The sequence below is a fragment of the Salvelinus alpinus genome, chromosome 11 (genome assembly GCF_045679555.1).
Source record: "Salvelinus alpinus chromosome 11, SLU_Salpinus.1, whole genome shotgun sequence".
Classification (NCBI taxonomy): domain Eukaryota; kingdom Metazoa; phylum Chordata; class Actinopteri; order Salmoniformes; family Salmonidae; genus Salvelinus; species Salvelinus alpinus.
The window spans coordinates 63,927,721-64,071,899 of record NC_092096.1 but is presented as its reverse complement, the minus strand read 5'-3'; the positions used below and the strand labels follow the sequence as shown (position 1 = coordinate 64,071,899).

General features: G+C 44.9%; 6 protein-coding genes across 19 annotated transcripts; all 6 read right to left on the bottom strand.

The window, feature by feature from the left end:
• Positions 1–13,153: 13,153 nt before the first annotated feature.
• LOC139534658 (putative nuclease HARBI1) lies at positions 13,154–16,857 on the bottom strand. Of its 4 annotated transcripts, XM_071333975.1 has the most exons (9): positions 16,117–16,857; positions 15,853–16,029; positions 15,701–15,762; positions 15,532–15,618; positions 15,403–15,444; positions 14,393–15,334; positions 14,208–14,323; positions 14,000–14,111; positions 13,154–13,905 (listed from the first exon to the last, which is right to left on the bottom strand). In XM_071333975.1, the coding sequence occupies exons 6-9, from the start codon at positions 14,862–14,864 to the stop codon at positions 13,535–13,537; spliced, it is 1,071 nt and encodes a 356-aa protein (XP_071190076.1). In that variant the 5' UTR covers positions 14,865–15,334; positions 15,403–15,444; positions 15,532–15,618; positions 15,701–15,762; positions 15,853–16,029; positions 16,117–16,857; the 3' UTR covers positions 13,154–13,534. The 4 variants fall into 4 exon arrangements, with proteins under 4 accessions (XP_071190076.1, XP_071190075.1, XP_071190073.1 ...); XM_071333974.1 differs by having other exon boundaries at positions 14,393–15,444; XM_071333972.1 differs by having other exon boundaries at positions 15,403–15,762.
• A 9,241-nt stretch (positions 16,858–26,098) lies between these two features.
• LOC139534657 (C-C motif chemokine 3-like) lies at positions 26,099–27,460 on the bottom strand. The gene is made up of 3 exons (XM_071333970.1): positions 27,303–27,460; positions 26,426–26,537; positions 26,099–26,343 (listed from the first exon to the last, which is right to left on the bottom strand). The coding sequence occupies exons 1-3, from the start codon at positions 27,370–27,372 to the stop codon at positions 26,250–26,252; spliced, it is 276 nt and encodes a 91-aa protein (XP_071190071.1). The 5' UTR covers positions 27,373–27,460; the 3' UTR covers positions 26,099–26,249.
• A 1,577-nt stretch (positions 27,461–29,037) lies between these two features.
• On the bottom strand, positions 29,038–42,846 carry LOC139533363 (TBC1 domain family member 14-like). Its single transcript, XM_071331408.1, has 5 exons — positions 42,727–42,846; positions 39,645–39,773; positions 34,577–34,686; positions 33,606–33,864; positions 29,038–31,337 (listed from the first exon to the last, which is right to left on the bottom strand). Exons 1-5 carry the CDS (start codon positions 42,844–42,846, stop codon positions 31,281–31,283), a joined length of 675 nt encoding a protein of 224 aa, XP_071187509.1. The 3' UTR covers positions 29,038–31,280.
• Positions 42,847–47,193: 4,347 nt separating this feature from the next.
• Positions 47,194–50,150, bottom strand: LOC139534655 (C-C motif chemokine 3-like). The gene is made up of 3 exons (XM_071333969.1): positions 49,995–50,150; positions 48,943–49,054; positions 47,194–48,833 (listed from the first exon to the last, which is right to left on the bottom strand). The coding sequence occupies exons 1-3, from the start codon at positions 50,062–50,064 to the stop codon at positions 48,740–48,742; spliced, it is 276 nt and encodes a 91-aa protein (XP_071190070.1). The 5' UTR covers positions 50,065–50,150; the 3' UTR covers positions 47,194–48,739.
• A 343-nt stretch (positions 50,151–50,493) lies between these two features.
• LOC139534649 (TBC1 domain family member 14-like) lies at positions 50,494–115,668 on the bottom strand. Of its 10 annotated transcripts, XM_071333949.1 has the most exons (14): positions 115,615–115,668; positions 115,091–115,252; positions 109,466–110,189; positions 94,101–94,224; positions 79,992–80,119; positions 74,844–74,926; positions 74,003–74,227; positions 73,424–73,495; positions 73,114–73,208; positions 64,564–64,635; positions 58,410–58,538; positions 55,073–55,182; positions 54,111–54,369; positions 50,494–53,866 (listed from the first exon to the last, which is right to left on the bottom strand). In XM_071333949.1, exons 2-14 carry the CDS (start codon positions 115,137–115,139, stop codon positions 53,810–53,812), a joined length of 2,127 nt encoding a protein of 708 aa, XP_071190050.1. In that variant the 5' UTR covers positions 115,140–115,252; positions 115,615–115,668; the 3' UTR covers positions 50,494–53,809. The 10 variants fall into 10 exon arrangements, with proteins under 10 accessions (XP_071190050.1, XP_071190048.1, XP_071190052.1 ...); XM_071333947.1 differs by lacking the exon at positions 115,615–115,668 and having other exon boundaries at positions 115,091–115,582; XM_071333951.1 differs by lacking the exons at positions 115,091–115,252; positions 115,615–115,668 and adding an exon at positions 110,380–110,614.
• A 788-nt stretch (positions 115,669–116,456) lies between these two features.
• Positions 116,457–130,499, bottom strand: LOC139534648 (uncharacterized protein KIAA0232-like). Of its 2 annotated transcripts, none has more exons than XM_071333944.1 (8): positions 130,341–130,499; positions 126,406–126,976; positions 125,999–126,142; positions 124,029–124,098; positions 123,857–123,938; positions 120,324–123,678; positions 120,101–120,206; positions 116,457–119,377 (listed from the first exon to the last, which is right to left on the bottom strand). In XM_071333944.1, exons 2-8 carry the CDS (start codon positions 126,640–126,642, stop codon positions 119,361–119,363), a joined length of 4,011 nt encoding a protein of 1,336 aa, XP_071190045.1. In that variant the 5' UTR covers positions 126,643–126,976; positions 130,341–130,499; the 3' UTR covers positions 116,457–119,360. The 2 variants fall into 2 exon arrangements, with proteins under 2 accessions (XP_071190045.1, XP_071190047.1); XM_071333946.1 differs by lacking the exon at positions 130,341–130,499 and adding an exon at positions 129,172–129,936.
• Positions 130,500–144,179: the final 13,680 nt, after the last annotated feature.

Here is a 144,179-nt window from a genome sequence, read left to right as displayed (position 1 = left end):
GTCTGCTATTTTACCAATCGGTGACCTTTTTTTGCGAGGCACTTGAAAATTCTCCCTGGTCTTTGTGGTTGAATCTGTGTTTGAAATGAACTGCTCGATTGAGGGACCTTAGAGCTAATTGTATGTGTGGTGTACAGAGATGAGGTAGTCATTTAAAAATCATCTTAAACATTATTATTACACACAGAGTGAGTTCATGCAACTTATTATGTGACTTAAGCACATTTTTACTCCTGAATTTGTTTAGGCTTGACATTACAAAGGGGTTGGAAACTTATTGAATCAAGAGATTTCAGGTTTTCATTTTTAATAAATCTGTAAACATTTCTAAACACATAATTCCACTGACATTATGGGACATTGCGTGTAGGCCAGTGACACAAAATCTCAATTGAATCCATTTTAAATTCAGGTTGTAACCAAACAAAATGTGGAAAAAGTCAAGGCGTGTGAATATTTTAAGGCCCTGTACCTAGCTAGCTGGTTGACTGCCTTGGCTAGCCAAAAATATCTAGTTTTGAAAGTTGACCTTTGAGGCTTTAAAAGTGTTCTTACACTATAATTTTGAACAATCGAACCAGCTGTGAAACATCCATGGCAGACATTGTTGTCACCTTAGCTTGCTACATAACTTCTGAGTTATAGGAAGCACAAGCGCCACCTCCAATCAGCCTACACCAAAGACCCCTGCGCACACACCCGTCATTACTATGACAAATTGTGTAGCCATGTCAGCAAATGACTGCTGTCTGAAGACACACACACATCTGATTTGGTCACTTGTAACTTGCTGTTTGGACAGTCAGTATTCCTTAACTGATTTTAAAAACAAACTGATTTGAGCATTAAGGCCGGAAGTGTGAACAAGGCTTTAGTATTTCTCCAGAAGGTTTTCTCAAGGAGAAAGCCTCCACTTCTACGTCAAAGATAATTGTTTTGTATGGTGTTCATTCTATACAAGAGCAAGGAAATGTTGATTAGAAAGTCTCTACTTCAGCATCAATGTATAGCATGCGTACAACTCCATTCAGTGCATAGTAAGTCATGCCTAACTTGGCTCACTAGTACTATAAAGTATCACACATCTTCCTTTACCCAACAAAGGAAGATAACTCCTCCTCGACTCATAAACAGGAGAACTGGGGTTATACCCTATAACTGTGAAAACATTACACTGTTAACAAACACATATAACTGTGTTCTTATTCAAGTACCTTCAATAAGCATCAACATTAAAGTCAATAAGCAGACTACCCTCTTACAAATAAAAATATAAAAATATATACACTTTTAGATTAAACAACAGTCTCTGTGGTTGACTGTGCTGTTCTGCACAGGAAGTCAGCTACATGTAGTTCTTTGCCTTGGTTGTACTGCACATGGAGTTGGTATCTTTGTTGCCTTTAACAACATTCTCTGTAGTCGCTTGGGTGCTGTGAGTAGGGACTTCTTGAAGATCGTCTCAAGCAGTTTGTGGTCGCTGGGTATTGTGATGAACTCTGCCATGCAGATACTGGTCAAACTTGTCAGATGCAAAAACTATGGAGAGTCATTCTTTCTCAATCTGTGCATGTCTTTGTTCTGTCTGAGTCAATGTCCTGGAGGCAAATGCAACAGGTTGTCCTTTCTGTAGAAGGGCTGCACCCAAACCTGTCTCACTGGCATCACACCGCAGTGTGACTTCATTATTCAGGTCGTAGAAACTATTTGATAGTCTCAACTGTTGCGTCATGCTGTGGTAGCCATGTCAATTCAATGTTCTTGTCAGTCATTCTTCTCAGCGGCTCACGCACATCAGATAGGCGGGGAATGAATTTTGCAAGACAGTTCACAAACCCAAACAGCCGCTGTAGTGACTTGATGTCGGTAAGTGTACCCATGTTCTGAACGGCTGTTATTTTCTCTGGGTCAGGGCGAAGGCCCTCTGTGGTGAGAAGTTGACCCATGTATGTCACACTCGGTAGCTTTAACCAGAGTTTATTGTTGTTCAGCTTGACATCTCTTGCTCTCTGCAAGAGAGCTGTGAGGTATCTGTCATGATCTGCCATTGCCTCTTTGTGTGTGTCACCACATCCATAGGATAGAATGTCATCTGCGATCACGCTCACTCCTTTTAGTCCCTGTAGTGCTTTACACTGTCTGCGCTGGTATTCTACAGCCGCTATCTTGACTCCAAATGTCATTCTCAGCCATCTATACCTGCCTACAGGTGTCCAGAAAGTTGTTAGGTAGCTGCTCACTTCATCAAGTTTGACTTGCCAATATCCGTCTTTGGCATCGAGTACTGAGAATACCTTTGCGTTGCACATCTCTGGTAGAATCTCTTCTGTTGTGGGCATCTGGAAGTGCGATCTCAGTGCACTACTTTTAACCAGGGCTCTGGGCTCTGGCAAGACACTGCCCAGATTTGCCAATCTTGATCGCATAATGAGTAGTTGTTTGGGATGATTTTACAAGATGATTTGTAGATCGACGATTCTCTGTAGTCTCGCTCAGGCCGATTCTGTTGAACCCGCTGGAGGTCAATGGTCCCCGTGGTTCCAACATACTGGTCCTGCACTGCATACTGTCATCAGGCAGCCAATAACAGACATCATACTAGGAGACAAGTCCGCAAACAGCCAATCACAGAGAGCCGTCCCTCCCGACTTCCATCCTTCCGACAGAGGTCCCCACTCATCGCTGAAGGTGATGACATCGTACTGGATCACTGCTGTTGTTGCTGCTCCAGGGGTTCTTGTGTGGTCTCTATAAACCGTCTGGGTCTGCTGCAAGGCTGCATCTGCTACCGCTGGAACAGAGAGGGAGGGAGGGAGGGAGGGAGGGAGGGAGGGAGGGAGGGAGGGAGGGAGGGAGGGAGGGAGGGAGGGAGGAAGGGCAGGTAGTGTTAACCAACTGACAAGAGAACACCCCTTTCTCTAGGTTCTCTTTTGTTCCAGCCCATCCCCTCTAAAACTACTGATTCAAATTATCAACAAATCCTGGTGTTACATGATAACCTGCACCAGGGTTGGAAGGACTGCACAATGTGTTGTTACAGGGTTGGAAGGACTGCACGATGTGTTGTTACAGGGTTGGAAGGACCAGGTGTTGTTACAGGGTTGGAAGGACCAGGTGTTGTTACAGGGTTGGAAGGACTGCACCAGGTGTTGTTACAGGGTTGGAAGGACTGCACCAGGTGTTGTTACAGGGTTGGAAGGACTGCACCAGGTGTTGTTACAGGGTTGGAAGGACTGCACCAGGTGTTGTTACAGGGTTGGAAGGACTGCACCAGGTGTTGTTACAGGGTTGGAAGGACTGCACCAGGTGTTGTTACAGGGTTGGAAGGACTGCACCAGGTGTTGTTACAGGGTTGGAAGAACTGCACCAGGTGTTGTTACAGGGTTGGAAGAACTGCACCAGGTGTTGTTACAGGGTTGGAAGGACTGCACCAGGTGTTGTTACAGGGTTGGAAGGACTGCACCAGGTGTTGTTAGTGTTGGAAGGACTGCACCAGGTGTTGTTACAGGGTTGGAAGGACTGCACCAGGTGTTGTTACAGGGTTGGAAGGACTGCACCAGGTGTTGTTACAGGGTTGGAAGAACTGCACCAGGTGTTGTTACAGGGTTGGAAGAACTGCACCAGGTGTTGTTACAGGGTTGGAAGAACTGCACCAGGTGTTGTTACAGGGTTGGAAGGACTGCACCAGGTGTTGTTACAGTGTTGGAAGGACTGCACCAGGTGTTGTTACAGGGTTGGAAGGACTGCACCAGCTGTTGCTACAGGGTTGGAGGGACTGCACCAGGTGTCGTTACAGGGTTGGAAAGACTGCACCAGGTGTTGCTACAGGGTTGAATGGAAAACCTGCACAACTAGTAACTGGCAGGAGTGGAGAACCCTGGTCAAATGTATGAAGTAGAAAGTGTGTTAACATACCGCTGACAGCAGACTGTGTATGAAGCAGACAGTGTGTTAACATACCGCTGACAGCAGACTTTGTATGAAGCAGACAGTGTGTTAACATACCGCTGACAGCAGACTATATGAAGCAGACAGTGTGTTAACATACCGCTGACAGCAGACTATATGAAGCAGACAGTGTGTTAACATACCGCTGACAGCAGACTGTATGAAGCAGACAGTGTGTTAACATACCGCTGACAGCAGACTGTATGAAGCAGACAGTGTGTTAACATACCGCTGACAGCAGACTGTATGAAGCAGACAGTGTGTTAACATACCGCTGACAGCAGACTGTGTATGAAGCAGACAGTGTGTTAACATACCGCTGACAGCAGACTGTATGAAGCAGACAGTGTATTAACATACCGCTGACAGCAGACTGTATGAAGCAGACAGTGTGTTAACCTACCGCTGACAGCAGAGTGTTCAACAACCTCCAGGTCCTCAGGACTGACTATCTGTTGTTCTGAACTGACGGGAAGATACTGGATCTGGCCGTCATGACTCAGGGCAATCTGAAAAGAGACAATGTTTTAAATAGTTAACATTCTAACGTACTGCTTTCAAACAATAGAGTAAACAATGCAGATATAGCACCATTCCATTACATAATTATACTGAAATACAATGTTATTCTGTATTGAGTAATTTTGAGATTGAATGTTTTTGTGATGGTGTTTTTGGGGTCCTCTCTCTCTCACCTGTTGCTCCTGCAGGAAGGCCCCATCATGCTCCTATTGGATGATCTGTCCATCTGACATCTGTATGCGGTTCCCGTCTGCTAGCACCTGGGGTATGAAGTGTTGGACTCCATCCTGAGAGATGATATATTGGACCTGGGACGTTGAAGAAGGAGAATTAGACCTGGGACGGTGAAGAAGGAAAAATTACTGCTCGGCCTCCGACCGCAAGGCACTACAGAGGGTAGTGCGTACGGCCCAGTACATCACTGGGGCCAAGCTTCCTGCCATCCAGGACCTCTATACCAGGCGGTGTCAGAGGAAGGCCCTAAAAATCCAGCCACCCTCGTCATAGACTGTTCTCTCTGCTACTGCATGGCAAGCGGTACCGGAGAACCAAGTCTAGGTCCAAGAGGCTTCTAAACAGCTTCTACCCCCAAGCCATAAGACTCCTAAACATCTAATCAAATGGCTACCCAGACTTTTTGAATTGCCCCCCCCCCCCCCCTATTTTACACCGATGCTACTCTCTGTTGTTATCATCTATGCATAGTCACTTTAATAACTCTACCTACATGTACATATTACCTCAATTACCTCGACTAACCAGTGCCCCCGCACATTGACTCTGTACTGGTACTCCCCTGTATATAGTCTCTCTATTGTTATTTTACTCAAATCAAATCAAGTTTTATTTGCCACATACACATGGTTAGCAGATGTTAATGCGAGTGTAGCGAAATTCTTGAGCTTCTAGTTCCGACCATGCAGTAATATCTAACAAGTAATCTAACAATTTCACAACAACTACCTTATACACACAAGTGTAAAGGAATGATTAAGAATATGTACGTAAAAATATATGAATGAGTGATGGCCGAACGGCATAGGCAAGATGCAGTAGATGGTATAGAGTACTGTATATACATATGAGATGAGTAATGTAGGGTATGTACACATTATATAAAGTGGCATTGTTTAAAGTGGTTAGTGATACATTTATTACATCAATTTTTCCATTATTAAAGTGGCTAGAGTTGAGTCAGTATGTTGGCAGCAGCCACTCAATGTTAGTGATGGCAGTTTAACAGTCTGATGGCCTTGAGATAGAAGCTGTTTTTCAGTCTCTCGGCCCCCGCTTTGATGCACCTGTACTGACCTCGCCTTCTGCTCTTTATTAATTTATTACTTCTTACTTTTATTTATTTTTAAAATCTTTAAAAAAAAACTGCATTGTTGGTTAGAGGCTCGTAAGTAAGCATTTCACTGTAAGGTCTACACCTGGGAGGGTGAAGGAGGAGAATTAGCATAAGATCGTCACTGTCTGTCCAGTCTCTTTATATCATACTGTTAAGTAATCGTATCTAGGGGTCCAATCCGGCCCGCCAGGGGGTCCAATCCGGCCCGCCAGGTGGTCCAATCCGGCCCACGGTTGGTTTGAATAGAAAATGTAACCGATTTTCAGTGCGGCCACCTGAACCTCGTTAAAGACTGAATGCTCCACCCAGTTTGACACCCTGATCTACAGCGTACATCAGTCACCTGGTTGTCTCCTGTCATGTACTGTAACGTCTGTCCGTCCACTGTGGTGATTTGCTGGATGTACGTGGCCTCCTCTTGGTCTTCCAGGACTTGTTCCTGGGACACTATGATATGGTCCTTGAAGGGGTTTTAAACCAAGGCCTCATACCTTTTAAAGGGTTAATAAATGGTGTTATGATAAACTGTAATGTCTCCTCTTCTAGGATACCTCTGTGTGTGTATTAACACCTGTTTTGAGTGTTGTGCCCTTCAGACATTATCAGAAGGCGGAATCCGCCTACGTTTATGCTCCATCTGTCTGGGCCCCACCTGGCTATCTGAGGTTCTGAGAATACGATGGGTTTTCTGAGAACACAAGGCTGCAGCAAGCCTGATGAAAACAGCCACCTGTCAGAAAATGCTTATTATGTTATGACCCTATACTTGTGATGGAAGGTCAAGTTTCAGTCAAACTCACTTCTGAGCTTTTAATTGCTGACAGGATGGTTGCTGCTGTCAGGGGGAGGTTAGATTTATTCAAATGTTGTTGCCAGGGAAAGTTACGCAAGGAGAAATGGGAGGCTATATGAGTTACAGGAAGTCTTAGACATTTTGCAGAACCTGGGGAGAGCTATCATATACTGTACTCTGTAACCAACTTCTGCCTACAATTGCATTACTTAAGGAGAATGTTAATACTTAAACAAAGAATCTGTGTTTCCTTTCCATTACTAATGTATGTTTGATAATTATATAGACTTAATCATCTGATGAAGAAATTGACCAACATACTGACCCATGCCTTTTTCCCGGGACACTATGATGTGGTCCTGACCCAGGCCTTGTTCCCAGGACACTATGATGTGGTCCTGATCCAGGCCTTGTTCCCAGGACACTGTGATGTGGTCCTGATCCAGGCCTTGTTCCTAGGACACTATGATGTGGTCCTGACCCAAGGCATGTTGTAGCTGCTCTGGACTGATGGTCTGTCCTGCCTGAAGAGCTGCTGGAGACACACAGAAACAGAGACAGGTCACACAACGGGCTAATGGCTACCATACAGTAAAATGTATGTTAGCATTTCAAACCACCTTAGGGGGAGCTTGTGTAATGCCCTAGCTGGCTCAGTGTACAGTATATAAACCAGAATGGCAGATGGTATGGATGGAAATGGACGTATTCAACCAGCGAAATGATCTGTGGATGTGTGTGTGTGTCCGCTTGCTAGTGTGTAGGCTCTTGTATGGTTCCTTACACTGTAGCATGGCGAGAACCTCCTCATTACTGTTAACTATGATGTTCTGCTGGGAGCCTGCTCCAGAGCGGGTCTTCTTTGTCAGGGGGTCCTGGCTGTGGAGGCACTCCATATAGAACTTGAGGTGGCTGTTACGGTTAAACCTGATAGAATAACATGGATATTCACAATCAGCCACAGAGTCACCATTCTCTACCCTTCTGCTCCAAGTTGTTAAGGGCACAAGGCGAGACCCAAATGCAGACACAGGAGGCAGATGGTTGAGCTCTGATAGCTTGGGGACAGGTCGAGAGTTCATAAATCAGGTCAGAGTCGAAAACAGTACCAGGCGATAGGCAGGCTTGAGGTCAGGACAGGCAGCGGTTCAGTAAAAAGGTCAGAGTCCAAACAGTACCAGGGGATTGGAAGGCTTGAGGTCAGAACAGGCAGAGTGGTCAGGCAGGCGGATTCGGTGTCAGGACAGGCAAGGGTCAGAACCAGGAGGGCTAGGAAACAACAGAGACTGGGGAAAATAGGAGCTAGGAGAACCGCTGGTTGACTTGGCAAAACAAGACAAACTGGCACAGAGAGACAGAAACAAAGGGATAAATACAATACAACTAATGGGGAAAACAGGAGACACCTGGAGGTGGGTGGAGACAATCACAAAGACAGGTGAAACAGATCAGGGCGTGACAACCTGTTCACGTCCCTCATGAATTTAGATGGAAAGGACTGGTGTAAGAAAAATGGGGGAACATTTCTCTAGCCCAGTGGTTCCCAGGCCTTTTGGAACTGTGGCACACATTGATAAAATATTCTGCAGTACACCTAAAATGTCCCTATTAATGTATTTAGTGGTAATGACCACCATCTCATCTGAGCCATACTGCAAATCATACATTTTCTGTAAAACATTTTTTTAAATAGATTAATTAGGGTTTATTTGAACTATTGTCATAGTTCCTTACTCATGAAGATTAATTTGTGTGTACCCCTTTAAGAGCGTCCCGTGAATTCGCAATATAATAACTTAATATGGGTCTTTACTTTTTAACGATTTGGGCTTGAGAAGAGCGGTTTTCTGCTTCGTAAAAGTCCAGCCATGATGGATACAAAGCCATACGCCATGTCTTTCCATGGCAGAGGCTGTGGTAGAGCAAAGCCAAATCAGACTTTTCTGTGCTAATTGTTCTCACAGGCGTAGTAAAATGATACAGAGTGACTTTGCTTGTGATGCGCGCCCCTCAAATGATACACATGTAATAACAGCCTCACATGTGTGCCTGGCTATTAAGGAGGGATTTTCTTTCACTGGTACTCCCAAATAAAAAGTCCACCGTTTGTAAGTGAGTGTTCAGGTTAGGGAAGGTTTCAGGCCACACCTCATAGTTCCTCAAGGCACATACGTGTCATCACTGCTTTAGCCTATGTTTACACCAATCAATGCCTTTGTGTAGGGAGGACTTTGGGTAAAATAATTTACTTTGATAGATAATTGTGCCAGTGCACTGCGTCTATAATACTTAATAAAAACAAGTTTAGAGAAATCTGCAATCTGACTGGCTTGGGATCATACCGCTGACCACAGATCTGGCAGCTTCTCGTTGGTATGCGTCATCATGCGCCTCCTCAGGTCCTTCTTGTTCTTGGAGGCAAAGCTGCAGCTTTTTGTTCTTGTGAGGTCTCAGGAAAGCATGCATGGGACAACCATGTGATGAGACGCTTTGGAAGCAATTGTAGATCACTACTATTGTAGGTCACTACTATTGTAGGTCACTACTATTGTAGGTCACTACCTTCCGTGGCCTCCAACTGCTCTTAAACGCAAGTAAAACTAAATTCATGCTATTCAACCGAACGCTGCCCGCACCTGTGGACAAATACAAATACCTAGGTGTCTGGTTAGACTGTAAACTCTCCTTCCAGACTCACATTAAGCATCTCCTATCCAAAATTAAATCTAGAATCGGCTTCCTATATCGCAACAAAGCATTCTTCACTCATGCTGCCACACATACCCTCGTAAAACTGGCCATCCTACCGATCCTCGACTTCGGTGATGTCATCTATAAAATAGCCTCCAACACTCTACTCAACAAACTGGATGCAGTCTATCACAGTGCCATCCGTTTTGTCACCAAAGCCCCATACACTACCCACCATTGCGACCTGTACGCTTTCGTTGGTTGGCCCTCGCTTCATACTCGTCGCCAAACCCACTGGCTACAGGTTATCTACAAGTCTCCACGTGCTCCAGCAGGTATATCTCACTGGTCACCCCCAAAGCCAATTCCTCCTTTGGTCGTCTTTCCTTCCAGTTCTCTGCTGCCAATGACTGGAACGAACTGCAAAAAATCTCTGAAGCTGGAAACACTTATCTCCCTCACTAGCTTTAAGCACCAGCTGTCAGAGCAGCTCACAGATTACTGCACCTGTACATAGCCCATCTATAATTTAGGCCAAACAACTACCACTTCCCCTACTGTATTTATTTATTTATTTTGCTCCTTTGCACCCCATTATTTATATTTCCACTTTGCACATTCTTCCACTGCAAATCTACCATTCCAGTGTTTTACTTGCTATATTGTACTTACCTCGCCACCATGGCCTTTTTTTTGCCTTTACCTCCCTTATCTCACCTCATTTGCTCACATTTTATATAGACTTATTTTTATACTGTATTATTGACTGTATGTTTTGTTTATTCCATGTGTAACTCTGTGTTGTTGTTGTATGTGTCGAATTGCTATGCTTTATCTTGGCCAGGTCGCAGTTGCAAATGAGAACTTGTTCTCAACTAGCCTACCTGGTTAAATAAAGGTGAAATAAAAATAAAAAATACCTCGTGCCCCATCTCCTAGCCTCCCTCGTGCCCTCTCTGCTAGCCTCCCTCGTGCCCTCTCTGCTAGCCTCCCTCGTGCCCCCTCTGCTAGCCTCCCTCGTGCCCTCTCTGCTAGCCTACCTCGTGCCCTCTCTCCTAGCCTCCCTCGTGCCCCATCTCCTAGCCTCCCTCGTGCCCTCTCTCCTAGCCTCCCTCGTGCCCTCTCTGCTAGCCTCCCTCGTGCCCCATCTCCTAGCCTCCCTCGTGCCCTCTCTGCTAGCCTCCCTCGTGCCCCATCTCCTAGCCTACCTCGTGCCCTCTCTGCTAGCCTCGTTCTGAAATGCATTGGAGGAGAACGTTTCATCCCCTCAGACCTTCTCCTCAAGGAGGCAAGGAAAGAGGACAAGAGAAATCAAGAAAAAACCTTTTGAGATTCCCAATGTAATTCAAATGTCTCAGAGCTGATAAAAGATAGTCACCCCCCCATCTTGACAACTGGCCAGGAGGAGGCAGTGAAGTCACAGTCAGTACATTTAAAGGTGGAGGGGTCGATGTGGGCCCTCTTGTCGTTCTCCATGTCACTGCGGCCGTGAAATGACTCCATGCAGATACGACAGGAGAACCTCTAAGGGTTAAGGTGGTTCTGCCGTGGGGAACCCACTATGGAGGGAGAACCTGGGGCCTCACTGCTCAGCTGGAGAGAGAGCGAAAGAGAGAGAAAGCGAGAAAGAGATAGCGGGAGAGAGCGAGAAAGCAAGAGAGAGAGAGAGCGGGAGAGGGAGAGAGAGAGAGAGCCCGAGGATGAGATTTATCCGACAGCAAACTTTTGGGGTGGACTTGGTGCTGAACCTGGGTCCTCAGAGAGAGGGAGGATGAGACAGCTTTCTGCAGCTTAATACTGGGCAGACAGTACATGACTTCTAAAATCATAACAACTTGGGGCATGCTCACATTTCCTTACAATTCCTTGTAAAGTGAGTGGGTGCTATCTTTACACCATGACTCCCTAGTTTATCCTGCCCTGCGTTTCTCGGTTGTCGTAGTAAAAAAAAGGTCGACACGCAAACAGCGAGCTGCACAATATTATCATCAAAAACGAGACGGAGGCAGAGAATATGGACCAGCCAATGTTTGGGCAGACGTGGATAATATGGACTTTCTATTCTACAGAGTGAATTAGAGGTCATATAAAACATTTAAAAATGAAAAGGCAGCTGTGTTCTCTCCACAGCTACACCGATCTGTCTTCTGTCCCCTCGGTCCTCACGGTGCTTCATGTTGCTGTTGCTGTTGTTGCTTTGTTGCTGTTGTTGTTGCTGTTGCTGTTGTTGCTTTGTTGCTGTTGTTGTTGCTTTGTTGTTGTTGCTGTTATGGTGGTTGTTGCTTTGTTGCTGTTGTTGTTGCTGTTGCTGTTGTTGCTTTGTTGCTGTTGTTGTTGCTTTGTTGTTGTTGCTGTTATGGTGGTTGTTGTTGTTGTTGTTGCTTTGTTGCTGTTGCTGTTGTTGCTTTGTTGCTGTTGTTGTTGCTTTGTTGTTGTTGCTGTTATGGTGGTTGTTGTTGTTGTTGTTGCTTTGTTGCTGTTGCTGTTGTTGTTGCTTTGTTGTTGTTGTTGTTGTTGCTGTTGCTGTTGCTGTTGTTGTTGTTGCTGTTATGGTGGTTGTTGTTGTTGTTGTTGCTTTGTTGCTGTTGCTGTTGTTGTTGCTTTGTTGTTGCTGTTGCTGTTGCTGTTGCTGTTGCTGTTGCTGTTGTTGTTGCTTTGTTGCTGTTGCTGTTGCTGTTGTTGCTGTTGTTGTTGTTGCTGTTGTTGTTGTTGCTGTTGTTGTTGTTGCTGGTCCCATACCCTAACAGGTCTGGGACCAGGTTATACCTCTAATCAACCCTAACAGGTCTGGGACCAGGTTATACCTCTAATCAACCCTAACAGGTCTGGGACCAGGTTATGCCTCTAATCAACCCTAACAGGTCTGGGACCAGGTTATGCCTCTAATCAACCCTAACAGGTCTGGGACCAGGTTATGCCTCTAATCAACCCTAACAGGTATGGGACCAGGTTATACCTCTAATCAACCCTAACAGGTCTGGGACCAGGTTATGCCTCTAATCAACCCTAACAGGTCTGGGACCAGGTTATGCCTCTAATCAACCCTAACAGGTCTGGGACCAGGTTATGCCTCTAATCAACCATAACAGGTATGGGACCAGGGGCCTGTTGCACAAAACTAGGATAAGGGATTAAGCCAGGATATCTTGGTGATCCTGGCTCAATTGATCCGTAATCCGGTTGCACTAAAGATGGATAGGGGGCAGGAGGATATGTTATGGTATAAATTACCATGGAGATTTATTCTGTGGAGCTAGCCTGCTCCAGACCAGGCTAAATTCCAGGATCTATTTAATCTCATCCCTAATGTCAGTCAGCAGTCACCACAAATGGAAACCAATAGTTATTTCACTGCTCACTATACATTGTTATCACATATAACTAGACCCACTGTTATTATTTAAACGTTTGTGATCATTAATTTCAATGATTTTGGATAAAAAATGATTTTTAGATGATGTTGCTATCATTAGATAATTTACAGTTTCCCATAGACTATAAGGCTATATATAAAATGATAGAATATTAGGGCCACAGAGGGGAAAAAAACACAAGTCATAATATTGTAACCAGTTGTTTTAAAGGAGAACAGTTGTTAAAATGACAGATGTGGGGCATTTCGTGAAATTGTACTTCAGTATGGTTTCATAAACAAAGACATGCTGATGTGCCAGAATATTAAGTATCACATTGTCATAAGTATCAAAACTGTAAAAACAATATGTAGCTTTTCTGCAGAAAGAACCAGCCTCATAAATTTATGACTTTATCCTTTTTCTTCAGTGTGGCCCTAGTACTCTGTCATATAAACAAATACACATTCCATATGAATATAAAAACACAATGTGTAACATTATGTTCCTTTATTGAATAAGGACAAAACAAAGCAGGTAAACCATCAGCTCCTTTCGAAACTGAAGTCACAGTGACTCTACAAGATGGAAAGCACAGAATCCAAGCATATTATACAAAATGATACATACACATTCAAAGGTCTGTATATAACACACCCTGCATGTCTGCACACTAAAATAAATGCAGGACAAATCCATACACATCAACTGAACAGACAAATGAATGGATGCAGTAGCCTCCCTGCAGCCTTGTATTACACACAGTATACCGCACAAACATCATAAGAGGCCAAATTCGTCAAAAAACGAACCCAAAAAAACCCAAATTCCTCTGCCACCGCAGGACATATTTAACCAAAATTGAAAGCACACATACTAACTAAAATAATTCAACACATATTGGTCCCTCAGCAGCCGACCACTGTCGTCATCAGGGAAGATTGCCGGATTGTCCCAGTCCATGGCTGGTGGCACTCTGGGGGCCCTCTCCTTCCTCAGGCAGGCCACATTGTGGAGGACAGCACAAGCCACAGTAATATCACATGCCCTAACAGGGCTGACCCTTAATTTGTGAAGGCAGTGAAAGCGTGCCTTCAGGAGGCCAAAGGTCATTTCAACTCTGGCCTTGGTCCTGGCATGGGCATGGTTGTAGGCCTGCTGTGCTTCCTGGGGGTCTGTGAAAGGTGTCAGGAGAAAAGGCTGGCAGCCATACCCCCTGTCTCCCAGCAACACACCAGAGAATTCACCTGTCAACACAAAATCTCATCATTACTACCTCATAAACACAGTGATATTCTTGACACAGCCATGATGGTTATAAATAGGGGTTGTGTGGCTTACCTTGTGATAGGCACTGATAGATTTCAGAGGCCCGAAAGATTCTGGAGTCATGGACTGAGCCAGGCCATTTTGCCACAACATTGCTGATCACACAGTCAGCATTGCAGACCATCTGAAATCATAAGATGAGGAATATTACACCAATCAATGCACATCACTGGCAATGCAGAGTGTTCGTCAATGGACAATATCAAAAAGTTATGTTCACCTGAACATTAATGCTGTGAAAGGATTTCCTATTCACAAAATCGGCCTCATGGGCACCTGGGGGGGCTTTTATCCTTATGTGTGTGCAGTCCACTGCACCAATGACATTGGGGAAACCTGTCACACAAAGTAATGAGTATCCTACTATGTGTTAACAGTTGTCCTGTAATTTGTAGATCCTCTTACCTGCAATCCTATAGAACTCCTCTTTGATGTCACAGAGTCTTCTGTGGCCAGGGAAGGAGATGAAGACATCTGCTAATGCTTTGATAGCCAGACACACACTCCTTATTGTGCGGCAAATTGTGGCCTTGTTCAGCTGTTCTGCATCCCCCACTGAGTACAGGAAGGCTCCACTAGCAAAAAAGCGCAAGGCCACACAAACCATTTGCTCCACACTCAGTGCATGGCTCCGTGCAGTGCGGTGCTTAATCCTGGGACCCAGTAGTCTGCATAGATACCTGATGCCATCTGCAGAAAACCTGTATCTTTCATATAGATGGTCATCAGGGAAGGCCAGTGGGTCCAACCGGTCCCTGAAGACCCTTTCTCGCCTGAAGGCTCTCCTCAGCACAAGTGCTTCTTCATCCACCACATCTCGCACGAATGGGCATGCCATTGTCAGAGCAGAAAGGAACACACAATTTTGGGCCTTCATATAGGCTAGTGGCCACACCTGGTGCTGGGGGGGTGGGCAAAAGAGGGCGATGCCTTATAACGATGACTTGGTTGTACTGATTGCTGGGAAAATAAAAAAAACCTTAGAAAGATGCCACCGTCCTGTGTGCTCACAATAAGAGCTCATATGTCATGGCTCACTTGACTTTACGAGAATATACCTAATTTTTATTTTGAGCTGTGTCATCTTCTTGGAGCTGGGGGAGGAAAGAAAAATAATGATTAATACATTTGTGTTACAGTTAGCATACAGTGTACATTGAAGGCATATCTCACCTCCCTCTCAAGTTTTTTTATTTCAAGGTCCAGTTTCCTAATTGTCCTCTTTTTTATTTCGGACTCCAGTGCAAGATTTTCCATCTTTTTCTTCTTGTACTGAATGTCTATGTCTGCCAGTTCTATTTGGCGCCGGAGGTGGTTGCCATACAACTTTCTGATAGCTTGTGAGCTCTGTGAACACAATACAATTAGCGCAGCTGGAATTTGGCAGGATGTGGTGTCCTTTTATTAATACGCACTATGTTGCCAGGCTGGTTTTCCCACTGTATAGCATCTGGGTCCTGTAAAAGAAATTCGATTTTTTGATTTTGATGAGGACTCCTCACCATTGTAGAGTAAATAGTACTTTCACAGTCTTAACATGATACCTCATGCCTTCTGGAATCCAGAGAGATGGTCTCCTCCTCATCATCGTCTCCATCATGTGCTGTTGCTGCTGCACTGGGGCCTTCACCCTATCACATTTAATCGGATTCATATTGAAGCTAGTAGACAAGACATGCCAGGCCTACAGTATGCCTTTGATGGAGTACTCACTGGATCAGCATCGTCTGGTGCTTGTGCTGGTGGCTCTAACAGGAACACAGTGCTGCCAGACACTGCAAGGCAATAGGTAAACCAAAGTCAGACAGTCCAAATTGATTCAATATGAATGTGGTTGTATCCCATGTAGAGATGGAAGGACATACCTTGAATGAAGCGGGTGGCATCTTGGGAGGAACCTATGCTCGTCTCTTTCCCCCCAGGGATCCCCTCTAAGACGGGCCTGCCTTTATTTAGCTCCAAGGCCATGTCCTCTGCTGGGGTAAGGTCAGCCTTTGGTGACCCACCACCCGTGCCTTGTCTGTGGGTATTCTTTTTCACTGCTAAAACAGTACAGACAATGTGTGAGCAGGCACCTTCTGGGTACAATATATGCTTGTGCTTTGTTAAATATTAGTCAGGGACCATACCATTCTGCAGAATGTTCTTGTATTTGATTTTGACCTGCTGCCATGTCCGTTTTGGCCCGTTCATGTTTAATCTACACACACACACACACACACACACATTTAATGGAGTCACACTGCAAAAAATTACTTGGTATTTTTGTCTTGTTTTCAGTAAAAATATCAAAAAATGTATCATAGCTTTATACAGTGTGATGGAGTTACTTTACACAATTTCACTCATATCTGCAGTGCATTTCAATTAAAAATTTAACCGTTTCATAATTACAGTACAACTGCATTTTTGGAGATGTGAATTAAATATTTGAATTGTAATTGTGATGTTTCAGCGGAGCGGTGAGTGTGTAATTGTGCACTACTTACGCATTCAGGCGGTCTGCAATACTTTGCCACGCTTTTTCTCTTTGCTTTATCACTGTGGCGGTGTTGCCTTTCTTCTTAATTATATCTTTTAACTCCTTGTATGCCTCCATGAGGATTTGTGCTTCCGACGGGGAAAAGTACGCGGCACTAGTTGCCATGGTAAATCAGTTAATCTGTGATCTGTGGCGGGGTCTATTTGAGTGAGCCGTGAGCGCGCACCTATCCAGGATTGGTTTCACCTGGCTTAATGAATCCGTGTCTGCTCATCCTGGCTTGGTCTTTGTGCAACCAATTAAGCCTGGACGCACATGTTTTGGCTTCATTGAGCTCAGCTGAGTCATTTATCCCGGATGTCTTAATTCTACTTTTGTGCAACAGGCCCCAGGTTATACCTCTAATAAATCCTAACAGGTCTGGGACCAGGTTATGACTCTAATGAACCCTAACAGGTGTGGGACCAGGCTATCCAGACGAACGATATAGGCCCGGTGTGTCGTCATGTTGTTGTTTGAGTTCCTCTATCTAACTACATAAAGAGAGACACCACAACACTACATAAAGAGACACCACAACACTACATAAAGAGAGACACCACAACACTACATAAAGAGAGACACCACAACACTACATAAAGAGAGACACTACAACACTACATAAAGAGAGACACCACAACACTACATAAAGAGAGACCACAACACTACATAAAGAGAGACACCACAACACTACATAAAGAGAGACACCACAACACTACATAAAGAGAGACACCACAACACTACATAGAGAGAGACACCACAACACTACATAGAGAGAGACACCACAACACTACATAGAGAGAGACACCACAACACTACATAAAGAGAGACACCACAACACTACATAAAGAGACACCACAACACTACATAAAGAGAGACCACAACACTACATAAAGAGAGACCACAACACTACATAAAGAGAGACACCACAACACTACATAAAGAGAGACAACACAACACTACATAAAGAGAGACACCACAACACTACATAAAGAGAGACACTACAACACTACATAAAGACAGACACCACAACACTACATAAAGAGAGACACCACAACACTACATAAAGAGAGACACCACAACACTACATAAAGACAGACACCACAACACTACATAAAGAGAGACACTACAACACTACATAAAGAGAGACCACAACACTACATAAAGAGACACCACAACACTACATAAAGACAGACACCACAACACTACATAAAGAGAGACACTACAACACTACATAAAGAGAGACCACAACACTACATAAAGAGACACCACAACACTACATAAAGAGAGACACCACAACACTACATAAAGACAGACACCACAACACTACATAAAGAGAGACACCACAACACTACATAAAGAGAGACACCACAACACTACATAAAGAGAGACACCACAACACTACATAAAGAGAGACACCACAACACTACAGAAAGAGAGACACCACAACACTACATAAAGAGAGACACCACAACACTACATAAAGAGAGACACCACAACACTACATAAAGAGAGACACCACAACACTACATAAAGAGAGACCACAACACTACATAAAGAGAGACACCACAACACTACATAAAGAGAGACACCACAACACTACATAAAGAGAGACCACAACACTACATAAAGAGAGACACCACAACACTACATAAAGAGAGACACCACAACACTACATAAAGAGAGACACCACAACACTACATAAAGAGAGACCACAACACTACATAAAGAGAGACACCACAACACTACATAAAGAGAGACCACAACACTACATAAAGACAGACACCACAACACTACATAAAGAGAGACACCACAACACTACATAAAGAGAGACACCACAACACTACATAAAGAGAGACACCACAACATTACATAAAGAGAGACACCACAACACTACATAAAGACACCACAACACTACATAAAGAGAGACACCACAACACCACATAAAGAGAGACACCACAACACTACATAAAGACACCACAACACTACATAAAGAGAGACACCACAACACTACATAAAGAGAGACCACAACACTACATAAAGAGAGACACCACAACACTACATAAAGAGAGACACCACAACACTACATAAAGACAGACACCACAACACTACATAAAGAGAGACACCACAACACTACATAAAGAGAGACACCACAACACTACATAAAGAGAGACACCACAACACCACATAAAGAGAGACAACACTACATAAAGAGAGACACCACAACACTACATAAAGAGAGACACCACAACACTACATAAAGACAGACACCACAACACTACATAAAGAGAGACACCACAACACTACATAAAGACAGACACCACAACACTACATAAAGAGAGACACCACAACACTACATAAAGACAGACACCACAACACTACATAAAGAGAGACACCACAACACTACATAAAGAGAGACACCACAACACTACATAAAGACAGACACCACAACACTACATAAAGAGAGACACCACAACACCACATAAAGAGAGACACCACAACACTACTTAAAGAGAGACCACAACACTACATAAAGAGAGACACCACAACACTACATAAAGAGAGACACTACAACACTACATAAAGAGAGACACCACAACACTACATAAAGAGAGACACCACAACACTACATAAAGAGAGACCACAACACTACATAAAGAGAGACCACAACACTACATAAAGAGAGACCACAACACTACATAAAGAGAGACACCACAACACTACATAAAGAGAGACACCACAACACTACATAAAGAGAGACACTACAACACTACATAAAGAGAGACACCACAACACTACATAAAGAGAGACCACAACACTACATAAAGAGAGACCACAACACTACATAAAGAGAGACACTACAACACTACATAAAGAGAGACACCACAACACTACATAAAGAGAGACACCACAACACTACATAAAGAGAGACACCACAACACTACATAAAGAGAGACACTACAACACTACATAAAGAGACACCACAACACTACATAAAGAGACACCACAACACTACATAAAGAGAGACACCACAACACTACATAAAGAGAGACCACAACACTACATAAAGAGAGACACCACAACACTACATAAAGAGAGACACTACAACACTACATAAAGAGACACCACAACACTACATTGAGAGAGACACCACAACACTACATAAAGAGACACCACAACACTACATAAAGAGAGACCTAAGACAACATAGCATGATAGCAACACATGACAACATAGCATGGTAGCAACACAAGATGGTAGCAACACCACATGACAACACCATATGGTAGCAACACATCATGGTAGCAGCACAAAATGTTAGCAGCACAAAACATGGTACAAACATTATTCGGCACAGACAACAGCACAAAGACAAGAAGATCGAGACAACAATACGTCACGCAATGCAGCCACTCCTTAAATGGCCGAAACTTAAACTTCCTATAGGCTATTGACATAGTTGGTTATCTTTTATAAGGAATGATCTGGATAGAAAAAGCCTAACTCCGGTAACTATGGTAACTGAACATTTATAGAAAAAAGAGGAAAATACTGACTCAGATTTTGTTTTCCTGTGAAAGGAAGAAAAATAAGTTACGTGATCTAATGATTGACTTTATTCGTTTTTAGATCGAGTTGATCAATCTCAAATCTAAAAACCTAAAAAGCTCAATGTGCCATGTACTGTAGGTCTGCAGTGGTGGGAAAAGTACCCAGTTGTCATACCTGAGTAAAAGTAAAGATACCTTAATAGAAAATGACTCAAGTAAAAGTGAAAGTCACCCAGTAAAATATGACTAAAAGTTTTTAAATATACTTAAGTTTCAAAAGAAAATGGAATTGCTCAAATATACTTCAGTATCAAAAGTAAAAGTATAAATCATTTTCTTGTTTTTTTTAATTTACAGATTCCTAGTGGCACACTCCAAACCAAGGGACATAATTTACAAACAAAGGATGTGTGTTTAGTGAGTCCACCAGATCAGCGGCAGAAGGGATGACCAGGGATGTTCTCTGTTTAGTGAGTCCACCAGATCAGAGGCAGTAGGGATGACCAGGGATGTTCTCTGTTTAGTGAGTCCACCAGATCAGCGGCAGAAGGGATGACCAGGTATGTTCTCTGTTTAGTGAGTCCACCAGATCAGAGGCAGTAGGGATGACCAGGGACGTTCTCTGTTTAGTGAGTCCTCCAGATCAGAGGCAGTAGGGATGACCAGGGACGTTCTCTGTTTAGTGAGTCCACCAGATCAGAGGCAGTAGGGATGACCAGGTATGTTCTCTGTTTAGTGAGTCCACCAGATCAGAGGCAGTAGGGAAGACCAGGGATGTTCTCTGTTTAGTGAGTCCTCCAGATCAGAGGCAGTAGAGATGACCAGGGATATTCTCTTGATAAGTGCGTGACTGGACCATTTTCCTGTCCTGCTAAGCATTCAAAATGTAACAAGTACTTTTGGGTCACTGAAAATGTATGGAGTAAAAAGTAAATCATTTTCTTTAGGAATGTAGCGAAGTAAAAGTTGTCAAAAATATAAATAGTAAAGTAAAATACACATTCCCCGGAAAATGACTGTAGGTCTGGTACTGTGCTTTATATGGAGCTCACAGGGGAATGACTCACATGGTAGAAGGAGAGAACATACTGATCCTGCTTGTGGACTGCAGAGTATCGGTTCACATTCTCTGTTTGTATCTAAATACTTATCCTTGGTGTGTATTGCAAAGTGTCTGATGACATCCTGTTTGTGTGTACATACTTATCCTTGGTGTGTATTGCAAAGTGTCTGATGACATCCTGTTTGTGTGTACACACTTATCCTTGGTGTGTATTGCAAAGGGCCTGATGACATCCTGTTTGTGTGTCCATACTTATCCTTGGTGTGTATTGCAAAGTGTCTGATGACATCCTGTTTGTGTGTACACACTTATCCTTGGTGTGTATTGCAAAGTGTCTGATGACATCCTGTTTGTGTGTACATACTTATCCTTGGTGTGTATTGCAAAGGGCCTGATGACATCCTGTTTGTGTGTACACACTTTTCCTTGGTGTGTATTGCAAAGTGTCTGATGACATCCTGTTTGTGTGTCCATACTTATCCTTGGTGTGTATTGCAAAGGGCCTGATGACATCCTGTTTGTGTGTACACACTTATCCTTGGTGTGTATTGCAAAGGGCCTGATGACATCCTGTTTGTGTGTACATACTTATCCTTAGTGTGTATTGCAAAGGGCCTGATGACATCCTGTTTGTGTGTACACACTTATCCTTGGTGTGTATTGCAAAGTGTCTGATGACATCCTGTTTGTGTGTACATACTTATCCTTGGTGTGTATTGCAAAGGGCCTGATGACATCCTGTTTGTGTGTACACACTTATCCTTGGTGTGTATTGCAAAGGGCCTGATGACATCCTGTTTGTGTGTACATACTTATCCTTAGTGTGTATTGCAAAGGGCCTGATGACATCCTGTTTGTGTGTACACACTTATCCTTGGTGTGTATTGCAAAGTGTCTGATGACATCCTGTTTGTGTGTACATACTTATCCTTGGTGTGTATTGCAAAGGGCCTGATGACATCCTGTTTGTGTGTACACACTTATCCTTGGTGTGTATTGCAAAGTGTCTGATGACATCCTGTTTGTGTGTACATACTTATCCTTGGTGTGTATTACAAAGGGCCTGATGACATCCTGTTTGTGTGTACACACTTATCCTTGGTGTGTATTGCAAAGTGTCTGATGACATCCTGTTTGTGTGTACACACTTATCCTTGGTGTGTATTGCAAAGGGCCTGATGACATCCTGTTTGTGTGTACACACTTATCCTTGGTGTGTATTGCAAAGGGCCTGATGACATCCTGTTTGTGTGTACATACTTATCCTTAGTGTGTATTGCAAAGGGCCTGATGACATCCTGTTTGTGTGTACACACTTATCCTTGGTGTGTATTGCAAAGTGTCTGATGACATCCTGTTTGTGTGTACATACTTATCCTTGGTGTGTATTGCAAAGGGCCTGATGACATCCTGTTTGTGTGTACACACTTATCCTTGGTGTGTATTGCAAAGTGTCTGATGACATCCTGTTTGTGTGTACATACTTATCCTTGGTGTGTATTGCAAAGTGTCTGAATACATCCTGGTTGTGTGTACACACTTATCCTTGGTGTGTATTGCAAAGTGTCTGAATACATCCTGTTTGTGTGTACACACTTATCCTTGGTGTGTATTGCAAAGTGTCTGAATACATCCTGTTTGTGTGTACACACTTATCCTTGGTGTGTATTGCAAAGTGTCTGATGACATCCTGTTTGTGTGTACACACTTATCCTTGGTGTGTATTGCAAAGTGTCTGAATACATCCTGGTTGTGTGTACACACTTATCCTTGGTGTGTATTGCAAAGTGTCTGAATACATCCTGGTTGTGTGTACACACTTATCCTTGGTGTGTATTGCAAAGTGTCTGAATACATCCTGGTTGTGTGTACACACTTATCCTTGGTGTGTATTGCAAAGTGTCTGAATACATCCTGGTTGTGTGTACACACTTATCCTTGGTGTGTATTGCAAAGTGTCTGAATACATCCTGGTTGTGTGTACACACTTATCCTTGGTGTGTATTGCAATGTGTCTGATGACATCCTGGTTGTGTGTACACACTTATCCTTGGTGTGTATTGCAAAGTGTCTGAATACATCCTGGTTGTGTGTACACACTTATCCTTGGTGTGTATTGCAAAGTGTCTGAATACATCCTGGTTGTGTGTACACACTTATCCTTGGTGTGTATTGCAAAGTGTCTGAATACATCCTGGTTGTGTGTACATACTTATCCTTGGTGTGTATTGCAAAGTGTCTGATGACATCCTGTTTGTGTGTACATACTTATCCTTGGTGTGTATTGCAAAGTGTCTGATGACATCCTGTTTGTGTGTACATACTTATCCTTGGTGTGTATTACAAAGGGCCTGATGACATCCTGTTTGTGTGTACACACTTATCCTTGGTGTGTATTGCAAAGGGCCTGATGACATCCTGTTTGTGTGTACACACTTATCCTTGGTGTGTATTGCAAAGGGCCTGATGACATCCTGTTTGTGTGTCCATACTTATCCTTGGTGTGTATTGCAAAGTGTCTGATGACATCCTGTTTGTGTGTACACACTTATCCTTGGTGTGTATTGCAAAGGGCCTGATGACATCCTGTTTGTGTGTACATACTTATCCTTGGTGTGTATTGCAAAGTGTCTGATGACATCCTGTTTGTGTGTACATACTTATCCTTGGTGTGTATTGCAAAGGGCCTGATGACATCCTGTTTGTGTGTACATACTTATCCTTGGTGTGTATTGCAAAGGGCCTGATGACATCCTGTTTGTGTGTACACACTTATCCTTGGTGTGTATTGCAAAGTGTCTGATGACATCCTGTTTGTGTGTACATACTTATCCTTGGTGTGTATTGCAAAGTGTCTGAATACATCCTGGTTGTGTGTACACACTTATCCTTGGTGTGTATTGCAAAGTGTCTGAATACATCCTGGTTGTGTGTACACACTTATCCTTGGTGTGTATTGCAAAGTGTCTGAATACATCCTGGTTGTGTGTACACACTTATCCTTGGTGTGTATTGCAAAGGGCCTGATGACATCCTGTTTGTGTGTACATACTTATCCTTGGTGTGTATTGCAAAGTGTCTGATGACATCCTGTTTGTGTGTACACACTTATCCTTGGTGTGTATTGCAAAGGGCCTGATGACATCCTGTTTGTGTGTACACACTTATCCTTGGTGTGTATTGCAAAGTGTCTGAATACATCCTGGTTGTGTGTACACACTTATCCTTGGTGTGTATTGCAAAGTGTCTGAATACATCCTGGTTGTGTGTACACACTTATCCTTGGTGTGTATTGTAAAGGGCCTGATGACATCCTGTTTGTGTGTACACACTTATCCTTGGTGTGTATTGCAAAGTGTCTGATGACATCCTTCTTATACACACTGCTGTAGTCACACTCCTCACACTTAATGATCGAAGGTCCAGCTAAAAATCCTATTGTGGGTTTATTGTCTTTATATGTGTAGTATGACCTAACTAAACACGGCAGGATTTCATAGACACATCAGATGACATACTATGGTGGATATAAACAAGAAAAAGAGAACTAATATAACTGTGTCCGTCAAATTGAACATAGCAGACTGTATCAAAAACAAGCCTGTAAAAGTGGAATATTTTATTGTTCCAGACAAAAGACAGCCAGTACATGCAGTATTGTTCATACATGATAAATGTTTGTGAGAGAAGGAAATGACAGCTTCTAAAAAAGGGAAGTATAGATAAGAGATCAGGAAGGTGTCCGTGCTACAGCAAACACACAAAGGGAGAAGGGATGCTTGACAATGACGAAATTCCAACAAAAAGTCTTACCAAGAAAAACTTCCAAAAGGACTCATTTGAGGCAGAAAACATTTGGAGAACTCAACAAAAAAAGGCAGAGATTCATTTATTATTTGCTCACTTTAATCTGTTGTTCAGGATGAGTACAGGTGACTGACGTTTCGACGTCAAGCTGACGTCGTCCTCAGAGTGACCTGACCATTGCACTTAACTGCTATTTATAGCCTAGTCACCTACTGAGACACAATGTAAAAATTAAAATAACATGACTCAAGGTTTGGGGTTTTCTAATGTAGTTGCCTTGATTTTTGGGGTCTCAGTGACACCCTTTTCACAGACACTCAAATACCCCCAAGGTAGATCATTGATTGTTATATACCACCCTGCATACCACTGCTGGCTTGCTTCTGAAGCTAAGCAGGGTTGGTCCTGGTCAGTCCCTGGATGGGAGACCAGGTGCTGCTGGAAGTGGTGTTGGAGGGCCAGTAGGAGGCACTCTTTCCTCTGGTCTAAACAAAAGATCCCAATGCCCCAGGGCAGTGATTGGGGACACTGCCCTGTGTAGGGTGCCGTCTTTCGGATGGGACGTTAAACGGGTGTCCTGACTCTCTGAGGTCATTAAAGATCCCATGGCACTTATCGTAAGAGTAGGGGTGTTAACCCTGGTGTCCTGGCTAAATTCCCAATCTGGCCCTCAACCATCATGGTCACCTAATAATCCCCAGTTTACAATTGGCTCATTCATCCCCCTCCTCTCCCCTGTAACTATTCCCCAGGTCGTTGCTGCAAATGAGAATGTGTTCTCAGTCAACTTACCTGGTAAAATAACGGATAAATAAAAAATAAAATAAATATATGACCTATTGGTCAACAACAAGAAACCAGATTTTTATTCTTATTATTGAGTGCTACTATTTGCCATTTACCTTGATTTTGACCTTATTTTTACATTGATGTGTCTCAGTAGGCTATAAATAGGAGATACGTGAAATTGTCAGGTCACTCTGAGGAAAACGTCAGCTTGACATTGAAACGTCAGTCAACTGTACTCATCCAAATAAGAAATTCCTCTCTGCCTTTTTTGTGGAGTGCGCCAACTCCTTTCTGACTCAAATTAGTCCTTTTAGAAGATTCCCTTGGTAAACTGTTTTGTGGAGTGATAAAATGCATTTTATGTTCATAACATGATCATTACATCTGATACACGTGTTACACATATACTAAATTATCATGATTGCTAGCATATCAATTGACACTTTGTCACTACATGTAAAACTGATTAAAAGGAAGCAGGAGCAGGAATTGACATGTTTAGACTTCAGCCTTCTTCCTGGGAAGTGGTGACTAGAATTGACTCTCATCGATGTACTTCATGATCTTCTCAATCCAAGGGTCACCTGGATTGGCACAGAAGCGGTTGCTCCTTTTTGTGACCAAGCTGGAAGAGAGGAGACAATATCCGAGTGAACTTCCCTGTGTGTAGTGTGTGTGAGTGTATGTGTGCTTAATAATATACTTACATGACTCCCCTCTTAGGGCAGTCAGATCTGGTCATTTCATATTCCCTGATGAATTCTCTGGGGATTTTTCTTGTGTTAAACGTGAAACAGCATTCTTCAGGAACATTTGCATCTGTATAAAGAGACAAACTGTAATTGCTTCTATAACTTTTATGACATACTATAGACCACAGGAGGTTGGTGGCACATTAATTGGGGAGGACAGACTCGTGGTAATGCCTGGAGCGGAATCAGTGGAATGGTATCGAATACAGTATATCGAACACATGGTTTCCAGGTGTTTGATACCATTCCATTTTCTCCGTTCCAGTCTTTGTTATGAGCCGTCCTTCCCTCAGCAGCCTCCTGTGCTATAGACGGGTTAGCTGACAACGTCACGAAAACGATGCCCGCACTTCAGAGGGGCCAAAGGCTGTGTGTTAGGATTCTGGTGATCAGATGGCAACAATGACAAGAAGCTGCCATGTGGGGAATCGTAAGTGGCTCGTTTCAGCTACTTTTAGCTTGTTCTTGACTGATGTCACGTCTTTGCTAATTTGGCAAAAATCACCTAGCTAGCAAGCTGACCAATAAGTGTAACAATGTATTTTACAAATACAAGTGCAATTTTATTTCTAGGAACAGTTTTTTTCTTTTAGATCACAATGTATAAGATTGCATAAACAAGGGGGAACTGATCCTAGATCAGCACACTTAATAAGTACAGCCCCATATCTCTTCCATACATCCTTAACCCTAATTACTCATGTAAGTCACTCTGGATAATAGCGTCTGCCAAATGACTCAAACGTAAACGTAACACTTAATATTAAGACAATTTTCAGAAGAGAAGGATTGATAGTAGTTAAGAATCGATTCCAAAGCAGGGATAACTTACGGTTGGCCAATGCGGCGGACCACAGGGCTGCTCCCAGGACACACAGAAGAAGGATCAGAGCAGACCGCATGATTGGTTGATGATGAGCAGAGGATGACCAACAGTGTTAACACCTCAGCAACTGTAAAGGGTTCTAAACTCAGGACAGAGTGTTTTGTCCTTTATGATCTGAAGAGGGGAGGGAGGTGTGTGGTTTTGGTGGGGAGGAGGGGGGGAGGGGAGACTGTGTAGGTGACAAAAGTTTCCACATCATCTCAAAAGTAGAGAAGAAGAATAAAAAAAAACAGCAATAGCGGTGTGTTCACAGGAAATGCACGTGGGGTTAGCCCACCACAGAGGATGGCGTGCACAGGTCTTTGTAGCACGCTTTGCCTAAAAACTAAGTATCAGTGTGAAACAAAGTCTGACGTTATTGACCCCCTACTCCCTCTTCTTGGGCTATAAAGCAGTTTCCTGGAAATTATTTGTTCAGCAACTATGGAAAAACAATTGTGACGTTGACCAGATAGAGGCATTCACACTGTTCATTAAGTTGTATATGTACACATCTTTATTTAATAAAACAGTAGCTATACACTGAGTATACTAAACATTAAGAACACCTGCTCCTTCCACGAGACTGACCAGGTGAAAGCTATTATCCATTATTGATGTCACTTGTTAAATCCACTTCAATCAGTGTAGATGAAGGATTTTTAAGCCTTGAGACATGCATTGTGTATGTGTGCCATTCAGAGGGTGAATGGGCAAGACAAAATATTTAAGTGCCCTTGAAGGGGTCTGGTAGTAGGTGCCAGGAGCACCGGTTTGTGGCAAGAACTGCAACACTGCTGGGTTTATCACCCTCAACAGTTTCCCGTGTGTATCAAGAATGTTCCACCACCCAAAGGACATCCAGACAACTTGAAAAAAAACAGTGGGAAGCACTGTAGTCAATATGGGCCTGCATCACGCTTTCGACACCCCGACGAATTGAGGCTGTTCCGAGGTCAAAAGGGGTGCAATTCAATATTAGAAAGGTGCTCCTAATGTTTGGTATACTCCGTGTACACTTCAAGTGAGATCCATTTCCAGTTTTGACCCATGTGCCACTCCAGTTCTCTACAACCAAAAAGGGTTACTTGGAAATGTCACATATAGAGACAATCAAACTGACAATACGAAACAAAGCTTAAAGGAAAATCAGATAACGTGGAAAGATTACATATCATATGGCCTTCATTATTACATTTAATGGTGAGGTCTTTGATTTCTTGATTTAATGGATCTACAACAGGAGACCAATGACATACAGTAATTTATACTTCCCAGGGCGCACTTCTGTGATTAAGGGGTGAGTCTACTTCCTGTAGTTTTTACTGATTGATTATTGTGGCTGGGTCAGGCCAACTCGGACACACGTCTCAACCCTGTAACATTCACAGTCAATAACAGGGGATGTCTTTTTGTCCTTTAGAAATGTCACTTCAAATCACACACAACACATACACACACACACACACACACACACACACACACACACACACACACACACACACACACACACACACACACACACACACACACACACACACACACACACACACACACACACACACACACACACACACACAACACACAAGGGTCCTCAATCAGATGTGAGGGACACCAATATAGTAAGAGAACTTACTCAACAAGACAAAAAACCTAAAAACCGGTGTGAAACTGCAGATGGTGAGAAACAAAAGGAACATGATTGTGCAGAATGCTTTATTGCAGTACTGTGGTATTCACCACATAGGCAGAGCAGGGGGAAGGGGTGCATCTTGTTTTCATAACGTGATCAGAATGTCTACGTGCACAGGGGGGGTGAGGAGATGAAACGACAAGGGGTATTGTCTGACATCCTGTTGCTAAGGCTGGCTGAATACTTCACACTTCTCAGTATGCACTTCGATGTGTGCCAAACAGCCAAAGGGGTCACTAAATGCTTGGTGACTCTGGAGTATGGAGGGTTTAGTACGGTACCTACATTTGATACGAGCCTCACATTCAGAATCATCTACTGAGGAGTTCTCTTTTTGGCAGGTGATGGTGGCCGGCAGACATGAAAGAAGTAGTAGAAACTGTGAACTGAACACCAAACCAAAGCCTCTTTCTGAACGACACCCTCCCATTGATCTCACACATCTAAACCAAGGCTGGTGTGTTCAGAAACATGAAAACCCGAGCTAACATGACTCAGGTCCTTTATCTACATTAATAAAAGCTTTATGGGAAAAATAGAGTTTAACACCTCCGAGCTAAACTTTGCTCATCACCATGAAGTAAGACAGCTTCTGATTGGGTTATAGCACTTACTGAGTGACAGGGATACCAGCAATGCCTCATTATTGATAGAAGGGACAATAAAATCAACAATCTGTTTTCCTTTCTGGAGTCTCCTAAGCAGCTTCTCAATCAAACCGGAACATATGGTTTGGGGGGGGGGGGGGGGGGGGTGACTGAAGTGGATTATATCAAATGGGACGATACCAGTGAGGTTTGTTGTATTAGCCTAACTTTTTTTCTTCATTATAACATAACAACAATAAGAGAGATTGTCTCCATACTAAGAGATTACACTTAAATTAGAAACAAAGACAACAGAAATTCATTACCATGAAAAATGAAAAGTGCAGAAAAAAGGAAAAAGAGGCAGGTGATTTACTGTAGTATATTGATTCTCCTAATCTACCTTAGCTGTTCCACTTTAAACCACCTTAGGGGATGTATAAGACATTAAATATCACTTCATTCCTTTTTTCACACAGCTCATTTCCTCTTTGAAGAGGGTTAGTAAAACATGTGTTTAAAAAGTGAACATTTAACGGCACAACAATTACATCTGTTGTATTTCAGTTGAATCTTCATGAGAATACAAATTCATTGACTACGCCCTCCTTTCAGGTCAATGAACCATTCTCCCCAAATCAACAAATGCCCACGTGTTCTCCTTGGGACCCTTTCCTTCATTGAATGGTACAGAAACAAATAAACAAATGGAACCAACTAGGATTCGGCAAACAAATTAAAAACACATCGAAACCACATCAGTCCATACAAAACAAAAAAGGCTAATGATAAAAATCGCAGCTGACTTGCAGGAATGACCAATGACAACGGAGGCTTGGAGTAGAGGTAGAGAGAGAGGTAGAAAGAGAGAGAGAGGTAGAAAGAGAGAGAGAGGTAGAGGTAGAAAGAGAGAGAGGTAGAGAGAGAGGTAGAGGTAGAGAGAGAGGTAGAGGTAGAGAGAGAGGTAGAGGTAGAGAGAGAGGTAGAGGTAGAGGTAGAGAGAGAGGTAGAGGTAGAGGTAGAAGAGAGAGAGATAGAGGTAGAAGAGAGAGAGATAGAGGTAGAAGAGAGAGAGAGAGGTAGAAGAGAGAGAGAGAGGTAGAAAGAGAGAGAGAGGTAGAAAGAGAGTGAGAGGTAGAAGAGAGAGAGAGAGGTAGAAGAGAGAGAGAGAGAGGTAGAAGAGAGAGAGAGAGGTAGAAGAGAGAGAGAGAGGTAGAAGAGAGAGAGAGAGGTAGAAGAGAGAGAGAAAATAGTGGGAAAGTTATAGAGAAAAAGAGGAGTGAGAAGGAGAGGAGGTCCAGTTGGGTAACTAGTATCCCTGCTATAGACATGTGGCAGAATACAGTACATTCTAGCGCATCTTTCTGCCTGGTTTAATTCTGGGACAGGGGGCACAGAATGTATAATAAGGCCGTGTCACCCCTCACCCCAGTCTGTTCCAGACCTCCAGGGTCTCTGCTCCATGACTCACATCTAGGGGGACCACAGTGGCTGGTTGTCCCCAGCCCAGAGTGCTCTGAGCCTGGGGTAGCTCCGTCCCAGCGAGGGCAGCTCCCTCACACAGCCTGGCCTGGGCTAGGGTCCAGTGTTTCACGGGGTCAGGTAGAGTACTGGGTTAGAGAATGAGCTATTGTCTGTTGTTTTGCTCCTGGATGACCGTTGTACTCAGCGCTTTAGGACTGGACTGATCCACTCCTGCTCCTTCTGTAAGGCCTGAAGAACCTGAGGAGAAACAAGGGACCATGGTATGAAACACAGCATGATCATCATTGGAGTTATATACAGTGGGGCAAAAAAGTATTTAGTCAGCCACCAATTGTGCAAGTTCTCCCACTTAAAAAGATGAGAGAGGCCTGTAATTTTCGTCATAGGTACACTTCAACTATGACAGACAAAATGAGAAGAAAAAAAATCCAGAAAATCACATTGTAGGATTTTTTATGAATTTATTTGCAAATTATGGTGGAAAATAAGTATTTGGTTACCTACAAACAAGCAAGATTTCTGGCTTTCACAGACCTGTAACTTCTTCTTTATGAGGCTCCTCTGTCCTCCACTCGTTACCTGTATTAATGGCACCTGTTTGAACTTGTTATCAGTATAAAAGACACCTGTCCACAACCTCAAACAGTCACACTCCAAACTCCACTATGGCCAAGACCAAAGAGCTGTCAAAGGACACCAGAAACAAAATTGTAGACCTGCACCAGGCTGGGAAGACTGAATCTTCAATAGGTAAGCAGCTTGGTTTGAAGAAATCAACTGTGGGAGCAATTATTAGGAAATGGAAGACATACAAGACCACTGATAATCTCCCTCGATCTGGGGCTCCACGCAAGATCTCACCCCGTGGGGTCAAAATGATCACAAGAACGGTGAGCATAAATCCCAGAACCACACGGGGGGACCTAGTGAATGACCTGCAGAGAGCTGGGACCAAAGTAACAAAGCCTACCATCAGTAACACACTACGCAGCCAGGGACTCAAATCCTGCAGTGCCAGACGTGTCCCCCTGCTTAAGCCAGTACATGTCCAGGCCCGTCTGAAGTTTGCTAGAGAGCATTTGGATGATCCAGAAGATTGGGAGAATGTCATATGGTCAGATGAAACCAAAATATAACTTTTTGGTAAAAACTCAACTCGTCGTGTTTGGAGGACAAAGAATGCTGAGTTGCATCCAAAGAACACCATACCTACTGTGAAGCATGGGGGTGGAAACATCATGCTTTGGGGCTGTTTTTCTGCAAAGGGACCAGGACGACTGATCCGTGTAAAGGACAGAATGAATGGGGCCATGTATCGTGAGACTTTGAGTGAAAACCTCCTTCCATCAGCAAGGGCATTGAAGATGAAACGTGGCTGGGTCTTTCAGCATGACAATGATCCCAAACACACCGCCCGGGCAACGAAGGAGTGGCTTCGTAAGAAGCATTTCAAGGTCCTGGAGTGGCCTAGCCAGTCTCCAGATCTCAACCCCATAGAAAATCTTTGGAGGGAGTTGAAAGTCCGTGTTGCCCAGCAACAGCCCCAAAACATCACTGCTCTAGAGGAGATCTGCATGGAGGAATGGGCCAAAATACCAGCAACAGTGTGTGAAAACCTTGTGAAGACTTACAGAAAACGTTTGACCTCTGTCAAAAGGGTATACAGTAATCCCTCGTTTATCGCGGGGGTTACGTTCCGAAAATGACCCGCGATAAGTGAAATCCGCGAAATAGAAAACTTTTTTTTTTTTTACAATTAGCAACTATTACATGTATACAAATACAGTGACTCACGTGTAGGCCGTTTCGTCGACATTATGGGTTTAGGAGATGTTCGAAATTACAAGATAATTTGGCCAACTTAATGTAAATTTGCCAAGCTGTTTTATGTACGTACACATAACTGCACGAGACGACAAAATGATAGCACAATTCGTAGCATGTTTTGATACAAGAAGCGGGAGTGAGTTTTTAGCGAATCAGAATGCAGAGCACAATGCACCAAAAAAAAAAAAAAAATGCATTATGAAAATCCGCGAAATAGCGAATCCGCGATAAGTGAACCGCGAAGTGGCGAGGGATCACTGTATAACAAAGTATTGAGATAAACTTTTGTTATTGACCAAATACGTATTTTCCACCATAATTTGCAAATAAATTCATAAAAAAATCCTACAATGTGATTTTCAGGATTTTTTTTCTCATTTTGTCTGTCATAGTTGGAGTGTACCTATGATGAAAATTACAGGCCTCTCTCATCTTTTTAAGTGGGAGAACTTTCACAATTGGTGGCTGACTAAATACTTTTTTGCCCCACTGTAGTTATACTGTACACAAAAGACCAGGCCAAGATTCTAGTAGTTCCATCACTTGAGCCTTGTAACTTCAGGTGAAAAACCACGATGCCAACTCTGAGTCCCTCGAACTGAAGAAATGTATGTTTTCCAAAAGGTCATTTCAGTTGACTTCGGGGGGGGACCGGTTACATCCAGTCTGTCATCTCACCTGTGCCCATTTCCTGTTCTTGCTGGTCATGTGGACAGCGTGGATGTGCGAGAACAACTGATCGGGGGGGATGTGGTCGGGTAAGCGGGTGAGGAACTGGGCGTTGTGGATGAAGTCCATGCGGGTCAACACGTCCTCGTACAGGCGCAGGATTCCCAGGGCCACCCGGAACAGGAACTCATCTCCGTCACGACAGAACACATCCCACACCCGACACGCCAGGTCCAACGGCAGTGACTTACTGTACAGGGTGAAGATCCTACAGGGAATGAGCGAGAGAGGAGACACCAAAAAATATCTTCATTTGGATACAACTTTCCATACTGAAACATTGAGGTACAAAGGAGCCAAGTGTTTGAGAGATTACAGACGCCTGGTGTTATTTTCACACATTCATGGACGTGCGTAGTCAATGGAGACAAACACACCAAGCATACACAGATAAGCCCACAGTTATATGCAAAACACTTAACAATGAGCCTGGTCTGAGAAACAGACTAAGGACAAAGACATATGAACAGAAAATGTCTGTAAACCAGCACATTTCCAAAGTAACTGCAACCGTCTTCTCCTGGGAGACTTTAGTATGGGTCACTAGATTATGATATTTCTGATGTGCAGGGCTGCTATCTTGCCTTCCATCTCCCCTCATCTCTCCTTCAGTGTATAAATAACTGATGTGTGAAAACAGGGCGCCCTTCACTGCGCTGTGCTGAGAGTAGGGGGTCGATGTGACCGTCTATACAACCCACTTATACATCCTGTCTTCTCAGTAACACGGCAACAATCTAAAGAGCACAAATACAACAGGAAAAAAAAGCACCTACAACATGTCAATATTGTAATCATATCGTTATTCACGTTCGTAATTGGTACCAGATCTTTGATTTCATTCAGTCTATACCCATTAGTTAACTGAGAAAAACAATTGAGAGAGGGAGTGAAAGAGGGAGAAAGAGAGGGAGTCTCACCAGTCGATTAAATAAATATCGGGGGTCAAGTTATTTTCCTTGAAATGTGCAAACAGCTTAGGGAGGTTTTCATCAAAGAAAACTTCAAAAGCCGCAAAGTAGGTCAACATCTGAGGAGAGAAGAAACAACGGAGTCAGATATATAGACCACACTGCCCTGACACCACTATCAGTCAGATATATAGACCACACTGCCCTGACACCACTATCAGTCAGATATATAGACCACACTTCCCTGACACCACTATCAGTCAGATATATAGACCACACTGCCCTGACACCACTATCAGCCAGATATATAGACCACACTGCCCTGACACCACTATCAGTCAGATATATAGACCACACTGCCCTGACACCACTATCAGTCAGATATATAGACCACACTGCCCTGACACCACTATCAGTCAGATATATAGACCACACTGCCCTGACACCACTATCAGTCAGATATATAGACCACACTTCCCTGACACCACTATCAGTCAGATATATAGACCACACTGCCCTGACACCACTATCAGTCAGATATATAGACCACACTGTCCTGACACCACTATCAGTCAGATATATAGACCACACTTCCCTGACACCACTATCAGTCAGATATATAGACCACACTGTCCTGACACCACTATCAGTCAGATATATAGACCACACTTCCCTGACACCACTATCAGTCAGATATATAGACCACACTGCCCTGACACCACTATCAGTCAGATATATAGACCACACTGTCCTGACACCACTATCAGTCAGATATATAGACCACACTTCCCTGACACCACTATCAGTCAGATATATAGACCACACTGTCCTGACACCACTATCAGTCAGATATATAGACCACACTTCCCTGACACCACTATCAGTCAGATATATAGACCACACTGCCCTGACACCACTATCAGTCAGATATATAGACCACACTGTCCTGACACCACTATCAGTCAGATATATAGACCACACTTCCCTGACACCACTATCAGTCAGATATATAGACCACACTGTCCTGACACCACTATCAGTCAGATATATAGACCACACTTCCCTGACACCACTATCAGTCAGATATATAGACCACACTACCCTGACACCACTATCAGCCAGATATATAGACCACACTGCCCTGACACCACTATCAGTCAGATATATAGACCACACTTCCCTGACACCACTATCAGTCAGATATATAGACCACACTGTCCTGACACCACTATCAGTCAGATATATAGACCACACTTCCCTGACACCACTATCAGTCAGATATATAGACCACACTATCAGTCAGATATATAGACCACACTTCCCTGACACCACTATCAGTCAGATATATAGACCACACTTCCCTGACACCACTATCAGTCAGATATATAGACCACACTATCAGTCAGATATATAGACCACACTATCAGTCAGATATATAGACCACACTTCCCTGGCACCACTATCAGTCAGATATATAGACCACACTGCCCTGACACCACTATCAGTCAGATATATAGACCACACTTCCATGACACCACTATCAGTCAGATATATAGACCACACTATCAGTCAGATATATAGACCACACTGCCCTGACACCACTATCAGTCAGATATATAGACCACACTGCCCTGACACCACTATCAGCCAGATATATAGACCACACTGCCCTGACACCACTATCAGTCAGATATATAGACCACACCGCCCTGACACCACTATCAGTCAGATATATAGACCACACTATCAGTCAGATATATAGACCACACCTCCCTGACACCACTATCAGTCAGATATATAGACCACACTATCAGTCAGATATATAGACCACACTTCCCTGACACCACTATCAGTCAGATATATAGACCACACTGCCCTGACACCACTATCAGTCAGATATATAGACCACACTATCAGTTAGATATATAGACCACACTTCCATGACACCACTATCAGTCAGATATATAGACCACACTACCCTGACACCACTATCAGCCAGATATATAGACCACACTTCCCTGACACCACTATCAGTCAGATATATAGACCACACTGCCCTGATACCACTATCAGTCAGATATATAGACCACACTGCCCTGACACCACTATCAGTCAGATATATAGACCACACTATCAGTCAGATATATAGACCACACTGCCCTGACACCACTATCAGTCAGATATATAGACCACACTGCCCTGATACCACTATCAGTCAGATATATAGACCACACTGCCCTGACACCACTATCAGTCAGATATATAGACCACACTATCAGTCAGATATATAGACCACACTTCCCTGACACCACTATCAGTCAGATATATAGACCACACTTCCCTGACACCACTATCAGTCAGATATATAGACCACACTATCAGTCAGATATATAGACCACACTGCCCTGACACCACTATCAGTCAGATTTATAGACCACACTGCCCTGACACCACTATCAGTCAGATATATAGACCACACTTCCCTGACACCACTATCAGTCAGATATATAGACCACACTATCAGTCAGATATATAGACCACACTTCCCTGACACCACTATCAGTCAGATATATAGACCACACTTCCCTGACACCACTATCAGTCAGATATATAGACCACACTGCCCTGACACCACTATCAGTCAGATATATAGACCACACTGCCCTGACACCACTATCAGTCAGATATATAGACCACACTGCCCTGACACCACTATCAGTCAGATATATAGACCACACTTCCCTGACACCACTATCAGTCAGATATATAGACCACACTGCCCTGACACCACTATCAGTCAGATATATAGACCACACTGCCCTGACACCACTATCAGTCAGATATATAGACCACACTGCCCTGACACCACTATCAGTCAGATATATAGACCACACTATCAGTCAGATATATAGACCACACTGCCCTGACACCACTATCAGTCAGATATATAGACCACATCGCCCTGACACCACTATCAGTCAGATATATAGACCACACTGCCCTGACACCACTATCAGTCAGATATATAGACCACACTTCCCTGACACCACTATCAGTCAGATATATAGACCACACTGCCCTGACACCACTATCAGTCAGATATATAGACCACACTGCCCTGACACCACTATCAGTCAGATATATAGACCACACTGCCCTGACACCACTATCAGTCAGATATATAGACCACACTGCCCTGACACCACTATCAGTCAGATATATAGACCACACTTCCCTGACACCACTATCAGTCAGATATATAGACCACACTATCAGTCAGATATATAGACCATACCGCCCTGACACCACTATCAGTCAGATATATAGACCACACTGCCTTGACACCACTATCAGTCAGATATATAGACCACACTGCCCTGACACCACTATCAGTCAGATATATAGACCACACTGCCCTGACACCACTATCAGTCAGATATATAGACCACACCGCCCTGACACCACTATCAGTCAGATATATAGACCACACTATCAGTCAGATATATAGACCACACCTCCCTGACACCACTATCAGTCAGATATATAGACCACACTATCAGTCAGATATATAGACCACACTGCCCTGACACCACTATCAGTCAGATATATAGACCACACTATCAGTCAGATATATAGACCACACTGCCCTGACACCACTATCAGTCAGATATATAGACCACACTGCCCTGACACCACTATCAGTCAGATATATAGACCACACTTCCCTGACACCACTATCAGTCAGATATATAGACCACACTGCCCTGACACCACTATCAGTCAGATATATAGACCACACTATCAGTCAGATATATAGACCACACTGCCCTGACACCACTATCAGTCAGATATATAGACCACACTGCCCTGACACCACTATCAGTCAGATATATAGACCACACTGCCCTGACACCACTATCAGTCAGATATATAGACCACACTTCCCTGACACCACTATCAGTCAGATATATAGACCACACTGCCCTGACACCACTATCAGTCAGATATATAGACCACACTATCAGTCAGATATATAGACCACACTTCCCTGACACCACTATCAGTCAGATATATAGACCACACTCCCTGACACCACTATCAGTCAGATATATAGACCACACTGCCCTGACACCACTATCAGTCAGATATATAGACCACACTGCCCTGACACCACTATCAGTCAGATATATAGACCACACTTCCCTGACACCACTATCAGTCAGATATATAGACCACACTGCCCTGACACCACTATCAGTCAGATATATAGACCACACTATCAGTCAGATATATAGACCACACTTCCCTGACACCACTATCAGTCAGATATATAGACCACACTCCCTGACACCACTATCAGTCAGATATATAGACCACACTGCCCTGACACCACTATCAGTCAGATATATAGACCACACTGCCCTGACACCACTATCAGTCAGATATATAGACCACACTACCCTGACACCACTATCAGTCAGATATATAGACCACACTGCCCTGACACCACTATCAGTCAGATATATAGACCACACTATCAGTCAGATATATAGACCACACTGCCCTGACACCACTATCAGTCAGATATATAGACCACACTGCCCTGACACCACTATCAGTCAGATATATAGACCACACTTCCCTGACACCACTATCAGTCAGATATATAGACCACACTGCCCTGACACCACTATCAGTCAGATATATAGACCACACTACCCTGACACCACTATCAGTCAGATATATAGACCACACTGCCCTGACACCACTATCAGTCAGATATATAGACCACACTATCAGTCAGATATATAGACCACACTGCCCTGACACCACTATCAGTCAGATATATAGACCACACTGCCCTGACACCACTATGATACTATCAGCCAGATGTTGTAGCAACATAGTAACACATGTTTACAGTTGTGAACAGTGTTCTAAGTGCTATGAGTGCAGTGGTGTATTGTTCAAATCCCTGCTAACACGGTGTGCAAGCTTTTAATCCAACCCAGCACAAACACAAAAAAACTGTCTGTCTGTGTCTGTGCGTGTGTGTGTCTGTCTGCACTGTACTCACAAGGCTGTGGTCCACTCTGAAGAAGGCCATCTGACAGGGCTTGTTCAGGAGGTTGGCGAAAGCTATGAAGGCGTCTGCCGTGTCCAGGTTGAGGATCAGCACCGCCGCGATGAACGACATACCCTGAACCTGAACACACCGGGACTGATGTTACCTATGAAAGTAGTGATGTTACCTGCTACCCTAGCCGCGTTGACCCCTGCTACGCTACCCTAGCCACGTTGGCTCCTGCTACGGTACCCTAGCCACGTTGACCCCTGCTACGGTACCCTAGCCACGTTGACCCCTGCTACGGTACCCTAGACACGTTGACCCCTGCTACGGTACCCTAGCCACGTTGACCCCTGCTACGGTACCCTAGCCACGTTGACCCCTGCTACGGTACCCTAGCCACGTTGACTCCTGCTACGGTACCCTAGACACGTTGACCCCTGCTACGGTACCCTAGCCACGTTGACCCCTGCTACGGTACCCTAGCCACGTTGACCCCTGCTACGGTACCCTAGCCACGTTGACCCCTGCTACGGTACCCTAGCCACGTTGACCCCTGCTACGGTACCCTAGCCACGTTGACCCCTGCTACGGTACCCTAGACACGTTGACCCCTGCTACGGTACCCTAGCCACGTTGACCCCTGCTACGGTACCCTAGCCACGTTGACCCCTGCTACGGTACCCTAGCCACGTTGACCCCTGCTACGGTACCCTAGCCACGTTGACCCCTGCTACGGTACCCTAGACACGTTGACCCCTGCTACGCTACCCTAGCCACGTTGACCCCTGCTACGCTACCCTAGCCACGTTGACCCCTGCTACGGTACCCTAGCCACGTTGACCCCTGCTACGGTACCCTAGCCACGTTGACCCCTGCTACGGTACCCTAGACACGTTGACCCCTGCTACGGTACCCTAGCCACGTTGACTCCTGCTACGGTACCCTAGCCACGTTGACCCCTGCTACGGTACCCTAGCCACGTTGACCCCTGCTACGGTACCCTAGCCACGTTGACTCCTGCTACGGTACCCTAGCCACGTTGACTCCTGCTACGGTACCCTAGCCACGTTGACCCCTGCTACGGTACCCTAGCCGCGTTGACCCCTGCTACGGTACCCTAGCCACGTTGACTCCTGCTACGGTACCCTAGCCACGTTGACTCCTGCTATGGTACCCTAGCCGCGTTGACTCCTGCTACGGTACCCTAGCCACGTTGACCCCTGCTACGGTACCCTAGCCGCGTTGACCCCTGCTACGGTACCCAATACACGTTGACTCCTGCTACGGTACCCTAGCCACGTTGACTCCTGCTACGCTACCCTAGCCACGTTGACCTCTGCTACGGTACCCTAGCCGCGTTGACCCCTGCTACGGTACCCAATACACGTTGACCCCTGCTACGGTACCCTAGCCGCGTTGACCCCTGCTACGGTACCCAATACACGTTGACTCCTACGGTACCCTAGACACGTTGACTCCTACGGTACCCTAGACACGTTGACTCCTACGGTACCCTAGACACGTTGACTCCTGCTACAGTACCCTAGACATGTTGATCAACTGCATGTCAGTACTGTGAACACAGAGGGAGGAGAGTGAGGTTTATTATTAGTAGTGGGGTGGTGTTGGGGGCATTTACTGGTTATGGCTGGTGTTACCGGCTGATGTTACCGGCTGGTGCTACAAGGACTAGTACTAATGCGAAGGGGAAAAAACGTTTCTATAATAACACTTAAAGGTAGACTCCGCGAGATGATGTAGATGCAAAGTAAACAGCAGTATTGGGTCAATTTCCACAACTACTAAAGAGCTTTGAAGCACGAGGCTAAACTTCTCAGCTGTTTTGGTCGGGTAGCTACCACGTTGTAGCAGGGTGACGCACACCTGTGCACGTTAGAATACTCTGTGTGACTGTTAGAGAGCAAAGTCATGCATCGCGCTCATCCCAATATCTTTGGTACTTCCTGCCGAAACATCATTTCACAGAGTCTACTTTTAACTTAAATTCTCCATCTTTCAGGATATTCCTTGGAGACAGTCATATTGACATAAGGTTAGTCCAGGAAGTGGAGACATTTCTCTATAAAAACACGGTGAGCTGTTTCTCAGCATGGCTGTGGTGAGGTGGAGGTGTAAAAGCCACAGTGTATCTCCAGCAGAGCACACTGACACCACATACTGGAAACTCATTTCATCAGACATCAAAACCAGCCAAAGTGGATCTCAGTAATGGAGTAGTTCTACTGTGTTCAAGGTTCAGAGAGAATGAGGACTTATTGATGACGGATGGAATCAAAAGAGAAAACCGGTTACGTCAGTGCTGCATTGGAATACACAGATGTAAGCACGCAAACACCCACCTACAAACACACAAACACCCACACACACGCAAACACCCACAAACACACAAACACCCACACACACACTAACACCCACACACACACAAACACCCACACACGAAGCAAAAGTGCCAGGTGGGGTGGTCAAATGTATCAGAGGTATGAGTCATCCTGATGGAGTAATGGAGGCCTGCCACTCATCTCTCTCCCCCTCCCTGGTGGCCTGCCGCCCGTCTCTCCCTCCCCACGGAGGCCTGCCGCCCGTCTCTCCATGGAGGCCTGGTGCTCGCCTCTCCCCCACTACACATACTGGCTGTTTACATAGAGTAGTGTCCCAAATTGCATTCTATTCCCTAGATAGTGCACTACTTTGACCAGTAGCGATATGGCTCTAGTTGAAAGTAGTGCACTGTCTAGGGAATGGGGCAGCATTTGGAAATTACACGTAGGCTAACGTAGGACTCCGAGCCAGTCCGTTTATAGCCCAAGGTCCAATGTGTTTCTATCACCTTCCACCATAGGACACAGAGAGAAGCAATGGTTTCTGATAAAACGGTCATCATTTGGCCTTAAGGACCCTTGTGCTTCCAAAGAAAAGCACCAATATATATATCACTATTCAGGGCCATTACCACTGATACACACGAAGGCCGACGAGGAACTCATCAAGTGTGTGAGCTTATGAAATGAAGCCGGAACGTACGTGTCTGTGTGTGTGTGTGTGTGTGTGTGCTACTACTACTACTTACGTAGCCCACGTCTGGCCTATAGCAGGTGTACGCTCCTAGAATGCTGTGCAGCACGTCGTAGTACGGACCTCCCTGTCGAAACACAGGTGATATTTTAACTACACTACACTCAATTAGCATTTGGTAGCATTAACTTTAAATAGTTTAACTTGGGTCAAATGCTTCGGATAGCCTTCCACAAGCTTCCCACAGTAAGTTGGGTGAATTTTGGCCCATTCCTCCTGACAGAGCTGGTGTAAGGTTTGTAGGCCTCCTTGCTCGCACACGCTTTTTCAGTTCTGCCTACTAATTTTCTATAGGATTGAGGTCAGGGCTTTGTGATGGCCACTCCAAGACCCATTTGCGTCCAAGCTTTAACTTCCTGACTGATGTCTTGAGATGTTGCTTCAATATATCCACATAAATGTCCTCCCTCATGATGCCATCTATTTTGTGAAGTGCACCAGTCCCTACTGCAGCAAAGCACACCCACAACATGATGCTGCCACCCAGTGATTCACAGTTGGGATGGTGTTCTTCGGCTTGCAAGCCTCCCCCTTTTTCTTCCAAACATTACGTTGGTCATTATGGTCAAAGAGTTCTATTTTTGTTTCATCAGACCAGAGGACATTTCACCAAAAATTACGATCTTTGTCCCCATGTGCAGTTGCAAACCGTAGTCTGGCTTTTTTATGGCGGTTTTGGAGCAGTGGCTTCTTCCTTGCTGAGCGGCCTTTCAGGTTATGTTGATATAGGACTCGTTTTACTGTGGATATAGATACTTTTGTACCTGTTTCCTCCAGCATCTTCACAAGGTCCTTTGCTGTTGTTCTGAGATTGATTTGCACTTTTCTCACCAAAGTATGTTCATCTCTAGAAGACAGAACGTGTTTGTACAGATGGACATGGTACATTCAGACATTTGGAAATTGCTCCCAAGGATGAACCAGACTTGTGGAGGTCTACAATTTTTTTTCTGAGGTCTTGGCTGATGTATTTTGATTTTCCCATGATGTCACGCAAAGAGGCACTGAGTTTGAAGGTAGGCCTTGAAATACATCCACAGATGCCTTGTTCATCTTGCCCGGGCAGAGACTAAAATGTGAGCTTGTTTTTCCCAGTTATTTTTATTTTTTAATTTTGTTCACGCCTACATAAAATGATTATTATTCATTTTTTATTTTAAAGCATTGTAAACCTTTTATTTTTGGTCCAGTGTATGGTCGGTCTGTGGCCATGACTGTCTGTGAGTGGTTGCATTTCTCCACCCCTATCCCTTTAACCTTTGTAGCCTTCTGCCTGGCGTGTTTAACTTGTCTAAAGTATGGTATCTTTAAAGCAATTTTTTTTTTAAATGTATTATTTGTTGATTATTTGTCGTAAAGTTTTACGACTTTACAACCACGTCGTAAATTCCTTGCAGAGATGTTTGTCTCTCTGATCCCGCCATATGAGATAAGGTCACAGTAGAACAAAGGAACTCTCCCGCCAAATTCTACTACATCCCAGAATTTGAGAATTGAACAATATTCCTATTTTGGAGAATGTGTAAACGGTCGTGGAGATGCCAGCTACGACCCGGTCCGTTTTGTTTCATGTTTGTGACCTCATGAAAGACAATACAGCCACAGTCCCCTAACTCTGTTTATACAAGTTCCTCAGTTATGAGGTGTCGTGTCTTTACTGTCATTAAATTGAAGACTTATAGTTTTTATCAAAGATTCTCTGTAATTAGTTATTACGCAATCAACTAAATAACGTAACTAATTAACTAGGAATTTGGGGCACCAGGGAAAGTAGTCAGTTTACAAAGTTATAATTTCCCAATATAACCTTTCAGATATTTTCATATCTGATCAATAGTCTTCTGATTAATGATTTATTTATTTTACCTCACGTTAGTCTCATTCCAAACGTCGTAAATTGTTGGTTATCTGCACGAACCCAGTCTTCACTATGAGTCATCCATACATCAATTGTCTTAAATAATTTATTTACTACTAACTAAGTAATTCACAGAAATGCATAAACAAACAAAGAAACTTAAAATGGTTACATGAAATGATAGGAGAAATATGCCCTAGTGGGCTGATGGCGGCTTGTTAGACAAAGGGAAAATTGGGGGTCGACTAAGAAGTCACTACAGAGTTCATAATTATAACAATTGACACGCTAATCCTTTACACATGAACGCTCACTCATTCGGGAACAACTACAATCAATATATATATTTACGCTCAGTGTGTTGTCTTGATTGCTGGAGAAAAGTTTGTTTCTGTTGGAGAGTTTCGTCCGTCTTTCTGTCTTGGTTATTGTGGATAGTTCAGAGTGACATTCGTTATAGAATGGATGTTTCGGCGGTTGTCGTTCTTCGCGTTCAATGATACCGAATTCCTAGCTGCAGACTAGTAGTCAATATCAAAGACTTGTTCTTATTCGTCTAAGAGTTTAACCACGTGGTATGGTTAAAGATTCAGTAATGGTACACAACCTTCGTTCTCCTCCTAATGGAGAAAAACATGGTCTGGTGATAATTTCTCAAGTTGGGTTTTTATTAGGAATTGCAGAAAGGGCTGTCCCAGGATGTCTGACCCAACTGGGCTCAGGGGCGGGTCCTCGGATTTAGTTCAAATCAAAAGGGATTTGTATTTTTCTTCATTAAACAGTCCAAAATCATATTACACAATTATACAAACAGTATCATACTCACTCATTCATTTTATACAACAATTAGATGTAAACCTCATATCTGAGGTTATTATATAAACAGCGGTATAGTAATGTAGCCACACAGTCTCCCATGAGTTTCCCAAGTTGTGACAAACGGACCAGTTAATAGCTGGAATCTTCACCGATCTTTTATACTTTTTCCGGAACATGAAATCTGTTCGTACCTCAAGTTCTGTGAGGTGGAAGAAATCCCTTTGTCCTGAAAGTTTACCCTCTCTCTAATACTGTTTGGCCATGAGGAGATTCTCAGGAATTTACGACGTCTCTCTGTGACCACAGCATGGGTTGAAGGAGGAAAGGGGGAGGCAGGGAGTGGCAGGGAGAGGGGGATGGGGCTTGATGTACCCAAACAGGCAACGTCATGACAGAGGCTTGCATCTAATTATTGTATAAAATGAATCGGTAAAGATGAAATTATTTGTGTAATGATGTAATGTGATGTTAACCTTTAAAATTAGAGAATTGGCCTTCCATGTAAAGTTTAACTAAGTCAGTAGCCACGCCCAAGTGAATAGACATTGGTTGGAAATGATGAACCAACCCCTTTTCCACTCTTGAATAAAATCCTCCGTGATGAAAAGTAAACTCAGTTCCAAATAACGGGAGGACTTGTCCTCCATGTTGAAAGGGCTAATTTAAACTCCACAGGCCAGGAAACGAGAGCACTTGTCCACATGTGAAATGGTATGAAGAGACACGACACCTACTAAACCTAGATGGTAAACTTACTAAACATAGATGGTAAACTTACTCTGAGCTGCTGGAGGATGGAACAGTAGAATCACAAGGAGAACCCCGGTGACCACGACACAATCCATCATCCACAGTCTCTCTGACTACACAGTCTCTCTGACTACACAGTCTCTCTGACTACACAGTCTCTCTGACTACAGCTTTATGGATAACTGTTGCTTGTCTGGATCCTTATAGTGAGTGATCTTCTCCTGAGAGACAGATGGTAAATAGTTGTGTCTGAAGATGTGTGTGGTGTTTAATGGGCGGATCAGCTCATACAACCACTAAAGTGAAGTGAGTCAGAGGTCTGTAGTAGTGTTCATCTAAACCTGACACCCTCTAATGTTTCAATGATGATCCTACAACAGTGTGTCGTACTAAGTACGTGTAGGGCTATGTACAGTGAGTCAGTCAGCCAGCCAGTCAGAGCCTAGTGAAAGTCTACAGGCCTCTTGCAGTTGTCACATTTTTCTGCCTTAAAATAAAATCCATGTGACATTAGATTGTTTTCCTACAGATCTACACAACCTGCTCCAAATTTTCAAAGTGAAAGACAAAGTATCGAAAACTTTCTAAATTAATTTAAAAAAATGAAATTGTCTTTTTTGTGTATGTCAGTGTTTCCCAGCCTGCGGTGGTTTTACTTGGCCCCCCAAGCAATTTTGGGGGGCCTCAATACAATTTACAGAATAGATCAGGAAGACTTAGATGGTAAAGCTGTTGCAGGCTGAGGGCCACTGTAACCAGTAAATATAGCCTCATCTTTTAATCTCACTGATTGACATTTAAGCTAAAATTAAACAAATGATCGAAGGTCTATTTGAGTTCTTGAGAACACAAACCAGCTAATAAGCCTATTGTGGGTTTATTGTCTTTATATGTGTAGTATGACCTAACTAAACACGGCAGGATTTCATAGACACATCAGATGACATACTATGGTGGATATAAACAAGAAAAAGAGAACTAATATAACTGTGTCCGTCAAATTGAACATAGCAGACTGTATCAAAAACAAGCCTGTAAAAGTGGAATATTTTATTGTTCCAGACAAAAGACAGCCAGTACATGCAGTATTGTTCATACATGATAAATGTTTGTGAGAGAAGGAAATGACAGCTTCTAAAAAAGGGAAGTATAGATAAGAGATCAGGAAGGTGTCCGCACTACAGCAAACACACAAAGGGAGAAGGGATGCTTGACAATGACGAAATTCCAACAAAAAGTCTTACCAAGAAAAACTTCCAAAAGGACTCATTTGAGGCAGAAAACATTTGGAGAATGTCAGGACCCGGTGAGAGAAACAGTCACTAAAAGTCGGCAGAACCCAGAAGATGAGGCAGACTCAGCAGTACTAGAGATGGTGGTTTAATAAAAGGACAAGATCTTCAGGCAAAGAATATAAATCCACCACGTCCAAAAATAAAGCCAAGAGGCACAAAATGGATATCCTCCAAAATACAAAGAAACTCCACAAAGTGGTAAAAACAGCAGGGAAAAACAAACCTCAAAAGACTACTCAACCAGAGAACCTCTGGAAAATCCAATAAGAGAAATATATGTTCACAACAAGGCTGGGTCTGGGTGCTAACATACAAACACTGAGCAAAGAACTGAGGAACACACAGGGTTTAAATACTAACAAGGGAACGACACACAGGTGCAAACAATAATTAGAGCAAGGAAAAAACAAAAGGTACAAAAAAGGTGCAATGGGGACATCTAGTGACCAAAACCTGAACAGTCCTGGCCAAAACCTGACAGAGAACTCAACAAAAAAAGGCAGAGATTAATTTATTATTTGCTCACTTTAATCTGTTGTTCAGGATGAGTACAGGTGACTGACGTTTCGACGTCAAGTTGACGTCGTCCTCAGAGTGACCTGACCATTGCACTTAACTGCTATTTATAGCCTAGTCACCTACTGAGACACAATGTAAAAATTAAAATAACATGACTCAAGGTTTGGGTTTTTCTAATGTAGTTGCCTTGATTTTTGGGGTCTCAGTGACACCCTTTTCACAGACACTCAAATACCCCCAAGGTAGATCATTGATTGTTATATATGACCTATTGGTCAACAACAAGAAACCAGATTTGTATTCTTCTTCTTATTATTATTGAGTGCTACTATTTGCCATTTACCTTGATTTTGACCTTATTTTTACATTGATGTGTCTCAGTAGGCTATAAATAGGAGATACGTGAAATTGTCAGGTCACTCTGAGGAAAACGTCAGCTTGACATTGAAACGTCAGTCAACTGTACTCATCCAAATAAGAAATTCCTCTCTGCCTTTTTTGTGGAGTGCGCCAACTGCTTTCTGACTCAAATTAGTCCTTTTGGAAGTTTCCCTTGGTAAACTGTTTTGTGGAGTGATAAAATGCATTTCATGTTCATAACATGATCATTACATCTGATACACATATACTAAATTATCATGATTGCTAGCATATCAATTGACACTTTGTCACTACATGTAAAACAGTTATTTTACGCAGAGCTGAAAAGGAAGTAGGGGATGGAGTTGACATGTTTAGACTTCAGCCTTCTTCCTGGGAAGTGGTGACTAGAATTGACTCTCATCGATGGACTTCATGATCTTCTCAATCGAAGGTTCATCTGGATTGGCACAGAAGCGGAAGTTCTTTTTTGTGACCAAGCTGGAAGAGAGGAGACAATATCCGAGTAAACATCCCTGTGTGTAGTGCGTGCGTGTGTGTATGTGTATGTGGTGTGTGTATGCATTTGTGTGTTTGACACTATACGTACATGACTCCCTTCTTAGAGCAGTCAGATCTTGTCATTTCATAATCCCTGATAGATTTTCTGGGGATTTTTCTTGAGTAATACGTGAAACAGCATTCTTCAGGAACATTTCCATCTGCATAAAGAGACAAACTGTAATTGTTCTCATACTATAGACCACAGGAGGTTGGTGGCACCTTCATTGGGGAGGACGGACTCGTTGTAATGGCTGGACCGGAATCAGGGGAATGGTATCTAATACAGTACATCAAACACATGGTTTCCATGGTTTCCAGGTGTTTGATACCATTCCATCTGCTCCGTTCCAGTCTTTGTTATGAGCCGTCCTTCCCTCAGCAGCCTCCTGTGCTATAAACGGGTTAGCTGACAACGTCACGAAAACGATGCCCGCACTTCAGAGGGGCCAAAGGCTGTGTGTTAGGATTCTGGTGATCAGATGGCAACAATGACATGTGAGGATTAGTAAATGGCTTGTTTCAGTTAACCTTAATATATTGTTCTTGACTTATGTCACGTCTTTGCTAATATGGCAAAAATCGTCTAGCTAGCTAGCTGACCAAAAAGTGTAACTATGTATTTTTAAAATAAAGCGCAAATGTGTTTCTAATAAATATTGGAGACGAAATATGGTTTACATGTTGTCAACAACCTGAGCCAACCCCAGCTGTTTAAACCCATTGTTGTGCACATGTCGGTTCTGTTGCTAAACAACCAACCCGTCTAAAAGTCAGAACTTAAACATGGAATCTTTCATTTGAGTTCATAATGCAACAATTCAGAGTAGGAGTGCTGATCTAGGAGCAGTTTGGCCTTTTAGATCACTATGAATAAGATTGCATAAACAAGGGGGGAACTGATCCTAGATCAGCACTTAATAAGTACAGCCCCATATCTCTTCCATACATCCTTAACCCTAATTACTCATGTAAGTCACTCTGGATAAGAGCGTCTGCCAAATGACTCAAACGTAAACGTAACACTCAATATTAAGACAATTTTCTGAAGAGAAGGATTGATAGTAGTTAAGAATCGATTCCAAAGCAGGGATAACTTACTGTTGGCCAATGCGGCGGACCACAGGGATGCTCCCAGGACACACAGAAGAAGGATCAGAGCAGACCGCATGATTGGTTGATGATGAGCAGAGGATGACCAACAGTGTTAACACCTCAGCAACTGTAAAGGGTTCTAAACTCAGGACAGTGTTTTGTCCTTTATGATCTGAAGAGGGGAGGGAGGTGTGTGGTTTTGGTGGGGAGGAGGGGGGGGCAGACTGTGTAGGTGACAAAAGTTTCCACATCATCTCAAAAGTAGAGAAGAAGAATAAAAAAAAACAGCAATAGCAGTGTGTTCACAGGAAATGCACGTGGCGTGCACAGGTCTTTGTAGCACGCTTTGCCTAAAAACTAAGTATCAGTGTGAAACAAAGTCTGACGTTATTGACCCCCTACTCCCTCTTCTTGGGCTATAAAGCAGTTTCCTGGAAATTATTTGTTCAGCAACTATGGAAAAACAATTGTGACTTTGACCAGATAGACGCATTCACACTGTTCATTAAGTTGTATATGTACACATCTTTATTTAATAAAACAGTAGCTATACACTGAGTATACTAAACATTAAGAACACCTGCTCCTTCCATGAGACTGACCAGGTGAAAGCTATTATCCATTATTGATGTCACTTGTTAAATCCACTTCAATCAGTGTAGATGAAGGATTTTTAAGCCTTGAGACATGGATTGTGTATGTGTGCCATTCAGAGGGTGAATGGGCAAGACAACATATTGAAGTGCCCTTGAAGGGGTCTGGTAGTAGGTGCCAGGCGCACCGCTTTGTGGCAAGAACTGCAACGCTGCTGGGTTTATCACCCTCAACAGTTTCCCGTGTGTATCAAGAATGTTCCACCACCCAAAGGACATCCAGACAACTTGAAAAAAAACTGTGGGAAGCACTGTAGTCAATATGGGCCTGCATCACGCTTTCGACACCCCGACGAATTGAGGCTGTTCCGAGGTCAAAAGGGGTGCAATTCAATATTAGGAAGGTGCTCCTAATGTTTGGTATACTCAGTGTACACTTCAAGTGAGATCCATTTCCAGTTTTGACCCATGTGCCACTCCAGTTCTCTACAACCAAAAAGGGTTACTTGGAAATGTCACATATAGAGACAATCAAACTGACAATACGAAACAAAGCTTAAAGGAAAATACGATAACGTGGAAAGATTACATATCACATGGCCTTCATTATTACATTTAATGGTGAGGTCTTTGATTTCTTTATTTAATGGATCTACAACAGGAGACCAATGACATACAGTAATTTATACTTCCCAGGGCGCACTTCTGTGATTAAGGGGTGAGTCTACTTCCTGTAGTTCTTACTGATTGATTATTGTGGCTGGGTCAGGCCAACTCGGACACACGTCTCAACCCTATAACATTCACACAGTCAATAACAGGGGATGTCTTTTTGTCCTTTAGAAATGTCACTTCAAATCACACACAACACACACACACACACACACACAAGGGTCCTCAATCAGATGTGAGGGACACCAATATAGTAAGAGAACGTACTCAACAAGACAAAAAACCTAAAAACCGGTGTGAAACTGCAGATGGTGAGAAACAAAAGGAACATGATTGTGCAGAATGCTTTATTGCAGTACTGTGGTATTCACCACATAGGCAGAGCAGGGGGAAGGGGTGCATCTTGTTTTCATAACGTGATCAGAATGTCTACGTGCACAGGGGGGGTGAGGAGATGAAACGACAAGGGGTATTGTCTGACATCCTGTTGCTAAGGCTGGCTGAATACTTCACACTTCTCAGTATGCACTTCGATGTGTGCCAAACAGCCAAAGGGGTCACTAAATGCTTGGTGACTCTGGAGTATGGAGGGTTTAGTACGGTACCTACATTTGATACGAGCCTCACATTCAGAATCATCTACTGAGGAGTTCTCTTTTTGGCAGGTGATGGTGGCCGGCAGACATGAAAGAAGTAGTAGAAACTGTGAACTGAACACCAAACCAAAGCCTCTTTCTGAACGACACCCTCCCATTGATCTCACACATCTAAACCAAGGCTGGTGTGTTCAGAAACATGAAAACCCGAGCTAACATGACTCAGGTCCTTTATCTACATTAATAAAAGCTTTATGGGAAAAATAGAGTTTAACACCTCCGAGCTAAACTTTGCTCATCACCATGAAGTAAGACAGCTTCTGATTGGGTTATAGCACTTACTGAGTGACAGGGATACCAGCAATGCCTCATTATTGATAGAAGGGACAATAAAATCAACAATCTGTTTTCCTTTCTGGAGTCTCCTAAGCAGCTTCTCAATCAAACCGGAACATATGGTTTGGGGGGGGGGGGGGGGGGGGTGACTGAAGTGGATTATATCAAATGGGACGATACCAGTGAGGTTTGTTGTATTAGCCTAACTTTTTTTCTTCATTATAACATAACAACAATAAGAGAGATTGTCTCCATACTAAGAGATTACACTTAAATTAGAAACAAAGAGCACAGAAATTCATTACCATGAAAAATGAAAAGTGCAGAAAACAGGAAAAAGAGGCAGGTGATTTACTGTAGTATATTGATTCTCCTAATCTACCTTAGCTGTTCCACTTTAAACCACCTTAGGGGATGTATAAGACATTAAATATCACTTCATTCCTTTTTTCACGCAGCTCATTTCCTCTTTGAAGAGGGTTAGTAAAACATGTGTTTAAAAAGTGAACATTTAACGGCACAACAATTACATCTGTTGTATTTCAGTTGAATCTTCATGAGAATACAAATTCATTGACTACGCCCTCCTTTCAAGTCAATGAACCATTCTCCCCAAATCAACAAATGCCCACGTGTTCTCCTTGGGAGCCTTTCCTTCATTGAATGGTACAGAAACAAATACACAAATGGAACCAACTAGGATTCGGCAAACAAATTAAAAACACATCGAAACCACATCAGTCCAAACAAAACAAAAAAGGCTAGTGATAAAAATCGCAGCTGACTTGCAGGAATGACCAATGACAACGGAGGCTTGGAGTAGAGGTAGAGAGAGAGGTAGAAAGAGAGAGAGAGGTAGAAAGAGAGAGAGAGGTAGAAAGAGAGAGAGAGAGGTAGAGAGAGAGGTAGAGGTAGAGAGAGGTAGAGGTAGAGGTAGAGAGAGAGGTAGAGGTAGAGAGAGAGGTAGAGAGAGAGGTAGAGGTAGAGAGAGAGGTAGAGAGAGAGGTAGAGAGAGAGGTAGAGAGAGAGGTAGAGAGAGAGGTAGAGAGAGAGGTAGAGAGAGGGGTAGAGAGAGAGGTAGAGAGAGAGAGGTAGAGAGAGAGGTAGAGAGAGAGAGGTAGAGAGAGAGGTAGAGAGAGAGGTAGAGAGAGAGGTAGAGAGAGAGGTAGAGAGTGAGGTAGAAGAGAGAGGTAGAAGAGAGAGAAAATAGTGGGAAGGTTATAAAGAGAAAAAGAGGAGTGAGAAGGAGAGGAGGTCCAGTTGGGTAACTAGTATCCCTGCTATAGACATGTGGCAGAATACAGTACATTCGAGCACATCTTTCTGCCTGGTTTAATTCTGGGACAGGGGGCACATAATGTATAATAAGGCCGTGTCACCCCTCACCCCAGTCTGTTCCAGACCTCCAGGGTCTCTGCTCCATGACTCACATCTAGGGGGACCACAGTGGCTGGTTGTCCCCAGCCCAGAGTGCTCTGAGCCTGGGGTAGCTCCGTCCCAGCGAGGGCAGCTCCCTCACACAGCCTGGCCTGGGCTAGGGTCCAGTGTTTCACGGGGTCAGGTAGAGTACTGGGTTAGAGAATGAGCTATTGTCTGTTGTTTTGCTCCTGGATGACCGTTGTACTCAGCGCTTTAGGACTGGACTGATCCACTCCTGCTCCTTCTGTAAGGCCTGAAGAACCTGAGGAGAAACAAGGGACCATGGTATGAAACACAGCATGATCATCATTGGAGTTATATAGTTATACTGTACACAAAGGACCAGGCCAAGATTCTAGTAGTTCCATCACTTGAGCCTTGTAACTTCAGGTGAAAAACCACGATGCCAACTCTGAGTCCCTCGAACTGAAGAAATGTATGTTTTCCAAAAGGTCATTTCAGTTGACTTCGGGGGGGGACCGGTTACATCCAGTCTGTCATCTCACCTGTGCCCATTTCCTGTTCTTGCTGGTCATGTGGACAGCGTGGATGTGCGAGAACAACTGATCGGGGGGGATGTGGTCGGGTAAGCGGGTGAGGAACTGGGCGTTGTGGATGAAGTCCATGCGGGTCAACACGTCCTCGTACAGGCGCAGGATTCCCAGGGCCACCCGGAACAGGAACTCATCTCCGTCACGACAGAACACATCCCACACCCGACACGCCAGGTCCAACGGCAGTGACTTACTGTACAGGGTGAAGATCCTACAGGGAATGAGCGAGAGAGGAGACACAAAAAAATATCTTCATTTGGATACAACTTTCCATACTGAAACATTGAGGTACAAAGGAGCCAAGTGTTTGAGAGATTACAGACGCCTGGTGTTATTTTCACACATTCATGGACGTGCGTAGTCAATGGAGACAAACACACCAAGCATACACAGATAAGCCCACAGTTATATGCAAAACACTTAACAATGAGCCTGGTCTGAGAAACAGACTAAGGACAAAGACATATGAACAGAAAATGTCTGTAAATCAGCACATTTCCAAAGTAACTGCAACCGTCTTCTCCTGGGAGACTTTAGTATGGGTCACTAGATTATGATATTTCTGATGTGCAGGGCTGCTATCTTGACTTCCATCTCTCCCTCAGTGTATAAATAACTGATGTGTGAAAACAGGGCGCCCTTCACTGCGCTGTGGTGAAAGTAGGGGGTCGATGTGACCATCTATACAACCCACTTATACATCCTGTCTTCTCAGTAACACGGCAACAATCTAAAGAGCACAAATACAACAGGAAAAAAAAGCACCTACAACGTGTCAATATTGTAATCATATCGTTTTTCACGTTCGTAATTGGTACCAGATCTTTGATTTAAATTCAGTCTATACCCATTAGTTAACTGAGAAAAACAATTGAGAGAGGGAGTGAAAGAGGGAGAAAGAGAGGGAGTCTCACCAGTCGATTAAATAAATATCGGGGGTCAAGTTATTTTCCTTGAAATGTGCAAACAGCTTAGGTAGGTTTTCATCAAAGAACACTTCAAAAGCCGCAAAGTAGGTCAACATCTGAGGAGAGAAGAAACAACGGAGTCAGATACATAGACCACATCGCCCTGACACCACTATCAGTCAGATATATAGACCACACTGCCCTGACACCACTATCAGTCAGATATATAGACCACACCGCCCTGACACCACTATCAGTCAGATATATAGACCACACTACCCTGACACCACTATCAGTCAGATATATAGACCACACTACCCTGACACCACTATCAGTCAGATATATAGACCACACTTCCCTGACACCACTATCAGTCAGATATATAGACCACACTTCCCTGACACCACTATCAGTCAGATATATAGACCACACTTCCCTGACACCACTATCAGTCAGATATATAGACCACACTACCCTGACACCACTATCAGTCAGATATATAGACCACATCGCCCTGACACCACTATCAGTCAGATATATAGACCACACTGCCCTGACACCACTATCAGTCAGATATATAGACCACACCGCCCTGACACCACTATCAGTCAGATATATAGACCACACTGCCCTGACACCACTATCAGTCAGATATATAGACCACACTGCCCTGACACCACTATCAGTCAGATACAGTGGGGAGAACAAGTATTTGATACACTGACAATTTTGCAGGTTTTCCTACTTACAAAGCATGTAGAGGTCTGTAATTTTTATCATAGGTACACTTCAACTGTGAGAGAAGGAATCTAAAACAAAAATCCAGAAAATCGCATTGTATGATTTTTAAGTAATTAATTTGCATTTTATTGCATGACATAAGTATTTGATACATCAGAAAAGCAGAACTGAATATTTGGTACAGAAACCTTAGTTTGCAATTACAGAGATCATACGTTTCCTGTAGTTCTTGACCAGGTTTGCACACACTGCAGCAGGGATTTTGGCCCACTCCTCCATACAGACCTTCTCCAGATCCTTCAGGTTTCGGGGCTGTCGCTGGGCAATACGGACTTTCGGCTCCCTCCAAAGATTTTCTATTGGGTTCAGGTCTGGAGACTGGCTAGGCCACTCCAGGACCTTGAGATGCTTCTTACGGAGCCACTCCTTAGTTGCCCTGGCTGTGTGTTTCGGGTCGTTGTCATGCTGGAAGACCCAGCCACGACCCATCTTCAATGCTCTTACTGAGGGAAGGAGGTTGTTGGTCAAGATCTCGCGATACATGGCCCCATCCATCCTCCCCTCAATATGGTGCAGTCGTCCTGTCCCCTTTGCAGAAAAGCATCCCCAAAGAATGATGTTTCCACCTCCATGCTTCACGGTTGGGATGGTGTTCTTGGGGTTGTACTCATCCTTCTATTCCTCCAAACACGGCGAGTGGAGTTTAGAGCAAAAAGCTCTATTTTTGTCTCATCCGACCACATGACCTTCTCCCATTCCTCCTCTGGATCATCCAGATGGTCATTGGCAAACTTCAGACGGGCCTGGACATGCGCTGGCTTGAGCAGGGGGACCTTGCGTGCGCTGCAGGATTTTAATCCATGACGGCGTAGTGTGTTACTAATGGTTTTCTTTGAGACTGTGGTCCCAGCTCTCTTCAGGTCATTGACCAGGTCCTTCCGTGTAGTTCTGGGCTGATCCCTCACATTCCTCATGATCATTGATGCCCCACGAGATGATATCTTGCATGGAGCCCCAGACCGAGGGTGATTGACCGTCATCTTGAACTTCTTCCATTTTCTAATAATTGTGCCAACAGTTGTTGCCTTCTCACCAAGCTGCTTGGCTATTGTCCTGTAGCCCATCCCAGCCTTGTACAGGTCTACAATTTATCCCTGATGTCCTTACACAGCTCTCTGGTCTTGGCCATTGTGGAGAGGTTGGAGTCTGTTTGATTGAGTGTGTGGACAGGTGTCTTTTATACAGGTAACGAGTTCAAACAGGTGCAGTTAATACAGGTAATGAGTGGAGAACAGGAGGGCTTCTTAAAGAAAAACTAACAGGTCTGTGAGAGCCGGAATTCTTACTGGTTGGTAGGTGATCAAATACTTATGTCATGCAATAAAATGCAAATTAATTACTTAAAAATCATACAATGTGATTTTCTGGATTTTTGTTTTAAATTCCGTCTCTCACAGTTGAAGTGTACCTATGATAAAAATTACAGACCTCTACATGCTTTGTAAGTAGGAAAACCTGCAAAATCGGCAGTGTATCAAATACTTGTTCTCCCCACTGTATATAGACCACACTGCCCTGACACCACTATCAGTCAGATATATAGACCACACTGCCCTGACACCACTATCAGTCAGATATATAGACCACACTATCAGTTAGATATATAGACCACACTGCCCTGACACCACTATCAGCCAGATATATAGACCACACTGCCCTGACACCACTATCAGTCAGATATATAGACCACACTATCAGTTAGATATATAGACCACACTGCCCTGACACCACTATCAGTCAGATATATAGACCACACTGCCCTGACACCACTATCAGTCAGATATATAGACCACATTGCCCTGACACCACTATCAGTCAGATATATAGACCACACTGCCCTGACACCACTATCAGTCAGATATATAGACCACACTGCCCTGACACCACTATCAGTCAGATATATAGACCACACTATCAGTCAGATATATAGACCACACTATCAGTCAGATATATAGACCACACTGCCCTGACACCACTATCAGCCAGATATATAGACCACACTGCCCTGACACCACTATCAGTCAGATATATAGACCACACTTCCCTGACACCACTATCAGTCAGATATATAGACCACACTGCCCTGACACCACTATCAGTCAGATATATAGACCACACTACCCTGACACCACTATCAGTCAGATATATAGACCACACTGCCCTGACACCACTATCAGTCAGATATATAGACCACACTACCCTGACACCACTATCAGTCAGATATATAGACCACACTGCCCTGACACCACTATCAGTCAGATATATAGACCACACTTCCCTGACACCACTATCAGTCAGATATATAGACCACACCGCCCACATCTCCCTGACACCACTATGATACTATCAGCCAGATGTTGTAGCAACATAGTAACACATGGTTACAGTTGTGAACAGGGTTCTAAGTGCTATGAGTGCAGTGGTGTATTGTTCAAATCCCTGCTAACACGGTGTGCAGGCTTTTAATCCAACCCAGCACAAACACAAAACAAACTGTCTGTCTGTGTCTGTGCGTGTGTGTGTCTGTCTGCACTGTACTCACAAGGCTGTGGTCCACTCTGAAGAAGGCCATCTGACAGGGCTTGTTCAGGAGGTTGGCGAAAGCTATGAAGGCGTCTGCCGTGTCCAGGTTGAGGATCAGCACCGCCGCGATGAACGACATACCCTGAACCTGAACACACCGGGACTGATGTTACCTATGAAAGTAGTGATGTTACCTTCTACCCTACGGTACCCTAGCCACGTTGACCCCTGCTACGGTACCCTAGCCGCGTTGACCCCTGCTACGCTACCCTAGCCGCGTTGACCCCTGCTACGCTACCCTAGACACGTTGACCCCTGCTACGGTACCCTAGACACGTTGACCCCTGCTACGGTACCCTAGACGCGTTGACCCCTGCTACGGTACCCTAGCCGCGTTGACCCCTGCTACGCTACCCTAGCCGCGTTGACCCCTGCTACGGTACCCTAGCCACGTTGACGCCTGCTACGGTACCCTAGACACGTTGACCCCTGCTACGGTACCCTAGACACGTTGACCCCTGCTACGGTACCCTAGACACGTTGACCCCTGCTACGGTACCCTAGCCACGTTGACCCCTGCTACGCTACCCTAGCCACGTTGACCCCTGCTACGGTACCCTAGACGCGTTGACCCCTGCTACGCTACCCTAGCCGCGTTGACCCCTGCTACGCTACCCTAGCCGCGTTGACCCCTGCTACGGTACCCTAGCCGCGTTGACCCCTGCTACGGTACCCTAGCCGCGTTGACCCCTGCTACGGTACCCTAGCCGCGTTGACCCCTGCTACGGTACCCTAGACACGTTGACCCCTGCTACGGTACCCTAGCCACGTTGACCCCTGCTACGGTACCCTAGCCACGTTGACCCCTGCTACCGTACCCTAGCCGCGTTGACCCCTGCTACGGTACCCTAGCCGCGTTGACCCCTGCTACGGTACCCTAGCCGCGTTGACCCCTGCTACGGTACCCTAGCCGCGTTGACCCCTGCTACGGTACCCTAGCCGCGTTGACCCCTGTTACGGTACCCTAGCCGCGTTGACCCCTGCTACGGTACCCTAGCCGCGTTGACCCCTGCTACGGTACCCTAGCCGCGTTGACCCCTGCTACGGTACCCTAGCCGCGTTGACCCCTGCTACGGTACCCTAGCCACGTTGACCCCTGCTACGGTACCCTAGCCACGTTGACCCCTGCTACGGTACCCTAGCCACGTTGACCCCTGCTACGGTACCCTAGACGCGTTGACCCCTGCTACGGTACCCTAGCCGCGTTGACCCCTGCTACGGTACCCTAGACGCGTTGACCCCTGCTACGGTACCCTAGACGCGTTGACCCCTGCTACGGTACCCTAGCCGCGTTGACCCCTGCTACGCTACCCTAGCCGCGTTGACCCCTGCTACGGTACCCTAGCCACGTTGACGCCTGCTACGGTACCCTAGACACGTTGACCCCTGCTACGGTACCCTAGACACGTTGACCCCTGCTACGCTACCCTAGCCGCGTTGACCCCTGCTACGGTACCCTAGCCGCGTTGACCCCTGCTACGGTACCCTAGACACGTTGACCCCTGCTACGGTACCCTAGCCCCGTTGACCCCTGCTACGGTACCCTAGCCCCGTTGACTCCTGCTACGGTACCCTAGCCGCGTTGACTCCTGCTACGGTACCCTAGCCGCGTTGACCCCTGCTACGGTACCCTAGCCGCGTTGACCCCTGCTACGGTACCCTAGCCGCGTTGACCCCTGCTACGGTACCCTAGCCGCGTTGACCCCTGCTACGGTACCCTAGACACGTTGACCCCTGCTACGCTACCCTAGCCACGTTGACCCCTGCTACGGTACCCTAGCCACGTTGACCCCTGCTACGGTACCCTAGCCACGTTGACCCCTGCTACGGTACCCTAGACACGTTGACCCCTGCTACGGTACCCTAGACACGTTGACCCCTGCTACGGTACCCTAGACACGTTGACCCCTGCTACGGTACCCTAGACACGTTGACCCCTGCTACGGTACCCTAGACACGTTGACTCCTGCTACGGTACCCTAGCCACGTTGACTCCTGCTACGGTACCCTAGCCACGTTGACTCCTGCTACGGTACCCTAGCCACGTTGACTCCTGCTACGGTACCCTAGCCACGTTGACTCCTGCTACGGTACCCTAGCCACGTTGACCCCTGCTACGGTACCCTAGACACGTTGACCCCTGCTACGGTACCCTAGCCACGTTGACCCCTGCTACGGTACCCTAGCCACGTTGACCCCTGCTACGGTACCCTAGCCACGTTGACCCCTGCTACGGTACCCTAGCCACGTTGACCCCTGCTACGGTACCCTAGACACGTTGACCCCTGCTACGGTACCCTAGACACGTTGACCCCTGCTACGGTACCCTAGACACGTTGACCCCTGCTACGGTACCCTAGACACGTTGACCCCTGCTACGGTACCCTAGACACGTTGACTCCTGCTACGGTACCCTAGACACGTTGACCCCCGCTACGGTACCCTAGACACGTTGACCCCCGCTACGGTACCCTAGACACGTTGACTCCCGCTACGGTACCCTAGCCACGTTGACTCCCGCTACGGTACCCTAGACACGTTGACCCCTGCTACGCTACCCTAGCCACGTTGACCCCTGCTACGGTACCCTAGACACGTTGACCCCTGCTACGGTACCCTAGACACGTTGACCCCTGCTACGGTACCCTAGCCACGTTGACCCCTGCTACGGTACCCTAGCCACGTTGACCCCTGCTACGGTACCCTAGACACGTTGACCCCTGCTACGGTACCCTAGACACGTTGACCCCTGCTACGGTACCCTAGCCACGTTGACCCCTGCTACGGTACCCTAGCCACGTTGACCCCTGCTACGGTACCCTAGACACGTTGACCCCTGCTACGGTACCCTAGACACGTTGACCCCTTCTACGGTACCCTAGCCACGTTGACCCCTTCTACGGTACCCTAGCCACGTTGACCCCTGCTACGGTACCCTAGCCACGTTGACCCCTGCTACGGTACCCTAGCCACGTTGACCCCTGCTACGGTACCCTAGACACGTTGACCCCTGCTACGGTACCCTAGACATGTTGACCCCTGCTACGGTACCCTAGCCACGTTGACCCCTGCTACGGTACCCTAGACACGTTGACCCCTTCTACGGTACCCTAGCCACGTTGACCCCTTCTACGGTACCCTAGCCACGTTGACCCCTGCTACGGTACCCTAGCCACGTTGACCCCTGCTACGGTACCCTAGCCACGTTGACCCCTGCTACGGTACCCTAGACACGTTGACCCCTGCTACGGTACCCTAGACATGTTGACCCCTGCTACGGTACCCTAGCCACGTTGACCCCTGCTACGGTACCCTAGCCACGTTGACCCCTGCTACGGTACCCTAGCCGCGTTGACCCCTGCTACGGTACCCTAGACACGTTGACTCCTGCTACGGTACCCTAGCCACGTTGACCCCTGCTACGGTACCCTAGCCGCGTTGACCCCTGCTACGGTACCCTAGACACGTTGACTCCTACGGTACCCTAGACACGTTGACTCCTACGGTACCCTAGACACGTTGACTCCTACGGTACCCTAGACACGTTGACCCCTGCTACGGTACCCTAGCCACGTTGACCCCTGCTACGGTACCCTAGCCACGTTGACCCCTGCTACGGTACCCTAGCCACGTTGACCCCTGCTACGGTACCCTAGCCACGTTGACCCCTGCTACGGTACCCTAGACACGTTGACTCCTACGGTACCCTAGCCCCGTTGACCCCTGCTACGGTACCCTAGACATGTTGACCCCTGCTACGGTACCCTAGACACGTTGACTCCTACGGTACCCTAGCCCCGTTGACCCCTGCTACGGTATCCTAGCCACGTTGACCCCTGCTACGGTACCCTAGACACGTTGACTCCTACGGTACCCTAGACACGTTGACTCCTACGGTACCCTAGACACGTTGACTCCTACGGTACCCTAGACACGTTGACTCCTACGGTACCCTAGACACGTTGACCCCTGCTACGGTACCCTAGACACGTTGACTCCTACGGTACCCTAGACACGTTGACTCCTACGGTACCCTAGACACGTTGACTCCTACGGTACCCTAGACACGTTGACCCCTGCTACGGTACCCTAGCCACGTTGACCCCTGCTACGGTACCCTAGCCACGTTGACCCCTGCTACGGTACCCTAGCCACGTTGACCCCTGCTACGGTACCCTAGCCACGTTGACCCCTGCTACGGTACCCTAGCCACGTTGACTCCTGCTACGGTACCCTAGCCACGTTGACTCCTGCTACGGTACCCTAGCCACGTTGACCCCTGCTACGGTACCCTAGACACGTTGACTCCTACGGTACCCTAGCCACGTTGACTCCTGCTACGGTACCCTAGCCACGTTGACTCCTGCTACGGTACCCTAGCCACGTTGATTCCTGCTACGGTACCCTAGCCACGTTGACCCCTGCTACGGTACCCTAGACACGTTGACCCCTGCTACGGTACCCTAGACATGTTGATCAACTGCATGTCAGTACTGTGAACACAGAGGGAGGAGAGTGAGGTTTATTATTAGTAGTGGGGTGGTGTTGGGGGCATTTACTGGTTACGGCTGGTGTTACCGGCTGATGTTACCGGCTGGTGTTACAAGGACTAGTACTAATGTGAAGGGGGAAAAACGTTTCCAATAATAACACTTAAAGGTAGACTCCGCGAGATGATGTAGATGCAAAGTAAACAGCAGTATTGGGTCAATTTCCACAACTACTAAAGAGCTTTGAAGCACGAGGCTAAACTTCTCAGCTGTTTTGGTCGGGTAGCTACCACGTTGTAGCAGGGTGACGCACACCTGTGCACACGTTAGAATACTCTGTGTGACTGTTAGAGAGCAAAGTCATGCATCGCGCTCATCCCAATATCTTTGGTGCTTCCTGCCGAAACATCATTTCACAGAGTCTACCTTTAACTTAAATTCTCCATCTTTCAGGATATTCCTTGGAGACAGTCATATTGACATAAGGTTAGTCCAGGAAGTGGAGACATTTCTCTATAAACACACAGTGAGCTGTTTCTCAGCATGGCTGTGGTGAGGTGGAGGTGTAAAAGCCACAGTGTATCTCCAGCAGAGCACACTGACACCACATACTGGAAACTCATTTCATCAGACATCAAAACCAGCCAAAGTGGATCTCAGTAATGGAGTAGTTCTACTGTGTTCAAGGTTCAGAGAGAATGAGGACTTATTGATGACGGATGGAATCCAAAGAGAAAACCGGTTACGTCAGTGCTGCATTGGAATACACAGATGTAAGCACATAAACACCCACCCACAAACACACAAACACACAAACACCCACACACAAACACCCACACACGAAGCGAAAGTGCCAGGTGGGGTGATCAAATGTATCAGAGGTATGAGTCATCCTGATGGAGTAATGGAGGCCTGCCACTCATCTCTCTCCCCCTCCCTGGAGGCCTGCCGCCCGTCTCTCCCTCCCCACGGTGGCCTGCCGCCCGTCTCTCCATGGAGGCCTGGTGCTCGCCTCTCCCACACTACACATACTGGCTGTTTACATAGAGCAGTGTCCCAAATTGCATTCTATTCCCTAGATAGTGCACTACTTTGACCAGTAGCGATATGGCTCTAGTTGAAAGTAGTGCACTGTCTAGGGAATGGGGCACCATTTGAAACTCACACGTAGGCTAACGTAGGACTCCGAGCCAGTCCGTTTATAGCCCAAGGTCCAATGTGTTTCTATCACCTTCCACCATAGGACAGAGAGAAGCAATGGTTTCTGATAAAACGGTCATAATTTGGCCTTAAGGACCCTTGTGCTTCCAAAGAAAAGCACCAATATATATCACTATTCAGGGCCATTACCACTGATACACACGAAGGCCGACGAGGAACTCATCAAGTGTGTGAGCTTATGAAATGAAGCCGGAACGTACGTGTCTGTGTGTGTGTGTGTGCTACTACTACTACTACTAATGAAGCTGGAACGTGTGTGTGTGTGTGTGTGTGCTACTACTACTACTACTAATGAAGCTGGAACGTGTGTGTGTGTGTGTGTGTGTGCTACTACTACTACTACTAATGAAGCTGGAACGTGTGTGTGTGTGTGTGTGTGCTACTACTACTACTACTACTTACGTAGCCCACGTCTGGCCTATAGCAGGTGTACGCTCCTAGAATGCTGTGCAGCACGTCGTAGTACGGACCTCCCTGTCGAAACACAGGTGATATTTTAACTAATACAAACACATACATTTTAGTCATTTAGCAGACACTCTTATCCAGAGCCACTTACAGTTGGTGCATCTTAAGACAGCTAGGTGAGACAACATATCAGTCATAGAAAGTACATGTTCCCTCTAAGTAGCTATCAGCAAAGTCAGTGCAAGTAGGAAACGACAAGTGGATATATAAAAACGTCCCTTTTTCAGGACCCTGTCTTTTAAAGATACAGTTGAAGTCGGAAGTTTACATACACTTAGGGTGGAGTCATTAAAACTTGTTTTTCAACCACTCCACAAATTTCTTGTTAACAAACTATAGTTTTGGCAAGTCGGTTAGGACATCTACTTGGTGCATGACACAAGTAATTTTTCCAACAATTGTTTACAGACAGATTATTTCACTTTTTATTCACTGTATCACAATTCCAGTGGGTCAGAAGTTTACATACACTAAGTTGACTGTGCCTTCAAACAGCTTGAAAAATTCCAGAAAATGATGTCATGGCTTTAGAAGCTTCTGATAGGCTAATTGACATAATTTGAGTCAATTGGAGGTGTACCTGTGGATGTATTTCAAGGCCTACCTTCAAACTCAGTGCCTCTTTGCTTGACATCATGGGAAAATCAAAAGAAATCAGCCAAAAAATTGAAGACCTCCACAAGTCTGGTTCATCCTTGGGAGCAATTTCCAAATGCCTGAAGGTACCACGTTCATCTGTACAAACAATAGTAAGCAAGTATAAACACCATCGGACCACACCGTCATACAGCTCAGGAAAGAGACACATTCTGTCTCCTAGAGATGAACGTACCTTGGTGCGAAAAGTGCAAATCAATCCCAGAACAACAGCAAAGGACCTTGTGAAGATGCTGGAGGAAACAGGTACAAATGTATCTATATCCACAGTAAAATGAGTCCTATATCGACATAACCTGAAAGGCCGCTCAGCAAGGAAGAAGCCACTGCTCCAAAACCGCCATAAAAAAGCCAGACTACGGTTTGCAACTGCACATGGAGACAAAGAGCCTACTTTTTGGAGAAATGTCCTCTGGTCTGATGAAACAAAAATAGAACTGTTTGGCCATAATGACCATCGTTATGTTTGGAGGAAAAAAGGGGGAGGCTTGCAAGCCAAAGAACACCATCCCAACCGTGAAGCACAGGGGTGGCAGCATCATGTTGTGGGGTGCTTTGCTGCAGGAGGGACTGGTGCACTTCACAAAATAGATGGCATCATGAGGGAGGACATTTATGTGGATATATTGAAGCAACAGCTCAAGACATCAGTCAGGAAATTAAAGCTTGGTCACAAATGGGTCTTCCAAATGGACAATGACCCCAAGCATACTTCCAAAGTTGTGGCAAAATGGCTTAAGGACAACAAAGTCAAGGTATTGGAGTGGCCATCACAAATCCCTGACCTCAATCCTATAGAAAATTTGTGGGCAGAACTGAAAAAGCATGAGCGAATAAGGAGGCCTACAAACCTGACTCAGTTACACCAGCTCTGTCAGGAGGAATGGGCCAAAATTCACCCAACCTATTGTGGGAAGCTTGTGGAAGGCTACCCGTAACGTTTGACCCAAGTTAAACAATTTAAAGGCAATGCTACCAAATACTAATTGAGTGTATGTAAACTTCTGACCCACTGGGAATGTGATGAAATAAATAAAAGCTGAAATAAATAATTCTCTCTACCATTATTCTGACATTTCACATTCTTAAAATAAAGTGGTGATCCTAACTGACCTAAGACAGATTTATATTAGGTTTAAATGTCAGGAATTGTGAAAAACTGAGATTAAATGTATTTGGCTAAGGTGTATGTAAACTTCCGACTTCAACTGTAATTCGTAAAAATCTAAATAACTTCAGATCTTCCTTGAAAAGGGTTTAAACACTGTTTCCCATGCTTGTTCAATGAGCCATAAACAATTAATGAACATGCACCTGTGGAACGGTCGTTAAGAGACTAACAGCTTACAGATGGTAGGCAATTAAGGTCACAGTTATGAAAACTTAGGACACTAAAGAGGCCTTTCTATTGACTCTGAAAAACACCAAAAGAAAGATGCCCAGGGTCCCTGCTCATCTGCGTGAACGTGCCTGAGGCATGACAACTGCAGATGTGGCCAGGGCAATAAACTGCACTGTACATACTGTGAGCCGCCTAAGACAGCGCTACAGGGAGACAGGACGGACAGCTGATCGTCCTCGCAATGGCAGACCACGTCTAACACCTGCACAGGATCGGTACATCCGAACACCTGCGGGACAGGTACAGGATGGCAACAACAACTGCCCGAGTTACACCAGGAACGCACATCCCTCCATCAGTGCTCAGACTGTCCGCAATAGGCTGAGAGAGGCTGGACTGAGGGCTTGTAGTCCTGTTGTAAGGCAGGTCCTCACCAGACATCACCGGCAACGACGTTGCCCATGGGCACAAACCCACCGTTGCTGGACCAGACAGGACTGGCAAAAAGTGCTCTTCACTGATGAGTCGAGATTTGTCTCACCAGGGGTGATGGTCGGATTCGCGTTTATTGTCAAAGAAATGAGCGTTACACTGAGGCCTGTACTCTGGAGCGGGATCAATTTGGAGGTGGAGGGTCCGTCATGGTCTGGGGTGGTGTGTCACAGCATCATCGGACTGAGCTTGTTGTCATTGCAGGTAATCTCAACGCTGTGCGTTACAGGGAAGACATCCTCCTCCATCATGTGGTACCCTTCCTGCAGGCTCATCCTGACATGACCCTTCAGCATGACAATGCCACCAGCCATAATGCTCGTTCTGTGCGTGATTTCCTGCAAGACAGGGATGTCAGTGTTCTGCCATGGCCAGTGAAGAACCCGGATCACAATCCCATTGAGTACGTCTGGGATCTGTTGGATCGGAGGGTGAGGGCTAGAGCCATTCCCCCCTGAAATGTCAGAGAACTTGCAGGGGTCTTGGTGGAAGAGTGGGGTAACATCTCACAGCAAGAACTGGCAAATCTGGTGCAGTCCATGAGGAAGAGATGCACTGCAGTACTTAATGCAGCTGGTGGCCACACCAGATACTGACTGTTACTTTTTATTTTGACTCCCCCCCCCCCCCTTTGTTTAGGGACACATTATTCCATTTCTGTTAGTCACATGTCTGTGGAACATGTTCAGTTTATGTCTCAGTTGTTGAATCTTATGTTCATACAAATATTTACACAAGTTTGCTGAAAATAAACACAGCTGACAGTGAGAGGACGTTTCTTTTTTTGCTGAGTTTACATAGGCGTACAGAGGCCCATTATCAGCAACCATCACTCCTGTGTTCCAACGGCACGCTGTGTTTGCTAATCCAAGTTGATCATTTTAAAAGGCTAATTGATCATTAGAAAACCCTTCTGCAATTATGTTAGCACAGCTGAAAACTGTTGTTCTGATTAAAGAAGCAATAAAACTGTCCTTCTTTAGACGAGTTGACTATCTGGAGCATCAGCATTTGTGGGTTCGATTACAGGCTCAAAACAGCCAGAAACAAAGACCTTTCTTCTGAAACTCCTCAGTCTATTCTTGTTCTGAGAAATGAAGGCTATTCCATGCGAGAAATTGCCAAGAAACTGAAAATCTCGTACAACGCTGTGTAATATTCCCTTCACAGAACAGTGCAAATTGGCTCTAACCAGAATAGAAAGAGGAGTGGGATGCCCCGGTGCACAACTGAGCAAGAGGACAAGTACATTAGAGTGTCTAGTTTGAGAAAGACACCTCACAAGTCCTCAACTGGCAGCTTCATTAAATAGTACCCGCAAAACACCAGTCTCAACATCAACAGTGAAGAGGCGACTCCTGGATGCTGGCCTTCCACTTGAATTCTATATAAATCAGACAGTCACCATAACACCTCCTCCTCCATGCTTCACGGTGGGAACCACACATGTGGAGATCATCTGTTCAACAACTCCGCGTCAAACAAAGACACGGCTTTTGGAACTAAAAAAATCTCAAATTTGAACTCATCCGACCAAAGGACAGATTTCTACTGGTCTAATTGCTCGTGTTTCTTGGCCCAAGCAAGTCTCTTCTTATTTTTGGTGTCCTTTAGTAGTGGTTTCTTTGCAGCAATTCGACCATGAAAGCCTGATTCACACAGTCTCCTCTGAACAGTTGATGTTGAGATGTGTACTTGAACTCTGTGAAGCATTCATTTGGCCTGCAATCTGAGGTGCAGTTAACTCTAATGAACTTATCCTCTGCAGCAGAGGTAACTCTGGGTCTTCCTTTCCTGTGGCGGTCCTCATGAGAGGCAGTTTCATTGAAATTCATTCCATGTGACTACCTCATGAAGCTGATGAAGAGTGTGCAAAGCTGTCAAGGCAAAGGGTGGCTACTTTGAAGAATCTAAAATATGTTTAGATTTTTGTAATAGTTTTTTGGTTACTACATGATTCCATATGTGTTATTTCATAGTTTTGATATCTTCACTATTATTTTACAAATGTAGAAAATAGTAAAAATAAAGAAAAACCTTGAATGAGTAGGTGTGTTAAACTTTTGACTGGTACGATTTTTGAGATTCCCGGAGGTGGCAGAACGGAGTACTCTGGTTGGGATGTAGGGTTTGAGCATAGCCTGAAGGTGAGGGGAAGTTCCCCTACATTGACTGTTTCAACACAACAACAATCTCACCCACACACTGAGATAGGTGACGTTCACATAACCACTTACGAGAGGAAGGTATGCTGACCAAAAATATAAAATGCAACATTTCAAAAATGTTACTGAATTACAGTTCCTATAAGGAAATCAGTCAATTGAAATAAATTCATTTGGCTCTTATCTTAATACACTGTATATAGATTTTTCGATTGTTATTGACTGTAGTTTTGTTTATTCCATGTGTAACTCTGTGTTGTTTTTTGTTGCACTGCTTTGCTTTATCTTGACCAGGTCGCAGTTGTAAATGAGAACTTGTTCTCAACTGGTCTACCTGGTTAAATAAATCTTTGGATTTCACATGATTTTTTTTTTTTTTTTTTATTTAACCTTTATTTAACCAGGTAGGCAAATTGAGAACACGTTCTCATTTACAATTGCGACCTGGCCAAGATAAAGCAAAGCAGTTCGACACATACAACAACACATAGTTACACATGGAGTAAAACAAACATATAGTCAATAATACAGTAAAAAAAAAAAAAATAAAAAAAAAAATAAGTCTATATACAATGTGAGCAAGTGAGGTGAGATAAGGGAGGTGAAGGCAAACAAATATATGTATAAATAAATAAAAATATAAAAGGCCATGGAGGCGAAGTGAGTACAACACAGCAAGTAAAATAAAAACTAAAAATAAAATTAAAAAAAATAAATTAAAAATAAATAAAAATAAAACAATGGAATGGTTGGTTTGCAGTGGAAGAAAGTGCAAAGTAGAGACAGAAATAATGGGGTGCAAAGGAGCAAAATAAATTAATAAATAAATACAGTAGGTAAAGAGGTAGTTGTTTGGGCTAAATTGTAGATGGGTTATGTACAGGTGCAGTAATCTATGAGCTGCTCTGACAGCTGGTGCTTAAAGCTAGTGAGGGAGATAGGTGTTTCCAGTTTCAGAGATTTTTGTAGTTCGTTCCAGTCATTGGCAGCAGAGAACTGGAAGGAGAGGCGTCCAAAGGAAGAATTGGTTTTGGGGGTGACTAGAGAGATATACCTGCTGGAGCGCGTGCTACAGGTAGGTGCTGCTATGGTGACCAGCGAGCTGAGATAAGGGGGGACTTTACCTAGCAGGGTCTTGTAGATGACCTGGAACCAGTGGGTTTGGCGACGAGTATGAAGCGAGGGCCAGCCAACGAGAGTGTACAGGTCGCAGTGGTGGGTAGTAAATGGGGCTTTGGTGACAAAACGGATGGCACTGTGATAGACTGCATCCAATTTATTGAGTAGGGTTTTGGAGGCTATTTTGTAAATGACATCACCGAAGTCGAGGATTGGTAGGATGGTCAGTTTTACAAGGGTATGTTTGGCAGCATGAGTAAAGGATGCTTTGTTGCGGAATAGGAAGCCAATTCTAGATTTGACTTTGGATTGGAGATGTTTGATGTGAGTCTGGAAGGAGAGTTTACAGTCTAACCAGACACCTAGGTATTTGTAGGTGTTCACATATTCTAAGTCAGAGCCGTCCAAAGTAGTGATGTTGGACAGGCGGGCAGGAGCAGGCAGTGATCGGTTGAAGAGCATGCATTTGGTTTTACTTGTATTTAAGAGCAGTTGGAGGCCACGGAAGGAGAGTTGTATGGCATTGAAGCTCGCCTGGAGGGTTGTTAACACAGTGTCAAAAGAAGGGCCAGAAGTATACAGAATAGTGTCGTCTGCGTAGAGGTGGATCAGAGAATCACCAGCAGCAAGAGCGACATCATTGATGTAAACAGAGAAGAGAGTCGGTCCAAGAATTGAACCCTGTGGCACCCCCATAGAGACTGCCAGAGGCCCGGACAACAGACCCTCCGATTTGACACACTGAACTCGATCAGAGAAGTAGTTGGTGAACCAGGCGAGGCAATCATTAGAGAAACCAAGGCTGTCGAGTCTGCCAATGAGGATGTGGTGATTGACAGAGTCAAAGGCCTTGGCCAGGTCAATGAATACGGCTGCACAGTATTGTTTCCTATCGATGGCGGTTACGATATCGTTTATGACCTTGAGCGTGGCTGAGGTGCACCCATGACCAGCTCTGAAACCAGATTGCATTGCGGAGAAGGTGTGGTGGGATTCGAAATGGTCGGTAATCTGTTTGTTGACTTGGCTTTCGAAGACCTTAGAAAGGCAGGGTAGGATAGATATAGGTCTGTAGCAGTTAGGGTCAAGGGTGTCCCCCCTTTGAAGAGGGGGATAACCGCAGCTGCTTTCCAATCTTTGGGGATCTCAGACGACACGAAAGAGAGGTTGAAGAGGCTAGTAATAGGGGTGGCAACAATTTCAGCAGATAGTTTTAGAAAGAAAGGGTCCAGATTATCTAGCCCGGCTGATTTGTAAGGGTCCAGATTTTGCAGCTCATTTAGAACATCAGCTGACTGTATTTGGGAGAAAGAGAAATGGGGAAGGCTTGGGCGAGTAGCAGAGGGGAGGGCAGTGCTGTTGTCCGGGGTAGGGGTAGCCAGGTGGAAGGCATGGCCAGCCGTAGAAAAATGCTTATTGAAATTCTCAATTATAGTGGATTTGTCGGTGGTGACAGTGTTTCCTATCTTCAGAGCGGTTGGAAGCTGGGAGGAGGTGTTCTTATTCTCCATGGACTTTACGGTGTCCCAGAACTTTTTTGAATTTGTGTTGCAGGAAGCAAATTTCTGCTTGAAAAAGCTAGCCTTGGCTGTTCTAACTGCCTGTGTATATTGGTTTCTGGCTTCCCTGAAAAGTTGCATATCACGGGGGCTGTTCGATGCTAATGCAGAACGCCATAGGATGTTTTTCTGTTGGTTAAGGGCAGTCAGGTCAGGAGAGAACCAAGGGCTATATCTGTTCCTGGTTCTAAATTTCTTGAATGGGGCATGCTTATTCAAGATGGTGAGGAAGGCATTTAAAAAAAAAAAATGATTAGGCAGGGGTGCAGCCATGGGTGGGCCTGGGAGGGACACCCACTTGGGAGCCAGGCCCAGCCAATCAGAATGAGTTTCTCCCCTACAAAATTACTTCATTACAGACAGAAATACTCCTCAGTTTCATCAGCTGTCCGGATGGCTGGTCTCAGACAATCCCGCAGGTGAAGAATCCGGATGTGGTGTCCTGGGCTGGTGTGGTTACATGCGGTCTGCGGTTGTGAGGCCATTAGACATACTGCCAAATTCTCTAAAACGACGTTGGAGGCGGCTTATGGTAGAGAAATTAACATTAAATTCTCTGGCAACAGTTCTGGTGGACATCCCTGCAGTCAGCATGCCAATTGAATGTCTGTGGCATTGTCTTGTGACAAAACTGCACATTTTAGAGTGGCTTTTTATTTTCCCCAGCACAAGGTGCACCTGTGTAATGATCATGCTGTTTAAAATCAGCTTCTTGATATTATAAACCTGTCAGGTGGATGGATTTTCTTGGCAAAGGAGAAATGCTCACTAACAGGGATGTAAACAAATTTGTGCACAAAATTTGAAAGAAATAAGCTTTTTTTTCTGGGATCTTTGATTTGAGCTCATGAAACATGGGACCAACACTTTACATGTTGCGTTTATATTTTTTGTTCAGTATAGAGATAGATTCATTTAGTCGACTAATATCTTAATAATAAAAACCATTTAGCAAACGCTTTTATCCAAAGCAACTTACAGTTATGCGTGCATACAGTTTATGTACAGGTGGTCCCGGGAATTGAACTCACTATCCTGGTGTTGCAAGCGCCATGCACACCAACTGAGCTATAGAGGACCACAACTGAATACAGAGTGGACACAAGAGATCCTCGATGATGTCAAACAGTTGTGCTTGTAGTCCACTGACCTGTTGGAAGATGCAGAGATGGGGAAAGGTTCTGGAGATGTCCAGCTTGATCAGCTCCAGACTGGCCTCTCTGTCCGCCAGAGATGAACCTGCATCTACACACACACACACACACACACACACACACACACTTCCTTTAACCAACTCTCATGTTCCCTAACCTTCTGTAGGATTTTTTGGGATTCAATGCAACTCAGATTTAAATTCTCAGCCCTTTGTGAGTGAGGTCAAACGTTTCCAATAGCACTTCAGAGAAAGAAGGGGATAAAGATGGAGAGACGAAGGGAGACGAAAGAGAAGTCTTCTCTACCTTCAGTCACTGGTTCTGTAGGCATAGACTTCCACTTGTCCCTGGCCCTGGCCAGACAGATGTTGTACAGCTCTGTGGAAGAATACATCACAACACTGATCACTATGTACATACATACACACACACACTCTAAAACCTGCCATTGAACACTCCGTTGCTACAATTAACATGGAAGTAAACTACAGCATTACTGTCATAGTCCCTCTATCTAAAAGCCTTCCGCTGCAGCACATCAGGCCTGGACAGCCTCAAGGTCTTCTCTCCAGTACCAACGAGCTATTCAGTGTCTCAGTGGTGCTGTGCTTATCTACAGGCCTTGTCCCTGCTGCCCTCTAGTGAGAATAACTGAGGAGAGAGAGGAGCGAGAGAGGTGTGTGATATATGATCCCATTTGGTTTGGATGTAACTGACAGAATGGGCCACCAGAGGGGGTGGTTTTTCACTGAGTCATGCTGAAATTGAGACCTCTGGTATCTACAGTATTCTAAGTCCTCTTTTTCCACACACACACAAAAGGCAATATGGGGTGTGTATAATTCAGTAGCCTCTCTAAGACCTACAGTGAGGTGTGTGTCCTACCGTGAGTGATGTTGAGCTCATTGCCCACCGCCAGGCTCCAGACCTTGCCCCTGACGCTAGGGGGCACACCCTGCCACCAGAGATCCCTGACCCGCCGAGAGTTACACATGGTGCTCCAGTTGGGCAGAATCTCCTGGTTCCAGGTCTGGGCGGCGTTGCCAATGCTCTCTTCTACCTTACACCTGAGCTCCAGCTGCTTCCTCCTCTTCTGGGCCTCCTTGAGCTCTACGGAGGCAGAGAGGGGGAGCGAGGCAGAGAGGGGGAGCGAGGCAGAGAGGGGGGGAGGCAGAGAGGGGGAGCGAGGGGGAGCGAGGCAGAGGGGGAGCGAGGCAGGGAGGGGGAGCGAGGCAGGGAGGGGGAGCGAGGCAGGGAGGAGAGCGAGGCAGAGAGGGGAGCGAGGCAGGGAGAAGAGACCGTTAGATTACAATATCTATTACATTACCATGATATAGTGTCCTTCTAGGACCACTGATCTGCAGGGATGTCATGGCTGTGAAACAGTACAGTGGGAACCAATCCAGTCAGTTTTCATGACGGAGCGGGGACAAGAAATTGCAGCGATTATAAAAGTATCCAAGGCTGCTTTTACACAGGCAGCCCAATTCGGATATTTTTACTACTTTTTCCCCAATCATATCCAATCACACATTCTTTTGGCAAAAGATCAGAATTGGGCTGCCTGTGTAAACGTAGCCTAAAAAGCTGGAGAAGTGGAAAGGCATCCGTTCCTTTTGACTATAAGTGATCATGACAGCTAGGAGAACTTCTCGAGCCCTGGGAGAGGGCATGTCCCTATGAAAGAGGTATGATCCAGATGAATGAATAAATCATGAACAGTCACCTCTCTTCTTGGCCTGGGCCACCATCTCCTCATACTGTTGTCTGTGTTTCTGGGCCTCCTCCGCAGGCTTGGCTGGCAGATTACTGCAACACACACACACACATTGTAGTGAGTGACTGTGTGCGTGCGTGCGTGGTTTGAACTTGGTGCCTTGCATTATTCATGGTGGTTGAGCTGCTGGTGTATTGGTGGAGAAGGCAGGCAATGGAAAGAATGAGTGAGGGAGGGATGGAGAGGGGGAGGGGGGGTGGAGAGAGACCTTGAGTGACCTTGGCCTGGTCTCAGATGATTGCTTCACTAAGCCAACCCTCCTGTTGATCTGACACACCCTAACCCACACCTTACACCTCTAAATATTCTATATGTTTACCATTTGTTTGCATAACATGCTTTCACTCGGAAAATGTGTGTTCACAGCAGGGAGGCCCACTCGAAGCTGCGAGACAGAGCGCGAGACCGAGACAGAGAGAGAGAGGCCGAGACAGACAGAGAGAATAGACAGACAGAGAGAATAGACAGACAGAGAGAATAGACAGACAGAGAGAATAGACAGACAGAGAGAATAGACAGACAGAGAGAATAGACAGACAGAGAGAATAGACAGACAGAGAGAATAGACAGACAGAGAGAATAGACAGACAGAGAGAATAGACAGAGAGAATAGACAGAGAGAATAGACAGAGAGAATAGACAGACAGAGATAGAGATAGAGATAGAGAGAGAGAGATAGAGAGAGAGAGACACACTAAACTGCCAGCAGCCTCTAACTAAACTACCTCTCATAAGAGTTAGGAAACCACATGGGTTAGTTAGTCTGGCATGAAGGAGACAGAATGAGAGACGAGAGGAGAGACCGAGACAAAGTACAGGCTCAGTGAGCACAGCCTTGCCACTGAGAAGGGTAGACACAGGAAAACCTGGCTCCCTGTATGAACCCTTATTCAAGGTTTCAAAGACATCTCTGATGAGAATAGGCTCCTGTCCTGTTGGGGGAGGACGCAGAGAGCTATGGGTTGGCAGCGCACAACATTGCTGGCTGCCATAAGATGAGGGACAGTGTCTGAAAGACCAAACAACCTGCACATGTCCTCTATGCTTATTGTTATTGTTCAATTTATGGTTATTTTGATCCTTGGTTATTGTTGTTCCGTTGACAATTTTGATTCTTATTATTTTCATATTGTAAATATCCAAAGTAAGCTTTGGCAATATGTACAGTCGTGGCCAAAAGTTTTGAGAATGACACAAATATTCATTTTCAAAGTCTGCTGCCTCAGTTTGTATGACGGCAATTTGCATATACTCCAGAATGTTATGAAGAGTGATCAGATGAATTGCAAAGTCCCTCTTTGCCATGCAAATGAACTGAATCCCCCCGAAACTTTTCCACTGCATTTCAGCCCTGCCACAAAAGGACCAGATGACATGTCTCGTTAACACAGGTGTGAGTGTTGATGAGGACAAGGCTGGAGATCATTCTGTCATGCTGATTGAGTTCGAATAACAGACTGGAAGCTTCAAAAGGAGGGTTGTGCTTGGAATCATTGTTCTTCATCTGTCAACCATGGTTACCTGCAAGGAAACACATGCCATCGTCATTGCTTTGCACAAAAAGGGCGTCACGGGCAAGGATATTGCTGCCAGTAAGATTGCACCTAAATCAACCATTTATCGGATCATCAAGAACTTCAAGGAGAGCGGTTCAATTGTTGTGAAGGCGGCTTCAGGGCGCCCAAGAAAGTCCAGAAAGCTCCAGGACCGTCTCCTAAAGTTGATTCAGCTGCAGGATCGGGGCACCACCAGTACAGAGCTTGGTCAGGAATGGCAGCAGGCAGGTGTGAGTGCATCTGCTCGCACAGTGAGGCGAAGATTTTGAGGTTGGCCTGGTGTCAAGAAGGGCAGCAAAGAAGCCACTTCCTCTCCAGGAAAAACATCAGGGACAGACGGATATTCTGCAAAAGGTACAGGGATTGGACTGCTGAGGACTGGGGTAAAGTCATTTTCTCTGCTGAATCCCCTTTCTGATTGTTTGGGGCATCCGGAAAAAAGCTTGTCCGGAGAAGACAAGGTGAGCGCTACCATCAGTCCTGTGTCATGCCAACAGTAAAGCATCCTGAGACCATTCTTGTGTGGGGTTGCTTCTCAGCCAAGGGAGTGGGCTCACTCACAATTTTGCCTAAGAACACAGCCATGAATAAAGAATGGTACCAACACATCCTCTGAGAGCAACTTCATCCAACCATCCAGGAACAGTTTGGTGACGAACAATGCCTTTTCCAGCATGATGGAGCACCTTGCCATATTGCATAAGGCAAAAGTGATAACTAAGTGGCTCGGGGAACAAAACATTTATATTTTGGGTCCATGGCCAGGAAACTCACCAGACCTTAATCCCATTGAGAACTTGTGGTCAATCCTCAAGAGGCGGGTGGACAAACAAAAACCTACAAATTCTGACAAACTCCAAGCATTGATTATGCAGGAATGGGCTGCCATCAGTCAGGATGTGTCCCAAATATTGACTCTTTGCATCAACTTCATGTAATTGTCAATTAAAGCATTTGACACGTATGAAATGCTTGTAATTATACTTCACTATTCCATAGTAACATCTGACAATAAGACACTGAAGCAGCAAACTTTGTGGAAATTAATATTTGTGTCATTCTCAAAACTTTTGGCCACACCCGTACATTGTTTTAATACATTCTAAGGCTGCATGATGCGACGCTAATGATGACTTGAAAAAAGTTGCACGAAAAGGCATAAGCTCTGCCTTGTGCAGGTTGCACACGCCTCGAATTTCCCAGCAGCATCCCCTTGTGTGGCCGTAATGCCCTCTAAAAAGATCCATGCCTTTTGCAGACAGTGGTCCTTGTGCCGAATATAATAATTATAATTATCTTCTCCCGGCTGCGTGCTCCGAAGCATCTCTTACTTACACGGCTCTCTCTCATATCTCAATTCTTATTAGCCAACGCCCGTCACGTGATCGGGTCCTTCTCACAATTGAATTGAAGACGGACACGTCGGACACGCACCTGCCACGTCCTTATCGAATTCCGACGCGCAAATTGAAGATGTTGGAAAAACTGTCCACATGTACTTTTCATCAGTCAACAAGATGAGTAGGCCTAACGAACAGCAAAAGCACTAGCCCATGTCAATCTACTATCCCCCATAGTAGAAAAGTCGACATATTCTGTGTGAGAAAGAAATCTTCCAAGCATAGTCTGGGACAGTTGTGGGAGGCGACAGATCCCAAATGAATACAAACACCAGCATCAACAAACTTTTAAAAAGCAATGCGGCTGACGCAACAGATCAAAACGTTTAGCTTAAAATGTTAAACTATTAGGCTATTTCTTCATATCATAAGCGCAGCAATCGCACATGGCAGCTAATGTTCCAAAATGCAATCAATGATTAGAGGGACAATAGAGTGCCGAGTACCAGGCAGTTAGCAAGTTTGGTAGGCTACTAATGACCATCAGCATCAGAGCATGGAGAAGCCTAATAACAGTGACTAAACGGTCACGTGGAATTTGACTGCCGTCATGACTACCGGTTACAGTAACAGCCCTACACCAGGCACCTACTACCATACGGCGTTCAAAGGTCCGTCAATCTTGTCCATTCACCCTCTGAATGGCGGGCGCACACACACACACCCGTCTCAATTGTCTCACGGCTTAAAAATACTTCTTTAACCTGTCTCCTCCCCTTCATCTACACTGATTGAAGTGGATTTAACAAGTGACATCAATAAGGGATCACAGCTTTCACCTGGAGTCACCTGGTCAGTTCTATCTCATGGAATACTCAGTGAATACTTTTTATAAACTGGGTGGTTCGAGCCCTGAATTCTGACTGGCTGAAAATTAACCTTAATTTAAATAGGCACGTCAGTTAAAAACAAATTCTTATTTATAATGACGGCCTACCCCGGCCAAACCTGGACGACGCTGGGTCAATTGTGCGCTGCCCTATGGGACTCCCAATCCCGACCGGGTGTGATACAGCCTGGAATCGAACCAGAATCTGTAGTGATGCCTTAGACCGCTGCGCCACTCGTGACTATATCAGACCGTATACCACAGGTATGACAAAACATTTCTTGTTACTGCTCTAATTAGGTTGGTAACCAGTTTATAATAGCAATAATGTACCTCGGAGGTTTGTGATATAAGGCCAACATACCACGGCTAAGGGCTGTATCCAGGCACTCCGTGTTGCGTCGTGCTTAAGAACAGCCCTTAGCCGTGGTATATTGGCCAATATACCACATGTCCTCAGGCCTTATTACTTAAATATACTCGGTGTATATTTGCTGTGTATGTGAAAGAGAAAACGAGCCCTAGCCAAGTCATCCACGGAGGGCAGCTCTGTAGAGAACAGGGAAAGAGCCGGGCTGGCATCATGTTGATCATGGTTAGACAGTCAATCCTCCAAAAAGGGAAATGAAAGACTATATCCATGACTCAACAGTAGAAACAATACACCCTCTCCTGCCAAGCTGCTCCATCACCCTCTGAATGGCACACATACATAATCCATGTCTCAAATGTATGCAGGCTTAAAAATCCTTCTTTAACCCGTCTCCTCCCCCTTCATCTACACTGACTGAAGTGGATTTAACAAGTGACATCAACAAGGGATCACAGCTTTCACCCGGTCAGTTCAATGTCATGGAATACTCATTGAATACTCCTGCTGTGGTTTTATGACTGTACAGAATTAATAAACAGTTTGTTGCCCCAATCTTTCCTTCAATAATGCCCAGAGTCAGGTAATACCAGAGAAGTACACCAGACTGTATAAGAGGGTCCTATGTGTCTGTGTGAACCCTGTCTAGTATAAGTGTGTGTGTGTGTGTGTGTGTGTGTGAACCCTGTCTAGTATAAGTGTGTGTGTGTGTGTGTGTGTGTAAACCCTGTCTATTATAAGTGTGTGTGTGTGTGTAAACCCTGTCTATTATAAGTGTGTGTGTGTGTGTGTGAACCCTGTCTAGTATAAGTGTGTGTGTGTGTTACGTACGCAGGGCGAGCCTCCAGTATAAGTGCTGTGGTGGAGTTGGGTGTGTGTGTGTGTGTGTGTGTGTGTGTGTGTAAACCCTGTCTAGTATAAGTGTGTGTGTGTGTTACGTACGCAGGGCGAGCCTCCAGTATAAGTGCTGTGGTGGAGTTGGGCTCAAAGTCCAGGTTCTTCCTGACACTCTGTCTAGGAGACGGGGGACTGTGTCCAGGTCCAGCTCTGCTAGTCTTACTTTCATATTCCTAGAACAGACACAAAAACACACACTCAACACATAATATACACACACACACACTTACCTCACGCGTACAATGCAATTAACAGATTTCAGGAGAGAAACTGGTTTTATTTGCCAAGGTCCTACCTGCCAATTTTAGTCTCATATTCCTTTCGACAAAAACTGCACGGACACCCAAAGAATATAGTCAAAAGATACAATGAAATATCAAGACAACTGGCTTTCTTCACCCGACTGAACAACCAGGAATGTCTCATTGAAATCTAACGACTCCGTAGTTAAACATGATGAGCTGAATCCTCAATGAGATGTGTTGGCAGATCCATGGTCTGGTAAAACTACATTTAAAAAACTAAAAACTGGGATGTGTTGGCAGATCCATGGTCTGGTAAAACTACATTTAAAAAACTAAAAACTGGGATGTGTTGGCAGATCCATGGTCTGGTAAAACTATATTTAAAAAACTAAAAACTGGGATGTGTTGGCAGATCCATGGTCTGGTAAAACTATATTTAAAAAACTAAAAACTGGGATGTGTTGGCAGATCCATGGTCTGGTAAAACTATATTTAAAAAACTAAAAACTGGGATGTGTTGGCAGATCCATGGTCTGGTAAAACTATATTTAAAAAACTAAAAAAACTGAGATGTGTTGGCAGATCCATGGTCTGGTAAAACTATATTTAAAAAACTAAAAACTGAGATGTGTTGGCAGATCCATGGTCTGGTAAAACTATATTTAAAAAACTAAAAAAACTGAGATGTGTTGGCAGATCCATGGTCTGGTAAAACTATATTTAAAAAACTAAAAACTGAGATGTGTTGGCAGATCCATGGTCTGGTAAAACTACATTTAAAAAACTAAAAACTGAGATGTGTTGGCAGATCCATGGTCTGGTAAAACTACATTTAAAAAACTAAAAACTGAGATGTGTTGGCAGATCCATGGTCTGGTAAAACTACATTTAAAAAACTAAAAACTGAGATGTGTTGGCAGATCCATGGTCTGGTAAAACTATATTTAAAAAACTAAAAACTGGGATGTGTTGGCAGATCCATGGTCTGGTAAAACTACATTTAAAAAACTAAAAAAACTGAGATGTGTTGGCAGATCCATGGTCTGGTAAAACTATATTTAAAAAACTAAAAACTGGGATGTGTTGGCAGATCCATGGTCTGGTAAAACTACATTTAAAAAACTAAAAACTGGGATGTGTTGGCAGATCCATGGTCTGGTAAAACTATATTTAAAAAACTAAAAACTGGGATGTGTTGGCAGATCCATGGTCTGGTAAAACTATATTTAAAAAACTAAAAACTGGGATGTGTTGGCAGATCCATGGTCTGGTAAAACTACATTTAAAAAACTAAAAACTGGGATGTGTTGGCAGATCCATGGTCTGGTAAAACTATATTTAAAAAACTAAAAACTAGGAGCATCTTATTAAACCTCAATTTGGATCAGACTCAGGTCCACTCTCTTTCACACACACACAGCCTGAGTACAGCCTCTGGACCTTAGTGTCCCCTATCTAATGAGTGTGTCCCTCTGTGTGTCACAGAGTGGGGCACGTGACGCCCTGGCCATCAGACCTCCGGCCACGGGAGCAGTTAAACAATGACAGAGAGTTGACTCACTCACAGGGTTGTGTGTGTGTGTGTGTGTGTGTGTGTGTGTGTGTGTGTGTGTGTGTGTGTGTGTGTGTGTGTGTGTGTGTGCGGCACAAAGAGGCCACAGCCTGAGTCCACAGAGAGATGGGCCTGTACTGTAAGATGTAGGGACAGAGTGATCAGTGTGTGATGAGGTGTCAGTACACTGGCTGGTGAGAGATGGGGCTGGGCCATATGGCCATAACATGTGATATCACCATATTGTTATCATGAGCAGTGCATGAACCTGATGGGAACATTCATTCTAAGTCGTTTTACATGGGTTTTCTCCACTCTGACGGTTTTACACTCAACCAAACTAGGACAAAACTGACAGTTATTGATCATGTCTATTTATGTTGTCTGAAAGGTTACGCTCAGGCCAGCTACTATTCTTTGAATGCTTAATGAATAAGAAGAAACTGATTCTAGTATAAATATGTGTTTGTAGTAACAGTTTCCAAGGTCGGCGTAGTGTCGTTGTAAAGGGCCCTACTGGGCAATGTGCACGTCATCTTAAAGGAGGAAGCCAGGCGTGAGGCACAACCTACTGCGGTGGTTCCCCCTGTCACTGCCAACAAAGGAGGGTCACTGCACTGGGGAAATTAGGAGGCGAGATTCTCTGAGTGCTGTCTCCTATGAGACAGAGAGACAGATAGAGATACAGAGACAGAGACAGAGAACGAGAGAGCGAAAGAGAGACAGAGAGCGAGACAGAGAACGAAAGAGCGAGACAGAGAACGAAAGAGCGAGACAGAGAACGAAAGAGCGAGACAGAGAACGAAAGAGCGAGACAGAGAACGAAAGAGCGAGACAGAGAACGAAAGAGCGAGACAGAGAACGAAAGAGCGAGACAGAGAGCGAGACAGAACGAGACAGAGAACGAAAGAGCGAGACAGAGAGCGAGACAGAGAACGAAAGAGCGAGACAGAGAACGAAAGAGCGAGACAGAGAACGAAAGAGCGAGACAGAGAACGAAAGAGCGAGACAGAGAACGAAAGAGCGAGACAGAGAACGAAAGAGCGAGACAGAGAACGAAAGAGCGAGACAGAGAGCGAAAGAGCGAGACAGAACGAAAGAGCGAGACAGAGAGAGACAGAGAGCGAAAGAGCGAGACAGAGAGCGAAAGAGCGAGACAGAGAGCGAAAGAGCGAGACAGAGCGAGACAGAGAGAGACAGAGAGCGAAAGAGCGAGACAGAGAGCGAAAGAGCGAGACAGAGAACGAAAGAGCGAGACAGAACGAAAGAGCGAGACAGAACGAAAGAGCGAGACAGAGAGCGAAAGAGCGAGACAGAGAGCGAAAGAGCGAGACAGAGAGCGAAAGAGCGAGACAGAGAGCGAAAGAGCGAGACAGAGAGCGAAAGAGCGAGACAGAGAGCGAAAGAGCGAGACAGAGAGCGAAAGAGCGAGACAGAGAGCGAAAGAGCGAGACAGAGAGCGAAAGAGCGAGACAGAGAGCGAAAGAGCGAGACAGAGAGCGAAAGAGCGAGACAGAGAACGAAAGAGCGAGACAGAGAACGAAAGAGCGAGACAGAGAACGAAAGAGCGAGACAGAGAACGAAAGAGCGAGACAGAGAACGATGGAGCGAGACAGAGAGCGATGGAGCGAGACAGAGAGCGATGGAGCGAGACAGAGAGCGATGGAGCGAGACAGAGAGCGAAAGAGCGAGACAGAGAGCGAAAGAGCGAGACAGAGAGCGAAAGAGCGAGACAGAGAGCGAAAGAGCGAGACAGAGAGCGAAAGAGCGAGACAGAGAGCGAAAGAGCGAGACAGAGAGCGAAAGAGCGAGACAGAGAACGAAAGAGCGAGACAGAACGAAAGAGCGAGACAGAGAGCGAAAGAGCGAGACAGAGAGCGAAAGAGCGAGACAGAGAGCGAAAGAGCGAGACAGAGAGCGAAAGAGCGAGACAGAGAGCGAAAGAGCGAGACAGAGAGCGAAAGAGCGAGACAGAGAGCGAAAGAGCGAGACAGAGAGCGAAAGAGCGAGACAGAGAGCGAAAGAGCGAGACAGAGAGCGAAAGAGCGAGACAGAGAGCGAAAGAGCGAGACAGAGAGCGAAAGAGCGAGACAGAGAGCGAAAGAGCGAGACAGAGAACGAAAGAGCGAGACAGAGAACGAAAGAGCGAGACAGAGAACGAAAGAGCGAGACAGAACGAAAGAGCGAGACAGAGAACGATGGAGCGAGACAGAGAGCGATGGAGCGAGACAGAGAGCGATGGAGCGAGACAGAGAGCGATGGAGCGAGACAGAGAGCGAAAGAGCGAGACAGAGAACGAAAGAGCGAGACAGAACGAAAGAGCGAGAGAGAACGAAAGAGCGAGAGAGAACGAAAGAGCGAGAGAGAACGAAAGAGCGAGACAGAGAGCGAGAGAGAACGAAAGAGCGAGACAGAGAGCGAGACAGAACGAAAGAGCGAGACAGAGAGCGAGACAGAGAGCGAAAGAGCGAGACAGAGAGCGAGACAGAGAGCGAAAGAGCGAGACAGAGAGCGAAAGAGCGAGACAGAGAGCGAAAGAGCGAGACAGAGAGCGAAAGAGCGAGACAGAGAGCGAAAGAGCGAGACAGAGAGCGAAAGAGCGAGACAGAGAGCGAAAGAGCGAGACAGAGAACGAAAGAGCGAGACAGAGAACGAAAGAGCGAGACAGAGAACGAAAGAGCGAGACAGAGAGCGAAAGAGCGAGACAGAGAGCGAAAGAGCGAGACAGAGAGCGAAAGAGCGAGACAGAGAGCGAAAGAGCGAGACAGAGAGCGAAAGAGCGAGACAGAGAGCGAAAGAGCGAGACAGAGAGCGAAAGAGCGAGACAGAGAGCGAAAGAGCGAGACAGAGAGCGAAAGAGCGAGACAGAGAGCGAAAGAGCGAGACAGAGAACGAAAGAGCGAGACAGAGAACGAAAGAGCGAGACAGAGAACGAAAGAGCGAGACAGAGAACGAAAGAGCGAGACAGAGAACGAAAGAGCGAGACAGAGAGCGATGGAGCGAGACAGAGAGCGATGGAGCGAGACAGAGAGCGATGGAGCGAGACAGAGAACGAAAGAGCGAGACAGAGAACGAAAGAGCGAGACAGAACGAAAGAGCGAGACAGAACGAAAGAGCGAGACAGAACGAAAGAGCGAGACAGAACGAAAGAGCGAGACAGAACGAACGATGGATAACAAAAGTGAGATGGATTGGTGGAGGAAGAGGTCAGAGACACTATTGAGTGATGGAAACCCTGACTCCATGTGATGTATGATGGAGACATGTGAGCTGGCGATTCAGAGAGACAAGCCTGTGGATGCAGACAGGCCGGGCTAGGCAGAGCTGCTGCTCAGAGTACAGGGCTGAAAGAGACAGCGCTGTTACTACACAGTGGTCACTGATTGGAGCGAGAGAGCTACTTTGAAAAATTAAATAAAAATATTTTTTAAGTCAGTTAAGAACACATTCTTATTTACAATGATGACCTACACCGGCCAAACCTGGGCGGCGCACGATGGGACTCCCAGTCACGGCCGGTTGTGATACAGCCTGGAATCGAACCAGGGTGTCTGTAGTGACGCCTCTAGCACTGAGAGGCCTTAGACCGTTGCGCCACTCGGGAGCCACCACACTGCAGGATCAGAGCCACTACTCTCAAACTCTTTCCATGCTCTCTTTCTCGCCATTTCTACCTCACTCCACCCCCCCCATCCCATCCCTTTTGCTCAGTACTTTATCTAGCCTTATGTAAAGCATTATCACCCCACTGCAGAGACCCAGATTCAGCAGACAGTACTTAGAGCTTACTAAGCCAGAGTTGGCATACCATTCAGATTCTTCCAGGGCCTGTTTCCTCGCCACACACGCAGTACTTTCCCGTGCTGAAATGATGCTTTTACAGATACTACATTACAACTATGGAACAACAGTTTAACTTAAACCAAACAGAATCCAGAGCCGTATATAACCATATATCAAAACGGTTCTGGCTGAGTTCATGCTTGAGTCCTGTCAGCATATAGGTAAAGTAAACTAAAGGTGACTGGTGACAGCAGATATGGGCTCGTTGTGAAAGACAGTACAATGTTATAAGGACTGTAGTGAATGGTGGTGAGCAACCGGGGAGGAAGCCTTTTCAGCTAGCCAGGGGATGGGGGGGAGGGGTAAGCACTACTGACAGAAGGGGAGGAGGGGAGCAGAAATTTGGCACCTCTGCAGCGACATTGCAGGTGCCTCTAGCAAGGTGAAAGAAAACACAGGCTGTCTGCGCGAGAGAGAAAACGAGAGGGAAAAGGAAAATGAGTGTGTGTGTTACATAAATGGTAAGGGATATTCTGTCCTACCAAGCAAAAAGGGTTCTCCTATTCTGTCCTACCAAGCAAAAAGGGTTCACCTATTCTGTCCTACCAAGCAAAAAGGGTTCACCTATTCTGCCCCACCAAGCAAAAAGGGTTCACCTATTCTGTCCTACCAAGCAAAAAGGGTTCACCTATTCTGTCCTACCAAGCAAAAAAGGGTTCTCCTATTCTGCCCCACCACGCAAAACGGATTTATCCTATTCTGCCCCACCAAGCAAAACGGGTTCCCCCATTCTGCCCCACCAAGCAAAACGGGTTCCCCCATTCTGCCCAACCAAGCAAAACAGGGTCCCCCATTCTGCCCTACCAAGCAAAACGGGGTCACCCATTCTGCCCTACCAAGCAAAACGGGTTCTCCTATTCTGGCTTTTATTTACCTTGGTTTCACAGTAACTTTATGCAGTTACTGCTAACTTGATCCCCATTTTCTCCAAAACATAAGAGGCAGGATACTTGTCCACATGATTAAGCATGTATTTAATGCCGCAAAAATTACAACTAATTTTTGACCAAATGAGCAGTTGGTGCATTTTTGCTTTGTAGGGCAGTACAGTCATGATACCCAACTGCTTCCCCTTCCTCACTAGTCCCAGGCTGAGAGAGCAGTTTATTGCATGGCCTCGGATTAGTACCGTAGTAAACACATTTACCAAACAGACGCTTGGCGTCACACCAATCCCCTCACCCCGACGTCGGAATCTTATTTCAGCGACCACAATCACATGGAACTAACAGCCTCTGCTCTGTGTGAATTAGCCTTTCACTGCTACCGCTAGGATGTCATAACATTGACTTTGTGTTTGTTCGGCGTCGAGGCTGGTCATGTAATCAAATAGGGAGATGGGGCTTTAGTGCTTTTAGCGACTCCAGTGGCAACGGTATCCCAGGGTTACCTGTCTCGAGGGGAACATGTATAGTTACGACAAGGACAGTGTTTCATTAACTTACTCTCATTTCCTGGTGATGTTAGAGGTTCTCTTTGGGCCTGTCTGTCTGCCTGCCTCCGTTGGCACAGCGTTCTGATGGCGTTGGAGAGGACAAACAGGCTTAGCAATAAGCAAAGCGACAGTACAGGGTATAGTCTAGGGGTTACCTGTAGAAGCAATGCCTTACTGACACTAAAATGGCCCCTAAAAGAGGCTGATAAAGTTGTATTGTAATAGTCTACTGCTAGACAGGGCAGACTGACAACAAAATGGAAGAAATTCGTTTTTTTTCTATGAACCATGTGAAGACCACTAGCAGGGGGCCAAAACCACTGCAGAGCATAGCTCCTTCCAATCCATTACTTTTAATTGAGTTGAACATACGCTAGTCTAGTGCACATCCAGGAAATGTTTGGAAAGTCCATTTACCGCACTGGGTCAGGACCGAGCACTCCACATCTCGTTCCTTCTCTCCCGCAATATATATATAAATATATGTGAGTGAGTGAGTGAGAGAACAAACAGCAGACACTTCCACAGGGAAAACATTAGGGCTGGGAACTGCCAGGGACCTCGCGATACGATATTATCATGATACTTAGGTGCCGATAACGATACGTATTGCGATTCTCACGATCCTATATCTATTGCAATTCGATACTGGGATTTTATTGCGATTCGATGTTCCAAACATATTGCGCACCGCATGTCTGCATCGGTCATGGGGAAATAAAAGTGCTGAAAACATTTTCTTCCTTTTTTAAAAAGAGAACAAGCTATGAAGGAAGAATACTGGAGTTTGTTCAGGTACAGCCAACTAGGGAAAAAATTATATTAATATATTGTCAAAAATAATATTCCAATATTTAACTCGCCATTACTAGAAAGCATGAGTCTACCGCACAACAACACTTCTACAGGGAAAGCAGGAGCCGGTTGTGTTTCATAGACAGGTTGTATTAAAACAGACACACTGCTGGACAAATCTAATACGTCGGTCATCAGAAGCTGGCAAAATACCGTTAAAAATAAACATTTCACACACACACACTTCACCTCAGAGAGATGAGCTGAAAGATGATGTGTGAAGGCTAAGCCCTCCTGTCCTCTACCTCCCTCTGTCTCTCCCTCCATCATTCCTTCTCTTTCTACTCCCTCATTTTTCCTTCTGTCAGACAGGGGGGGGGGGGAGAGAACGAGAGAGGAGAGACTGTAGACTGCTGTGCTCGCCCCCTCATCCTCATCGTGTCGAGCTGACAAACACACACAAGCTCACTCACCATGAACGCTACAGTTTCCGTACAAGACACCCAGACCAACCGAGAGGGTTTAAACTCCACAAACCGTCATGGCTGCTCCCGTTGGCCCAGCTACAGCCCACACAGAGGACGAGGTGGTCAGGGTGACAGCGGGCCTGTCGATAGGACACACCTCCAGCTGGAGGTGATGCATGATACCGCCTTCTCTCCCTCTGTCACTCTCTCTCTCTCTCAGCATGCAGACGCTACACTGAGGCCCTGAATCAGTGAAGAACCCAGAGGACCAGTGTGTGAGCACGTCTGCAGCGCCTTGCTCTATTAGTCGCTGCGCTGAAAAAGGAGCCAGCCACTCTAATCAACCCCAGAGTGATGAATACAGCATCCATTTCTCATCCACTCCTCTCTGCTATAATAATCCACACTCTCTAACAGCGATGCCTTGGAGTCAGCTTTTTATTCTCTCCCTACATTTCCCTCCCCGTTTCTCTGAATTATAGCCTGCTTGGTCTTGAAGACGGTGTCGTCAGTGAGTTTTTGTTCTCCCGTGTCCAGCAACTCTGTTTAGCCTCAGAGGGGGAAGGCCCAAGCTAACGGGGAAGAGGGATTGGTTGACTTCCAGGTGATTGACGGGTAAGTACCGGTGGGACAAGGGTGGCTATGAAATAACTACAATTACGGCAGGCAACGGGGGGCAGAAAATTTGAAAAATGTAGCTCGACATTTGAATTACGGCCGAGCATTCTCAAAGGGCTAAAAGTTATTGATGAAAGAAAAGGGGCTCATTGTGTTATGGTGAAATAAAGCAGGAGAAATACAGCAGTAAACTAAGAAAACACAGACTCGTTGCCCACAGGACATTGGCCCCACCACCTGGCATCAGCCAGCGGTTGCCATGGCGAGACAATAGTGTCCAGACAGGTGCTGAAAATCTAACCTTGCCATCCGAGCCCAGGCACCAGAGATAGGGTTACCACCGGAGGTGAAAATGCTTTACGCTAGACCAAGGGGCTAGGTGTTGTTAGAAAAAAACAACACTGCCCACACTGAAAGGATAAAATGGTAGAGAAAGGCCTACACGTGACTTGTTGGCCTCCTTAAAATCGGAGGACCCTAGGTAATGCTTTCACGTCATGGTTCACACCATCACTGTAGTCGGATAAAACGATGGCACATGTATGATGGTTATATAGGCAGGTTATATACACACAGTACCAGTCAAAAGTTGACACCAACTCATAAATGGTATTTCTTTATTTTTACTATTTTCTACATTGTAGAATAATCCTGAACACATCAATACTATGAAATAACACATATAGAATCATGTAGTAACCCAAAAAAAGTGTTTAAACAAATCTAAATATATTTTGAGATTCTTCTGTAAATTTAGTAGCCACCTTGATGACAGCTTTGCACACTCTTGGCATTCTCTCAACCAGCTTCACCTGGAATGCTTTTTGATATGCTAAGCACTTGTTGGCTACTTTTCCTTCACTCTGCGGTCCAACCAATCCCAAACCATCTCAATTGGGTTGAGGTCAGGTGATTGTGGAGGCCAGGTCATCTGATGCAGCACTCCATCCCTCTCCTTGGTCAAATAGCCCTTACACAGCCTGGATGTGTGTTTTGGGTCATTGAGAAATCCTTGAATGAGTAGGTGTGTCAACTTTTGACTGGTACTGTGAGTATGTACAGTTGAAGTCAGAAGTTCACATACACCTTAGCCAAATACATTTAAACTCAGTTTTTCACAATTCCTAATCCAAGTAAAAATTCCCAGTCTTAGGTCAGTTAGGATCACCACTTTATTTTAAGAATTTGAAATGTCAGAATAATAGTAGAGAGTAGAGGTCGACCGATTATGATTTTTCAACGGCGATACCGATTATTGGAGGAACAAAAAAAGCCAATACCGATTAAATCGGACGATTTTTAAAATGTATTTGTAATAATGACAATTACAACAATACTGAATGAACACTTTTAAGTGTTGGGCGAATTTGGTCCGATTCCTCCTGCCAGAGATGGTGTAACTGAGTCGGGTTTGTAGGCCTCCTTGCTCGCACACGCATTTTCAGTTCTGCCTACAAATTTTCTATGGGATTGAGGTCAGGGCTTTGTGATGGCCACTCCAATACCTTGACTTTGTTGTCCATAAGCCCTTTTTCCACAACTTTGGAAGTATGCTTGAGGTCATTGTCCATTTGGAAGACCCATTTGTGAATAAGCTTTAATTTCCTGACTGATGCCTTGAGATGTTGCTTCAATATATCCACATAAATGTCCTCCCTCATGATGCCATCTATTTTGTGAAGTGCACCAGGCCATACAATCACTTCCAGGACTCCTTGTTCTTCTTTACGCTGAAGATAGTTCTTAATGACTTTCGCTGTATGTTTGGGGTCGTTGTCATGCTGCAGAATAAATTTGGGGCCAATCAGATGCCTCCCTGGTGGTATTGCATGATGGATAAGTCTCTGCCTGTACTTCTCAGCATTGAGGAGACCATTAATTCTGACCAAACACCAAACTCCATTTGCAGAAATGCAGCCCCAAACTTGCAAGGAACCTCCGCCATGCTTCACTGTTGCCTGCAGACACTCATTTGTGTACCGCTCTCCAGCCCTTCTGCTACAGCCAAATATTTGACTCATCAGTCCAGAGCACCTGCTGTGTTTTCATGCATAGTTGTGTCGCTTGGCCTTGTTTCCACGTTGGAGGTACGGCCTTTTGGCCGCAAGTCTTCTTCTGACCAGACTTCTCCGGACAGTAGATGGTGTACCAGCGTCCCACTGTTTTCTGACAATTCTGAGCTGATGGCACTGTTGGCCATATTCCGGTTGTGAAGAGAAGTAAGCATGATGGGTCTTTCATCTGCTGCAGTAAGTTTCCTTAGCCACTGCGTCTACGGTCCTCAACGTTGCCCGTTTCTCTGTGCTTCTTCAAAAGAGCTTGGACAGCACATCTGGAAACTCCTTTCTGCCTGGACATTTCTGCCTGGGAGAGACCTTGCTGATGCAGTAGAACTACCTTGTGTCTTGTTGCTGTGCTCAGTCTTACCATGGTGTATGACCTTTGACAGTAAACTGTCTTCAGCAACCTCACCTTGTTAGCTGAGTTTGGCTGTTCCTCACCCAGTTGCATTCCTCCTACACAGCCGTTTCTGTTTCAGTTAATGATTGTGTTTCAAACTACATATTGAATTGATGATCATTAGTTACTTACATTAGTTATTAGTTATTATACTGTTTGGTATAATTGTTTAATCATACACCTGACTAAAATCCCTGACTTTGTGCAAGTGTACCTAGAAGAATTGATGCTGTTTTGAAGCCAAAGGGTGGTCACACCAAATATGGATATGAAGCCAAAGGTTGGTCACACCAAATATGGTTATGAAGCCAAAGGGTGGTCACACCAAATATGGTTATGAAGCCAAAGGGTGGTCACACCAAATATGGTTATGAAGCCAAAGGGTGGTCACACCAAATATGGTTATGAAGCCAAAGGGTGGTCACACCAAATATGGTTATGAAGCCAAAGGGTGGTCACACCAAATATGGTTATGAAGCCAAAGGGTGGTCACACCAAATATGGATTTGATTTAGATTTTTCTTCTGTTCACTCACTTTGCATTTTGTTAATTGATCAAAAATTATCTATTAACATGTCTATTTTTGAAAGCATTCTTACTTTATAGCATTTTTTCACACCTGCCTACAACTGTAAGGTACTGTATATAAATAAATAAAACATAGGCCCTTTAGCAGACGCTTTTATCCAAAGCGACTTATAGTCATACATTTTAGAATGAGTGGTCCTGGGAATTGAACCCATTATCCTGGTGTTGCAAGCGCCATGCCCTACCAACTGAGCTACAGAGGTAAGTGGGTACAAGGGCAGACCTGGATCATCTCAGGCCCCACTGCCTATAGTCAAGCGGTGTTCCTGAAGGGCTTCTAATCCAAGCTAACAATCAACCCTAGAAGCAGCAGGTAAGGTTAAGCGAGAGGATAAAGAGGTCCAGAAAAGACACCATTTCAATCCTTCTAGCTATATAGAGTGAAGCTACTGCTCGTCCAGTTATAGTCAGACATGATGTCAGGGCTCTGAGGAAGTATAGGCCTTTTGTTAGGCTTTCTAGCATGGATTCAATTTGCTATATTTTTACATCTCGGCCTCCTTGTTTTTTCTCTCCTTTTTATGAGTTGAGTGCGAGTACCTATGTAATTGTACCACAGGAAGTCGGTGGCACCTTAATTGGGGAGAACGGGCTCGTGGTAATGACTGGAGCGGAATCAGTGGAATGGTATCAAATACATCAAACACATGGTTTCCATGGTTTCCAGGTGTTTGATGCCGTTCCATTCGCTCCGTTCCAGCCATTATTATGAGCTGTTCTCCCCTCAGCAGCCTCCACTGAATTGTACAGATATTTGTTCTTCCATACACCAGTCACCATTCATAGTAGCCTGAGAACAGACCCGCATACTGCCATTCTATGTAAAGGCCTACCACAGGTATGTCAACACCGTGAGGAGGATGTCTTTAGACACAGAGCAGGTAACAGACCCTCATACTGCCGTTCTAAGTAAAGTAAATATTTCAGTGTTTTATCTAAGCAATCCGACGCTTGATTGACTTCATGATATTTATGGGTCTAAAACACATGCATTTAGCTCGATAACATTACCACTTGACCTTTGAACCACAGCTGTGAAGATCACTTTAGTACACTAACTGTGTGTGTGTGTGTGTGTGTGTGTGTAACACAGGGGAACAGGATGCGAGTCCAGCTGCAAACAGACACAAAATTCCTCCCTGACCAGCCCAAAGCATCACCGGGGGGCACACTGCCTGCCCTCCAGGACATCTACAGCACCCGGAATCACAAGAAAGCTAAGAAGATCGATCTCAGCCACTGTCTGCTCACGCTGCTACCATCTGGAAATAGTACAGGTGCATAAAAGCTGGGACTGAGAGAGACTGAGAAACAGCTTCTATCTCCAGGCCACCAGACTGTTAAATAGTCACCACTAGCTGGTCTCCACCCAGTACCCTGCCCAGAACCTTAGAGGCTGCTGCCCTATGTACATAGAGTCATTGAACACTGGTCATTTTAATAAAGTTTACATACCGTTTCACCCACTTTATATGTAGGGTGTTCACTCACTGCTCTAGAATGTAGTGAAATACTAGTCAATTGAAGAGGGTGATAATAAATGGTCTAAACCTATTTTTGTTTAGCCTATGCCATTATGAATCACATTCAACTAATCATTAGATTGTACTCTACAATATTATAACTTTAATATGCTTGTTGTTAACAGTGTTGATTAAATAAGAACAGTACTTTGTTGTGATCGTTGCTAGTTTAAACAGCCCAGCTCTTGGTTATATATAGATATATATATATATTTATATTTCATTTTTTATTGTTAGGTATTACTGCAATGTTGGACCTAGAAACAGAAGAATTTCTCAGCGATAACATCTGCAAACCTGTGAATGTGACCAGGTCATGATTTTGACCCTCAGATCACAGGGTCCCATTAGGTTACATATACCAAAGCTCTTGGAAGATTAGAGATCCTAATCGAATCAACGCTGACCTTTTGCCCCCAGCGGTCTCAGCTGAGCCACAGTGTCAGTGTGATCCATATTACTGAGGGGTAGTGGCTTGTATTGGTAATCAATGGCAACTTACAGATAACATGGATTAACAAATGAGGTAATGTTGTGAAGTAGGACACAGTGAAGAGGGTAAAGGTTTATTTCATGGTGTGTGTGTGTGTGTGTGTGTGTGGTGTGTGTGTGTGTGTGTGTGTGTACCTTGTGTTTTTTCTGGGGCTCCTTCACCGAGCCATCTCTAGGGGGGACCCTACCAAACAGCTTCCAGCCTGTGTCCTTCTGCTCCACTGGCACAGTGTCCTTCACTTTCTTAGCAAACAGACTCCTGAGAGAGAGAGAGAGAGAGAGAGAGAACATAGAAATTAGGACATAAAACACAGAGCCAAAGCTGCGTGCACACACACACTCACTCCACTACTAGGTCAACCCTGAGGCTAAGAACAACGACAATACAATGGCTGGTGTGTGTGGTGCATGAGTGAGACAAGCACACTAGTGGAATTCATGGATTTAAACAAAGCCACACAACGAACCAGTGGACTTTTAAAGACCCAGCTAAACCATATGAGGACTGGAGCAGGACAGTAACAGAGCAGGACGGGGTCAGCGACAGAGCAGGACGGGGTCAGCGACAGAGCAGGACGGGGTCAGCGACAGAGCAGGACGGGGTCAGCGACAGAGCAGGACGGGGTCAGCGACAGAGCAGGACGGGGTCAGCGACAGAGCAGGACAGTAACAGAGCAGGACGGGGTCAGCGACAGAGCAGGACGGGGTCAGCGACAGAGCAGGACGGGGTCAGCGACAGAGCAGGACAGGGTCAGCGACAGAGCAGGACAGGGTCAGCGACAGAGCAGGACAGGGTCAGCGACAGAGCAGGACAGGGTCAGTGACAGAGGACTAGGCTACACCTCCATTTAAAATAACATCTTGACTTAAAGTAGGTAAACTAGAGCACAGCGTAAGGAAGATAATAATCTGTGGGGTTGGCATTAAAGAGGCAATCCACAGCTGAAATAATAAAGTAGGCCATCCTCCCACTGTTTTGGTAAAAAGCTGAGGGATAGGGCTGGAGAAATGTAACCACTCTCAAATTCATAGACAGGGCTATTAATGCAATGACTACTATCCATGGTATCAACATTATCGTTTTAACCATGTTGAGGCTTCTACATTGTAGTAAAACAAGCTTATATTTTGCGTTCTGAAGGGGTACAACTGTTGATCTAGGATGGAAAGGTATTTCTCAAGGTATAATCTTCAAGAATCAATGGGTTACATATCATTCATTTATAAGTCTGGCTAATCATTTACTAGAAATTAAGTCTGGCAATTAAGTCTTATTCAATAAAGGAAAATGTTCTCACGTGTTCCATTGGACACAACAGTTTGTAGTAGAGGTCGACCGATTAAATCGGAATGGCCGATTAATTAGGGCCGATTTCAAGTTTTCATAACAATCGGTAATCGGCATTTTTGGACACAGATTATGGCCGATTACATTGCACTCCATGAGGAGACTGCATATTCAGTTAATATTGCCTGCTAACATGAATTTATTTTAACTAGGGAAATTGTGTCACTTCTCTTGCGTTCTGTGCAACAGAGTCAGGGTATATGCAGCAGTTTGGGCCGCCTGGCTCGTTGCGAACTGTGTGAAGACCAACTTCGCCAAACGGGGGATGACTTAACAAAAGCGCATTTGCGAAAAAAGCACAATCGTTGCACAAATGTACCTAACCATGAACATCAATGCCTTTCATAAAATCAACCCACAGAGGTATATTTTTTTAAACCTGCATATTTAGTTAAAAGAAATCCAGGTTAGAAGGCAATATTAAACTAGGGAAATTGTGTCACTTCTCTTGCGTTAATTGCACGCAGAGTCAGGGTATATGCAACAGTTTGGGCCGCCTGGCTCATTGCGAACTAATTTGCCAGAATTTTATGTAATTATGACATAACTTTGAAGTTTGTGCAATGTAACAGGAATATTTAGATTTATGGATGCCACCCGTTAGATAAAATACAGAACGGTCCCGTATTTCACTGAAAGAATAAACGTTTTGTTTTCGAAATGATAGTTTCTGGATTTTACCATATTAATGACCTAAGGCTCATATTTCTGTGTGTTATGTACTATTTAAGTCTATGACTTGATAGAGCAGTCTGACTGAGCGGTGGTAGGCAGCAGGCTCGTAAGTATTCATTCAAACAGCACTTTCGTGCGTTTGCCAGCAGCTCTTCCCTGTGCTTCAAACATTGAGCTGTTTATGACTTCAAGCCTATCAACTCCCGAGATTAGGCTGGTGTAACCGATGTGAAATGGCTAGCTAGTTAGCGGGGTGCGCGCTAATAGTGTTTCAATTGGTGACGCAACTCTCTCTGAGACCTTGGAGTAGTTGTTACCCTTGCTCTGCAAGGGCCACGGCTTTTGTGGAGCGATGGGTAACGATGCTTCGAGGGTGGCTGTTGTCTGTGTGTTCCTGGTTCGCGCCCAGGTAGGAGCGAGGAGAGGGACGAAAGCTATACTGTTACACTGGCAATACTAAAGTGCCTATAAGAACATCCAATAGTCAAAGGTTAATGAAATACAAATGGTATAATAGAGAAAAATACTCCTATAATAACTACAACTTCTTACCTGGGAATATTGAAGACTCATGTTAAAAGGAACCACCAGCTTTCATATGTTCTCATGTTCTGAGCAAGGAACTTAAATGTTAGCTTTCTTACATGGCACATATTGCACTTTTACTTTCTTCTCCAACTCTTTGTTTTTGCATTATTTAAACCAAATTGAACATGTTTCATTTTGGTTTTGGTTCATATTTGAGGCTAAATTGATTTTATTTATGTATTATATTAAGTTAAAATAAAAGTGTTAATTCAGTATTGTTGTAATTGTCATTATTACAATTAAATAAAAAGCGGCATCTGCTTTTTTTGGTCCTCCAATAATCGGTATCGGCGTTGAAAAATCATAATCGTTCGACCTCTAGTTTGTAGTACCGAGTACTGCCGACTGGATAAGACGTTCTTAGGCTAAGAGAAGGACAGTCAGAACAGTATGTTTAGCTGGGCTGGATGATGTTTAGAACCAAAACGCAAGTGGTCTTCATATCCTTTAATAATACTGCACTTAGCTTTTTCATTTCACCATCAACATAGTGCTTCAGGATACACAAAGAGACAATGGCTGGCTTCAATTTAAAAAAAACTGGAACCGAGAGTGAAAAGAGCCAATTTCCTTGTCGTTAATAGAGGTGAGATAACAGCCTATAAAATGGCATGATGCCATCCAGTTCATTTCCTGTTTTCCGGTGGAGTGAGCTTCTCTTTTCTGTTAGCCAAAGTGCTAACAGACCGGTAAGGTTACTACCAATGGTTAGAAAGCAGAACCTTTAGAGTCATCACTGGAGTCAGAGTGAAAAGCAATTCCGGATAAAAAAAACACTGGATAAAAAAAAGAAAGTTATTTATTTAGTTCGTGACATAAGTCCTTTTAATTTAAATGGATGACTAAGTTACTATGAGCACAAATGACCAACCCAGAAAGTATATTATGAATAAGGAATATTAGGGCGGCAGGTAGCCTAGTGGTTAGAGCGTTGGGCCAGTAACCGAAAGGTTGCTAGATCAAATCCCTGAGCTGACCAGGTAAAAATATGTCGTTCTGCCCCTGAACAAGGCAGTTAACCCACTGTTCCTAGGCCGTCATTGAAAATAAGAATTTGTTCTTAACTGACTTGCCTAGATAAATAAAATGTTTCATGAATAATGAATCCACTACCCATACAGCACCGTAACTCTGGAAAGGTAACGTTAGGACAACCTCAAATTCACTGTAACAAAGCATTTTACTTTGTGGCACGTCGTTGACCACATATCCAATAATCAATACCTGCTCCCTGACTCTCACACAGACAGCTGGCAAAATGTGTCGATGATTGAATCAAAACTGCAGAGTGAGGTACACCATAACCTGTTGGTCAGTTTATCACCCGAGAGACTCTGGAGGATACCGGTGAGAGAATGACGGCTGTTTGATATGACCGGTTTGACCCCTGACCCACCCTAATGGAACCAGTCTTAACTGGCTTCAAAACGTAGAGATACAGGACAGGGCCTTGCTTCTTCCCGTTGTGAAATGTCTCCCTACTTTTCCGGCCTATCGAAGTGTCTAGATGTGTACCCTTGAACCTGCCTAATGGTTGCCAAGACCAACAAGACCGCGGCCAGGAACTAGCCAATGAGTAGTTGGTCTGGCTGAAAAACAATCTCACTCTACTTCAAAGCACACTGCAAAAAAAATTACTGCACTAGACAAACAGAACTTCTAGCCAGTTCAAAGTAACCTACAATGACATTCAGATGTCCTTCATCGTTACATAAAAGAAGAAGAGGGACCTGCTACTTCTTAAAAAGGCAGGAGAGAAAATGCAATGACGTGGATGAGAGGCAAAGATGTGGATTATCATTGGCACCGGTGCCATTCTGGCTTTCACAACTAACTCAAAACTGTAGTTTATATCTGAAAGGTCTCTAAAAGCTAGCTTGGTTAGCTTAACTAGACCTACCAGTGGTCACCATTGTTTGACTTCCCAGTCTGGTTAGTTAACCAGGCTATATAGAGAAGAAAAATAGAAAGAAACCTCTGAATCAGGGAGGTGCCGGAGGGCTGCCTTAATAGACATCTATGTCGTCGGCGCTGGGGGGGGTTTAACTGCCTTGCTCAAGGGCAGAACGGCATATGTTTATCACCTTGCCAGCTTGGGGATTCGAACCAGCGACCTCTTGGTTACTGGCCAACACTCTTAACCCCTAGACTACATGCTGCCAGGCATTGTTTGAACCGGAACATTCTGCACCTTTGTGAAATTGGTAACTCCAGTTGCCCAAGTGAAGGTTCATGACCATTATCGGTGATCTGTCTGATTATTCTGGGTCCAGGGAACAACATCAAATCAAATTGCAACAAACATGCAACAATTTCAAAGACTTTACTGAGTTACAGTTCATACAAGGAAATCAGTCAATAGAAATAAATTAGGCCCTAATCTATGGATTTCACATGACTGGGCAGGGGCTCAGCCGTGGGTGGGCCTGGGAGGGCATAGGCCAACCCACCAGCTAATCAGAATGAGTTGTTACCCACAAAAGGGCTTTATTACAGACGGAAATACTCCTCACTCGGACGATCCCGCAGGTGAAGATGCCGGATGTGGAGGTCCTGGGGTGGCATGGATACACATGGTCTACGGTTGTGAGGCCGGTTGGACGTACTGCCAAATTCTCTAAAATGACATTGGAGGTGATTTAGGGTAGAGAAATTAAGATAAAATTCTCTGGCAACAGCTCTAGTGGACATTCCTACAGTCAGCATACCAATTGCACGCTCCCTCAAAACGTGAGACATCTCTGGTATTGTGGGACAAAATTGCGCATTTTAGAGTGGCCTTTTATTGTCCCCAGCACAAGGTACACCTGTGTAATGATCATGCAGTTGAATTTAATCAGCTTCTTGATATGCCGCACCGGTCAGGTGGATGGATTATCTTGACAAAGGAGAAATGCTCACTAACAGGGATGTAAACAAAATTTGTGCCAAATATTTGAGAGAAATATGCTTTTTGGACATTTTCTGGGATCTTATATTTCCGGTCATGAAACATGGGACCAACACCTTACATGTTGCGATGATATTTTTTCAGTGTAGATAAATGACAGGTGAGGTGCCTATGTATCGCCAGTATGCACAAAATGTTCCTTCAAACTTATCATGCCTTATCAAGAAACATGTTTTGTGACGCACGAACGCACCTTCACAATGAGGGCACGCGTCACCTTCATGCCAAACACTTCATGTTTTCCATTCTAATGCAAGCAAGCAATAGAAAACATTTGACAAGGTGGTCGATGTGACGACAAAAACGTGGACATAAAAAAAAATGTTTTGAATCTGCCAAACTTTTATTTTCGTTTCTCATCATGAAGAATATCATTACACAACCCTCTTTTGCTTGCTGGACCTCATCCTTGGTTAAATGTCAGAAAGGGGTGTGGACGGAACAGCAACGTGCACTAGGGGCTGTGTGGACGGGAACAGCAACGTGCACTAGGGGCTGTGTGGACGGAACAGCAACGTGCACTAGGGGCTGTGTGGACGGAACAGCAACGTGCACTAGGGGCTGTGTGGACGGAACAGCAACGTGCACTAGGGGCTGTGTGGACGGAACAGCAACGTGCACTAGGGGCTGTGTGGACGGAACAGCAACGTGCACTAGGGGCTGTGTGGACGGAACAGCAACGTGCACTAGGGGCTGTGTGGATGGGAACAGCAACGTGCACTAGGGGCTGTGTGGACGGAACAGCAACGTGCACTAGGGGCTGTGTGGACGGAACAGCAACGTGCACTAGGGGCTGTGTGGACGGAACAGCAACGTGCACTAGGGGCTGTGTGGACGGAACAGCAACGTGCACTAGGGGCTGTGTGGACGGAACAGCAACGTGCACTAGGGGCTGTGTGGACGGAAACTTGGTTGGTGGTGGGTCTTACAGCAGCATGGCTGCTTGTTCCCAAACATAATGCCAATAAAAAGATAACGCACCAGGCTCGGCAGCCACTGACACAGTAACAACGCACCAGGCCCGGCAGCCACTGACACAGTAACAACGCACCAGGCTCGGCAGCCACTGACACAGTAACAACGCACCAGGCCCGGCAGCCACTGACACAGTAACAACGCACCAGGCCCGGCAGCCACTGACACAGTAACAACGCACCAGGCCCGGCAGCCACTGACACAGTAACAACGCACCAGGCCCGGCAGCCACTGACACAGTAACAACGCACCAGGCCCGGCAGCCACTGACACAGTAACAACGCACCGGGCCCGGCAGCCACTGACACAGTAACAACGCACCGGGCCCGGCAGCCACTGACACAGTAACAACGCACCGGGCCCGGCAGCCACTGACACAGTAACAACGCACCGGGCCCGGCAGCCACTGACACAGTAACAACGCACCGGGCCCGGCAGCCACTGACACAGTAACAACGCACCGGGCCCGGCAGCCACTGACACAGTAACAACGCACCGGGCCCGGCAGCCACTGACACAGTAACAACGCACCGGGCCCGGCAGCCACTGACACAGTAGCAACGCACCGGGCTGTGCGTTGAAAAACCCCTCATCCATGGGGTTTTTCATTATTTGCACTATTACCTACATTGTATAATAATAGTGAAGACAGCAAAACTATGAAATAACACACATGGAATCATGCAGTAACCAAAAAAGTATTACAACATTTTTTATATCTTTTATTTGAGATTCTTCAAAGTAGCCACAGCTTTGCACACTCCTGGCATTCTCTCAACTAGATTCATGAGGTAGTCACCTGGAATGCATTTCAATTAACAGGTGTGCCTAATTAAAAATGTATTTGTGGAATTTTTATGCGTTTGAGCCAATCAGTTGTGTTGTGACAAGGTAGGGGTGGTATACAGAAGATAGCCCTATTTGGTTAAAGACCAAGTCCATATTATGGCAAGAACAGCTCAAATAAACAGAGAAACGACAGTCCATTACTTCAAGACATGAAGGTCAGTCAATACGAATAATTTTAAGAACTTTGAAAGTTTCTTCAAGTGCAGTCGCAAAAACCATCAATGGTGAAACTGGTTTTCATGAGGACCACCACAGGAAAGGAAGACCCAGAGTTACCTCTGCTGCAGAGGATACATTCATTAGAGTTACCAGCCTCAGACATTGCAGCCCAAATAAATGCTTCACAGAGTTCAAGTAACAGACATCTCAACATCAACTGTTCAGAGGAGACTGTGTGAATCAGGCCTTCATGGTCAAATTGCTGCAAAGAAACCACTACTAAAGGACACCAATAATGAAAAGAGACTTGCTTGGGCCAAGAAACACGAGCAATGGACATTAGACTGGTGGAAATCTGTCCTTTGGTCTAATGAGTCCATATTTGAGATTTTGGGTTCCAACCGCAGTGTCTTTGTGAGACGCCGAGTATGTGAACGGATGATCTCCGCATGTGTGGTTCCAACCGTGCAGCATGGAGGAGGAGGTGTTGTGGTGCGATGGTGCTTTACTGGTGACACTGTCGGTGATTCATTTAGAATTCAAGGCACACTTAACCAGCATGGCTACCACTGCAATCTGCAGCAATACGCCATCCCATCTGGTTTGCGCTAAGAGGGACTATTTGTTTTTCGCCTGGTCAATGACCCAACACCTCCAGGCTGTGTAAGGGCTATTTGACCAAGAAGGAGAGTGATGGAGTGCTGCATCAGATGACCTGGCCTCCACAATCACCCAACCTAGTCTAGTATACTTCAATGTAGAACATTTTAAAAATAAAGAAAAACCCTTGAATGAGTAGGTGTGTCAACTTTTGACTAGTACTGTGTAAATGTATATCATATCACGTGTATATAGTACCGGTCGGAAAATATTCAGACCCCTTGACTTTTTCCACATTGTTATGTTACAGCAAAATGAATTAAATACAAAATCCTCAGCAGTCTACACACCATACCCCATAATAACAAAGCGAAAACAGGTTTTTAGAAATGTATTAAAACTACAGAAAGAGAAATACCTTATTTACATAAGTATTCAGACCCTTTGCAATGAGACTCAAATTGAGCTCAGGTGCTTCAAGTTTGCATTGATCATCATTGAGATGTTTCTACAACTTGATTGGAGTCCACCTGTGGTAAATGTAATTGATTGGACATGATTTGGAAAGGCACACACAGTGTGACAGTGCATGTCAGAGCAACAACCAAGCCATGAGGTCAAAGGAATTGTCTGTAGAGCTCCGAGACAGGATTGGGTCAAGGCACAGATCTGGGCAAGGGTACCAAAAAATGTCTGCAGCATTGAAGGTCCCCAAGAACAGAGTGGCCTCCATCATTCCTAAATGGAAGAAGTTTGGAACCACTAAGACTCTTCCTAGAGCTGGCCGCCCGGCCAAACTGAGCAATCGGGGGAGAAGGGCCTTGATCAGGTGACCAAGAACCCGATGGTCACTCTGACAGAGCTCCAGAGTTCCTCTGTGGAGATGGGAGAACCATCCCTGCAGCACTCCACCAATCAAGTCTTTATGGTAGAGTGACCGGACAGAAGCCACTCCTCAGTAAAAGGCAGATGACAGCCCGCTTGGAGTTTGCCAAAAGGCACCTAAAAGACTCTCAGGCCATGAGAAACAAGATTCTCTGGTCTGATGAAACCAAGATTGAATTCTTTGGCCTGAATGCCAAGCATCACGTCTGGATGAAACCTGGCACCATCCATATGGTAAAGCATGGTGGTGGCAGCATCATGCTGTGGGGATGTTATGCAGCGGCAGGGACTGGGAGACTAGTCAGGATCGAGGCAAAGATGAACTGAGCAAAGTACAGAAAGATCCTTGATGAAAACCTTCTCCAGAGAGCACAGCACCTCAGACTGGGGCGAAGGTTCACCTTCCAACAGGACAACAACCCTAAGCACACAGACAAGACAACGCAAGAGTGGCTTCTGGACAAGTCTTGGAATGTCCTTGAATGGCCCAGCCAGAGCACGGACTTGAACATCTCTGGAGAGACCTAAGCAGAGAAGAATGGGAGAAACTCCCTAAATACAGGTGTGCCAAGCTTGTAGCATCATACCCAAGAAGACTCAAGGCTGTAATCGCTGCCAAAGGTTCTTCAACAAAGTACTGAGTAAAGGGTCTGAATACTTATGAAAATGTAATATCAGTTATTTGTTTATTTTTTATGTAAAACACTTTTTGCTTTGTCACTCATTTTAGATGAGTATAGCTCTAGACCCCATTTCCTCAGCTGTTAGGGAACCTGTATGACAACGTGATGCAGGAACTCTCTCAAATCAACCCAAACACTGCGACCGGCAAACACACACACACGAAACCCCGTCATTTGAATAAGGAAATATCTAGCATATGGGAATTTGATTATTGACACAACAACAAAACAAGGATAAAAAAATAAACATTGCCCGGGCACGCTGCATCTAAGGATAGATTAGATTCGAATCCAGGCTGCATCACATCCGGCCGTGATTGGGAGTCCCATAGGGCAGCGCACAATTGGCCCAGCGTCGTCCGAGTTTGGCCGAGGTGTCATTGTAAATAAGAATGTTCTTAATTGACTTGCCTAGTTAAATAAAAGGTTAAATTAAAAAAATATATATATTTTAAATATAATTTGTTCTCAATCACCTACCTACCTTCCTGAAGGGAAAATAAATCAATTAGTAAAGAAGGGAGCTAAGCACTAGACAAAGTCTTGAACTGCAGTAACCCCATGATACTACTGCTGTGATGAAAGAACTTGACAGGTGAGGGGCTTGAGTGCAGAGCTGGGTGCTGGAAACACCCAGCTCTGAAACACCTTCACAGAGCATCCTTGACACTGTTCTATTAGGGATGGGGGGGGGGGGGGGGGGCGATTCTGTAGAGCAGGGATAGGCAACATGTTCCTGGGGTGCCCCGCAGATACTGCAGGGTTTTGTTCCAACTAAGCACCACACCTGACCAACTGGGCTAATTGATCAGTTTAGTGATTTCCTAAATTCAACACCCCTGGTCTTCCTGGTTGGTTCAATCCAAAACATGATGTTGCCTACCCCTCCAGGACCGGGGTTGCGGACCCCTCCGGAACCGGGGTTGCCTACCCCTCCGGGACCGGGGCTGCCTACCCCTGGGACCGGGGCTGCCTACCCCTCCGGGACCGGGGCTGCCTACCCCTGTACTAGAGTATCAGAATATTACTTTTGACATTATGTCGATTCTATGACTCCAAGTATCGAGTCTCAAAAAAATATAAAAAATAAATATATCATATATATGAATGTTATTTTTGCTAGGTAGTTAACGTTAGCTAGTGATAGTCGGATGTACCTGCGCCAAAACTTCAGTATTTCTCCTCCTATAGCTTGGCCACAATCTTCTTCTTTAAATGGTGAGCCAACAACAGCACTTATGTCCATCACTGATCAAAACTCAAATATGGCTCAAATATGGCTCTCTCATAACTGCACTAAACAACCAAACAGATGACAGTCATTAACATATCAGAGTAGTAAGAGAATATTCAGGACTTTTCCTCTGCAGGCCATGTTCAACAATGACACCAGGTACAAAGAATCACACTTTGCCTAAACTAAACCCCTTGTTAAGTGTTCTTTCCAAATCGAGCAGCAAACAATGGGTAGAAAACAGAAGTCTAGGATAGACCACTTTAAAGCCAATATGTATACACTATACACAAGCAGGAAAGGTCAGAAAAACCCTCTCATACATACAGACCTGTCAATGAAGAGAAGCAGTGAAGGGGCAGCCATCCAGTCAGTGTGTTCATCCACAACGTACACAATCCTCAATGCCAAAGCAGAACAACCTGTCCACTGTCCACTGAGAAGCTGTTCAGATCCCCAGTAAGGGCAGGACAGTTCTCTTTCAGAAACCCAGAGAGAAAGAGAACTCTGATATGAAGCAGTTCCTCTCATTCAGTCAAGCCTGATGTTCATAGTTGTATCCAGCAGAATAAAGCGACAGAGGGATAGAGACAGCCACATCTCAGACGTAACCCGTGCTGAGCGTGTTCTGTGTCAGAGATCCTTAACCACAGCCCACTCTGCCACCACCCTGCCTTCAGAGTACAGGAGTTTGACTGAGCAAAGGGGGGGGGTAAGAAAGAATGTGCCAGCGTAAACAGAGTTTATTATTTATTTCACTTGTTTTGGCAATGTGAACATACGTTTCCCATGCCAACAAAGCCCTTTGAATTGAGAGAGAGAGCGAGAGAGAGAAAACACAGAGTAAACGATCTGAGGGAGCGGCAGAGCAAAGGAAATCTCCCCAGTAGAGAGAAGAGGGCTACTCAGAGAGCTGAGGAAAACAAGTCTGTGGAGAGGAAGGGGAACTAGCAACAGAGTGAGAGGAAGTGAAAATACCAAAGGGACTGCACTAAACAGCCCTGTTGTGATCGAGAGGGGTGTGAAACCAGCCGTTTAACCACTTAAAAACACTGTCGTACACTTCAGACTAGGTTTTTATGATAATGCTATCAATGACCATAGGACCATACACTGAGTCATTTTAAAAATAGGCCTGAAACCCATCATTACACTAGAGGGAGGCATACAAAACAAACTATGTAAATTGATCTGTTCACACTTGGCAGGCAGCTATTGTTGGCACATGGGGAGATCTCATTTAAATTTGCTGAATGGATTAGAGTGGGATAGGCTGGGATAGAGCTGTGTGTGTGTCTCTCAATTCAAAAGGGCCTTATTGGTTGGGGAAACATATGTTTACATTGCCAAAGCAAGTGAAATAGATAATAAAAATTACTCAAAAGTTTAAGGAATTAGAGAAATGTCAAATGTCATTATGGCTATATACACAGTGTTGTAATGACGTCCAAATAGTTTAAGTAAAAAAGGGAAAATAAAATAATATAGTCTAGGTCCAAAAGGCTTAACAGCTTCTACCCCCAAGCTATAAGACTCCTGAACAGCTATTCAAATGGCTACCCAGACTATTTGCATTCTCCCCCCCTCTTTTACACTGCTGCTACTCTTGTTACCATCTATGCATAGTCACTTTAACTCTACCTACATATTACCTCGACAAACCGGTGCCCCCGCACATCGACTCTGTACCGGTACCCCCTGTATATAGCCTCGCTACTGTTATTTTACTGATGCTCTTAAATTATTTGTTATTTTTATTTACTTAACACTAATTTTTCTTAAAACTGCATTGTTGGCACGTGACAAATACAATTAGATTTTATATTTACAATGGGGTTTGTTCTTCACTGGTTGCCCTTTTCTTGTGGCAACAGGTAACAAATCTTGCTGCTGTGATGGCACACAATGGTATTTCACCCAATAGATATGAGAGTTGATCAAAATTGGATTTGCTGTCTGTGCGTAATCTGAGGGAAATACGTGTCTCTAATAATATGGTCATACATTTGGCAGGAGGTTAGGAAGTGCAGCTCAGTTTCCACCTCATTTTAGGGGCAGTGTGTACAGCCTGTCTTCTCGAGAGCCAGGTCTGCCTACGGCAGCCTCTCTCAATAGTCCATACATAGTCAAAGCTTTCCTTAATTTTGAGTCAGCCACAGGGGTCAGGTATTCTGCCACAGTAGTCTCTGTTTAGGTCCAAATAGCATTCTAGTTTGCTATGTTTTTTTATTCATTCTTTCCAATGTGTCAAATAATTATATTTTTGTTTTCTCATGATTTGGTTGGGTCTAATTGTGTTGCTGTCCTGGGGCTCTGTGGGGTCTGTTTGTGAACAGAGCCCCGGGACCAGCTTGCTTAGGGGACTCTTCTCCAGGTTCATCTCGCTGTAGGTGATGGCTTTATGGAAGGTTTGGGAATCGCTTCCTTTTAAGTGGTAGAATTTAAAGTATTTTTTCTGGATTTTCATAATTAGCGGTATCGGCCTAATTCTGTTCTGTATGCATTATTTGGCGTTTTACATGGAGGATATTTTTTGCAGAATTATGCACGCAGACTCAATTTGGAGAATACAGTGAGTTCAGGTAGTCTTTAATAGTTGATTCTAAGATTAGTATTTGACCATGTATATGTTTTTGCTGTTTGTTATAGAGCCAAAAAGATTGGAGAAGTGGTTTATCCATACATCTCCATTTTGGATAGATAACTCTTCGTGTTGTTTGTTTAGAGTTTAACAATTTTCCCAGAAGCGGTTGATTATATGGATTCTTCATTTACATTCAGCTGATTTCTGACATGCTGTTCCTTATTTTTCCATAGTGTATTTCTCTCTCTCTCTCACCTTCTATTGAGAGAATCACAGGATGAAGTGTGAGATGTGATGAACGGGAGAGTTTGAGTACAGAGGAAACTACCTTTTCCCCCTCTGAGCTTGAGCTCCCGAAATAGATGAAGCCAAAACCCACACACACGTCGTTCATCTGAGCCTAGCGCACCTGCGGAGTGTCTGATGACTGCGATTTGAGGGGAAACAGTGAGGTGACTGGGGTATAGCGGAGGGAGCTAAACGTGAGACCTTTGTAGTTCAACCAGATTGATTAATCAAATCCTACTGTGTGATCTAAATTAGTATTTTATTTCTCCGAGAAATTCCCACACTAACAAGTAGGTTTGCAGGTTTTTTAATTTACCAAAGTTACCGAAATCTTCAGTAATCTATGGCAATCCATGGTAGCTTTGGTCATTTATACTTGGAAATATTTTTTTTATTTTTTTTATCGATATAGATATATATAATTCATTTTTTATACCTGTGCTCATACTGTCCATGAGTTTGTAGTAGATAGAACATATGGTTCAAGAGAAAATAATGAAATTAATGAAAAAAAGCATCTAATCAACAATCACATCTGCAACTCATCCAACTATGGACTTTTTTCACAACTGCTACCAGTCTGACCCCAAAACATTGACAACAAAGACATATTGATACATTATATTTTACTAAGGGTATAAAGGATATTTCATGCTGAAACTCTCATATTAAAACATCAATGATATTCACTGCGTTGACGTTTATATTTAAGATAATGTTTTACAGCGTTGTCATTCTAATTTTGTATTTTTAAAATCGTATGTGATTTGTTGTATTAATTTGACATGCGATATGGCCACACAAGAGGAACAGAGTTAATTAGACACCTGTGATAATCTTTAGTACCCAAAAAGGCCACTAGATGTCTTCTGCTAAATGACTAAAATGTAAATGTACATTTTGGTAACTTTCAAGAAACATTTTATCAGAAGCTCTTATCCAGAGTGACTTACAGGTAGTTTACTGGTAACCATAGTCACAAGGTTCATCACAGTGTGCAGGCTTTTAATCCAACCCTACCAACACACCTGCTACAATGAACGGTTTGTAAAAGTACACCAAAGGTCCTTCAAACATTAACAGACGACTATGTAGATATTGGGTGGGTGTGTGTGTGTTCGCTTCTACGCTTGGAGTGCCTAGCTACGATATTTTCTTTTTAAATGTGACTGAACAATTACGGGGTGTGTTTAGGTGTAGGTAAACAGGTTCCCTATGACTCCAATGCCATCACCTGTCAAGCACAATTTCACGGGGCGTACGGGGAATAAGTTATTCATAGTAAAAGCTGAACCAGCTCTGCTTTTGACCAGTTCACACTGGAGGCTTCAAGCCTGAATGCATTCAACCATCAAATGTTACATAGGTCATATACACTTTACACAAGACAAGTTGACTGTACTGGACTCTGGGAGTGTGGAGAAGTGTGTACACGTTTTGTGAGTTTTTCACAGTAATCTTGAGCAATGTCTTCTTTTGTCATAGTGTGGTATAGTGTGGTATAGTGTGGTATAGTGTGGTATAGCTGTAGAGAAAAGATGAGGTGTGTGTTTACTGTAAGCACTGAATCCTCTCCTAAATCGAGCCTTATGTCAATGGGAGACCTGAGCTTAAAATGCAGTTATGCACACAGACCTAAATAGACTGTCAAAGATCACACAGAGTGATAACTTCCATTGTACCTGTTGAAGAAGCTAGCCAGTGGCCCCAGCCTCTTGGGCCTGCCCTCCTCTGACCCCAGCTGTCCCCGTCGTGGGCTCCACAGATCCCCTCCGATGTCACCGCCCGGCGACGACGACAGAGTGACGTCCGAGAATTGGGCGGCGTCGCCCTCGTCCGTCTCCAGGGTGACGATGGCGCTGGAGTCGGAGGTGACCATGAAGTCCGGGATGTCCTCGTTGGACGCCGACAGCGTGGCCGAGAGCTCCGTGCTCAAGCTCGACACGCTGCACACCGAAATGTCGTCACTGCGGTTAAGGTTTCCCCCTCCTACGCCGCCCATCCCCGTGGTGACGACTCCCACGCCGCCAGCGCCGGACCTTGGGGCGGGGCTGAAGAGGCGCACCGAGTCGTAGCCACTGCGGGGGAAGGTGGAGGACTTGCGAAGGCCAACGCTGTCTCCAGACTGGTCTAAAGAGAGGGTAGCAGGGCCCTGGTCGTTGTGGTTGGAACCCAGGGTAAGACCACAGTCTCCTGCTTGAGTGTGGATGTGCTCGGGGTGGTTGATCTCCAGGGTAGGGATGCCAGAGTCCTGGGAGGCTAGGCTGTGTTGGTCCAGGTCCTGCTCATCGGATCCCTGCTGGGGGTTGCCATAGTGCAGGGAGTGCTGGATGAGGGGGGGCTTGCTGTGGTTATGGTTGTCGGAGCTGACCGTGCCGTTCTCCATTAAGGTACCTCCAGCCACACCTGAAACCAACAAGGAATTACAGACAAGAGTCACTACTAGTAGTGATAATAATATTATGTGATATGGTACAGTGATAGTTGATGGCCTGTAACAAATATTTTTACATTTCAAAGCTTCCATTAATATTCACATATTCTCTTTCAGTACAACATTTTCAAATAACATTTGCCATGGATAGTCAACTCTTACCCTACGAAGTCCGGAGCCTGCTGGTTCTCTGTTCTATATGATAATTAATTGCACACACCTGGTGTCCCAGGTCTAAATCAGTCCCTGATTAGAGGGGAACAATGAAAAAAATGCAGTGGAACTGGCTTATAGGTCCAAGTTAAGTTTGAGGGCTTTGGTTTGACAGGTCAATAGAGCTAAAAAGTCAAGCTCCATTAACCAAACTACTGAGAAAAAGTAGGAGTCTAAAACAAGGATTAGGTTCCCCACAGACCAATCACTGACCCAGAACAGTATATTACCCATGAAAGTAGGAGACACCTCCCATGCCCCTCCTTCCTCCTTCTCCTCCTCCCTCACCACCTCATCCTGACATCAGATAACAGGAACAATAGAGCAGAAACATACAGGGAGGTGAGAGAGGATCCGGCCAGTAACCAGGCTGAAACTGAATCCACAAGCGTAGCCTGAAATGTGAACGAGCGTCTTGTACCATGTGCCTGCCTGGGCCCCTGCAATTAGGCTAAGGCCATATGGGAGTCAAGGGTATAGGGGACCTTACTGTTGAGGTCCAGAAGAGGGAAATAAAGGGTGATATGAAGACCCCTGGGGAGGGAGACTGTCAGAAACACATGCATCATCGCATTTCATGGGAGTCTTAGATATGATTAAAAAAAATGCATTTGTCCAAAAAAAAAAGTAAAACGGTAAGTGAGTGAATTTGTTCTGACAGTGCTTTGCTTGTATTGCATTGACACAAGCTTCTAGAAACCCTTTGACTTGACCACAGTCAAACTACAATTACATTGGAAAGGGCTTGTAAAGTAAGCATTTCACTCTAAGGTCTACACTGGTTGTGTGCGGCGCATGTGACAAATAAAATGATTTGAAAGAGGCACAGACATGCAAAGTTCCAGTGCCGCCAGTGTGTGGAGCTTCCCGACTGGCTGCACCACATGCTGCTTGGAGATGGATCTGATGGAAACTGTCTGTGTGATAAAATACCTCAGTTCAGAGGAGAGTTCAAGGTCTCTGGGCAGAACTGGAAGAGATACTATGCTGCTGCCGCCAGTGTGTGTGTGGAGAGAGCATGTGTAGATAGATACACTGCCCCTGGCACAAAGCAATAGTCACCAAGTGCTACCAGAGAAGAAGAAAAACATGGGAGAATACTGAAAAAAATATATTAAAAACGCAACATGTGAAGTGTTGGTCCCATGATTCATGAGCTGAAATAAAAGATCACAGTAATGTTCCACACGTAGAAAAAGCTTATTTCTCTCAAATTTTGAGCACACGTGTTTACATCCCTGTTAGTGAGCATTTCTCCTTTGCCAAGATAATCCATCCACCTGACAGGTGTATAATATCAAGAAGCTGATTAAACAGCATGATCATTACACAGGTGCACCTTGTGCTGGGGACAATAAAAAGACACTCTAAAATGTGCCGTTTTGTCACACAACACAATGCCACAGATGTCTCAAGTTTTGAGGGAGCATGAAATTGGCATGCTGACTGCAGGAATGTCCACCAGGGTCGTTGCCAGAGAATTGTCGCAATGATCTGTACACAATTCCCGGGAGCTGAAAATGTCCCAGTTCTTCCATGGCCTGCATACATACCAGACATGTCACTCATGTTTGGGATGCTCTGAATCAACGTGTATGACAGCGTGTTCCAGTTCCCGCCAATATCCAGCAACTTCGTACAGCCATTGAAGAGGAGTAGGACAACATTCCACAGGCCACAATCAACAGCCTGATCAACTATGTGAAGGAGATGAGGCAAATGCATGAGGCAAATGGTGGCCACACTAGATAGTGACTGGTTTTCTGATCCACACCCCTACTTTTCTTAAGGTATTTGTCCTCCTGTCTCAGCCTCCAGTATTTATGCTGCAGTAGTTTGTGTCGGGGGGCTAGGGTCAGTTGGTTATATCTGGAGTACTTCTCCTGTCTTATCCAGTGTCCTGTGTGAATTTAAGTATGCACTCTCTAATTCTCTCCTTCTCCCTCTCTCTCGGAGAACCTGAGCCCTAGGACCATACGTCAGGACTACCGGGCATGATGACTCCTTGCTGTCCCCAGTCCACCTGGCCTTGCTGCTGTTCCAGTTTCAACTGTTCTGCCTGCGGTTATGGAACCCCTACCTGTCCCAGACCTGCTGCTTTCAACTCTTAATGATCGGCTATGAAAAGCCAACTGACATTTATTCCTGATTATTATTTGACCATGCTTGTCATTTATGAACATTTTGAAAATCTTGGCTCTCTCTAATTCTCTCCTTCTCTCTCTCTTTCTCTCTCTCGGAGGACCTGAGCCCTAGGACCATACGTCAGGACTACCGGGCATGATGACTCCTTGCTGTCCCCAGTCCACCTGGCCTTGCTGCTATTCCAGTTTCAACTGTTCTGCCTGCGGTTATGGAACCCCTACCTGTCCCAGACCTGCTGTTATCAACTCTTAATGATCGGCTATGAAAAGCCAACTGACATTTATTCCTGATTATTATTTGACCATGCTTGTCACTTATGAACATTTTGGCCATGTTCTGTTATAATCTCCACCCGGCACAGCCAGAAGAGGACTGGCCACCCCTCATAGCCTGGTTCCTCTCTAGGTTTCTTCCTAGGTTTTGGCCTTTCTAGGGAGTTTTTCCTAGCCACCGTGCTTCTACACCTGCATTGCTTGCTGTTTGTGGGTTTAGGCTGCGTTTCTGTACAGCACTTCGAGATATTAGCTGATGTACGAAGGGCTATATAAAATAAACTTGATTTGATTTGTGACCAACAGAGGCATATCTGTTTTCCCAGTCATGTGAAATCCATAGATTAGGACCTAATGAAATGATTTAAATTGACCGATTTCCTTATATGAACTGTAACTCAGTAAAATCTTAGAAATGATTGCATATTGCGTTTATTTTAGTTCAGTATATGTATAAAACCCAATTTAACAGTGATTTCCCACAGACTAAACCCACCTAAAGCCCCAGTAACAGTCCCCATGCAGCTGTAACCTGATCAAGAGGTTATCAAGCGAGTCACACACAGGTTGTTGCTGTGCTACTGAAGCATGTGCTTATTTTAATATCTAAACCCCTCAGCCACCGGAAAGAAGAAAAAAAAAAAAAAAAATTTTTTTTAAATCAACATCCGTTGCCGTGACAACATTGATCATCATTAATCACGATAATGGTTTGTTTAGCCAGCCGGACATTCACCGAGCGGACGAGCGGTAATTCATTTTTATATGTATGAAAATTACACCATATCATTCTTATTCTCTGGTAAGAAACTGAAATGACATTGCACTTCTTTGTCATTTCCTCACGGTAGTATTTTTGTATATATTTTCTTAAAGATGTGTTTGGCGAGGCCTCCCGAGTGGCGCAGTGGTCTAAGGCACTGCATCGCAGTGCTAGCTGTGCCACTAGAGATTCTTGGTTCGAGTCCAGGCTTTGTCGCAGCCGGTCACAACTGAGAGACCCATGGGGCAGCGCACAATTGGCCCAGCGTCCGGGTTAGGGGAGGGTTTGGCCGGCAAGAACGTCCTCGTCCCATCGCGCACTAGCAACTCCTGTGGTGGGCCGGGCGCAGTGCACGCTGACATGGTCGCCAGGTGTACAGTGTTTCCTCCGACACATTGGTGCGGCTGGCTTCCGGGTTAAGCGGGCAGTGTGGCTTGGCTGGGTTGTGTTTCGGAGGACGCACGGCTCTCAACCTTCGCCTCTCCCGAGTCCGTATGGGAGTTGCAGCAATGACAAAAGACTAACTACCAAATGGATACCACGAAATTGGGGAGAAAAAGATTAAATATGTCTTTGGTAATTTCTACTACTGGTGGCCTGCATGTGAATGATTGCGACAGTTCCTGAAAGTAGTATGAGTATGTTTCCTGTGTTGGTTATAGCTTCACAGTAAAGACATTGACATTGCATACTTATGAATAGGGAAATCCTTTGTCGCTCAGTTGGTAGAGCATGGCACTTGTAATGCCAGGGTAGTGGGTTCGATTCCCGGGACCACCCATACATAAAATGGATGCAGTCACTTTAGATAAAAAGCTTCTGCTAAATGGCATATATGTGAACACTATCAATGACCAGGCTACACAAATAACAATGCTTGAGATAGAATACAGACTAGATGCTACACTTCCTCATCACCATGCAAATCTACTAGAGAACAAAATACTGTAATTATAACACATACCCATGAAAAAGGGATCTCTGGTACACACAACACTGACAGCGTGACTGCACTGAAGATGACAATCTGAAGACTTAACATCTCTCAGTGAAACTGAATGAGTCTAGGCCTGTTCATTTTGACAAGTGTGAATCCTCAACACACCCTGAACACACCTAGTTCAAAATTGCATTGTCCTTTCATCTCATTATCAATGGAGATGTAATGAGTAGAGACTAGACAATCCTGTTCAGTAACACAGTGACTGTAGGCAGCAGGCTATGCAAAATTAGGCTGGTCCAAACACATTTTATTCATTTGAATGCATGCATCGCTAGAGTGTCAAGGAGTGGCAATCATTATGAATTTCAGATCATTTGCAACTACACTGTCATTACCTAGTTCAGCATTGTGTGTCATAGGCAATAATAATTCCTATTTATTAAATATACTACTCATTTGCATAGCCCGCAACATCAGCCACCTGTTGCTCAAGCTCCACTTCTAGCCTAAATAAAATGCCAACAACAGACTACGTACCACTTTCGCTTCCTCTCCGGTCTTTGGTCCCCTCCGTGGAATGTGCCATGTTGATGCTACAGATGGGCTGTCGACGCGGCTGGTTGCTGTTGGCTCCTCCGGTGGTCCATGATGATGATGATGCGCTGCTGCAACCCACCCTCACCTCCGCTCTCAGCGTAGCTTGGCGTTCATAGAGGAAATGGTCTCCGTTAAGTACACTTTTAGAGGACTCAATGACACACACACAAAACATGTCATTCGGCAGTAACAGGTCAAAATACGAGCGGTACGAGTGTGGCATTTTTGTGGCTTAAAAGTGTCACAAATGTCAACTTGGCTAACGACTCGCTAGCGCACTTGTCAAAGTCTCTTTGATACGTCGGTTTATATGCTTCCCTTTTCCTATATTCAAGCAAAATTGAACAGTTGATAGTTTTGCTCAAATGTTACAACAGAGCACTAAAGAACTACACAATTTGTATACGTAAAAATTAAATGATAAATACACTTGGCAAGTTTATCCAGTCTTTGTAATAACATACCTGTCTTGGTGCTTCAGCCGCCATTTTAAAATAAACTTACCGACTAGAGTGCAATGTAATCGAGCCAAGAGACTACAGCATCGATGGATTCACCTGTCAGTCGTCAAGGCGTAAATAATCGTCCCTATCGATCCATGAAACAATACAAGAGTTTCAAAGTAGCCTAGTCAACTCGTCCAGGAACCTTATTGCATGATTCTGTATTAAAATTATACTAAGAAGCCAGGTGACAATGAAACAGGTTTGTTAAGATGTTCTCTGCATGAGTATTGTTTGATTACAGTTAGCTGCTGTTCTGTAATCGAAAATCCCATAACATAGGTTGTCCATTCACTTAATCTTTTACTAATATCCAGAACTTAAGAGTCATGACAAAATCATGTGTCTACTTCAGCTTAGAAATTCAAGAACAATCACATTTTCTAAATATATTTGACCATACAGTAAAGCAAGGCTGTACATTGGGACTACTGTATCTGTCAGCCCTCTATTGTAAATGTGGAACCAGGAAGGACTTTTATTTCTGCAGAATACTGCCTCCTTGAGAAAGTGTCTGTCTTTACACCGATATCAAATCTCCTAGATCAGGGTTACTCAACTCTTACCCTACGAGGTCCGGAGCCTGCTGTTTTCTGTTCTAGCTGATAATTGCACACAGTCTAAATCTGTCTCTGATTAGAGGGGAACTGGCTTTGAGGTCCAGAGTTGTTTGATGGCCTTAGTTATTCTCAACAATTTACTTTAGTATTATGCCCATTGAAAACACAACTCTTGACAGAGCCTTTGACTCACAGTGAACATGGTGCAAATACATAAATAAGAAACCAGAACAGAACCTGGGGTGATTTGGTTTATTCCTTTATTAGATGTTAAGAAACTCCACAATGAAACAAAATAATTTACTCAGGGTGTACATGAAATTAGAACAATACAACCACTTGAGACAGATGGGAGTTGAGGATGAGGGACAAAGGGATGGGAGGGTGTCATCTAGTAGGAATGAAGAGACTAGGAAAACTCTGGTTTTCAGTGCCGGAAATGCTATGTCCTTCAGACCAATCAAAACTCAATGTTAACCTTCGTCAATGTAGTTTCAAAATGCATAGTCGCTCTCGATGCATTTTCAAAACTCAATATATAAACAGAAAAACAAATAAATGCATTTCCTTCAAACTCCCATGTAGGTGCTGTGACTCGGTCTCTCACACATCTACACACAAAGTAAAAATTAAATTAAAAAAAAGAAGTCACTGCTTTACCCTGGCCTGTACTTGTCATATACAAAACCGGTTTTATTTAACTTAGATGGAGTGTGGTGTTGACATGCTGCTCTTATTTGTAAAGACACTCCATAACAGTTCAATCTTTATTTTCTCAGCTCTCCCGTACTGAAAAATAAGTCATGCAAAATAAACGGAGTGACTTTCCTCCACATACACTTGAATGTTTAAAAGTTTGCATGCGCCAAGATTGCATATGACCGAGGACCATGAAAAGGTCCCCCTCACATTGCTTAGGCAATCTCAAAACGGCTCGGTCGGGCTTAGCTCTAAAACTATGTGCTGTACAATTAACTCTGTAGGAAGCTTGGGATTAATAAAAGCCTGTTTATTTTTTTCCTCAAATAAAGTTTCAGTAATAAATTAATGCTTGAATGAAAGTACTGATGCACTGCCACAGAATTAAGTGTTTTCCACCTACTTTGAAAAAAATATTTAGTATTTAAGTATTCCTGAGTGACTGACAACTGTCTAAACAAAATAAAATACAATTGAAAGTAGCCTGACATTTTTCAGAGCAGTCTTTCATTCAAGTTTCAATCGGTTGAACACAAGTTCAGAACAAACACCACAATTATGGGGCAGACTGAGGCCCTGGCATATTGAAATGGATTGTTATCGACTTTGCCATTTCCCAAACCAACTCAAGATACAGCTGTCCATTAAGAGGTCGAAGAATAATAAAACAACAAAAAAATTAAGATCAATGACTGTGCTCACAATGGAGACCCTGTGCCCTGTGACAGTGCATTAGAACCCGTGTGCACACATTGTTGGCGGACATTTTGGACTGCACAACGGATGCGTCAAAAGAGAACATGGAGGGATGGTAACTGCTTCAATTCCTCGGTTTTCTGAGGACGAAAACAAATATTTTGAAGTGGAAGGATGGAACCAAAATAAACCACTGCAGTGATAAAGATATACACAACGCACATGGAAAACCAAATGCATATCCTCTAAAGATGTGTGTTAACTCAGGATTTAATAGTTAATGCACAGGCGACAGAAACAATCACTCAAACATAGTCGGGCCTCTGATTAAACTTAGTCTGGGCATTGAATTGTGTTATTTTTGGTTAATCACCTTTTCCTTGAATGTTTTATATTACGCTCTTTTAAGTTAAGTAGTGTCTGGGTAGAAATATATTGCCTTTAAAATCCTGCTTCTACTGTAGACCTTACAGTAGGATGAACACAGTGACACTATTACCTGTAATAGACTGTTAATCTGATAACAAGATTGAAATCAAATCACTTTTTATTTCCATTGTTATTACAGGCCAGTTAACTTACTAGTTAAAAGTTCTTTAAAATGAACTCTTCTTTAAAATGAAAACCAAGTCAAAGCGAGGACCATCAAATCACGATTATTTTCTCCAAAAGATAAACCGATTCTTCCACTCTGCCGCGACAAACTACAGGATCTACATTACACAGCCACAATATCGAAACTGCTACAGAACGGTCAACATATTCATAGCACCAGTTGTTTGGACTATGGAGTTCACACAAAAAAACTTTCAATTGCTGCAAATCAGTGCCTCTGTAGAAATGGCTATTAATTAAATATTTTTGTAAAGGACCATTACACCCCAAATTGAGCTCAACCATGCTTTTTTTCTCTTGCTTTTTGCTTTGAACAGCAGTTTAGTACTTTTAACAGATTTTTGGGGGGGTTGATTTATACCTTACAAAGCATTTCTACTGTGTCTACTACTAAGGTTCTGAAAAACTGACAATCACCCAAAACCATACTCATTTAGAGTAACTTTGCACACTTCTGTGGGGGGGGCTTTGATACAGATTTGAGAGGTAAGATGCACACAGTCTTTCCTTCAGTCAGAAAAGGCACCCATGCTACTCAAAAATCTCCACATTCTTTCTAAATGACAGGGATGAAGAAAGAGAAGCAAATGCAGTGCTTTCATACTACGTTATGAAGAGCGGCATCCCAGTCAGATGAAGGAAATTGCAGCAGTTACACTAGAAAATAAGGAGTGAGACTAGTAGGACAGGAACATGCTCAACCATTCGGAAACCATAACTAACAGTATCCTAGGTCAAAATTTTAAAAATGTGAAAAACCGATGGAGGGAAAAACAAGACTGTCCCTAATATCTAACTGACTTTAATTAAGATGGAATTATGTCTGGAAGAATCAACTAAAACCAAATCTAAAATGCATACGTCTTCAGATATGGCATCACATGAAGACATGTAGAACATATTCAAGTTCTTCCTACTTGCAGCCTTTTTTTTGTTGTTGTTGATTACACAAGACTCTAGTAAAATGAAAATCAGCAGTGTTAAGGGTGGGATGTGGAGGGGTTCCTCTGTCCAGATGCCTATCGTTTCTAAGTGGCGAGGTCCCCCCCCCCATATCTTTGCAAGTAGAGGTGCAGTCAAAGGAGAAGAGGCCATATCTTCCTGACGATGGGCTTCCTCGCCACAGAGCTGGACTTCTCAGATGTTGCTGCTCCCTGCGAGAATAAAGACAGTGGCTGAGAAACATGAATTGGTAAACAGGGCCTGTGTTCATTTATCCTGAGTTCAAAACAAAACTGAAAACGGTTTGTATTTGATTACTGATTAAATGTGTGTTAACTGGAACCTGTTTCAAGATCGTGTCACTGGCACGTAGGGCAGTATACAGACCAGCATTGGGGAAAGGGAATACCCCCACAGGCTGGGTCAGAGTATGTATGAGAGGGAGAGACAGAGCCCCCCCCCCCATGCTCTATGGTGTTAGCATTAATTCTAAAGCATTGTTATCCTAAACTCGGTCCTGGGGCCCCCTGGGTGAACCTTCTGGTTTTTGCCCTAGCCCTACACCGTTGAATCAAATATACAAAGCTCAATGAGTTGGTTTGATTCAGTTGTGTGGCACTAGGCAATTTTTTTTACTTGCACCTGGGAAGTACCCTGTTCTAAAGCAATCTAAACAGCTGACACTTATAGGAATGACTATGCTGACTGAATGCTGTAGAGTTGTGACTAAGACCATTAAATATTTGTAATTCAGTTTAAAACTAAGTAGTCTAGGTTGTATATAAACAATATATGACCAATTCAAGACCCATCTGTATGTCAGGGATGAACAAACAAACTTCAAAAAGCTTCCAGCTGTATATTAAACCAATACCGTTGAAGTCATTTTAGCCGTAGGTCAAAGATATATTAAATCTATTTAACTTTGATATTACCTGTACACTGAGGTCCAGGGAAAAGAGGAGAGCAGATTGTGTTCTGCCACCAGCACTCATCTTGCTGGATGTCAGTTAGTCCCTGTCCACTAATATTTAGAGGGAACTATAAAAAATAAAAATAAGGCAGGCATTAGTCTAATGGAGGGAAAACTGTTTCATAGTCAAAATGTAGAGTAACTTCTGACCCAAACAAAGCTCGACATTCCTATAATATTCTTACCTCATGCAAATCTTCAACGAAGTCATAGGTTTTCCCATATGTGGGACTCTGATCAGCTGCTGCACATTTACAGGCTTCCTTTTCTCTGCAAGACTCTTCCTCCTGAATCTTGTCGACTGGGACATCCATCTGTCCGCTCGCTGTTTCGCAGTCCAAGCAAGTCTCTTGCTCAGCGATTGGCAGGAGGGTGCTGGAGCCCTCCTGAGAATCCAGTGAGGTCTGGGCACTCTTCTCCATGCCAGACTTCTTTAATCTGGGCAGGAATTTCCCAGATTCCAGTTCTGACTTCCCGTAGCACGGTCCCTCGTTTTCTGCATCCTCCTCAAGCGGTTTGAGATCGGCCTGAGGGTCGTCGGAGAAATCCGGCGGGGCCAGGGCGGGAACACTCATCTCTTCTTTCTCGGACTCAATCTCCGACTCACTCCCTCCGCCAGGCGACAGCTCCGAGGCTGATATGGGTCGGAAGTGAGTCCTGGGGGAGATGCGGATGGCCCTGTACTGGGTGGTCCGGTTGATGCCGTATAGCCGTGGGTGTAAAGCTTCATTCTCTGAGTCCGAGCACAATATAGACTTGGGTTTGAACCCCGGGCTGAACGAAGCCATGTCCTCAGGCTCGAAGGAGCACTCTACCTGGAGGACTTGAGAGAACGGATTGTTCAGATCAAAGGACGCAAACGGGTAATCGATCCCCGGCTCCTCACCACGGAAGCCTGCACAGGATCCGAGTAAATCTTCATGGAAGATAAAAGAAAATCCCTTATTCAATCCATCCTCACCTCCTTTAGAAGCCTGGTCACTCTGCCCGAAGGAGACCAGGGGCCTCCAGAGGGGCTTGTGGCTGGAGGCAAAGCAGCTGCCTGTGTTCATGAACACACGGTCTGTACCAGCAATGGTTACCACGTCTGAGCCAGAGGACGAGGCAGCAGCACACTGTAGAAGGCTGCCTTTTGCGTCGCCTGGCGGCACCACGGCCCAGTCCTGGTCACTGCTGAACATCTTCAGCTCTCCGTACACTCCTCCCAGGATGAACGACGTGTTATCCTTCTCAGGGTTCACGTCCCAGGGCTTGGACGGCGTCATGTAATCCCCGGAAGCATTCATCTTTGAGAGCTGGTTTTTATCCAGGAGGGCCTGCTCTTCATTCTTGCCTTCTTCCCACAGGTGGTACTCTGAGCGCTGCACTGCCTTCTTCGGAGGCCCTTGGATGGGACCAACTTCCTTTGTCTGCAAGTCGAGACAGCCGCAGCTGCTCGACTCCTGGGAAAACAAGCCCTCGCCTGGGTTCTCTTCTCCAGGTGATAGTACGAGATCCCCATCTCCGATAGCCGTCCAAATGTCCTTTATTATCCCTGAGCTGTAGTTGTCACTCTGTTGGTTTGAGTCATCTGAAAACATGCCAGCGTCATACTGCTTGCTCTCGTCCCGTTCTAACGCTATTCCACAAATGGACTCCAATTTAGATTTCTTTGCGATGGTCGGCTTGGACACTGTGCCTACATTGGCATCCTCGCACTGGTGACCATTGTTTTCTTGTAAAAAGTCCAGGATTTCTTCCTCTAGGTATGTACCAGAGATGGGAGGGATTATACAATTAATCTCTTCATTGCCAATTAGAGCAGACTCCTCTGTTTGAACGTTTATTTGCTCATTGTCTGAACGTGTCTCTTCCGAATGCGACCATGGACTGCAGGTTCGCGTTGAAAGGTTTGAACAGTGTTCAGTTTCATCAAAGGCACTATTTTTGGTCCATATTAACAAACGAGACTGCTTGTTACAATGTGGATCTAGACAGCTACTTGAATCTGTGTTGTTTTCGTGACCAACGATGAGAAAAGGAAGAGTTGGGCTATCGTACTGCAGCTCAAAAAGAGACAAGCAGGAGGAGTTCAGACCAGGAGCTTCACTGGTGGCTTCTGGGAGATGAGGCTCCTCCAGGTTCCCAGGCAGCGTGCCGATGGTGAATGGAACGCCGTCCAAAGCGGGGGAGAGCTGAACGGGAGAGTCCCCTGCAAAGCTTTCTCCATCTATATCTTCAGAGCTAGACGATGAATAACATGCCCAGACCTGAGCCATGTTTTCCAAATCCTGCATGAAGAACCCATCATCTCCCAAAGCATCCAGACAGCCCACCCTTATTGCACTTTCCCCTTGCAGCTCAAGGCCATCTAACACTAAACAACATTCTGCCTCAAAGTCTCTTTGCTCTTCACTCTTCTGTCGAATCATGCTCAAGATTCGACTCTCTTGTACCAAGTCTGAGGCACTAGGATCCAATATGGATTGATAAATATCGACTTCATAGAAGTGAGTGAATTCGGACAGATACTCATCATCTAACTCTCTACTATCCTCAGGCGGAGGGCAGCTAGAGGTCCCATTGAGTTCGGTAGCCTCCTCATCTGCGTCCCCTGGCACTTCAACAAAGTGCCCATCTACAAAGGTGCCCGCTGCCAGATACGCCCTCTGGAAGCTTGTGTTGGCAATGCAGATGCCTTGCATTCTCTCAGACAGCCTTCCAAAGTCAGTGGACAAGGTCGAATCTTCTGGAGAGTCCACCTTGCTCCGGTACTTTGTTTCCAGTTTGCTCCTTCTGCTACTGAACGGTACTAAATACTCTGTGATGGGCTCTGTGTACCACAGGGGCTCCTCCATGTACTCCTTTTTGTTGCTGGCCTCAGCTCCGGACTCCTTTTCTTCCCACCAGCCTGGATCTTTTCGAATTTCCTTCAGCGGTCTTTTCCCCTTTTTGTAGAGCTGTGTTTTCCTCACAGGTCCTCCAGTGGCACTGCTGCTGCTGCATCCAGCATTCCGCCGCTCCTCTTTGTCGACGGCCTTCAGAGCCAGTTTCACTTGTCCACTGTGGCACCCCCTCTTACTCCTGCTGAACACCTCCTTGGACTTGTGCTTGATCCTGCCCGCCTTGCTGCTGGAAGTCTTGGAGTCGCCCTGGTTCCCGCTGGAGCTCGAGCCAGCCTCACTAGAACCAGAGGACCAGGAGCGAGGGCGATACTTGCCCTCTGACCTGTGCCTCACCTGCTTCTTGCCATGGACGGAGGCTCGGTCCTCTGCTGTTGCGCCACCATGGAATCGTTTCTCTTTCTCCTTCTTGCTGCGTCGCTGCTGGGTTCTCTGGCTGGTTGGGTTGGTGGTAGTGCGGCATGCCTCATGGGTTTTCTCCTTAGCAGCTTCACCATCACTGTTGCAATCTTTTGGGGAGGAGGTGTCGGTGCTTGTCTGCGGGGCCGCAGAAGACGATGAACCGGAGTAAGCGATGGCTTTAGCCTTGTTCCACACCGTCATGATCTCTTGGAGACAAACAGATTTCTCTGACAAAGGAGGAAAGGCTTCATAATACCTGCAACAATGAGAGAAAATGTTGTCAATTAAGATCAATACATAAAATACAACAAAGCACATAAAATTAATTACCACATTTTAATAGGCATACAACAAAATCAAATATGAATAGTTGTGCCAGCTGGTCAGGACATTATTATGATTGCAGTATTATTGCGGTTTTGGGTAAAACATACATTTCAACCTGGTCCTTTGAGGAAGGGGACTCAACTCCTTCAGGAGACTGAGATCCATCAGATTTCTTGAGCTGATTTTCTTCTGTGAAGAGAAAATTAATATGATGCGGTGTGTCATATTTACTAGTTTGTTATAAAAATGAAAGAAAATGTATAAACCCAAGATGCAAACCTTTCTGTTTGTTCTGGATGTCCTTGAGTTTGGAGCAAAGCTCCTCAACCAGGCTCTCAATCCCAGAGTTCTTTGGGGGGGAAAAGAAAGGAGAACGGTAACATCTAAGAATGAATCTAGCAAAGAATCCATTGAAGAGAATCTAAACAGAATAATCATATGAGCCCCAATAAAACAATTTGCTTCCTTCAGACCATTCATGAAGTGATTGGATGTATCCAACATTATAGAAACGGATGGTTCGAGCCGTGAATACAGGTATGACAAAACATTTATTTTTACTGTTCTAATTACGTTGGTAACCAGTTTATAATAGCAATAAGGCACCTCTGGGGTTTGTGGTATATAGCCAATATACCACGGCTAAGGGCTGTATCGAGGCACTCTGCGTTGCAGATAAGAATAGCCCTTAACCTGGTATATTGATCATGTTATATCGTGCCTTATTGCCTAAATAACACTTAAGGGTTGGAACAATTTTTTTGAAGGCAACTTTATAACACTGACTAGAGGGTATTAACATGGGCCTGACAAAAGACAAACCAGCTGACTGTCAGAGGCCGGACCTCCTGTACCGTGACTGTTCAATTTAGCTATGAGGGAGAAATTACTAAGCATAGCCAAAACAACCACCTCCTGTCTTTCCATCTAAACACTTACAAAACATCAGGCATCAGCCAACATAAGATCACTCAATCGACCACTTCTTCCTTATATCCACTGGTATCCTACGCTGTCAACAAAGATGAAGTAATCCGTTTTCTGTAAACAAGGCCTGCAACGAGCCGGTCTATTTACAAAGACAGCCATGTCGACAGACCAGTAGGCAATAGGCACCGTCAGAAAAGCAACAGCATTTAGTGAGGACAGAAATAGCCACCACAATATACAGGGTCGAACTAGTCCAAATCTTTTTCACTCACACTCTAACAGAAAGTAACATTCCTTACCATGCCGACCCAAGTCTCTACCCTGGCCGTGTGTTTCTTGCATCATTGTGCTAACGCCGGTCAGCTGACAGGCAACGCACTCTCTGCTTTCTATGCTGCAATCCCGTGCAGTGTGCTGGTTAAAAAAATACATTAAAAAAAAATGGACTGCAGAGTCCAGTACCTAGAGAGCAGCTCACTCAGGCTTGCAGACCCTTCCCCCAACACACCCTCCAGCTCTACCCCAGGCCGTCACGCTCCCTCTCCACTACTGGCTACCTCCGATACTATACTACTGCCAAACCAACCGACCAGTAAAGAAAAACAGCAGCAAATACATTGATTTTGCTTTAAAAATATATATATAAAAAACAGCACAGAAAAAATACAATGCAGGCTTATTAAACTGTGAACGTAGATGTAAGGACACCTCTGCAAGGTCACCCATAATATAATCTCAATACTGTGTTTTAAAGTGTGAGAGCAAATGGAGTCTGTCACCGTGTCACAATTCTTTCCTCTACTGAAATCAATTCAACCTTTTGCCAGTAAACTCTCATTATATCACACGGACTGTGAAAAATCCAAGAGAGTGATCACAAAATGAGCCTGGTCAATGCCAAGTATCACATGATGATAGTGGCGGTTGTTCAATGGTGTACCCCTCACAGGGAATTTGCTTTATGCAATGACCGTTCACCATGATTTATGCAATTAATATATGCATGACTGAAGTTCAACAGGCAAAGGCGCAAAATTACAGTAATAAATTCCTGACAGACACGGATCATTAAACAATTTACACACATACATGGTTCCTGCTTTCTTCATTGATTCAACATGTTCAGCTTTGTAGCTTACAGGCTGGTGTATAAAAATAAAAAACTCAACTGCTGTACCAACTATCAGTCTATGTTCTGCTCCTGAACACACAAGCTTTAAAGAGCGCATGAGCAATGCTGGGAGAAGACCACATGCGCGCACAAGAATACAGGGTGAAGAACCAATTTGTTGCTACACCGGGGCGGAACAGGCACTTACTTCATCAGACGCTGAACGCAGGCATTGCACTGCGGCTTGTTTCTTTATCTCTTCCAGACTCAGATCGGTCCCTCCTCCTTTCTTCTTACACTTGGCCCATTTCTTCCCAGTTCCCTTCTCCCAGCCCAACAAGATGTCATTCTCCTGCACACATAACATCCACATCCGTTATTTAACCAGACAGCTCGTCTACACAGGAAAGGGAAATATGTTTTAAAATATTGAAAGTGCAAGAAATAAAATAGGTGGATTTAATCATTAGGTTCGCTTAAGCCACAAAACAAACTGACTCAAATCAATACTAAATAGAGCCTGTTCTTCATTGACTAGGTGTATGTTTAACTAAGTGGGGGAACTAGATACCATCATGTTCGTAACACAAGACATTGCCGCTGCTGGACACCTACCTGATCCTGCAGGTCGTAGTCGTAATTATCGTGCAGGAGCAGGCTGAGGACGTAGCGGGTGTAGATCATGGCATCGATCCCGCACTTCTCCAGCTCCTGGCCCAGCCAGCTCTGCACTGGGCCCAGCGAGTGAAGCAGGGACATCTCTGCGGCAGGCAGGGGGCCCACTGGGGTTAGGGGGCACGAGAAGCTTTCAAGAGGAGCAGGACCGTCCGACTCGTCACTCACTGGACGCATGGAAATCTTTAGGTGTTGGCCATTCTGAGGTGGAGCGGCATTGTGACAGGCAGATATGGAGGGGCGGTGGTGTGGAGAGGGGACAGGGCAGTAGAGCCTATCTGGAAGGCGTGGGGGGGGGGGGGGGGGGGGCTACTCCAGCAGGATGCACAGGGAGGAAGCTACATGGAAAGACATGTAGGGTGCTGGGGTTTTTTCTGTGAGCAAATAGGTAACTTCACTCGTCAGGCATGGCTTTAACTGATGAAAGCTATCAGCTGTTCGGCAAAACACTAGACGTGCTTGCGTCTCAGTCAGAGGGGCTCATGCTGGGCTACGGCTTCACCGGCACAACCTGAAAGACAGGAAAAAGACTTGCGTCACATCTCTGTGTTGCATTTAGATGTTACACAAGGTAGGCCTATTCTTTTACACCATGATATACGGAGCGTACAAAACATTAGGAACATAATATTGAGTTGCACCCCTTTTGCCCCCAGAACAGCCTCAATTCGTCTGGGAATGGACGTGGTGTCAAAAGCATACCACAAGGATGCTGGCCCATGCTTCCCAGTTGTGTTGATTTGGCTGAATGTCCTTTGGGTGGTGGACTATTTTTGATACACACGGGGAAACTGTTGAGCATGAAGAACCCCGTTCAAAGCCACCTAAATCTTTTAACAATCAATGTCTCAATTGTCTCAAGGCTAAAAATCCATCTTTAAACTGTCTCCTCCCCTTCATCTACACTGATTGAAGTGGATTTAACAAGTGACATCAATAAGGGATAACAGTTTTCACCTGGTCAGTCTGTCATGGAAAGAGCAGGGGTTCCTAATGTTTTGCACACTCTGTAAGCCCTAGGCTTAGAAGAATGACAAAGAATACACAGCAATTCCTTTCAACACAACTGATAAAATTTGCATATTATGGCTTGTTGACCTTGTTCAATCTGATTTCAAAGATCTGACCTAGGTGACTTCAGTTGCTTTGAGACCCCATTCATTTAAAAGAATGTTAAGCCAAACAGAAAATAGTATTCATATTTCAAATTTAACAGAATAGATTAGCTCGCTGTGAAAACGTATAGGAATAATGAGGATTATAAACGACATGAGGGTGTGCTGAAGTGAACACCTTGAAATTAACCAAAGCAAATTATTTCTTGGTTACTACGGGCTGCCTCAGCCCCCACCCTGCCCAAGAGTAGATCTACAGCCTGTCTGTCCCCACGGATGTTTTTTAATGGCTGTTGATAGTCCTGGTCTCAGGCACCAGCTTGTTAATAGGCTCCTAAGAGAGCCTGCACTCTTAACCCATGCAGACAGCAACCTAGGGAATGACAAGAACCTAAATGAGTTACATTATGGGCATCCTGTAATGGGTGTGAGCTTTTTAAGCTCCCATATGGCCTCCTACCATCACACTTAAGGGCAGTCAGGTCTACTGAATAATCTGCTGAGTAAACTTAAAGCAAGGAATTTACACCTAGGCTATACTCCTGACCCAAGGGTCAAACTTCTAATGCATCGATTTTAGGCTAGTCAATGTGTAAGCGAATTCCAAGATGTGTGTCTGAGTAATATGCAAAACATGCACGCTATGCGAGTCATCCTATGTAAGGGCGTCTGCTAGGAACATTGATGTCAAACAGGGTGGTTAAGGTGCGATGTTGTGGAACAGGTCCCACTGTGGAGTGACTCATGCCAGGCTGACTTTAACCCTATGATCAAGGCAATTAATCTTTATTCAACACCAGCCAGAGTTCTGGCCCCAGAGACAGTGATCACCCCCACAACTGTTAAGCATGTAAGACCACAACAGCACCAAGTTAAAGAATGACCTAACACCCTTTGAAATCATAATAAATCCTATACCCCAACAGTATACCGGGAGAAGTGATTTAATTTGTATGGCAGGAAAGCAAACTGGTCAAGCATATTAATCGATATCAAATTATAATCTGCCATGCTATGTTGTATTAGGTCTCTATGTAGTGATGTCTCTTGTCATGTGTTTTGTCCTATATTTATTTAATTTATTTGTGTTTTTAAACCCAGCCCTCATCCCTGCAGGAGGCCTTTTGGTAGGCCTGTAAATAAGAATTTGTTCTTAACTGACTTGCCTAGTTAAATAAAATGTTCAATATAAATGAATGATCTAAACATTTCAGTAGCCTTGTTATGCAGTCAGGCGCTCAAAAAAGGAAGCCCAGCCGCTGCCAAATGCATCTGTTTCATATGGCAGCATACACACCGGCTCTCACCACTCGTTTTTGTGGCCTGATAGTGGATTAGCCCGGAGAATGACGAAGAGCAAATGGAAGCTGAACCGATATGATAGGTTGGCCTTCTTGTCACTCTAACGGAGGCATGTTATGGGTTACCCGTTATAGGCATCAAAAGGGCAAAAGATAAAGAGCTTTACAGTAGGCATTCCCATGCAAATATTTCATACAGCAACAGAACTGGTAAACTCAGTACAAATAGTTAGCATTCAACACAAACTTAACTATAACAGCAATATAGTTGTCGAAAATATCACACTTACGTTTGCAACATATTGTTATGGCCAACACAGCTGATCAAATCAAATGTGGTCGAACGTCGGGCTTGCACCATATAATATACGTCCCTGTAAATTACAATCTAGCTATTTAGCTAACTAACAAATGTCAGGAGACGCTACGGTGGCTTCAGCAAACTTCCTTGACACTGGCAGCTGCCTGGCAGGCTAGCCAACGAACGGTAGTCATGGATTCTTCTCCATGATAGATAACGTTGGCTAGCTAACTAACCAGCGTTCACGTTAGCCAATGTGAGACAGTCAGTCAATAAGCACAACTACCGCTAGCAATCGGTGTATGACTTCTCTTTACGAGCTAACCATTTCATATTCGACACTAGCTAACGTTAGATAGCTAACCCTAGCTAGCAGTATCACACACATTCGAATAGCCAGGGTTACGGCAAACAGTCAAAATTCAACTAGTGTTAGTTAACGTTTCGTTTGTAAGTTATTAGCTTGCTAAATTAAATTAACGTTTCATTAAAAACGAGCAAATGTTATCATAGCCTGTTTAACAGCAAGTGCCGACCTCACACTGGAATATCGACAGCTAACAGAAGCTAACGTTAGCTAGCGCAATAAGGTTAACGTTAGCTAGGAGGATAACTACTATTAACTTAGTCGTCCACATCCGGTAATAAAACACCTATAAATGATTGATCTGCTGCCTAGGATATATACATTGGGGAAACTATGATATTAAAAATATTATTGAATGACATTGTCATTATCAGCCTGACGCAGTTCTACCGTTAGCTAGCTAGCAGTAGACGTGTGGGCAGGTGACCGTTGACTGACTGCTACTTATATGGTGGAATTACAGTACCCGGTTTTCCGATCTACGACAAGTATTTTCCCTAAAGTTAAAACGAAACATTCGTAATCCATACAATTTCGGGAATTCGGAGGGGGAAACAAATGAAACTGAGAAGTCCCATCAAATCAGCGCAAACTACAATAACATTCGGACAAAGTTGTTGTGAAACGATAGAGAAGGAGGCTGACCTAACCGGGAGCGGAGACGTTTAAAATTAAAATAAAAACATGCGCCACGAATTCTCACTAACAGGAACGCAAGTTGAAAACCGGTGCATTACGCTTTTTTGTAAACAATATTATTAAAGTACACGGCAAAATATTGTTTTACTTACCTGCCGTTACTTGAAGTGTAGAGGGGGAGCATTTACTTCTCTCCCGCTGCCGTTCCGAGCTCGAGCTCCGGAATCCTCTGCAGAAGCATCACATATCATGGACGCCGAGCGGCAAACGCGACGCACGACTGCGCTGTTTTCAAAAGAGAGCAATAGTAATGGCGTCTTTTTGTAGGCACTAACTCTGCCATGGATCGTTGTACAAAGCCTATCGGGAAATGTATTTAGTTTTTGCAGGGGGGTTGGATAAATGTCGAAAATAAGGTGTGGCTTAGAAGATCATCTTCGTCAGCTAGTCACTTTTTGTGAATTCTGAGACATTTATGTAATCACATAAAGCACTTATGTAAGCGCATAAAGGCTTCATAATTCATAAAGGTCATGTTAACTGACTGATATTATCTCATAGAACAAAATGTATAAAATCTCTTAAACCTGTGTTAATAACCTCGGACCTTATTTTTGGCGTGTATCCCAAAACTCAATTATTTCCCCATAGGAATGGCTGAACAAACCAGAGGTAACCAATTTCCGGTTTTTATGACTACAGGCTGGCGAGCTGAAGATTTTCACAAATGAACCAAGATTTTTTATTTTATTTGTATTAACTAGGCAACCAGTTAAGAACACATTCTTATTTGCAATAATGGCCTACCCCGGCCAAACCTTAACGGCGCTGGGCCAATTGTGCGCTGCCCTATGGGACTCCCAATCACAGCCAGTTGTGATACAGCTTGGAATCGAACAGGGTCGGTAGTGAAGCCTCTAGCAGTGCCTTAGACCGCTGTGCCACTCGGGAGCCCATCATTTGTTTTATTGTGTTATTGACTGTACGTTTGTTTATTCCATGTGTAACTCTGTGTTGTTGTGTGTGTCGCACTGCTTTGCTTTATCTTGGCCAGGTCGCAGTTGTAAATGAGAACTTGTTCTCAACTGGCCTACCTGGTTAAATAAAGGTGAAATAAAAATAACAATCAAGGTGGGCAGAGCCAAGCACGAGTTAGTGAGATCCTATTGGCGCGTTTTAGCATTTATTTTCACATTTCCGTTAGGGAACGCCTACGAGTGTGCATTAACTAAATTCGCCCTTGCACTCCTTCTAAACAAAGCAATTTTTAGAAACTTTGGCAAAGGGCAAAGTCTACAAAACGTAGTCCACTCTGTTTTTTTCTCTCTTCAGATTCTAGTTTTGTTTACAGAAAACTGTATGGATATCAAATATTTCATCAATGAGAAAATTAGCAGAATATCGGCCAACGTCCATTTCTCTCCATCTTCTCCCACTGCCGGGAGAAGCAGGAAGCTTTGGCTTCCTCTCATTACCATATTTGGTATTGAATAGAAACGCCAAACGGATGCTTCACATTTATATATCCGGTGAAATATCTGGCTCGTTGTTCTAGCTGCGGGCGAGTTCTGTCACTCGTCTCCAGGCAACAAGGCGAATCTCTACCGTCCTACTACTATTAGGATTTATTCATCCGCTCACGATTGCATCAGATGGCCAAATAGTCTCTCAAAATGTGAGGTTAAATTCTTATAAACCAGAAATAAGCCAATATCAAACAGGACAAATCCAATCCACTGCTTTTGTTTGTATTTGAAAAAGTTTGTTTTGATTAAGATGGTATTCTAACCAGTCTAATCGGTTATGGGTCCAACTTAATTGCTTTAACATTTAAAGTAGGTGTTCTTAATAGTTTGTAGTAGCCTATTTCTCTGTAAACCAGACATGCTGAAAACAAAGTCATTATGTTGCAAATTTCATTCTCATATTCGTTTTTTTAAATTTATTTTTGGCATTTTATATTAAAACTTGGCCAAAATGTTCATCCATATCCTGCTGTCTCCACCCATAAATGTATGGGTTCCGCTCATTTTTTAGTATAAAATGAGATTCTCATTCTGAATCATATTCAACATTATGACTAATTTATTGCTTCAACTGTGACTAGAGTACTTTCTCCAACCCAGTAATAAAGCTAAGCTTATAGTCAAATGGACATATACTGCCTATACTCCAGAGATTCTGCACATCTGTTACTGTTCTGCTGGGGGGTGGAGGATTAGGCAGCTGGCAGGTGTAAGACATGGCATACCCCTCCCCAACACACACACACACACTATCCACTGTTTCATGCTTGGGTAGCTGGATCCATTCTGTCTCACACTTCATCTGCTCTCTGACACCCAGGGTCGTGATCTTTGGGAATGAGGTGATGACAGGCCTGTTATCCCACAGGTCACTGCCTCATACTGCTACACCTGCTGTGTTAGAGGGTTAACTCACACTGCCAACCTGCTGTGTTAGAGGGTTAACTCACACTGTCACCCTGCTGTGTTAGAGGGTTAACTCACACTGCCAACCTGCTGTGTTAGAGGGTAACTCACACTGCCAACCTGCTGTGTTAGAGGGTTAACTCACACTGCCAAGCTGCTGTATTAGAGGTTAACTCACACTGCCAACCTGCTGTGTTAGAGGGGTAACTCACACTGCCAACCTGCTGTGTTAGAGGGTTAACTCACACTGCCAACCTGCTGTGTTAGAGGGGTAATTATCTTATTGATGACCAAGGTCTTAAAGGTAGATTCAGCGATATGACGTAGATGCACAAAGTAAACAGCATAGTGGGTCAATTTCCGCAACAACAAAGAGCATTGAAGCACAAGGCTAAACTTCTCAGCTGTTTTGGGCCGTACCTACCACACTGTAACAGCGTAAAGCGAACCCGTGCACATGCACAGATACTGTGTGTGACTGTGTGAGAGCGAAGTCTTGCATCTCGCTCATCGTAATATCTGCAGTGCTGCTCGTGTCAACCTCATTAGATATTGACTGTACAAGGGGTCAATGAGGCTAATCGATGAGGAAGTTGTGGCTTTTCTGCATCGATTAACAGATTTTTCTCTCCCCCTGCCCTGCAGGGAAAGAGAAGTGTTGTATGTATGTACTGTCCTGATCGCTTGAATCACAATCTGCCGTTCGTTACAAGAGCAAACTTGTACCAATCAAACTACTACATTGTTGAGCCACCATAATGACATTGATAGAAGACACAGTCTATTTGCAATATTAAAGCTGATCCACCCCCTACAAAAATGTAATAATATGTACCCACACATTTTAGAATATTCCTGTAGAGGGAGAAAAGTATAATTTTTCCTATGTATTTAAAAATAAAACATACATTGAAATGTTTTCCCCGCTGTCACTACAGTAATTCAATAGTAATTGGGAGACAATTTGTAAAATAGATGGCATAGTTTAAAGATCCCTTATAATCCTGGAGGCCTGATAGTATCTCCTCTGAAGACTCAGTACCAAAACGGCAACAGCCAACATGTCCCTGACCCAGACCCATGATGTCTAAATCAATGTCTCACTTTCAACGCCCTCACATCACTGCATGTTCTTGTTCTTCTTGCTCTCTCTCATTTCATGCATATATGTCGGGTTTCCCCGGGCAAACATCGTTATCGTCAGCTGAACTGCTTGACGTGTGAACCAACCCGTTCGCATCATTTGTTGTTAGATTTTAATGAAGGTTTTGTCCAGGCCATTAATCACATGTATCACCCTAAATAAAGAGCAATCCTTGCCTTTATGTCATAGGTGTGTTTATATTATGACATCACAGGTCCTACTCTATTTACAGTAAGTGTTGGTTCCGGCAGGCAAGCTGCAGGTGGCTTGTATCCATGCACTTGTTTATGTGACACGTTTAAGTGACACTAATCCATCCACGGCATTTAAAATGACTGCCACTCTCAAATGACCAATGGGAGACCTGAGCTTCTCGTCATTATGACTACAGTCAACCAATCCTGACGTCCCCTTGAAAGGTCTCTGGAGAAAGATCCCTCCTCCCCACAAATCCATATGTTGTGCTGCTGTCCTAACTGCTGTGGGTGAAGTGGTTTTAATGGTTTGAAGTTTCTCTCTTTCATTTAGCGTGTTGTATTATCTCTTCTCTCCACCTCTTTCTTCCCTCTCTCTTTTAGCACCCCCAGCCTTTATAAACAATCAATGACATGTAGGTATTCATATTTAATGAACTATTATGTAAGAGTAAAATTAGACTATGTGATAATTACCTCTTTTGTACCTCACCTAATAGCATGATTTTGTTAAAAACAAGAGCATTTCAACATAACCAAATGATGGTGTCACGCCCTGGCCTTAGTATTATTTGTTTTCTTTATTATTTTAGTTAGGTCAGGGTGTGACATGGGGTATGTGTGTGTTTTGGGTGATTATATGGTATAGGGGGTGTTGGTTGTAGTGTATGGGTTTGTGTTGAGTGTATGTGTCTAGGTATGTCTATGGTTGAGTGTAGGTGTTTAGGAAAGTCTATGGTTGCCTGATTTGGTTCTCAATCAGAGACAGCTGGTTATTGTTGTCTCTGATTGGGAGCCATATTTAAGGTAGCCATAGGCTTTAGGTGTTGGTGGGTAATTGTCTATGTTGAACGTTTGTTGCTTTTTGTTTGCACTACGTTTATAGCTTCAGGGTCGTTTGTTATTTTGGTTAGTTTGTGTATAGTGTTCGTCTTCGTGTTTTTCCTCTTCTAAATAAAAGAAGATGTTCTTTTCACGCGCTGCGCCTTGGTCCTCACTCTCTACCTTTGACGATCGTGACAGAATTACCCACCAAACAAGGATCAAGCAGCGTGATCAGTGGCAACAGGAGCAAGGAACAAAGGATTCATGGACATGGGAGGAGATTTTGGATGGAAAGGGACCTTGGGCACAACCGGGAGAATATCGCCTCCCTCGTGAAGAGCTGGAGGCAGCGAAAGCCGAGAGGAGGAGATATGAGGAGGCAGCACGGAGGCAAGGCTGGAAGCCCGCAAGTACAACCCAAAAATTTATTGGGGGGGGGTTTAGAGGTAGTGGGCCGAGGGCAGGTAGGAGACCTGCGCCCACTTCCCAGGCTAACCGTGGAGAGCGGGAGTACGGGCGGACACCGTGTTACGCAGTAGAGCGCACGGTGTCTCCTGTACGTGTATATAGCCCGGTGCGGGTTATTCCACCTCCCCGCACTGGTAGGGCTAGATTGGGCATTGAGCCAGGTGCCATGAAGCCGGCTCAACGCGCCTGGTCTCCAGTGCGTTTCCTCGGTCCGGCTTACATGGCACCAGCCTTACGCATGGTGTCCCCGGTTCGCCTACATAGCCCGGTGCGGGTTATTCCACCTCCACGCACTGGGCGGGCGACGGGGACCATTCAACCAGGTAAGGTTGGGCAGGCTCGGTGCTCAAGGGAGTCAGTACGTCTGCACGGTCCGGTATTTCCGGCGCCACCTCCCCGCCCCAGTCCAGTTCCACCAGTGCCTACACCACGCACCAGGCTTCCAGTGTGTCTCCAGAGCCCTGTTCCTCCTCCACGCACTCGTCCAATGGTGCGTGTCTCCCGCCCATTAACACCGGTGCCTACGCCACGCACCAAGTCTCCTGTGCGTCTCCAGAGTCCTGTGCATCCTGTTGCTGCTCCCCGCACTAGCCTTGAAGTGCGTGTCCCCAGCCCGGTACCACCAGTGCCGGCACCACGCACTAGGCCTAATGTGCGTATCCAGGGTCCAGTATGCCCTGTTCCTTCTCCCCGCACTAGCCTTGAGATGCGTGTCTCCAGCCCGGTACCACCAGTTCCGGCACCACGCACCAGGCCTACAGTGCGCCTCATCCGGCCAGAGCCATCCGTCTCCCCAGCGCCGTATGAGCCATCCGTCTCCCCAGCGCCGTCTGAGCCATCCGTCTCCCCAGCGCCGTCTGAGCCATCCGTCTCCCCAGCGCCGTCTGAGCCATCCGTCTCCCCAGCGCCGTCTGAGCCATCCGTCTCCCCAGCGCCGTCTGAGCCATCCGTCTCCCCAGCGCCGTCTGAGCCATCCGTCTCCCCAGCGCCGTCTGAGCCATCCGTCTCCCCAGCGCCGTCTGAGCCATCCGTCTCCCCAGCGCCGTCTGAGCCATCCGTCTCCCCAGCGCCGTCTGAGCCATCCGTCTCCCCAGCGCCGTCTGAGCCATCCGTCTCCCCAGCGCCGTCTGAGCCATCCGTCTGCCCAGCGCCGTCTGAGCCATCCGTCTGCCCAGCGCCGTCTGAGCCATCCGTCTGCCCAGCGCCGTCTGAGCCATCCGTCTGCCCAGCGCCGTTAGAGCCGCCCGTCTGTCCCGAGCCGTCAGAGCCGCCCGTCTGTCCCGAGCCGTTAGAGCCGCCCGTCTGTCCCGAGCCGTCAGAGCCGTTCGTCAGACAGGATCTGCCAGAGCCGTTCGTCAGACAGGATCTGCCAGAGCCGTTCGTCAGACAGGATCTGCCAGAGCCGCCAACCAGACAGGATCTGCCAGAGCCGCCAACCAGACAGGATCTGCCAGAGCCGCCAGCCTGCCATGAGCGTCCAGAGCCGCCAGCCTGCCATGAGCGTCCAGAGCCGTCAGCCTGCCATGAGCGTCCAGAGCCGTCAGCCTGCCATGAGCGTCCAGAGCCGTCAGCCTGCCATGAGCGTCCAGAGCCGTCAGCCTGCCATGAGCGTCCAGAGCCGTCAGCCTGCCATGAGCGTCCAGAGCCGCCAGCCAGCCATGAGCGTCCAGAGTCGCCCGCCAGCCATGGGCAGCCAGAGTCGCCCGCCAGCCATGGGCAGCCAGAGTCGCCCGCCAGCCATGGGCAGCCAGAGTCGCCCGCCAGCCATGGGCAGCCAGAGTCGCCCGCCAGCCATGGGCAGCCAGAGTCGCCCGCCAGCCATGGGCAGCCAGAGTCGCCAGTCAGCCGGGATCGGCTGAATCCGCCAGTCAGCCAGGATCTACCAGAGACACCGAAGCGGATATTGACAATGCTGGAGTGGGGGCCACGTCCCGCACCCGAGCCGCCGCCATATTAGGGCCCACCCCAGACCCTCCCTTTATATGTCAGGTTTTGCGGCCGGAGTCCGCACCTTTTGGGGGGGGGTACTGTCACGCCCTGGCCTTAGTATTATTTGTTTTCTTTATTATTTTAGTTAGGTCAGGGTGTGACATGGGGTATGTGTGTGTTTTGGGTGATTATATGGTATAGGGGGTGTTGGTTGTAGTGTATGGGTTTGTGTTGAGTGTATGTGTTTAGGTATGTCTATGGTTGAGTGTAGGTGTTTAGGAAAGTCTATGGTTGCCTGATTTGGTTCTCAATCAGAGACAGCTGGTTATTGTTGTCTCTGATTGGGAGCCATATTTAAGGTAGCCATAGGCTTTAGGTGTTGGTGGGTAATTGTCTATGTTGAACGTTTGTTGCTTTTTGTTTGCACTACGTTTATAGCTTCACGGTCGTTTGTTATTTTGGTTAGTTTGTGTATAGTGTTCGTCTTCGTGTTTTTCCTCTTCTAAATAAAAGAAGATGTTCTTTTCACGCGCTGCGCCTTGGTCCTCACTCTCTACCTTTGACGATCGTGACAGATGGTATATGTATAGTCAGAAACCTTTCAGTTGCTGCTGTTGCACATGGACTTGCTTAGCACGTCTCCTACCTAGCAGACAGGGTGTATTTTAAAACCGTACCGCAGGGCATTAAGAAAAGAATGCACACGCTAACTCACACTTCCACATTCTTTTTTGTATTCAAGCCATGGCTTGCTGAGGTGTACCTGGTTCCTGATGCATAAACACATACTCTCAAATACACAGGAAGGCAGAAAACCCTGTGGTCTGCTATAAGACAGTCGACTCCTGATTTCAGTGCAATACAATTTACTATTATATAAATGTACAATTTAATGCCAATTGACAAGGCCCAATTCAAATACATTCCCTAAATATGTACATGCGTGCGCAGGTTTAATGTATACATTCACAACAATCTCAAGCCCCTCAGTAGTTGTGTTTCTTCTGGCCCCTTTGATATGAATGATGTTTCATTCTGCTCTGTTTGTCTTCAGAGGTCCTCACTGACATCCATAGAAAAGCAAGCAATCCCACTGTGTGTGCTGGAAGGGGTGCCACTGTGCTCCGTCCCGTTCCTCATCATGTGACCCTCTTATAATAATGCTCCACAGGGATCCGTCCATCACCGCTAGTCCGCACAGATGCCAGATATGTGTTAATCCATTCTAGGCCAATCGGGAGCTGTCGCCTATAGGTCATTGAGGTCATCAAGTGCATTGAGAACAACGACAATACCTCGGGACATTAAATAAACTTAAGTTCCAAATGTTTTGATTCATTCGTATGACTTAGAGAGCATTGAGATGTTTGTCATTGACATCCTGTACCCAGGGCTGGGCAATATGGCTAGGATACTGTATCATATCACAATATTAATGGTGGTATGATGGTATTTGACAGTATTTTATGTTTCTGAATAATAAAAGTTTTAAATATGTTTTGTGACTAGTGCATGAAACTAGCATGGCAACAAATGAATTCTACGTGCCTGTAATGGGTCTTCTCCCTTCTGATGGTTATACACTCAACCAAACTAGGTCATAACTGACAGTGAAGTAGTCCATTTAATTGAACTTTTAATTTAGATCTGTATCAAAATATTGTTAAATTGTAAAAATCCATACCGGTTCATGATATATCGCCCAGCCTAGCTGTAATTACTAGAACAGATAGATAACCAATGCATCTCATCTAAGGTTTCCACTGAGATTATCATAGCATGCCCTCTCCTCCCACAGTAACCACAGTACCCTTGCCTTGGTCAATGTGGCGCTTTCTCAACACAAATGCAATTTTAACCACACTCACCATAACCCTTAACCGAACCCTAAACCTAAACTAAGCACAAATTATACATAAATATGCACAACAGTTTTGTCCTTTCGAGGATTACCATCTGATGCCATCTGTGTGAAACTGCACCTCCTCACCCTTGAGACTCTAGCATACCGTAGCCATGTCCCAAATATTAAAACATCTAAAGAAAGCTAAGGTAACTGAGCTAAACGACTACCGCCCCGTAGCACTCACTTCCGTCATCATGAAGTGCTTTGAGAGACTAGTCAAGGACCATATCACCTCCACCCTACCTGACACCCTAGACCCACTCCAATTTGCTTACCGACCCAATAAGTCCACAGACGACGCAATCGCAACCACACTGCACACTGCCCTAACCCATCTGGACAAGAGGAATACCTATGTGAAAATGCTGTTCATCGACTACAGCTCAGCATTTAACACCATAGTACCCTCCAAACTCGTCATCAAGCTCGAGACCCTGGGTCTCGACCCCGCCCTGTGCAACTGGGTCCTGGACTTCCTGACGGGCCGCCCCCAGGTGGTGAGGGTAGGTAACAACATCTCCACCACGCTGATCCTCAACACCGGGGCCCCGCAAGGGTGCGTTCTGAGCCCTCTCCTGTACTCCCTGTTCACCCACGACTGCGTGGCCATGCACGCCTCCAACTCAATCATCAAGTTTGCGGACGACACTACAGTGGTAGGCTTGATTACCAACAACGACGAGACGGCCTACAGGGAGGAGGTGAGGGCCCTCGGAGTGTGGTGTCAGGAAAATAACCTCACACTCAACGTTTTAAGTTCCTCGGTGTACACATCACGGACAAACTGAATTGGTCCACCCACACAGACAGCGTTGTGAAGAAGGCGCAGCAGCGCCTCTTCAACCTCAGGAGGCTGAAGAAATTCGGCTTGTCACCAAAAGCACTCACAAACTTCTACAGATGCACAATCGAGAGCATCCTGTCGGGCTGTATCACCGCCTGGTACGGCAACTGCTCCGCCCACAACCGTAAGGCTCTCCAGGGGGTAGTGAGGTCTGCACAACGCATCACCGGGGGCAAACTACCCGCCCTCCAGGACACCTACACCACCCGATGTCACAGGAAGGCCATAAAGATCATCAAGGACAACAACCACCCAAGCCACTGCCTGTTCACCCCGCTATCATCCAGAAGGCGAGGTCAGTACAGGTGCATCAAAGCAGGGACCGAGAGACTGAAAAACAGCTTCTATCTCAAGGCCATCAGACTGTTAAACAGCCACCAATAACATTTAGTGGCCGCTGCCAACATACTGACTCAACTCCAGCCACTTTAATAATGGGAATTGATGGAAATGATGTAAAAATGTACCACTAGCCACTTTAAACAATGCCACTTAATATAATGTTTACATACCCTACATTACTCATCTCATATGTATATGTATATACTGTACTCTATATCATCTACTGCATCTTGCCATCTTTATGTAATACATGTATCACTAGCCACTTTAAACTATGCCACTTTATGTTTACATACCCTACATTACTCATCTCATATGTATATACTGTACTCTATACCATCTACTGCATCTTGCCTATGCCGTTCTGTACCATCACTCATTCATATATCTTTATGTACATATTCTTTATCCCTTTACACTTGTGTGTATAAGGTAGTAGTTGTGGAATTGTTAGGTTAGATTACTTGTTGGTTATTACTGCATTGTCGGAACTAGAAGCACAAGCATTTCGCTACACTCGCATTAACATCTGCTAACCATGTGTATGTGACAAATAAAACATTTGATTTGATCTCACTCAGACATTACACACAACCTCTTTGGCCTGTCACAGCTGTGAACTATCGCAGTCATTATGAAGCCAAATGGTTTTGACAAGCTGCTCACAACTACACGTGAAAAGTTACCTACATGGCCTCATTTTTATTTAACCTTTATTTTAACTAGGCAAGTCAGTTAAGAACAAATTCTTATTCACAATGACAGCCTAGGAACAGTGGGTTGTTCAGAGACAGAACGACAGATTTTTACCTTGTCAGCTCGGGGATTCGATCCAGCAACCTTTCGGTTACTGGCCCACCACACTAGGCTACCTGCCGCCCCCAATGATTACACCCCAGGGTTAGAATGGAGGGCTTTTCACATGTAGTTTCAACCTCAAACTTATTTATTTTTTTAACCCAAAGGTAATGAGACATAGAGTTATGGACTTTCCCCAGTACAACACTGTGGCTAAATTGAAATAATGATGTCATGACGGCTGTGTTATCTTGGACGTGTAAATGTAGTCTGTTTGTAAAGGTGTGATAAAGGAGGCCAAAGTCTCTACTATTGTCACGTTGTTTCCCTTTGTTTCTCTCTCGATTACATCACAACGCAGAACAGTGAGTTGGATTACGTCACAACGCAGAACAGTAAGATCATGGAAGTGAGTTGGATTACATCACTCTGCTCACAGCCCCTTCACTGTATCGCCAGACTGACTGTGGTCAACAAGACTGAGGAATGAATAGCTACCCTACTGGTCTGTGTGACGACTACTGTGTTGTTTGGTGTCTGCTAGAAGGTCAACTTACTAGATTGTTCCCACCCACTCAGGAACTGACCTGTTGGTGCTGAACTGTGCTCTTCCTCTGTTTGTTTTAGAAAGACACAGAATGTGTCCATCTTCTTTGTCTCCCCACATCTCATGGATGCAAACCAGGGTTGTTGGCGAGCATGGTTCAGGCAGTATGTTTACGTTGTATTGGTCAAAGTTCAAAATAGATAATGTTGAGCGGCTGGAGGTTGGGACTAACTGGGACCCGTGTGTATAGCCAAGTTATCTTTACTCGCTCTGCATTATTGGTTGAGGACCTGGGTCTGATGACAGTCTAAGGCAGACTAGGATCCTGTTTGACAGGAATGTTCAGTAAAGGGTGAGACAGTATAACATTTAATGTATGTCATGGGTGGGGTGGGTGTGGCTCTGGCCTGTTATGGTGTCTGCAGCTCTCTCCCACCTTACTTCAGACTACACAATTTACCGTCAGACTCAATTCAATGAAATCCGCGTTGCAGTTAGGGCTGTTACCGTGACTGTATTAACGCCACACCGGCGGTCACGAGTCATGACGGCAGTTAAATTCCACAAGACCGTTTAGTCACGTTAACTAGGCTTCTCCAAGCTCAGATGCTGCTGATGGTAATTCGTTGCCTAAGAAACTTGCTAACTGCCCGGTACTCAGCACTATATTGTCCCTCTAATCACTGAAATCAATGCAAAGTGGTCCTTTACACCACTGCTTTTGGGTTCCATGTAGAACTCTCTAGGGAAAGAGTTCTACATGGAACCCATTAGGGTTCTACCTGGAATCTAAAGGGGTTCTTCAAAGGGGTCTCCTATATGGACAGCCGAATAACCGTTTTACGTTCCAGATAGCAACTTTTCTTTCTAAGAGTGTAGTGCCAGTAATACTAAAACTCTCCTTACAGGTAGATTTATGCACCCCCTTTCACTTGTGTATACGGGCAGAAGTTTGTTAACATAGTCCACTAATAATGGCTAGCCTATCTGTCCACTAATAATGGCTAGCCTATCTGTCTACTAATACTGGCTAGCCTATCTGTCTACTAATACTGGCTAGCCTATCTGTCCACTAATACTGGCTAGCCTATCTGTCCACTAATACTGGCTAGCCTATCTGTCTACTAATACTGACTAGCCTATCTGTCTACTAATACTGGCTAGCCTATCTGTCTACTAATAATGACTAGCCTATCTGTCTACTAATAATGGCTAGCCTATCTGTCTACTAATAATTGCTAGCCTATCTGTCTACTAATAATGACTAGCCTATCTGTCTACCAATACTGGCTAGCCTATCTGTCTACTAATACTGGCTAGCCTATCTGTCTACTAATAATGGCTAGCCTATCTGTCTACTAATAATGGCTAGCCTATCTGTCTACTAATACTGGCTAGCCTATCTGTCTACTAATACTGGCTAGCCTATCTGTCTACTAATAATGGCTAGCCTATCTGTCTACTAATAATGGCTAGCCTATCTGTCTACTAATACTGGCTAGCCTATCTGTCCACTAATAATGACTAGCCTATCTGTCTACTAGTAATGGCTAGCCTATCTGTCTACTAATACTGGCTAGCCTATCTGTCCACTAATAATGACTAGCCTATCTGTCTACTAGTAATGGCTAGCCTATCTGTCTACTAATACTGGCTAGCCTCTCTGTCTACTAATGATGACTAAGTGACATCTGACTTAATGACACATATCAGCAGGCTTCATATCCACTCAAACTGGTTCGTGATGAACCAGGAGATACCGTACATGGCATGAGGCTATGACATGCAGCTAACTCCCATTGGAATGTTTAAACCGTCGTTTGCCTGGGTAGTACGTAGAGGTTTCACTATGCAGACGCATTGGGACGTCTCGTGACAGTCACCCTGAAGTAAAGCGTACTTTGAGGCAGACACAAGGGAACGCAGACAGAGGAGGGCTGTGTGTGTATGTGTGTGTGTGTGTGTGTGTGTGTGTGTGTGTGTGTGTGTGTGTGTGTGTGTGTGTGTGTGTGTGTGTGTGTGTGTGTGTGTGTGTGTGTGTGTGTGTGTGTACGTGTGTGCACACTGGCAGACAGCTGAGAGGAGCGAGAAGTGTGTCTCTGGTCTCCTCCCTCTCTCCTCTGGTCTGGTCTCCTCCCTCTCTCCTCTGGTCTGGTCTCCTCTCTCTCTGGTCTTTCCCTCCCTCTACCCCCCGTCCCCTCTACTCTCCCTGCCTCAACCCCTGCTCCCTCCCCCATCAGCTGTATCTCCTGACTCCCATAACCTCCTCCCCTCTGGTCCCTAATCCAGAGATAAGCTCATAATGCCTGCTAGAGAGAGAGAGAGAAAGAGAGAGAAAGAGAGAGAGAAAGAGAAAGAGAAAGAGAAAGAGAAAGAGAGAGAGAGAGAGAGAGAGACTACAACCACCTTAACGGAAGTGATTTCCTAACCTTCCGTAACAAAAGCCATCACCTATAGAGAGATTAACCTGGAGAGAGTCCCCTAAGCAAGCTGGTCCCGGGGCTCTGTTCACAAACAGACACCACAGAGCACCAGGACAGTTAGACAATTAGACCCAACCAA

Excerpts from the sequence above, each read along its gene's own strand:
- LOC139534649 (XM_071333947.1), bottom strand. The coding sequence starts at position 115,373 with ATGCCACACTCGTACCGCTCGTATTTTGACCTGTTACTGCCGAATGAC. Across the intron at positions 73,209-73,423 it reads TACAGAACCAGTGACTGAAG|ATGCAGGTTCATCTCTGGCG; the intron begins GTAGAGAAGACT and ends GTGTGTGTGTAG. Across the intron at positions 58,539-64,563 it reads ATAGGCCAGACGTGGGCTAC|GTTCAGGGTATGTCGTTCAT; the intron begins GTAAGTAGTAGT and ends CGGTGTGTTCAG.
- LOC139534655 (XM_071333969.1), bottom strand. The coding sequence starts at position 50,064 with ATGCGGTCTGCTCTGATCCTTCTTCTGTGTGTCCTGGGAGCATCCCTG. Across the intron at positions 49,055-49,994 it reads GTCCGCCGCATTGGCCAACA|ATGGAAATGTTCCTGAAGAA; the intron begins GTAAGTTATCCC and ends CTCTTTATGCAG. Across the intron at positions 48,834-48,942 it reads TGCTCTAAGAAGGGAGTCAT|CTTGGTCACAAAAAAGAACT; the intron begins GTACGTATAGTG and ends CCTCTCTTCCAG.
- LOC139533363 (XM_071331408.1), bottom strand. The coding sequence starts at position 42,846 with ATGCTAATTGAGTGTAGTGTAGTTAAAATATCACCTGTGTTTCGACAG. Across the intron at positions 34,687-39,644 it reads TCAGAGTGGACCACAGCCTT|ATGTTGACCTACTTTGCGGC; the intron begins GTGAGTACAGTG and ends TTCTCTCCTCAG. Across the intron at positions 31,338-33,605 it reads AGAACAGGAAATGGGCACAG|GTTCTTCAGGCCTTACAGAA; the intron begins GTGAGATGACAG and ends GTTTCTCCTCAG.
- LOC139534657 (XM_071333970.1), bottom strand. The coding sequence starts at position 27,372 with ATGCGGTCTGCTCTGATCCTTCTTCTGTGTGTCCTGGGAGCAGCCCTG. Across the intron at positions 26,538-27,302 it reads GTCCGCCGCATTGGCCAACC|ATGCAAATGTTCCTGAAGAA; the intron begins GTAAGTTATCCC and ends CTCTTTATACAG. Across the intron at positions 26,344-26,425 it reads TGCCCTAAGAGGGGAGTCAT|CTTGGTCACAAAAAGGAGCA; the intron begins GTAAGTATATTA and ends CCTCTCTTCCAG.
- LOC139534648 (XM_071333944.1), bottom strand. The coding sequence starts at position 126,642 with ATGCGTCCAGTGAGTGACGAGTCGGACGGTCCTGCTCCTCTTGAAAGC. Across the intron at positions 126,143-126,405 it reads ACTACGACCTGCAGGATCAG|GAGAATGACATCTTGTTGGG; the intron begins GTAGGTGTCCAG and ends TTATGTGTGCAG. Across the intron at positions 124,099-125,998 it reads TGCGTTCAGCGTCTGATGAA|AACTCTGGGATTGAGAGCCT; the intron begins GTAAGTGCCTGT and ends TCCCCCCCAAAG.
- LOC139534658 (XM_071333972.1), bottom strand. The coding sequence starts at position 14,864 with ATGAAGGCCCAAAATTGTGTGTTCCTTTCTGCTCTGACAATGGCATGC. Across the intron at positions 14,324-14,392 it reads GGAGTTCTATAGGATTGCAG|GTTTCCCCAATGTCATTGGT; the intron begins GTAAGAGGATCT and ends TTTGTGTGACAG. Across the intron at positions 14,112-14,207 it reads TTCACAGCATTAATGTTCAG|ATGGTCTGCAATGCTGACTG; the intron begins GTGAACATAACT and ends TTATGATTTCAG.